The sequence below is a fragment of the Mobula birostris genome, chromosome 22, assembly GCF_030028105.1.
Source record: "Mobula birostris isolate sMobBir1 chromosome 22, sMobBir1.hap1, whole genome shotgun sequence".
Taxonomy (NCBI): domain Eukaryota; kingdom Metazoa; phylum Chordata; class Chondrichthyes; order Myliobatiformes; family Myliobatidae; genus Mobula; species Mobula birostris.
In genome coordinates, this window is record NC_092391.1 from 58,544,534 (window position 1) to 58,666,429 (window position 121,896).

At 44.9% G+C, this 121,896-nt stretch overlaps 1 protein-coding gene across 3 annotated transcripts; it reads right to left on the reverse strand.

Annotated features, from left to right (window-relative positions):
- Nucleotides 1-29,469: 29,469 nt before the first annotated feature.
- LOC140186224 (uncharacterized) lies at nucleotides 29,470-121,191 on the reverse strand. 3 transcript variants are annotated; one of them, XM_072240218.1, is made up of 8 exons: nucleotides 121,056-121,191; nucleotides 83,401-83,477; nucleotides 69,542-70,479; nucleotides 60,309-60,360; nucleotides 58,588-58,699; nucleotides 57,081-57,214; nucleotides 43,571-43,807; nucleotides 29,470-31,769 (listed from the first exon to the last, which is right to left on the reverse strand). In XM_072240218.1, exons 1-8 carry the CDS (start codon nucleotides 121,126-121,128, stop codon nucleotides 31,209-31,211), a joined length of 2,184 nt encoding a protein of 727 aa, XP_072096319.1. In that variant the 5' UTR covers nucleotides 121,129-121,191; the 3' UTR covers nucleotides 29,470-31,208. The 3 variants fall into 3 exon arrangements, with proteins under 3 accessions (XP_072096319.1, XP_072096320.1, XP_072096321.1); XM_072240219.1 differs by lacking the exon at nucleotides 83,401-83,477 and having other exon boundaries at nucleotides 121,060-121,191; XM_072240220.1 differs by lacking the exon at nucleotides 43,571-43,807.
- Nucleotides 121,192-121,896: the final 705 nt, after the last annotated feature.

The window sequence follows — 121,896 nt, forward strand, 5'->3', positions numbered from 1 at the left end:
CTCTATACACTTTCAACCTTACTTGCATCTTTCCTACAGGTAGGTGACCAAAACTGCACACAATACCCCAAATTAGGCCTCACCGGCATCTTGTACAACTTCAACATAACATCCCAGCTCCTGTACTCAATGCTTCGATTTATGAAGTTTAATGTGCGATAAGCTTTCTTTATGACCCTATCTACCTGTGACACCACATTCAAAGAATTATGGACCTGTATTCCCAGATCCCTTTGTTCTACCGTTCACTGTGTAAAGGCTGATTTATACTTGTGTGTACAGGCTACACCATAGGCCTGATTTATACTTTTGCGTAACCCTACGGCATAGCAAGCAAGTGTAGTGTTCTCTGCGTCGCTCTTCACTCCACTGCCAAAACACTAGTTGGCAGTGGGGTTTCTATGCCACTGTGTTGAGTTTCTTCGTGAGAGACATGGACGAGGAAATGCATTTCAAATATTTTCGGATGTCGGCAGGTAGATTTGACGATTTCGTTCGTCGTCTCCAACCATTTATTTCGCATCAGTGTACAGACATGGCGAGTAAAACAACCGGAAATGCGTTTGAGGAAATGCAATGCTACCAAGTGGACCAATCACAGTTGTTACAGTCTGCGTCACCACGACGCATGAGTTACATTTTTGGGGAGGTGCACGTTACCCTATGGCGTAGGGTACATGATACCTACGGCGTACATTTGATGCACAAGTATAAATCAGCCTCAAGACCTACCTAGTTAGTCTTACTGAAGTGCAACGCCTCACACTTGTCTACATTAAATTCCATCTGATATTTTTCCAGCTGGGTGAGATCCCACAGCAAGTTCTGATGGCCTTCCTCGCTGTCTACTACACCCCCAATCTTTGCGTCATCCGCAAATTTGCTGATCCAGTTAATCATATTGTCATGCAGATCAATGCTCTGTAAGGCACTGGAGAGGCCTCACTTGGAGTATAGTGAGCAGTTTCGGGTCCCTTATCTAAGAAAGGATGTGCTGACACTTGGAGAGTGTCCAGAGGAGGTTCATGAGACTGATCTTGGGAATGAAAGGGTTATTTTGTGAAGAATGTATGATGGCTCAGGGCCTATACTCGCTGGAATTCAGAAGAATGAGGGGTGATTGCATTGAATCCTATCAAATGTTGAAAGGCCTAATTGATGTGGATGTGGAGAAGTTGTTTCCTATCGTGGGGGAGTCTAGGACCAGAGGGCACAGCCTCAGAATAGAGCGATGTCCATTTAGAACAGAGATGAGGAATTTCTTTAGCCACAGGGTAGTGAATCTGGAATTTATTACCATAGGCAACTGTGGAGGCAATTCAATGGTTGTATTTAAGGTGGAGGTTGATAGTTTCTTGATTAGTCAGAGCGTGTAAGGTTATGTGGAGAAGGCTGGAGAAAGGGGTTGAGTGGGGAAATGGATCAGCCATGATGAAGTGGCAGAGCAGACTCGATGGGCCAAATGGCCTAATTCTGCTCCTTTGTCTTGTGGTTTTAATCATTTATCTAAACACTCTTTATTGGTTACAGTTGGCTCTTTATTGAAAGCAGATAATGGTGAATTTAGTGACTCAGTGGCGTGCTGACTTTTTGGAATGGTCTTAGAAAATGGATCACAATAGTACAATGCAGTACAGGCCTTTCAGCCCACAATGTTGTGCTGATCTTTTAACCTACTCCAAGATCAATCTAACCCTACCCTCCTTCATAGCCCTCCATTTTTCTATTATTGATGTGCCTGTAGCCTCCTGGTCAGCCTCAGGCCCGCTCAGCTCGCTTTCGTCTAGGGGGAGCAGCCTTCGGCCCCGCCAAACGGGGTAAGCAAGCTTGTGTGGATGCTGTGTGATGTACCCCACCACGCCAAATAACAGACAGCACACAATGTACGATTTACAGATTACTCTTTATAGATCTTACTGGAACTAGGTAATTAAAAAAAGATACAATATAAAAGGAAAATAAAAGGCACCAAACTTATCAGAGTTCAACCACTTTGTGCAAAACTGTTGGAAGCTCAATTAACGGAGTCTTTTTTCACCATTCGATCTCCTCCGACCTCCTCGACTCGCCGCCTGGGACCAAGCACAGTGGTCAACCAGAGCGCATCCAGCACGTCCTTCCTCTTCCATTTTCTTCCCGAAAAGCCCTGGGCCTCAGACTCTCTCTTGGGTCCGATCCTCGCCCAGCTTACAGCATCTCTCTCATTGCCTCTCCTCTGTCTGTCCCCATCGTGCCTTCTGCTCAAAGCCCGCAAAAACAATAGCTTACAGACACACAAGAAAGAATAACATCTATCCCAATTGGTAAGCAAATGAATACAATTCCCGTTATCAGTAATTATAACCCAAACAAGCTGCTACCATTAACTCAGCAGTTAACATAACAAAGAAGCCATTTTATTAGCAAATAACATGAAAGAAGAAACCCCTTACATGCCTATCTAAGAATTTCTTAAATGTCCCTTCTGGTTTAAGACGGCACTACCTATCAACAGCAAGATGCAAAACAAAGAAAACTACTAAACACTGTATTAATAACGATCACCACAAACAAAGGAGCAAGAAGGTGAAGACGAGGTGAGCGGAGGTGGGAGCGAGGCTGATCGATTTAAGTGCCGGGCTGAATTGGGAAGGTCGGGTATGGGCCGAGTCATGGGCGACAGGGTCCAAGCCCCAGAGTGGTCCTAGAGCAAGGAACAACCTGATGTTTGAATTAATTAAACGCCGGGCCAGATTGACAAGGTCAGGGTGTCAGGACCAGAGGTGAGGGACGGGCCATTTCTGCTCATTGTTCTGTGACGTTTACTCAGCTCGGTGCTGAACTGAGGCTGGGGCCTCCCCTGACTGCAGTGATGCCTGACCTGGCGTCTGTGGTCCCATGACATTTGCTCGGCTCTGTGCTGAACTCAAGCTGTGATCTATTCCGGCTGTGGTGACACCTGGCTTCGTGTCTTTCATAAAACTTCAGTTCTGGGTCCTGACGAAGTGTCTCATCCCGAAACGTCGACTGTACCTCTTCCTATAGATGCTGCCTGGCCTGCTGCGTTCACCAGCAATTTTTATGTGGGTTGCTTGAAATTCCAGCATCTGTAGATTTCCTCGTGTTTGAGTTCTGGGTGCTGTTTGCTTACTTTCGTTTGCACAATTTGTGTGCTCTTTTTCCCCGTCTGTGCATTGGGTGTTTGACTTTTTTTTAATATAATGGGTTCTTTTGGAGTTTCTTTTTGTGGCTACCTGTGAGGGAATAAATCTCAAGGCTATACAATGTATACACACTTTGATAATGTACTTTTAACTAATATTCCCAATGTTGATCACGTTGGTGTATTTGTTTATGGAACTGGGACTGCAGAGTACGCAGCAGTTCCTCACCAAAACTTTCGCTCCATCTTGTGGTTTTTGGGAAGGTATAGCAGATGAAATTAATATTACTACCTTGCTTTTTAGAAGACAGATACCAGAGGGCATGCATTGAAGGTGAGAGGGGGAAGGTTCAAGAGGAATGAGAAATGTGCTGCCTGGTGTGGAGGTAGAGGCAAATACATTAGAGGCTTTTAAGAGATTTTGGACAGGCACATGAATGTGAGGAAGATGGAGGGATATGGACATGGTGTAGATTGGCAGGATTAGGGTTTGGAAGATTTTGATTTGCTTTTTAGCTGGTTCATCACAACGTTGTGTGCCAAATGGCCTATTCCTGTGCTGTACTTTTTTATGTTCCATGTCCTCCTCAGTTTACTAGATTTTGGCAGCATTAATTTATTGGCCTGAAACAACTGCTAATGAGGCTAAATTCTGTTAAGGTTATTATCTCCATTAAATCTGCCAAGAACAGTAAGTGGAAGGAATGTAGAGTGTGTTGAAGAATGTAGATAACAATTTTCTGCAGCTTTGCCGGGAAATACTCATTCATCTTGAGATTCATGGCTAATTTACGTTTTTTAAAAAAGGGAAATATTACAGTCATCGAGCACAGAAACAGGCCCTTTGGCCCATCCAGTCAGTGCTGAACTTATTCTGCCTCGTCCCATCAACCTACACCTGGACCATACTCCAACACAGCTCTCCCATCGTGTGGTTATACAAATTTCTCTAAGTGTTGAAATCAGTCCCACATCCACCACTTCTAGCAGCGCATTCCACACTCTCACAACCCTCAGTGAAGAAGTTCCCCTCTGGTTCTCCTCAAATATTTCTCCTTTCACCCTTAACCTATGACCTCTATTTCTAGTCTCACATGACGTCAGTAGAAAAAGCTTGCCTGTATTATTTACCTTGTCTGTACCCCTCAATCTTGCGCAACTCTATCAAATCACCCCTCATTCCTCCATGCTCCAAGCAACAAACACCTCACCTATTCAACCTTTCCTTATAACCCAAGTCCTCAAATCCCGGCAACAATCTCGTAAATGTTCTCTGAACTCTTTCAATCTTATTGACATCTTTCCTGTAAGTGTGTGAGCAGAACTGCACACAATACTCCATATGAGGATAAAACAAGGGCTTCCAAACTTTTTCAATGCCAAGGACCCCCTACCATTAACTGAGGACCCCAGGTCGGGAACCCCTGGGATAATTAGACATTTTCTAACTAGCTCAAAAAGCCAGGAGAAGAAAAACTCTGATCTCAAACCTCCGCTGCCTTGTATTCCCCATCCATGGGGAAGACTTTGGGCGTAAACCCCGAGGAAAGAGCTGGAGTCTCTAAGGCTAGATTCAATGCTGACTAGCAACTCCTGCCAAACTATCAACCTCTGCCATTCCTTTGGATTCATCAGCAGTGTGGTGGGGGGAACCAGCTGATTTAGCAACAATATCGTACTGCCCTGGCTTGTGTATCGATTTTGACAGCTAGGACGCCACATCCATGGTTGACCCCACCCAACAGAGGGCATTTGTCTCCCAACAGAGTGCTATCTTGAATTGCAATTGGATTACAAGAATTGTTATTGTTGCAGGAAATATTAATTGCTTTGGCCATCACCATTACTCCCAAATTAAATACACACTTAGCGCATTAATGCTTCAGCTGAACTGCAGGCGTGGAAGAAAGCTGCCAGAAGTAGATGTGGATTTTCACAAAGCGACAGGTTTGTTTTGAATGGTGTCACAGCAACAACCTTACACTCGGTGTCAGTAAGACCACAGAGCTGATTGTGAACTTCAGAAAGAGTTGGACGGGGAAACACAAAGCAGTCTTCATCGAGGATCAGAAATGGAGAGGATGAGCGATTCCAAGTTCCTGGGTGTTAATATCTCTAAGGATATAACCTGGTCCCAACATATCAATGCAGCTATACAGAGGGCAGGACAGTGGCTATATTTCATTAGGAGTTTGATAAGATTTTATTTGTCACCTAATATACTTAAACTTCAACAGATGTACCATGGAGAGCATTCTGACAGGCTGCATCACTGTCTGGTATGGGGAGGTTACTGCACAGATTTGAAAGAAGCTACAGGAAGTTGTAAAACTAGTCAGCGCCATCTATCCAAGTATCCAGAACATCTTCAAGGAGTGATGCCTCAGAAAGGCAGCATCCATCATTGACCCCCATCACCCAGGACATGCCCTCTTCTCACTTTTACCATCAGGAAGGAGGTACAGAGGCCTGAAGACACACAGTCAATGATTCAGAAACAGCCTCCTCCCCTCTTCCATCTGATTCCTAAGTGGGCATTGAACTCACGAACACTACCTCACTTCTAAAAAAAATTATTTCCGTTTTTGCACAATTTTTAACTTAACTATTTAATATACATATATATACTTACTGCAGTTGATTTACTTATTTATATTTTTTCTATATTATAATGTATTGCATTGTACCACTGCCACTAAGTTAACAGATTTTATGATATATGCTGATGATATTAAACCTGATTCTCATTCTGAATACAGATTTGAGGAATTTCCTGAGATCTGCAGTTTTGTGGATTGAGAGACAAATAGGACCCAGTTTATTGTGGTCACAGGAGATTCTGCAGATGCTGGAAATCCAAGCCCCACGCACAAAATACTGGGGGAACTCATCTATGGAAGAGAGTACAGTACAGTCGACATTTCAGGCTGAGACCCTCACTAGGACTTGGCCATTTAGCCCATTGATTCTGCGCCGCCATTTCACTCTCTGCCCCAATCTCTTGCTTTCCTGGAACCCTCATGACCTAACTAATCAAGAATCTCTGAACCTCTGCCTTAAATATACCCGATGACTTGGCCTCCACAGCCGCCTGTGGCGACTGGTAAACAATAAACTGGACTGGTCAAGGAACACTGAGGCTGTCTACAAGAAGGGTCAGAGCCGTCTCTATTTCCTGAGGAGACTGAGGTCCTTTAACATCTGCCGGACAATGCTGAGGATGTTCTACGAGTCTGTGGTGGCCAGTGCTATCATGTTTGCTGTTGTGTGCTGGAGGAGCAGGCTGAGGGTAGCAGACACCAACAGAATCAACAAACTCATTCGTAAGGTCAGTGATGTTGTGGGGATGGAACTTGACTCTCTCACGGTGGTGTCTGAAAAGAGGATGCTGTCCAAGTTGCATGCCATCTTGGACAATGTCTCCCATCCACTACATAATGTACTGGGTGGGCACAGGAGTACATTCAGCCAGAGACTCATTCCACCAAGATGCAGTACAGAGCATCATAGGAAGTCATTGCTGCCTGTGGCCATCAAACTTTACAACTCCTCCCTTGGAGGGTCAGACACCCTGAGCCAATAGGCTGGTGCTGGACTTATTTCATAATTTACTGGCATAATTTACATATTACTATTTAACTATTTATGGTTCTATTACTATTTATTATTTATGGTGCAACTGTAATGAAAACCAATTTCCCCCGGGACCAGTAAAATATGACTACTACTACTACTACTACTAATTCCACAGGTTCACCACTGTCTAGCTTAAGAAATTCTTCCAGACTTAGATTTCCCCCAGCGTAGGGAGTATCTATCCTCTCTGCAACTATTCAATCAAGGCCTTTCAACATTTGATAGGGTTCAGTGAGATTCTCTTCTCCTCCCCCTCCCCCCTCCCCCCCTCCCCCTCCCCCTGCCACCCCATTCATCTGAATTTCAGTGAGTATAGGCTCCAGAAATCCAGAGCAACACACACAAAATGCTGGAGGAACTCAGCAGGTCAGGCAGAATCTATGGAGAGGAATAAACAGTCGACGTTTAGGGCCGAGAGCCTTCATCAGGACTGGAAAGGAAGGGGTTAGGAGCCAGAATAGGGAGGTGGGAAGTGTTAATGTCTGTAGATCAATTTCAAGTAGTTTTCTGTAGAAACCCATTAACTAGCACCCAGCAGCACTAATTTGAAATCTCATTATGAACTTGGGAGAAACAGTTTAAGCTGTGTGTTAATTAAGTTGTCTAATAGTATTTATTTAAGACTGATAATTACTCACAAGCAATTTAGATGAGTGTCCTTTTATTCTTAGCAAGTCTTTTGTTTAGATTGTAAATTATGATTCATTTAAGGATTGAAGAACAAATTGGTGATCATGTGGCCTCGATAACAAAATCTCCTTGTTAGTTGTAGGTCATGAATTACTTAATGAGGTCACAAAGATAATAGAATTCTCACTGGGACTTCAGCGTCAACAAATGGGCCTATTTCTATTAAACGGTGCCGCCAAATGATCGCTTGTTATGGAGGGTTGTTTACATTACTTCCTTTTAATGGGGTTGCAGAAGTTGGGAATACTGTTGTGTTTTTACTGCCCTTTTGAACCACCATCCCTATTTTGTCAGTAAATTATCTCCTGCTGCCATGCTAATTAAACCAGGCCAGTGTGTGCATAAACACAGACGCTGGCAGCTGCTGACCATTTTTGTCAGGTGAGGCACAGTTACATGTGCCTAATCCTCTCTGTGGAAACTTTGGAAGAGAACCAGCAATTGGATTTGGTCTGAAACTTGATCTACAAATTTACTTATTGATTCATTTATTCTTCCGGCCCTTTGAACCACATCACCCAGAAAACCCCCAATTTAATTGTAACCTAATCATGGGACAATTTACAATGACCAATTAACCTACCAACCGGTACGTCTTTGGACTGTGGGAGGAAGCCCACGTGCTCATGAGGGAGAATGTACAAACTCCTTACAGGTAATAGCGTGAATTGAACCTGTTTCACCAGTATGGTAAGCAATAGGCTAACCACTACACTACCGTGTGATGGGAATTGAACCCGGGTCACTGGTACTGTAAAGCGTTGTGATAACCACTACACTACTGTGTGATGGGAATTGAACCCGGGTCACTGGTACTGTAAAGCATTGTGCTGACCACTACACTACTGTGTGATGGGAATTGAACCCGGGTCACTGGTACTGTAAAGCGTTGTGCTAACCACTACACTACCGTGTGATGGGAATTGAACCCGGGTCACTGGTACTGTAAAGTGTTGTGCTGACCACTACACTACCGTGTGGTGGGAATTGAACCCGGGTCACTGGTACTGTAAAGCATTGTGCTGACCACTACACTACTGTGTGATGGGAATTGAACCCGGGTCACTGGTACTGTAAAGCGTTGTGCTGACCACTACACTACCGTGTGATGGGAATTGAACCCGGGTCACTGGTACTGTAAAGCGTTGTGCTGACCACTGCAGTACCGTGCCACACTGAGATTCCATTAAGCAAAGCATGCCAAACCATGAACATGATTTTGGGTGTAAACTGACAACTCTGACCACCAAAGCTAGTGATCGAGGCAGATACATTAGGGACATTTAAGGACCATAAGATATAGAAGCAGAATTAGGCCATTTGGCCCATCAAGTCTGCTGTACCATTTCATCATGGCTGATCCATTTCCCTCTTAACCCCCTTCTCCCCGTATGCCTTCATGCCCGGACCAATCAGGAATCTATCAACCTCTGCCTTAAATACACCCAATGACTCTTAAGTAGCCACATGGATGAAAGAATCAGTTTTAATATCACTAGCCTATGTTGTGCAATTTGCTTTTGTGGCAGCAGTACATTGCAATACATAATTTTTTTAAAATTATAAATTACAATAAGAAATAAAACACGTAAGTAAGTAGTACAAAAAGAGGGCAGAAAAAATGGGTTGTGTTCAATGTCCATTCAGAAATCGGATGGCAGAGGGGAAGATGCTGTTCCTGAATCATTGAGTGAGTGTCTTCAGGCACCTGTACACCCCAGTGGTAGCAAGGAGAAGAGACGTGTGCTGGTTGATAATGACGGATGTTGCTGCCTTGTATTATATGTCTGTGTATGTATGTATACAGGTGGGACCTGTACTGATTGGATGGGTTGCACCTGAGCTCGAGGGGGAGCAATAACCTTGCAGGTAGGTTTGCTAGCATGGTTCGGGAGGGTTTAAACTAATTTGCGAGGGGGATGGGACCCAGAGCGATAGAGCAGTGAAAGAAGTGCATGGAGTAAAGCCAGATCTAACGTACAGAGAGGCTTTGAGGAAAGAGAAGCAGAATAAACAGTGTAAAGACAGTAAGGTAGAAGGGCTGAAATGTGTGTACCTCAATGCAGGAAGCATCAGGAACAAAGGTGATGAACTGAGAGCTTGGATACATATATGGAATTATGATGTAGTGGCCATTACAGAGACTTGGCTGGCACCAGGGCAGGAATGGATTCTCAATATTCCTGGATTTCAGTGCTTTAAAAGGGATAGAGAGGGTGGAAAAAGGGGAGGAGGGGTGGCATTACTGGTCAGGGATACTATTACAGCTACAGAAAGGGTGGGTAATGTAGCAGGATCCACTTTTGAGTCAGTATGGGTGGAAGTCAGGAACAGGAAGGGAGCAGTTACTCTATTGGGGGTATTCTATAGGCCCCCTGGTAGCAGCAGAGATGCAGAGGAGCAGATTGGGAGGCAGATTTTGGAAAGGTGCAAAAATAACAGGGTTGTTATCATGGGTGACTTTAACTTCCCTAATATTGATTGGCACCTGATTAGTTCCAATGGTATAGATAGGACAGAGTTTGTTAAGTGTGTCCAGGATGGATTCCTGTCACAGTATGTGGACAGGCCGAACAGGGGGAATGCCATACTAGATCTAGTACTAGGTAATGAACCGGGTCAGGTCACAGATCTCTCAGTGGGTGAGCATCTGGGGGACAGTGACCACCGCTCCCTGGCCTTTAGCATTATCATGGAAAAGGATAGAATCAGAGAGGACAGGAAAATTTTTAATTGGGGAAGGGCAAATCATGAGGCTATAAGGCTAGAACTTGCAGGTGTGAATTGGGATGATGTTTTTGCAGAGAAATGTACTATGGACATGTGGTCGATGTTCAGAGATCTCTTGCAGGATGTTAGGGATAAATTTGTCCCGGTGAGGAAGGTAAAGAATGGTAGGGTAAAGGAACCATGGGTGACAAGTGAGGTAGAAAATCTAGTCAGGAGGAAGAAGGCAGCATACATGAGGTTTAGGAAGCAAGGATCAGATGGGTCTATTGAGGAATATAGGGAAGCAAGAAAGGAGCTTAAGAAGGGGCTGAGAAGAGCAAGAAGGGGGCATGAGAAGGCCTCGGCGAGTTGGGTAAAGGAAAACCCCAAGGCATTCTTCAATTATGTGAAGAACAAAAGGATGACAGGAGTGAAGGTAGGACCGATTAGAGATAAAGGTGGGAAGATGTGCCTGGAGGCAGTGAAAGTGAGCGAGGTCCTCAATGAATACTTCTCTTCGGTATTCACCAATGAGAGGGAACTTGATGATGGTGCAGACAATATGAGTGAGGTTGATGTTCTGGAGCATGTTGATATTAAGGGAGAGGAGGTGTTGGAGTTGTTAAAATACATTTGGACGGATAAGTCCCCGGAGCCTGACGGAATATTCCCCAGGCTACTCCATGAGGCGAGAGAAGAGATTGCTGAGCCTCTGGCTAGGATCTTTATGTCCTCATTGTCTACGGGAATGGTACCAGAGGATTGAAGGGAGGCAAATGTTGTCCCCTTGTTCAAAAAAGGTAGTAAGGATAGTCCGAGTAATTATAGACCAGTGAGCCTTACATCTGTGGTGGGAAAGCTGTTGGAAAAGATTCTTAGAGATAGGATTTATGGGCATTTAGAGAATCATGGTCTGATCAGGGACAGTCAGCATGGCTTTGTGAAGGGCAGATCGTGTCTAACAAGCCTGATAGAGTTCTTTGAGGAGGTGACCAGGCATATAGATGAGGGTAGTGTAGTGGATGTGATCTACATGGATTTTAGTAAGGCATTTGACAAGGTTCCACATGGTAGGCTTATTCAGAAAGTCAGAAGGCATGGGATCCAGGAAAGTTTGGCCAGGTGGATTCAGAATTGGCTTGCCTGCAGAAGGCAGAGGGTGGTGGTGGAGGGAGTACATTCAGATTGGAGGATTGTGACTAGTGGTGTCCCACAAGGATCGGTTCTGGGACCTCTACTTTTCGTGATTTTTATTAACAACCTGGATGTTGGGGTAGAAGGGCGGGTTGGCAAGTTTGCAGACGACACAAAGGTTGGTGGTGTTGTAGATAGTGTAGAGGATTGTCAAAGATTGCAGAGAGACATTGATAGGATGCAGAAGTGGGCTGAGGAGTGGCAGATGGAGTTCAACCCGGAGAAGTGTGAGGTGGTACACTTTGGAAAGACAAACTCCAAGGCAGAGTACAAAGTAAATGGCAGGATACTTGGTAGTGTGGAGGAGCAGAGGGATCTAGGGGTACACGTCCACAGGTTCCTGAAAGTTGCCTCACAGGTGGATAGGGTAGTTAAGAAAGCTTATGGGGTGTTAGCTTTCATAAGTCGAGGGATAGAATTTAAGAGTGGCGATGTAATGATGCAGCTCTATAAAACTCTGGTTAGGCCACACTTGGAGTACTGTGTCCAGTTCTGGTCATCTCACTATAAGAAGGATGTGGAAGCATTGGAAAGGGTACAGAGGAGATTTACCAGGATGCTGCCTGGTTTGGAGAGTATGCATTATGTTCAGAGATTAAGGGAGCTAGGGCTTTACTCTTTGGAGAGAAGGAGGATGAAAGGAGACATGATAGAGGTGTACAAGATAATAAGAGGAATAGATAGAGTGGATAGCCAGCGCCTCTTCCCCAGGACACCACTGCTCAATACAAGAGGACGTGGCTTTAAGGTAAGGGGTGGGAAGTTCAAGGGGGATATTAGAGGAAGGTTTTTTACTCAGAGAGTGGTTGGTGTGTGGAATGCACTGCCTGAGTCAGTGGTGGAGGCAGATACACTAGTGAAGTTTAAGAGACTACTGGACAGGTATATGGAGGAATTTAAGGTGGGGGCTTATATGGGAGGCAGGGTTTGAGGGTCGGCACAACATTGTGGGCCAAAGGGCTCGTACTGTGCTGTACTATTCTATGTATATATGTTATAGGAATAGGCAGCTGTCTGACCTCCTGGCAAGATGGCAACATCTTGCAGACAGTTTACAAAATGACTGGATACCCTTGTGAAGTGGGATTGATTGCAGCCTGTAATTTGCATTTTAAGAATGTATTTTTGGGTTGACTGAACGGTCTGGCACCTGTGTAGTCTGCTGGGGGATTCGGCGTGGAATGCAACCACAGCCGTCACTGAGGGTATACCCTGCACCGATTCTTAATGGTGGAACACAAACCTGTGATTGGCCCCATTATTCTGCGGCAATTAAAGCCTTGAGCAAGATTAAAGTCGACGAGGCGAGAGCGGAAGATGTACAGATGTTCAGAGCCGCCTGCCTGCATTTGACCAGTCTCCTTCTTGCTGCCGTCGCCCTAAGGTGCAGGAGTCTTGGGTCCCTCGGTGGCTCGTGGCTGTGGACTCGGATTCAGCTGCGGTTTGATGTTTAAGGTCCTCAGTGCTGAAGACGCTTTACTATTTGTGGAATTTGAGGTCTGCAGCCATCGACACAGCACTGAACTGTGGCCGCGCCCATCACCTCAGCGGATCGTGGCTGTCGTCTCATTTTGGGGGATTCTGTTGTTTTGATGTTTAATGTTATTTGTTTGCTTTTTATTGTTTGCATAATATGTTCTATTTTTCCCATGTCTGACGGTCCAGTGTGGGTGTTTTATTTTAAAGGACACTATAGTGTTTCTTTATTTCATGGCTGTCTGCAAGAAAACTAATCTCAAGATTGTATACAGTATACATTGATAATAAATGTATTTTGAACTCTCAGCCTATTCTCCCAGTCAATAAGATTCTGTCTGATCGAATTTTTGGCCCCACATCCCATTTTATTCCTTCCTGACTTCCCCCCCCCCCAACTCAACCTTACAAATTTGAGTTTTTTTGAGAAAGTGTTGAAGATGAATTAATGATAGTCCAGTGGGCAGATTCAGGAAAAGCATTTGACAGAGTCCTTTGTGGTGGCCTGATCCTGAAAATTCAGCTACATGGCATCCATGGTGAGTTGTAAACTTGTCCCAAAACCAGCTGGGCCATGAGTAATGGCTGAGGGCATTTTTTCCTGAAAGGATATCTGCGACCAGTGATGTTTGCCAGCGTTCAGTACTGGGTCATCTTTGTGATATATCCTAATGATGTGGACTGGAATGTAAGTGGGCAGTTACTACCTCACAACCATCAGGCTCTTGAACTGGAGGGGATAACTTCACTCACCCCAGCAATGAACTAATTCCACAACTTTTAAGGGCTCTAAACTTATGTTCTTGATATTTAGAAACATAGAAAACCTACAGCACAATACAGGCCTTTCGGCCCACAAGGCTGTGTCCTTACCTTAGAAATTACCTAGGGTTACCCATAGCCCTCTATTTTTTTGAGCTCCATGTACCTATCCAGGAGTCTCTTAAGAGACCCTATCATATCCACTTCAACCACCGTTGCCGGCAGCCCATTCCATGCACTCACCACTCTCTGCGTTAAAAAAAAACTTACTCCTGACATCTCCTCTGTACCTACTTCCAAGCACCTTAACACTCGTGTTAGCCAATTCAGCCCTGGAAAAAAGCCTCTGACTATCCACAGGATCAATGCCTCTCATCATCTTAAACATCTCTATCAGGTCACCTCTCATCCTCCATCGCTCCAAGGAAAAAAGGCCGAGTTCACTCAACCTATTCTCATAAGGCATGCTCCCCAATCCAGACAGCATCCTTGTAAATCTCCTCTGCACCTTTTCTATGGTTTCCACATCCTTCCTGTAGCAAGGTGACCAGAACTGAGCACAGTACTCCAAGTGAGGACTGACCAGGGTCCTATATAAATGCAACATTACCTCTTGGCTCCTAAACTCAATCCCATGATTGATGAAGGCCAGTGCTCCCTATGCCTTCTTAACCACAGAGTCAACCTGTGCAGCAGCTTTGAGTGTCCTATGGACTCAGACCCCATGATCCTTCTGATCCTCTGCACTGCCAAGAGTCTTGCCATTAATACTATATTCTGCCATCATATTTGATTTGCCAAAATTAACCACCTCACACTCATCTGGGTTGAACTCCATCTGCCACTACTTAGCTCAGTTTTGCATCCTATCAATGTCCCGCTGTAACCTCTGACAGCCCTCCACACTATCCACAACACCTCCAACCTTTGTGTCATCAGCAAACTTACTAACCCATCCCTCCACTTCCTCATCCAGGTCATTTGTAAAAATCATGAAGAGCAGGGGTCCCAGAACAAATCCCTGAGGCACACCACTGGTGACCGACCTCCATGCAGAATATGACCCGTCTACAACCACTCTTTGCCTTCTGTGGGCAAGCCAGTTCTGGATCCACAAAGCAATGTCTCCTTGGATCCCATTCTTCCTTACTTTCTCAATAAGCCTTGCATATGGGGTACCTTATCAAATGCCTTGCTGAAATCCATATACACTACATCTACTCCTCTACCTTCATCAATGTGTTTAGTCACATCTTCAAAAAATTCATTCAGGCTTGTAAGGCACGACCTGCCTTTCACAAAGCCATGCTGACTATTCTTAATCATATTATGCCTCTCCAACTCTTCCTAAGTCCTGCCTCTCAGGATCTTCTCCATCAACTTACCAACCACTGAAGTAAGACTCACTGGTCTATAATTTCCTGGGCTATCTCTACTCCCTTTCTTGAATAACGGAACAACATCCACAACTCTCCAATCCTCCGGAACCTCTCCCGACCCCATTGATGATGCTCAAACTTTTCTGTCCGCTGTGAGTCATCCCTACAGTCCCCAAGATCCTTTTCCGTAGTGAGTACTGAAGCAAAGTACTCATTAATTACCTCTGCTATCTCCTCCAGTTCCATACACACTTTTCCACTGTCACACTTGATTGGTCCTATTCTCTCATGTTTTAACCTCTTGTTCTTCACATACTTGTAGAATGCCTTGAGGTTTTCCTTCATTCTGTCCGCCAAGGCTTTCTCATGGCCCCTTCTGGCTCTCCTAATTTCATTCTTAAGCTCCTTCCTGCTAGCCTTATAATCTTCTAGATTTCTATCATTACCTAGTTTTTTGAACCTTTCATAAGCTCTTCTTTTCTTCTTAACTAGATTTACAACAGCTTTTGTATACCACAGTTCCTGTACCCAACCATCCTTTCCCTGTCTCATTGCAATGTACCTATGCAGAATTCCAGGTAAATATCCTCTGAACATTTGCCACATTTCTTCCGTACATTTCCCTGAGAACATGTTTCCAATTTATGCTTCCAATTTCCTGCCAGATGGCCTCATATTTCCCCTTACTCCAATTAAACGCTTTCCTCTCCAATGCTATGGTAAAGGAGGTAGAATTGTGATCACTCTCTCCAAAATGCTCTCTCACTGAGAGATCTGACACCTGACCAGGTTCATTTTCCAATACCAGATCAAGTACAGCCGCTCCTCTTGTAGGCTTATCTACATACTGTGTCAAGGAGCCTTCTTGAACACACGTAACAAACTCCACCCCATCTAAACCCCTCGCTCTAGGGACATGTCAATCAATATTTGGGAAATTAAGATCTCCCACCTGGACAACCCTGTTATTATTACACCTTTCCAGAATCTGTCTCCCTATCTGCTCCTCGATGTCCCTGTTACTATTGGGTAGTCTATTAAAAAAAAACCCAGTAGAGTTTTTGACCCCTTTCTGTTTCTAACTTTCACCCACAGAAACTCTGTAGACAACCCCTCCATGTCTTCCTCCTTTTCTGCAGCCGTGACACTACCTCTGATCAACAGTGCCACGCCCGCACCTCTTTTGCCTCCCTCCCTGTCCTTTCTGAAACGTCAAAAGCCTGGCACTTGAAGTCGCCATTCCTGCCCCTGAACCATCCAAGTCTCTGTAATGTCCACAACATCATAGCTCCAATTGCTGATCCACGCTCTAAGCTCATCCACTTTGTTCATAATACTCTTTCATTAAAATAAACACATCTCAAACCATCGGTCTGAGCGCATCCCTTCTCTATCACCTGCCTATCCTCCCTCTCACACTGCCTTATTTATTTATTGCCTATTTATTTTTTATTATTATTTTCTTTTCTTTCTGTATTTGCATATTGGTGACTTGACCGTCTCTGCTGTGTGCGGCTCTTCATTGATTCTACTGAGTTTCTTCCAATTTGCTATGAATGCCCACAAGAAAATGAATCCCAGGGTAGCATGTATTTTGATAATAAATTTACTTTGAACTTTGTTCCTGGGTGTCAATGTCTCTGGGGATCCATCCTAGTCCCAATATATCGACGCAGTTACAAAGAAGACACGACAGCAGCTATATCTTATTAGGAGTTTGAGGAGACTTGGAATGTCACCAAAGACACTTGCAAATTTCTACAGATGTACATTGGAGAGCTTTCTGTCTGGCTGCATCAACAACTGTTGGGGGTGGGGTGGGAAGGCACTGTACAAGATCGAAATAAGCTGCAGAGAGTTGTAAACTCAGTCAGCCCCATCATGAGTACAAGCCCCTGTAGCATCCAGAACATCTCCAAGGAGTGCTGCCTCAAAATGTGGTGTCCATCGTTAAGGAACAGCTTCCTCCCCTCTGCCACTAGATTTCTGAATGCACATTATACCCACTACTTTCTTCTGTTCTTTTTTCTCTACTTATTTAATTTAATGTTTTTTTCAGATGGGTAGATATTAAACCGTAATTTACAGTTTTTATGTACTGCACTGTGCTGCCACAAAACAACTAATTTTACAACATGTGGCAGTGATATTAAACATGATTCAGATTCTGGACTTTTTTTGAGTGCAGATAACATGAAAATTGGTAGTTTTGGACAGTGAAGAAGAGTGTCAAAGTTTCCAATGGGTATATAAAACATCATAAACATGAGGGATTCTATAGACGCTGGAAGTCCAAAGCAATGCACACAGAATACTGGAGGAACTCAGCAGGTCAGGCAGCAGCCGTGGTAATGAATAAACAGTCAATGTTCCAGGCCGAGATCCTTTGAAATGTCGACTATCTATCCATTTCCACAGATGCTGAGATCCCCCATCATTTTGAGGATAGAGAACAGTTGGAAGTTTGAGTGAAGAGATGGTAGATGGTGTTTAATGTGAATAAGTGTGAGTTGTTGCATTTTGAGAGGTCAAATGCAGGAGGAAAATGGACAGTAAAAGTGATTTATTTATTGAGATACAGCGCGGAATAGGACCTTGTGTTTCATCTTCTTGCAGGTAGCCACAAAACAAAGAAACCCAATAGAACCCATTTAAGAATACTTCTGGAGTATTGTGTGCAGTTTTGCCTGTCCAGACATACTGTGGAGGCTTGAAGGACGGTGCAGTGGAGGTTCACTGAGATGCTGTTTGGGTTGAAGAAGGAGAGGTTGTACAAATTTGGATTGTTTCCTCTGGGGGCACTGAAGGCTTAGGGGTGACCTGATAAAGTTGGTATGTAAACAAAAAGAGGCATACAGTACCGCTCAGAAATCTTAAACATTCATATAGCGAGGGTGCCTAAGACTTTTGCACAGTACTGAATAGAATAGAACTCTTTTGTCATTGCTGAAGTCAATGAGATTGCGGTACAATCCAGTCTGTGCAAAACAGATATTTACAATGCATGCGGTATGGCGTAACTTTAAAAAAAAATCCATATTTGCATGCAACAAGTGACTTTGATAGTCCATAACACTCAAAGGCCATTGGCAAGCCGGGGTGTAGCATTATTCAGCTGCACAACAGCCGTTTTTCAGTCTTACTGTCTTGGCTAAGATGTTTCTGTATCTCCTACCAGATGACAGGAGATTGACCAGACAATGTCTGGAATGATATTTAAAGATATTGTCTTTAACGATATTGCAAGCATGCTGTAGGCATCGAGAGTTGTAGATTGTCTCCAGGTCCAGTAGTTGAGTCCCAATGATGTGCTGAGCTGTCCTAATCACCGATTGGAGTGCTTTGTTGATCTGTGTCTAATAAATCTTCACCAACATTAACACAGATATTGCTGTTTCAAGGGGAAATAGAGGATGGGAATAGACACCTTTCCACTATATACTTCAAATCAAATGAAAATGAACCCACAGAGGAAATGGTGTGTGTGTGTGTATATATATAAAATAAAATATATAGAAATGAATAAAACAGGTGACTTCGGGCCCAGACCCTTCTTCAGGACTGGGTCTCAGAGGGGTCTCAGCCTGAAACATCAACTGTTTATTTATTTCCATAGATGCTGCCTGACCTGCTGGGTTCCTCTGGCATTTTGTGTGTGTTGCTCTGGATTTCCAGCATCTGCAGACTTTCTTTGCCACCTGTCCCACATGCCTCCCTTGGCACCCCACACTCGTCATTCCCAATATCCTTTGATCCTGCCAGATTCACAAACTCACTCTCCACAAACTCCACGTTGACAAATACAAGTGCTGTACAAAAGTCTTAGGCACCCTAGTGATATATATGTGCATAAGACCTTTGCACAGTGCTGTGGAGAGGGTAGATAGTTTGTCTTTTTCCCAGGTGGAAATGTATACTCGAGGGCACAAAATGAAGATGGGGGGGGTGGTTGAAGCTGCGAGAGATTTACAAGGCAAGTATTCCACCCTCCCATCCTCCCCTCTCACCAACGTAAAGACAGATTATCTGTTCTCATCTTAGAAACCAGCAGTGTCTGTCTTGCTGGGCTGCAAAGCCACAAACACCTAACTTACTGTGTGGCTGGAAACACAACTCTATGCATTTATGATGCTTCATAATTTCAGAGATGTGATGTAGTACTCCATTAATGCAAGTTTAATTTTCTTGTTTCATCTGCACATTGATATCCCAACATCAAGTTGTGAACAATGCGATATGTTGAGTGCCTCTTTTCTAAACTTTGTCAATTTAATAATTCAGAACTAAATGATTCTATTCAGTGCATAATTTACTAATCCCCACGTACTTGCAGAAATAGGCATTCCATTATTTGCACAGCCTTGAAATAATTGGTGGACTAAACTGTTTTGGAAGGAGGGAACAGTTACTGCAGCCTTCATCTGTATAGCTATGACTCAGTCAGTGGAATCTGGTCTCTGAATCACAGACTGTAGGTTCAAGACCCACTCTAGAAGTAATTTGTGAATTAAACTGTTTTCAGAAGGAGGGAACAGTTACTGCAGCCTTCATCCGTACAGCTATGACTCATTCAATGGCATCATGTTTCTGAATCACAGACTGTGGGTTTGAGACCCACTCCAGCAGCATGAGCTAATTCAGACGCCTTTTGTTTCCCATTTAACAGTCAAAAAGTTCAAAGAAAATTTTATTATCCAAGTACATATATGTCACCACATACAGCCTGAAATTTATTTTCTTCTGGGCACACTCAATAAATCTATAGAATAATATCCATATAACAGAGTCAATAAAAGACTGCCCCATCTTGGGTTTTATTTAGAGTGCAGAAGACTGTAAAAAATACAAACAGACAGAAATAATAAAGATTAAATATTGAGAACATGAGATGAGGAGTCCCTGAAAGTGATTACACCCGACAGGATGGACAAACAACCGAAATGCAAAAGACAGCAAACTGTGCCAATTCAGAAGGAAAAAAAAGAAATAGTAACAATAAATAACTAAGCAATAAATATTGAGGACATGAGATGAAGAGTCCTTGAAAATGAGTCCACAGGTTGTGGGAATATTTCACCAAGAAAGTGAAGTTGAGTGAAATGATCCCCTTTGGTTCATTACTAATTGATTAGTTCTTTGACAGGTTGCTGTATTGATTGCACTTCTGTGGGAGCTTGCTGTGCACAAATTAACCCTTGCAATTCCTGCATTAGATGTAGCTGCAGTTCTGAAGTACTTGGGTGTTAAAATACATTGGAAACATCCTGTGGTTGAAGAACTGGTTAACTCTCATTGATTAAGTAACATTTTTTAAAATGAGTGATTGGAAATACAAGACCATTGGAGGTCAAAAATGCTACAAGAGATGCAGGTATGATCTCGGGTGAAGTGTAGATTCCGGGCTAGACTGGAATCAACGAGGGATGCTCGACAGCTGAGGCAAGGTTTGAATGCCATAACCTCTTACAAAGCTACATCTTGTGGCAGAGCAGAGCTTCGCTTCCAGATGAGCTCAATGCCTTCTATGCTGACTTTGACCTCCAGAATAGGGAGGAACCATCGCACACCCCCATGTCTCCAGAAGGTCCTTTGGTCTCAGTACCTGAAGAAGACATGTGGGCTGCCTTCAAGAGAGTGAACTCAAGGAAAGCATCCGTTCCAGAAGACCTGTGCCAACCAACTGGCTGGTGTGTTCACGGATATCTTCAACCTCTCGCTCTGGCAGCATGTGGTACCCACCTGCTTCAAGCAGGCTGAAATTGTACCGCTGCCTAGGAGAGCGTGGTAACATGTCTAAATGACTATCTCCCAGTGGCACTTTAAACACTTCATCGCTGTGGATGTGAGAGGCTGGTGTTGAAATACATCCACTCCTGTGTGAATAGTGACCTGGATCGACTTCGATTTGCCTACTGAAGCAACAGGTCTACAGCAGGTCTCTTTGGCTCTTCACACAACCCTGAAACATCTCGACAGCAAACATAAAGAATGCTCTTTATCGATTACAGCTCGGCATTTAACACCATCATCCCCTCAAACTAATTAGTAAACTCCAGGATCTGAGCCTCAATACCCCCTTGTGTAATTTGATCCTTGATTTCCTCATTTGTAACCCCAGTAAATTTGGATTGGTAAAAACATCTCCTCCATAATCTCCATCAGCACAGGAGCACCTCAGGGATGTGTAGTTAGCTCCCTGATCTACTTACATTACACCTATGACTGTATGGTTCCAACACCATATACAAGTTTGCTGATGACACCACTGTTGTGGGCTGTATCAAAGGTGGTGAAGAATCAGCATACAGGAGGGAGATTGAAAATATGGCTGAGTGGTGTAGTAACAACCTCTCACTCACGTCAATAAGACCAAGGAACAGATAGTAGGCTTCAGGAGAGGCTAACCACGGGTCCATGAGCCAGTAATCATCAGAGGTGGAGAGGGTCAGTATCTTTAAATTCTTAGGTGTCACTATCTCAGAGGACCTTTCCTGGACCCATCATATAAATATTATTGCGAAGAAGGTTCGACAGCACCTCTACTTCCTCAGGAGTCTGCGGAGGTTCGACAGGTCATCAAAAACTTCAGCAAACTTCAATAGATATGAGGTGGAAAGTGTGCTGACTGGTTGCATTACAGCCTGGTATAGGGACACCAATGCCTCTGAGCAGAAAGTCCCTCTAAAGGTAGTGGATTTGGCCCAGAACATCATGGGTAAAACCCTCCCAACCATTGAGCACATCTACATGAGATGTTGCTTTAGAAAAGCAGCATCCATCATCAGAGATCCTCACCACCCAGACCATGCTCTTTTCTTGCTGCTGCCATCAGGTAGAAGGTACAGGAGCCTCAGACTCACACCACCACATTCAGGAACACTTACTACCCCTCAACCATCAAGTTCCTGAACAAAAGGGGACAGCTACACTCATTTAAGGACTCTGTTATATTATTTCATGTTTGCTATTTATTACTATTTACTTAGATCTGTATTGGCACAGTTTGTTGTTCATTGATTCTGCTTACAGTTACTGTTCTGTAGACTTGCTAAGTATGCCCTCAGAAAACAAATCTTAGGGTTGTATGTGGTGACATGCATGTACGCTGTTAATAAATTTTACTTTGAACTCTGAACCACTGAAGCAGGTCCCTGGTTTATCAGGAATGGTGTGCAAGGTTGATCGACACAGTGGTAAATCTGTGGAATTTGTGGAGGCAAAGTTAGTGGGTATTTTTAAGGCAGAGGTTGATAGATTTTTGATTTGTCAGGGCATGAAGGGATATGAGGAGAGGGCAGGAGATTGGGGCTGAGAGGGAAAATGAATCAGCCATGATGAAATGGCAGAGCAGACTTGATGGGCTAAATGGCCTAATTCTGCTCCTGTATCTTCTGGTCTTTTGGTCTACACTTGGCTTTTCTTTGATCTATCCTGATGTAGGTCATCTAGCCAAGGTTCCCAACCCCATGGACCCCCTTGCTTAATGGTATTGGTCCGTGGCATTAAAAACAGGTCGGGAACCTTCTGGGAAAGTCTCGAGCGTTCTTCATTGCTGTGTACACCACCTAATTTGGATTTGAAAGCAGATTTGATATCTTTCAATGGGAACTGTTTAAATACCTGAGGAATAAATTGTAGTTCTGAGGGGAATGTGATAGTTGGGGTTCCAGTAGTTCAGATTCAGGTTTAATATCACGAGCATCGTCATAAAATTTGTTGTCTCTGCAGCAGCAGTACGATGCGATACATAACAGTAAAAAATGTGAAAAAATGTGTGTGTGTATATATAAAATAGTTAGATAAGTAGTGCAAAAATAGAAATAAAAAAGTAGTGAGGTAGTGTTCATGGATTCAATGTCCATTCAGAAGTTGGGTGGCAGAGGGAAAGAAGCTGTTCCTGAATCGTTGAGTGTGTGTCTTCAGGCTCCTGTACCTCCTCCTTCATGGTAGCAATGATGAACAAGGTATGACCTGGCTGTCGGGGGTCCTTAGTGATGGACGCCGCCTTTTTGAGGCACTGCTCCTTGAAGATGTCCCGGTATTATGGAGGCTAGTGTTCATGATGGAGCTGACTAATTTTACAACTCTCTGCAGCTTCCTTCGATCTTATGCAGTAGCCCCCCCCCCCATACCAGACAGTGACACAGCCAGATAGAATGCTCTTCACGGTACAGCTGTAGAAGTTTTCAAGTGTCTTTGATAACGTACCAAATCTCCTCAAACTCCTAATGAAATATAGCCTTCTTTATAGCTCCTAATGAAATATATTCACTGTCACCAAACGTGTGGTGACAGTTGTGTGCTTCCCTCCAGCACATCGTTAGGCCGTGTTGATTGTTGATGCAAATGGTGCATTTCACTGTGTGCTTTGATGTACGTGTGATAAATAAATGAATCTGAATCCTGATTCCTTTCTGCCAGATCACCGGATGATTTTACATTTCTTTATTTAGCAACAAACAATCTTATCAAACGTTGTTATCAAGCATAGGCCATGCCTCACGGTAGTCAGTGGTTAGCATTCTGGAGTTCCGAGTTCAATTCCAGTGTCGTTCTGTAAGGAGTCTCTGTATGTGTTCCCGTGGAACTACCATTTATTCCTCCGATATTTAAACAGTTCCCTTTTAAAGATATCAAATCTGCTTTCATCTTTAAAGTAGGTGGGGTACAGGGCGAGCAAGATTGCTCTGGTTGATGTATTATCAGGGTGGATCCAGAAAAAGCCAAGTGCAGATCAACCTTCTACATCTTTTCTCAGTTTTCCCCAGGTGCTCTAGTTTCCTCCCACAGTCCAAAGACATACCAGCTAGGTTAATCGGTCACTGTAAATTGTCCTGTGATTAGGTTAGGGTTGATTGGATTTGTTGAGGGTTGCTGGGGCAGCATGGCTCAAAGAGACAGAAGGACATACTCTGCATCACTAAAATAAAAATAAAGAATCTGTGGGAGGGAATGTATTGTCAAATCCCTGCATCAGTCCTGAGGAAAAAGATGGAAAAGTTGTGGCACCATTCACCTGTACATCCATGACACAGTCCTGATGCAGGGTTTTCACCTGAAATGTCCAACAATAGCTTCCCCCCTTCTCGACCTGCTGAGTTCCAGCTGTGAAACTTGTGACTCCAGATTCCAGCAACTGCAGTTTCTTGTATGCTCACATATTTTTTTCAAAATTCTGTTACACAGTGACCAAGTCCAGCTCACATTTACTTCATAACCACCTCAGAATGCAGAGAATGGGAGTGGAAGCAGGGGAACCCTTAGGAAGCTAGAGGGAAGCTCAGAAAAGATTCACAGAAAGGATTGCTGGAATGAGAGGGTTGCCCCGTGATGACCCAGGACATGCCCTCTTCTCATTGCTACCATCAGGGAGGAGGTACAGGAGTCTGAAGGCCCACACTCAATGATTCACGTACAGCTTCTTCCCCTCTGCCATCCAATTGCTGAATGGACATTGAACCCACAAACACTATCTCACTACTTTCCCCCTTTTTTCACTCTATTTGTGCAATATTTATTTATTTTTAAAATATATTTCTTACTGTAATTTATAGGTTTCTGTTATTATGTATTGCAATGTACTGTTGCCACAAAACAAAATTCACAACCTGTGCCAGTGATATGAAACTTGATATTAAACTGAATTTCATGGATTCTCTCGAGTACAGAGTGAGAAGTAATTTTATTGTAAGATTTTGGGATGGGTGTTGATAGGATAGATAATGAAGATAGAATAGAAACATAGAAAACCTACAGCACAATACAAGCAATGTCCCCTTGGATCCCATGCCTCCTTACTTTCTCAATAAGCCTTGCATGTGGGGTACCTTATCAAATGCCTTGCTGAAATCCATATACACTACATCTACAGCTCTATCTTCTTCAATGTGTTTAGTCACATCCTCAAAAAATTCAATCAGGCTCATAAGGCACGACCTGCCTTTGACAAAGCTATGCTGACTATTCCTAATCATATTATGCCTCTCCAAATGTTCATAAATCCTGCCTCTCAGGGTCTTCTCTATCAACTTACCAACCACTGATGTAAGACTCACTGGTCTGTAATTTCCTGAGCTATCTCTACTCCCTTTCTTAAATAATGGAACAACATCTGCAACCCTCCAATCCTCCGGAACCTCTCCTGTCCCCATTGATGATACAAAGATCATCGCCAGAGGCTCAGCAATCTCCTCCCTCACCTCCCACAGTAGCCTGGGGTACATCTCGTCCAGTCCTGGTGACTTATCCAACTTGATGCTATCCAAAAGCTGCAGCACATCCTCTTCCTTAATATCTACATGCTCAAGCTTTTCAGTCCACTGCAAGTCACCCTTACAATCGCCAAGATCCTTTTCTGAAGTGAATACTGAAGCAAAGTATTCATTAAGTACCTCTGCTATCTCTTCCGGTTCCATGCACACTTTTCCACTGTCACACTTGATTGGTCCTGTTCTCTCACATCTTATCCACATACTTGTAGAATACCTTGAGGTTTTCCTTAATCCTGTCCGCCAAGGCCTTCTCATGGCCCCTTCTGGTTCTCCTAATTTCATTCTTAAGCTCCTTCCTGCCAGCTTTATAATCTTCTAGATCTCTATCATTACCTAGTTTTTTGAACCTTTCGTAAGCTCTTCTTTTCTTCTTGACTTGATTTACAACAGCCTTTGTACACCACGGTTCCTGTACCCGACCATCCTTTCCCTGGTGCTTTGGAACGTACCTATGCAGAACTCCACGCATATATCCCCTGAACATTTGCCAAATTTCTTCCATACATTCCCAATTTATGCTTCCAAGTTCCTGCCTGATAGCCTCATATTTCCCCTTACTCCAATTAAACACTTTCCTAACTTGTTTGTTTCTATCCCTGTCCAAATCTATGGTAAAGGAGATAGAATTGTGATCACTATCTCCAAAATGCTCTCCCACTGAGAGACCTGACACCTGACCAGGTTCATTTCCCAATACCAGATCAAGTACAGCCTCTCCTCTTGTAGGCTTATCTACATATTGCGTCAAGAAACCTTCCTGAACACACCTAATAAACTCCACCCCATCTAAACCCCCCGCTCTAGGGACATGCCAATCAATATTTTAATTTTAATTGATAGTTTAATGTGGATAAATGTGAGGTTATCCACTTTGGTGGCAAGAACAGGAAGGCAGATTCATCAAGTTAGGAAAAGGGGAAGTACAACTAGATCTAGGTGTCCTTGTTCATCAGTCACTGAAAGTAAGTATGCAGGTACAGCAGGCAGTGAAGAATGCTAATGGCATGCTGGCCTTCATAACAAGGGGAGTTGAGTATAGGAGCAAAGAGGTCCTTCTGCAGTTGTACAGGGCCCTGGTGAGACCATACCTGGAGCATTCTGTGCAGTGTTGGTCTCCAAATTTGAGGAAGGACATTCTTGCTATTGAGGGAGTGCAGCGTTTGTTCACGAGGTTAATTCCTAGGATGGCGGGACTGTCATATATTGAAAGATTGGAGCGACTGGGCTTGTATACACTGGAATTTAGAAGGATGAGAAGGGATCTGATTGAAACATATAAGATTATTAAGGGATTGGACATGCTAGAGGCAGGAAACATGTTCCTGATGTTGGGGGAGTCCAGAACCAGAGGCCACAGTTTAAGAATAAGGGGTAGGCCATTTAGGATGGAGTTGAGGAAAAACCTTTTCACACGGAGGGTTGTGGTTCTGAGGCTCTGTCTCAGAAGGCAGTGGAGGCTAATTCTCTGGATGCTATCAAGAAAGAGTTAGATAGAGCTCTTGGAATCAAGGGATATGGGGAGAAGGCAGGAATGGGGTACTGATTGTGGATAATCAGCCATGATCACAGTGAATGGCAGTGCTGGCTCGAAGGGCCGAATGGCCTACTCCTGCACCTATTGTCTATTGATATTTGGGAAATTAAAATCTCCCACCACAACAACGCAGTTACTATTACACCTTTTCAGAATCTGTCTCCCTATCTGCTGCTCGATGTTCCTGTTACTATTGGGTGGTCTATAAAAAACACCCAGTAGAGTTATTGACCCCTTCCTGTTCCTAACTTCCACCCACAGAGACTCCGTAGACAATCCCTCCATGACTTCCTCCTTTTCTGCAGCCGTGACACTATCTTTGATACCTCCCTTGATTGAATCTAGAACAGGGCTTCCCATCCTTTGTTATGCCATGGACCCCTACCATTAACAAGGGTTTCAAGGACCCCAGCTTGGGAACACCTGATTTTTAAAAATTTATTCATTGAGATAAAGCATAGAATAGGCCCTTCCGGCCTTTCGAGCCACGCCACCTAGCAATCTGATTTAACCCTAGTCTAATCATGGGACAATTTACAATAACCAATTAACCCATCATGTGAGGAGGAAACTGGAGCACCCAGAGGAAACCCACATGGTCACGTGGAGAACGCACAGACTCCTTACAGCAGAGGTGAGAATGAACCCTGGGTCAGCTGTACTGCAGAGAGTTGTACTAACCACTACACTGCCGTGCCACCGGCAACAGCCATGTTCCAGGCTCTCAGATTTGGCGGCCAAGTTATAGTGGCTTCATCACCTCAGATCCATCACAACCAGACACGTCTTCTCTGTGGATTATTAATCTTCCATCATCTATCCAGGACAGCTGTGAAGGTGGAATTACTGAACATATCAGATTGGGGTTGGGGAGAGGTTAGGGTATCATAATAGAAGGTCTGAATGAGGGGCTGGTGGGGAGGCAGTGAGTGGCAGAATGACTAATGTGTAGTAAAAAGTTCTGGTGCAAAGTCTGAAGGAACCAGTAGGTGAAGGTGGGAGAAACTGATGACCATAAATGAGAATTGTGAAAAAGGGGATGGAGATAATGCCTGATTTTTATAGGGCTCGTTTTCTGAGGGGCAAATTCTGTAGATGTGAATGCTCGTGTCTCCAAGGAGACCACAAACTTATCGGGTTTGGAGGCTTGCATGCCTCAATGATCCAGAGAGCCATGTTGGCTGGAGTCAGGGCTTTATGCTTTCACCCTTGGTAAGGTCACCCATGCCAAACAGGCTAAGAGTGGTCCATCGGTTCTCCAGGTTCAGGGGTTCAGCTCAGGGCTAACAACCCTGATTGACCAAAAACAGCAATGAAGAGTCCTTCTCTATCTGAGCGCAACATCCTGAGTCTCCTCACAGGACTTGTGTGACTGAGTGGAAGCTGCTGACACAATGAAGGAAGTGCTGAACACTGCCAGAGGTGGAGGACCTTCATTGCTGCCCTAAACGCCAGCGGCCTAACAGGGAGTAAGTAAATTAGCAAGAATGCTCATGGAGTCTGGGTGTTTATCTATGTAGAGACACAGTATGGAACAGGCCCTTCTGGCCCAATGAGCCACACCACCCAGCAACACACCCTTAGCCTAATCACATGACAATTTCCAATGATCAATTAACTGGTATGTCAATTGGTACTCTTGATTGGTCAGGCATGAAGGGATACGGAGAGAAGGCAGGAGACTGGGGCTGAGAGGGAAAATGAATCAGCTATGGTGAAATGTCAGAGCAGAGTCGATGGGCCAAATGGCCAAATTCTGCTCCTATACTTTATGGTCTTACGTCTTCGGACTGTGAGAGGAAACCCGTGCGCTCACAGAAAGGGCGTGCAAGCTCCTTACAGAGGATGCCGGAATTGAACTCTAAAACTCAACGCTCTAAGCCGTAACAGCACTGCGTTAACTGCGACGCTAACATGGCACACAACCAACATGTTGGTACAGGTCATGCTGCAGCAGCTTTTGGACAGGAGACCCAGGTAGCAGAGCTAATTCGGATACTGATTGACAGGATCGTAAAGTGAGATTTTGGCACATTAGCCTTCATAAATCAGAGTATTCAGTGCAGGAGATGGGATGCATTGGTGGAACCAAATTTGGAGTACTGTGTGCATTGCTGGTCACCTACCTATAGAAAGATGTAAATAAGATTAAAAGAGTAGAGACAATTTACAAGGATGTTGATGGGACTTGAGGACCTGAGTTATAGGGAAAGTTGAATAGGTTAGGACGTTATTCCTTGGAACATAGGAGATTTGACAGTGGTATGTGAAATTATGAGGTGTATAGATCGGGTAAATGGGGGTGGGGGGGGGAATGCTGAGTGGTACGGCAGGGCTCAACGGGCCAGAAGGGCCTGTTTCATGCTGTATCTCAATAAATATGGTAAATAAAGATCCACGCTGATTTGACTGTGTTTCGATGTACATGTGACTAAAAGCTCATCTTCAACTGTGTGTAGAACCAGATTATCATATGAGGAGCATTTAATAGCTCACTGGAATTCAGAAGGATGAAGGGCGACCTCATTGAAACCTATTGAATGTTGAAAAGCCTCAATAGAGTGGATGTGGCAAGGTATTTCCTATGGTGGCGGAGTCTTGGACCAGAGGGCACAGCCTCAGAATAGTGGGACATTCATTTAGAACACAGATGAGGTGGAATTTCTTTAGCCAGAGAGTGGTGAATTTGTGGAATTTGTTGCCACAGGCTGCTGTGGAGGCCAAGACATATTGGGTGTAGTTAAGGCAGAGGTTGATAGATTCTTGATTGGTCAGGGCATGAAAGGCTGCGGGGAGGGAAGGCAGGAGATTGGGGTTGAGAGGGAAAATGGATCAGCCGTGATGAACTGGCAGAGCAGACTAGATGGTCCAAATGGCCTAATTCTGCTCCAATGTCCTGTGGTCTTATTTGTGTCGTCAATCTGATTATTTCACACTTCAGCCATCAACAAAAGTTTTCACACCATTTTAATTCATTCATGGGAAAAGGAAGAAAGCATTAAAATGGTTAAAGATCTGTAATGAAATTTCAGTGGAACACATCATTGCAGCGTTTTTCACCTTGCTTACTGTAACACTGTTTGGACGTCCAACTGGTCCAGTACACACTGGATTACCCAGCAGTGTATGCCAACACAGCAGATCAATGTTTCACAATGGAGCACTTTTCAAAGCCTTCCTCAGTCAGTAACCTTTGTCAAGAAACACACATGAAACATTATTTCACCTCTTGGCCACCATCTTATTGGTCCCCAACTGTTCCAAAACTGTAATAGATTATAGTGGATTTTTCTAACCCATTTGAGTTGTACCTTTCTCCTCACTTTCAAGAGGACTAGAATATAAAAGCAAGGATGTAATGTTGAGACTTTATAAAGCACTGGTGAGGCCTCACTTGGCATATTGTGAGCAGTTTTGGGCCCCCTATCTAAGAAAGGAAGTACTGAATTTGGAGAGGTTTCAAATGACGTTCACAAATAATGATTCTGGGATTGAAAGGCTTGTCATATGAGGAGCGTTTGATGACTCTGGGCCTCTACTCACTGGAATTCAGTAGATGAGGGGTGACCTGACTGAAACCAATCACATGTTGAAAGGCCTCAATAGAGTAGATGTGGAGAGGATGGTGGGGGAGTCTCAAATCAAAGGACAGCCTCAGAATAGAGGGGCCAAGTTTTAGAAAGGAGATGAGGAGGAATTTCTTTAGCCAGAGAATAGTGAATCCGTGGAGGCCAAGACATTGGGTATAGTTAAGGCAGAGGTTGAGAGATTCTTGGATTGGTCAGGGCATGAAGGGATATGGGGTGAAGGGATCAGCCACGATGAAATGGTGGAGCAGACTTGATGGGACAAATGGCCTAATTCTGCACCTATATCCTGTAGTCTCATGGCATTTACTGAAAGAACTACTTGGTGTGTTTTCTGTTTAAGTGAACCAATATTAGTGAATTTAACACTATCAATTACTAATTTATACAATTTAGCTTAAGCCACAGTATTAACAGTAGTATTGCTTTTCAATAAGACACTGAAGTCATTAAGTGGAGGTTTTGTCTCTGGCTGTGAGGCACTTGATCCTTGGGATGTGTTGCCTTTTGTTCTGACGAGCTTCAAAGCAGCCTTGTAGCACAACCAGCTAATTGGCTACCAATAAAAACTGGAGCCTTCTCCCCACAGCACCACTGCCCCAGGGAAACGAATCCTTGTCATCAGCAGCAAGGTAATGCTTTGGACTCCCACTTGCCCACGAGGCTCGCTGTAGGTCAGTGTAGCAACGGCTGGTGACGTGTGAAGTGGGGTTTGCAGCGACTGTGCAGAGTAGTGGTTGTGCACTACGTGCAGAGGTGACACTTCGTCTCCCGGAAGCACTGGTTATGCCTCATTGGAACGATGCATGACGTTGGGACTGCATCGATTTAAGATGCCCCAGGGACAGCGTGGGTCAGCCCCTGTCCCTCCGAAGCTGCATTGCTTGTGTTCGGTTTCAGTTCCTCGAAAGGGCCGAAGTTGCCAGATTGGCCGACTGTGTCTGGAGCCTGGACCAGAGGCTCGCGGTCTTCACGTGCCTCCGAAATGACAAAGGCCGGTTTGATCAGGTTTATTCGCTCAGATTCAGGCGCCCGGTGCCTGCTTTTGGCCCCATCAATCTGGAAGCCCCGAATGATGTCATTCGACACGGCGCTCTCCAGCAGGGGCCTGGGGCCCACGCCGCGCGGAGCCATCTGCCTTGGCCCGCTGGAGTCGTGTCGAGAGGCACCCAGCCGGGTGGCAAAGCAGGGACTTCCAAACCAGGTCCGCCGTAGATTGGTGGGCGAGGCGAGCTGGCGTTGACTCTGGGCGGATCGGGTGAGGGGGTACGATGCTGCACCCGCTGACGAGTCCGTGCACAGTTGTTCCCAGTCTGCCTCTAACTGCATGTCGGACATAACCTTTCGCTGCTTCTCAGTGCGGTGGTCACTCGGTAGGTTGCCCGGGGTCTGTATATGTAAAAAAATAAGATGAAGTGAAGTGGCTGGAAGAGAGCTTTAGTTACAACATTTACCCTCTTTATTAGTTCACAGCTGAATCATCCTAACAACGTTGAATCCGGTGCGGTTTGATTCTGAGGCAACACACTCAGAACCTCACCTGTCTCTGAGGACATAACCCAGAGCCAACATATCGATGCAGCAATAACGGTGGTACGACAGTGGCTATATTTCATTAGGAGTTTGAGGAGATTTGGTATGTCACTAAGACACTCGCAAATCTCTACAGATGCACCACGGAGAGCATTCTAACTGGCTGCATCACTGTCCGGTGTGTGGGGCGATGGGGGTGCAGGAGTCACGTGCACAGGATTGAAGTAAGCTGCAGAGTCATATACAGTAATGATCTGGATGATGGGGTGGTAAATTGGATTAGTAAGTATGCAGATGATACTAAGATAGGTGGCGTTGTGGATAATGAAGTAGGTTTTCAAAGCTTGCAGAGAGATTTAGGCCAGTTAGAAAGGTGGGCTGAAAGATGGCAGATGGAGTTTAATGCTGATAAATGTGAGGTGCTACATTTTGGTAGGACTAATCAAAATAGGACATACATGGTAAATGGTAGGGCATTGAAGAATGCAGTGGAACAGAGGGATCTAGGAATAATGGTGCATAGTTCCCTGAAGGTGGAATCTCATGTGGATAGGGTGGTGAAGAAAGTTTTTGGTATGCTGGCCTTTATAAATCAGAGCATTGAGTATAGGAGTTGGGATGTAATGTTGAAATTGTACAAGGCATTGGTGAGGCCAAATTTGGCGTATTGTATACAGTTCTGGTCACCGAATTATAGGAAAGACATCAATAAAATTGAGAGTATAGAGGAGGTTTACTAAAATGTTGCCTGGGTTTCATCACCTAAGTTACAGAGAAAGGTTGAACAAGTTGGGTCTTTATTCTTTGGAGCATAGAAGGTTGAGGGGGGAACTTGATAGAGGTATTTAAAATTATGAGGGGGATAGATAGAGTTGACGTGGATAGGCTTATTCCATTGAGAGAAGGAGAGATTCAAACAAGAGGACATGAGTTGAGAGTTAAAGGGCAAAAGTTTAGGGTAACATGAGGGGGAACTTTACTCAGAGAGTGGTAGCTGTGTGCAACGAGCTTCCAGCAGAAGTGGTTGAGGCAGGTTCAATATTGTCGTTTAAAGTTAAATTGGACAGCTATATGGACAGGAAAGGAATGGAGGGTTATGGGCTGAGTGCAGGTCGGCGAGACTAGGTGAGAGTAAGCGTTCGGCATGGACTAGAAGGGCCGAGATGGCCTGTTTCTGTGCTGTAATTGTTATACGGTTATATGATTGTAAACTTAGTCAGCTCCATCATGGTCACTAGCCTCCACTGTATCCAGGACACCTTCAAGGAGCCCCCTCAGAAAGGGGGCATCCATCATTAAGGACCCTCACCACCCAGGACATGCCCTCTTCCCACTGTTACCATCGGGGGGAGGTACAGGAGCCTGAAGGCACACACTCAGCAATTCAGGAACAGCTTCCTCCCCTCTGCCATCCGATTTCTGAATGGACATTGAATCATGAACACCACCTCACTACTTTTTAATTTCATAATTTTTGCACTACTTATTTAACATACACATACATACTTACTGTAATTCATAGTTTTCTTTTTTTCTCTGTTATTATGTATTGCATTGTACTGCTGCCACAAAGTTAACGAATTTCACAATGTATGCCGGTGATATTAAACCTGATCCTGACACACACAAAATGCTGGAGGAACTCAGCAGTTGTGGATCTGAACAGATAGACCATGGCGTCCTCCACTGCAGCAATGAGGCCACACTGAGGTTGGAGCCACACCTTGTACAGTATTCCATCTGGGTAGCCTCCAACCTGACATCAATTTTTTTTAACCCCCCTCCCCCTTTCACCATTCCTATTTCTGTTTCCTTCTCACACCTTCTCTTCCCACCTGCTAATCACCTCTCTGTGGTGATCCTCTCCCTTTCCTTTCTTCCATGGTCTTTCATCCTCTCCCATGCTTCCCCTTCTCTTCAACTCTTTTACCTTTTTCATCCGTCACTTCCCAAGCTCTTTGCTTCAACCCCTCCTCCCCTCCCGGTTTCACCTCTCACCTGCCACCTTGTACTTCTTCCTCCCCTCCTCCCACCTTCTTACTCTGACTTCTCCTCTTTCCTTCCAGTCCTGATGAAGGGTCTCGGCCCAACATGTCGACTGTTGAGAGATTAGGTTCATCATTATTGTAGGAAAGGTCCATTCAGGAGTCTTGAAAAGGCATCAAAGAAGCCCTGAAGCATCATCTCAGCCCAAAACGTTGACTATTTATTCATTTCTATGGCTGCTACCTGACCTGCTGAGTTTCTCCAGCATTGTGTGTGTGTGTTGCTAAAGATTATGGGGAGAAGGCAGGAGTATAGTGTTGAAAGGTGGAAAATAAATCAGCCGTAATTAAATGGCGGAGCAGACCCAATGGGGCCCAATGGCATAATTTTCCTCCTACATCTTTATAAATTTGGCTTTGAAGCTACGTGGAAGTTACAAGTTTTTCACAACCTGTCTGCTGCTGTAGTCTTCCCAGGAGTCTGTGTCCCATTCTTGACAAGTGATTGTACTTCAAGAGAAACTTTGTGATGGTAACACAGGTCCATCCTTTTTCTCTTTATTCTCCTTCACTGCAGGAGCCACCCATTCCCATCTTTAAAAGTTGATGTGATTTTGCTACACGCAATACTATTCAGCCATCAGAGTCTTCAACCTGCTGGGTCCCTCTGGCATTTTGAGTGTGTTCTGTGCTCAGTATTATTACTTTGTTCTGTCTGGTACACTCCAACCTGATGGCATGAATATCATTTCTCCTTCCAGTAAACAAAAATTCCACCTCCTCCTCTATTCCCCACTCTGACCTTTTACCTCCTCTCACCTGCCTATTTCTTTCCCCTAGGTCCCCTCCTCCTTCCCTTTCTCCCATGGTCCACTCTTCTCTTCTATCAGATTCTTTCTTCCCCAGCCCTTGACCTTTCCCACCTATCACCTTCAACTAGCCTCTTTCCCTTCCCTCCACCATTTTATTCAGGCATCTTTCCTCTCTGTCCCGATGAAGGATCTCAGCCCGAAACAGCGACTGTTTACTCATTTCTATAGATGCTACCTGACCTGCTGAGTTCCTCCAGTGTGTTGCAAATTTCTTGGTGTTCACCTGGCAGAGAATCTCACCTGGTCCCTCAACACCAGCTCCATAGCCAAGCACTCCCAGCAGTGTCTCTACTTTCTGCGAAGGCTGAGAAAAGTCCATCACCCACCCCCCATCCTCACCACATTCTACAGAAGATGAATCGAGAGCATCTTGAGCAGCTACATCACTGCCTGGTTTGGGAATTGCACCGTCTCGGATCGCAAGACCCTGCAGCGGATAGTGAGGTCAGCTGAGAAGATCATCAGGGTCTCTCTTCCTGCCGTTACAGACATTTACACTACACACTGCACCCGTAAAGCTAACAGTATTGTGAAGGATCCCATGCACCCCTCATACAAACTCTTCTCCATCCTGCCATCTGGCAATAGGTACTGAAGCATTCGGGCTCTCACGACCAGACTGTGCAACAGTTTCTTCCCCCAAGCCCTCAGACTCCTTAATACCCAGAGTCTAGACTGACATCTACATCATTTATTGTTGTATTGTAATTTGTCCTCTACTGTGCCTGTTGTCTTGTTTATTATTTATTGTACTGCCCTGCACTGTTTTGTGCACTTCATGTAGACCAGTGTAGGTCTGTAGTCTAGTGTAGTTTTTGTGTTGTCTTATCTAGTCTAGTGTAGCCTTGTGTTGTCTCACTTAGTCTAGTGTAGTTTTATGTTGTTGCATGTAGCACCATGGTCCTGGAGGAATATTGTTTTGCTTTTACTATGTACTGTACCAGCAGTTTATGGTCGAAATGACAATAAAAAGTGACTTGACTTGACTTGACTTTGGATTTCCAGCATCTGCAGATTTTCTTGTGTTTTATGTATTTTTCATTTGGATAATTTGTCTTTTGCACATTGGTTGTTTATCAGACATAGGAGGAGAATTAGGCCATTTGGCCCATCGAGTCTGCTCTGCCATTCCATCAGGGTTGATTTATTACCCTCTCAACCCCATTCTCCTGTCTGCTCCCTGTAACCTTTCAGGCCCTGACTAATCAAGAACCTGTCAATCACTGCCTTAAATACACCAAATGACTTGACCTTCACAATTGCTTGTGGCAACAAATTCCACGGATTCACTACACTCTGGATAAAGAAATTCCTCATCTCTGTTCTAAACGAACGTCCCTTTATTCTGAGGCTGTGTCCTCTGGTCCAAGACTCCCCCACCATAGGAAACATCCTCTTCAAATCCACTCTACTGGGGCCTTTTAACACTTGATAGGTTTCAATGAGATTACAATACAGGGGAAAAATGAGGTACGAAGGTAAGTTAGCCAAGAATATAAAGGAGGATAGTACAAGCTTCTTTAGGTATGTGAAGAGTAAAAAATTAGTTAAGACCAAAGCTGGGCCCTTGAAGACAGAAAGGTTTGAAATTATTATGGGGAACAAGGAAATGGCAGACGAGCTGAACAGGTACTTTGGATCCGTCTTCACTAATGAAGACACAATCTCCCAGATGTAATAGTGGCCAGAGAACCTAGGGTAACAGAGGAACTGAGGAAATTTGCATTAGGCAGAAGATGGTGTTGGGTAAACTGATGGGACTGAAGGCTGATAAATCCCTAGGGCCTGATGGTCTGCATCCCAGGGTACTTAAGGAGGTGGCTCTAGAAATCGTGGACACAATGTTCTATAGATTCAGGATCAGTTCCTGTGGATTGGAGGGTAGCTAATGTTATCCCACTTTTTAAGAAAGGAGGGAGAGAGAAAACAGGCAATTATAGATCAGTTAGTCTGACATCAGTGGTGGGGAAGATGCTGGAGTCAATTATAAAAGATGAAATAGCGGCACATTTGGATAGCAGAAACAGGATCGGTCCGAGTCAGCATGGATTTACAAAGGGGAAATCATGCTTGACTAATCTTCTGGAATTTTTTGAGGATGTAACTATGAAAATGGACATGGAAAAGCCAGTGGATGTAGTGTACCTGGACCTTCAGAAAGCCTTTGGTAAGGTCCCACATAGGAGGTTAGTGTGCAAAATTAGAGCACATGGTATTGGGGGTAGGGTACTGACATGGATAGAAAATTGGTTGGCAGACAGGAAACAAAGAGTAGGGATTAACGGGTCCTTTTCAGAATGGCAGGCAGTGACTGGTGGGGTACCACAAGACTCGGTGCTGGGACCGCAGCTATTTACAATATACATTAATGATTTAGATGAAGAGATTAAAAGTAACATTCACAAATTTGCAGGTGACACAAAGCTGGGTGACAGTGTGAAATGTGAGGAGGATGTTATGAGAATGCAGGGTGACTTGGACAGGTTGGGTGAGTGGGCAGATGCAGTTTAATGTGGATAAATGTGAGATTATCCACTTTGGTGGCAAGAACAGGAAGGCAGATTACTATCTGAATGGTGTCAAGTTAGGAAAAGGGGAAGTACAACGAGATCTGGGTGTCCTTGTTCATCAGTCACTGAAAGTAAGCATGCAGGTACAGCAGGCAGTGAAGAAAGCTAATGGCATGTTGGCCGTCATAACAAGGGGAATTGAGTATAGGAGCAAAGAGGTCCTTCTGCAGTTGTACAGGGTCCTGGTGAGACCACACCTGGAGTATTGTGTGCAGTTCTGGTCTCCAAATTTGAGGAAGGACATTCTTGCTATGGAGGGAGTGCAGCGTAAGTTCACTGGGTTAATTCCAGGGATGGCAGGAATGTCATATGTTGAAAGATTGGAGTGACTGGGCTTGTACACACTGGAATTTGGAAGGATGAGAGGGGATCTGATTGAAACATATAAGATTATTAAGGGATTGGACACGCTAGAGGCAGGAAACATGTTCCTGATGTTGGGGGAGTCCAGAACCAGAGGCCACAGTTTAAGAATAAGGGGTAGACCATTTAGAACAGAGTTGAAGAAAATTTTTTTCACACAGAGGGTTGTAGATCTGTGGAATGCTCTGCCTCAGAAGGCAGTGGAGGTGAATTCTCTGGATTCTTTCAAGAAAGAGTTAGATAGAGCTCTTAAAGATAGTGGAGTCAAGGGATATGGGGAGAAGGCAGGAACAGGGTACTGATTGTGGATGATCAGCCATGATCACAGTGAATGGCAGTGCTGGTTCGAAGGGCCAAATGGCCTTCTCCGCACCTATTGTCTATCGTCTGCTCCTTATGTTTCTGAATTCCAGTGTGTACAGGCCTGGAACCATCAAATGCTCCTCAACTCTTTCATTCCATGAATCATTTTCGTGATCCCCCTCTCAACCCTCTGCAATGTCAGCACATCATATCATGTGCTGTGTTGTATGACGTAGATGAGCATGGTCCCACGACCACTATTGTTCTTGGCAAATTTTTCTACACAGGAGGTTTGCCATTGTCTTCTCCTTGGCAGTGTCTTTGCAAGACAGTTGACCCTAACTTTTATCAACAGAGATTGTCTGCCTGGCATCACTGGTCTCATAACCAGGACTTGTGATATAGGAACAGAATTAGGCCATTTGTCCATCAAGTCTGCTCTGCCATTTCATCATGGCTGATCCATTTCCCACCAGCCCAATTTTCTGCCTTCTCCTCATAACGCTTCTTGCCCTAACTAATCAAGAATTTATCAACCTCTGCCTTATATATATTCACAGCCACCTGTGGCAACTAATTCCACAGATTCACCACTCTCTGGCTAAAGAAACTTCTCATCTTCGTTCTAAATGAACATTCTTCTATTCTGAGGCTGTGCCCTCAGGTCCTATATGCACCAGCTGTTCGTAAATACAAGTTTCTCAGATAAGGGGCCCAAAACTGTTCACAATATTCCAAGTGAGGCTTCAACTTTATGTAGTTTTCATAAATGTAATCTTTATTTTCCTGTAAATGTCTGCAAGAAAATGAAACTCAAGGTAGTATAATGAGACATAAAATTGACTAAGATACAGGAGCAGAATCAGGCCATTTGGCCCATCGAGTCTGCTCTGACATTTCATCATGGCTGATCCATTTTTCCTTTCAGCCCCAATCTCTCACCTGCTACCCAAATCCCCTCATGCCCTGACTAATCAAGTTTGTCATTTAACTGTACACGTATATATAACATATATACAGTGCCCATAAAAATTATTCCCCCCCCCACCTTGGTAGTTTTCATGTTTTATTGTTTTACAACATTGAATCATAGTGGATTTAATCTGTTTTTGTTTTTGACACTGATTAACAGAAAAGTTTCTTTCATGTCAAAGTGAAAACAAATTTCCACAAATTGATCTCAATTTATTACAATTACTAAACACAAAATAATTGATTGCATAATTACTCGCCCCCTTCAAGTTAGTATTTAGTAGATGCACCTTTGACAGCAATTACAGCCTTCAGTCAGTGTGGATAGGTCTCCATCAGCTCTGCGCATCTGGACACTGCAACTTTTCCTCATTCTTTACAAAACTGCTCAAGCTCTGTCAGGTTGCCCGGGGACTGTGAGTGAACAGTCCTTTTCAAGTCCAGCCTCAAATTCTCAATTGCATTGAGGTCTGAACTCTGACTTAGCCACTCCAGGACATTAACTTTGTTGTTTTTAATCCATTCCTGTGTAGCTTTGGCTTTATACTTGGGGTCATTTGTCTTGCTGGAAAATGAATCGTCTCCCAAGTTGCAGTTCTCTTGCAGACTGCATCAGGTTTTCCTCCTGAATTTCCCTGTATTTGCTGCATTCATTTTACCCTCTACCTTCACGAGCCTTCCAGGGCCTGTTGCAGTGAAGCATTCCCACAGCATGATGCAGCTGCCACTATGCTGTAGGGTAGGGATGGCATGTTTTTGATGATGTGCAGTGCTTGGCTTACACCAAACATAGCATTTAGTCTGAAGGCCAAAAAGATAAATTTTGGTTTCATCACACCTTGGAACCTTCTTCCAGCTAACTTCAGAGTCTCCCACATGCCTTCTGGCAAGCTCTAGCCAAGATTTCATGTGAGCTTTTCCCCCAACAGTGGCTTTCTCTTTGCTACTCTCCCATAAAGCTGTGACTAGTGAAGCACCTGGGCAATCTTGTCTTAAATATACAGTGGCATGCAAAAGTTTGGGCATCCCTGGTCAAAATTTCTGTTACTGTGAATAGCTAAGCCAGTGAAAGATGAACTGATTTCCAAAAGGCATAAAGTTAAAGATGACACATTTCTTTAATATTTTAAGAAAATTTTTTTATTTCCATCTTTTACAGTTTCAAAATAACAAAAAAGGAAAATGGCCCCTAGCAAAAGTTTGGGCACCCTGCATGGTCAGTACTTAGTAACACCCCCTTTGGCAAGTATCACAGCTTGTAAATGCTTTCTGTAGCCAGCTAAGAGTCTTTCAATTCTTGTTTGGGGGATTTTCACCCATTCTTCCTTGCAAAAGGCTTCCAGTTCTGTGAGATTCTTGGGCCCTCTTGCATGCACTGCTCTTTTGTGGTCTATCCACAGATTCTCGATGATGTTTAGGTCAGGGGACTGTGAGGGCAATGGCAAAACCTTCAGCTTGCGTCTCTTGAGGTAGTCCATTGTGGATTTTGAGGTGTGTTTAGGATCATTATCCTGTTGCAGAAGCCATCCTCTTTTCATCTTCGGCTTTTTTACAGACGGTGTGATGTTTGCTTCCAGAATTTGCTGGAATTTAATTGATTTCATTCTTCCCTCTACCAGTAGATGTTCCTCGTGCCACTGGCTGCAACACAAACCCAAAGCATGATCGATCCACCCCCGTGCTTAACAGTTGGAGAGGGGTTATTTTCATGAAATCCTGCACCCTTTTCTCTCCAAACATACCTTTGCTCATTACCGTCAAAAGGTTCTATTCATAAGGTTCAAAGGAACATCTAAACAAGCCTGATGCATTTTGAAAACAAGTCCTGTGGACTGATGAAGTTAAAATAGAACTTTGTCAGAGTCCTGACAAAGGGTCTCGGCCTGAAATGTCGACTGTACCGCTTCCTATAGATGCTGCCTGGCCTGCTGCGTTCACCCGCATTTTTTGCGTGTGTTGTTTGAATTTCCAGCATCTGCAGATTTCCTCGTGCTTACAGTACTCCAAGTGTGGCCTAACCAGAGTTTTATAGAGCTGCATCATTACCTCACGACTTTTAAACTCTATCCCTCGACTTATGAAGGCTAACACCCCATAAGCTTTCATAACTACCCTATCTACCTGTGAGGCAACTTTCAGGGATCTCTGGACATATGCCCCCAGATTCCTCTGCTTCTCCACACTACCAAGTATCCTGCCATTTACTTTGTACTCTGCCTTGGAGTTTGTCCTTCCAAAGTGTACCACTTCACACTTCTCCGGGTTGAACTCCATCTGCCACTTGTCAGCCCACTTCTGCATCCTATCAATGTCTCTCTGCAATCTTTGACAATCCTCTACACTATCTACAACACCACCAACCTTTGTGTCGTCTGCAAACTTGCCAACCCACCCTTCTACCCCCACATCCAGGTCATTAATAAAAATCATGAAAAGTACAGGTCCCAGAACCGATCCTGGTGAGACCCCACTAGTCACAATCCTCCAATCTGAATGTACTCTCTCCACCACCACCCTCTGCCTTCTGCAGGCAAGCCAATTCTGAATCCACCTGGCCAAAAATATGTAAAAATGTTAATATAGACATATTTAGCATTTAATATAAAAGCAAGATAAACATTACTTACCTTATGAGACTTCTAACAAATATATTTTGTCTTTTAATTTCTTCCTTTTTCTTAATCACATATTCTTTCCGTAACTCAGACTCAAGCACTAGCTTCTGTTTTCCTTCTATTTCAGTCTGATATTGTGTTTTCTAGTGTCTATTAAGATCATGTCTTCTATTATGTGAGAAAGTGTTTTCACAAACAATGCACAACGGTTTTCCTGACGGACCCACTATAAATAAAAAACTCATTTTCCCACTGTTCATTGAAATTACTATCACTTCTTGCTTTTCTTTTGCTCATTTTCTTTTGCACTGTGATGGGTAACTGAATGTAAAAACAAGGCTTAATTTTCGAAAAAGTACAAAACTGTAAATGTCCACAAAGGACGAACAAAGCTCACGAGTGTCAATTGTAAACTGACTGGCAGAAACCTGCGACGCACCGCTGGTGCAGACGCCTGGCGCGTCAGGATCAAACAAGTATCAAACGTGTATTGTACAGTTATGGAACGACTGCAGAACAAAAGTCCTTCTTTCCCAGTTTGACTCATTGAACATTTTCTTTAATTGAAAACAGATTAATGTGAAAGATAACATTCATCAAAAGATGTGCACGAAATAATAAAATCGCTAAAAGTAAGTTTTAGATTTATTCTCAGTAAAACCCATCTCTAGCTCTAAGTTACTTGAGCTCCTGTTACAGATTTTTTTTCTACAAATCGGTTTTTGGTTAATACTTTCTGGATGAGTAGGCTTATCACTAGGGTGCAATGAGCCACTTTTGCCGCATGCACCATAGGCTGGCCATCCCTGTGGTAGAGTCTTTTTCTGTTGATCAGTGTCAAAAATAGCCAAATTAAATCCTCTGTGATTCAATATCGTCAAATAATAAAACATGAAAACTTCTGAGGGCGGGGGCTGAATACTTTTTAATGGGCATTGTAACCATATAATGCATATAGATATGAGACAAGGTTTCTTCAAACCAGGGTGTAAAGTTGTACACATAACATACATAGCACATGATAATCAAGAATCCACCAACCTCTTCCCTATGACACAGTCACCTGTGGCAATGAATTCCACAGATTCAGCACTCTCTGGCTAAAGAAATTCCACTTCACCTCCATTCCAAAAGTATGCCCGTCTATTCTGAGGCTGTGTCATCCTCTCCACATCCACTCTATCGAGGCCTTTCAACATTTGATAGAAGAATGAGAGGTGACCTCATTGAAACCCAGATTCCACTGAGTACAGGCCTAGAGCCACCAAACACTCTTCATATGACAAGCCTTTTAATCCCAGAATAATTTTCGTGAACCTCCTTTGAACCCTCTCCAATGTCAGCACATTCTTTCTTAGATAAGGGGCTCAAAACTGCTCACAATACTCTGAGTGAGGCCTCACCAGTGCTTTATAAAGCTTCAGCATTACATCCTTGCATTTATATTCCAGCCCTCTCAAAATGAATGCTAACATCGCATCTTCCTTCCTCACCACAGACTCAACCTGTAAACTAACCTTTAGGGAATCCTGCACGATGACTCTCATGTTCCTTTGCCCCACAGATTTTATTTATCTCTATTTAGAAAATGATCTGCCTTTTTATTTCCTCTACCAAAGACCAGACACTTTCTGCCACTGCTTTGCCATTCTCCTAATCTAAGTCCTTATGTAGCCTCTCTGCTTCCTCAAAACTACCTGCTCCTCCACCTATCTTCATATTGTCCACAAACTTGACCACAAAGCCATCAACAAAGTAGTGGTCCCAACACAGATCCCAAAGGTACATTCACTTTGACTTTGACTTCCTCCCTCTACAAGTGCTTTCCAAAAGGATGGAACACACCTGTGCATTTTCTCAAAGTGAGATCATTTACACTGTTTTCCCTCCACTGAATGTACCTGCAAATACCTTCAACAGTGTGAAAACAACCAATTTCTCCAGTGCTCTGTATCCCTCTTGGCTTGATATACTCACACACTTCTCCACCAGCTTAGTAAGTGGTCCTGTTGAAGCCCAGCCATACCAATCTCTCGGCAGTGGCCCCTGAGCATCCCTGGGCTTGTGCGTGTAGCACGTTCGCTGCCTGGAAGGAGAATCCTCTCCGTCATCTCCTGCTCGATCCACCGCTGGGTTCTCCTCTTCAGAAGGTGGGAGATCTGGCACCAGCCAGTCACAGACAGTAGGTGAGCTCGACGGGCTCCTCTTGGAAACCTAGGAATGACAGAGTTGGTCAAAGGCCAGGTAAAGTCCCCAAGTGTGTAGAGAGAGGTAGTGGGGCCCACTGGATCAACAGTTAATTGGCTGGAGCAACTTGGCAGAATAGTAGGACAAAAGGAATTGTCAACATTTCAGGTCAATGCTCTAATCATCAGAACACCCACAGACGCTGTTGGACCTGCTCAGTTCTTCCAACAGGTTGCTTATGGCTCCAGATTCCAGCATCTCCAGAATTAGGCCATTCAGCCCATCAAGTCTGCTCTGCCATTTCATCATGACTGAGTTATTATCCTTCTCAACCCCTTTCACACCCCAGTTAATCAAGAACATATCAACCTCCGCTTTAAACATACCCATTGAAATGGCCTCCACAGTCATCCATGGCAATATATTCCACAGATTCAATTTCCTCTGGTTCCTGAAATTCCTCCCCATCTCCATTCTAAAAGGATGCCCCTCTATTCTGAGGCTCTGCCTTCTGGTCTAGACTACCCCGCCACAGGAAATATCCTCTCCACATCCACTCTATCCAGGCTTTTCAATATTCGATAGGTTTCAATGAGACCCCTTCCTCCATTTCTTCTGCACTCCAGTCTCTTGTGCCTCTTTGATATTTTAGGGGGAAGGTTGAAAAATACAGGTTGAGTGTCCCTTATCGAAAATGCTTGGGGCTGGAAGAGTTTCAGATTTTGGAATATCTAATGAGATAGCTTTGGTCACCATCATTTTCCAACTCTGGATTTATGTGCTACCAATAAGCAGTCTTGGTCTTAAATTTGTTCATCACACATAAAGTCCTGTGCAAAAGTCTTAAGCACATGTATGTATATAGCTGGGGTACCTCAGACGTCTGCACAATACTGCACTTAACGTGCAGCACAGAGCGAGTTTGTATATCTGGCAGGAGCAAACGATGCAGGAACAGGTAAAGAGCTGGAGAAGAAAGAATCTGATAGGAGAGAAGAGTGAACTATCAAAGAAAGGAAAGGAGAAGTTTCTTACTTCATCCCCACCCACCTGGCTTCACCTATCACCTTCTAGCTTGTGTACCTTCCCCTCCCTCCACCTTATTTGGGCATCTTCTACCTTCCTTTCCAGTCCTGAGCCCAAAACATCGACTGTTCATTCATTTCCATGGATGCTGCCTGATCTGCTGAGTTCCTCCAGTGTTTTGTGTGTGTTGCTCTGGATTTCCAGCACCTGTAGAATGTGTCTCTGTTATCTGGACACAGCTGACAGTGGGAATCTTACTGTGCATGAATTGGTGACTATTTTCTTCATTGTTCCAGTAGTAACCAAAGCTCTTCACTGCCTGTATCATTGTACAATGGCCCTGGGGTGGGAATGGTGCCACACAAATGCCAGTCTGCCTTTCCAGTAGATCCTGGTACTGTGAAGCATTTTGCCAACCACTACGCTGTAGTGCCGCCCTAAGGAGAGGAGGCTTTCCTTCCATAAAAAGCTCAAACAAACAGATGGTATCTTTCAGTCATTTTGAACTCCATTCAAATTCTCAGATTTCTCCTGACTATAGCACACAGAGGCTATACACATAAGAGCAGAATTAGCCCATTGAGCCTGCTCTGCCATTCTATCATGGCTGATTTATTTTCTCTCTCAACCCCATTCTCCTGTCTTCTCCCCATAACCTTTGACATCCCTAAATAATCAAGAACCCTATCAAAATATACCCAATGAATTGACCTCCACAGCTGTCACTGCCAATGGATTCCACAGATTCACCAGCCTCTGGCCAAAGAAATTAGACCATAAGACAAAGGAGGAGAAGTCGGCCATTCGGCCCATCGAGTCTGCTCCACCATTTTATCATGAGCTGATCCATTCTCCCATTTAGTCCCACTGCCCCGCCTTCTCACCATAACCTTTGATGCCCTGGCTACTCAGATACCTATCAATCTCTGCCTTAAATACACCCAAATTCCTCCTCATCTCCGTTGTAAAGGGATGTCCTGGTATTCTAGGCTGCGCCCTCTAGATGAGGCCTAAGCACTAGCTGTGGCTTAATAGGACACTCGTATGCAAAAATCCTTTAGAACTAATTCCCAGGAGAAATGTTTTAAAGCTCAGATCTCAAGAGTTCTGAGGTGGCTTGGAATCTCATTTTGGTGTGATGTGGCATTCCAATGGTTTGCTTCCATGCTGAAGTCACTGGAAGAATTTTCCCATAGGAAAGATTCAAGCGCCTCACAAGAGATGACAGTCCTGAGCTGGGCCAAGAAGATGCTCACAAATACTTGGCAGCTTAAGGAATGGGATTGGGAAAACAAGAATATCCTTGAGAGTAATTTTATAAAACACAGTGCATTGCAATAAGTAACATAATAGGGCTAGTAAAATTGTTCAAAAGCAACTGACAATCCACCACAGCACCAGCAAGCATTATGGTCATCTAATCATGAGGTAATGTCAAGAGAAATTTGAGAATTTGAGTGGAGTTCAAAATGACTGAAAAATACCATCTGTTCACTTGAGCTTTTTAAGGGAGGGAAACCTCCTCTCCTTAGGGCAGCATGGAAGCGTAGTGGCTAGCACAACACTTTACAGTACCAGTGACCCGGGTTCAATTCCCACTATGGGATGTGTGTAGGAGGAAAATACCCATTTTTTTTAAAAATGAGAAGAAATACCAGTGGTGTAGATCCACTGCATTTTGTACGCTGTGTACAGGGAGTTTGTTGGTTCAGCACCATCTTGCCACTTCTGTGAACAGTATTTTTATAAAACTTCACCACTACCAGCTGCATATGAAGTACATTTCTTTGCATGCCATTGAATGTATGAACACAGATCTCTTCCCAAATAAGTTTTTGATAAATCAGAATCAGGTTTAATTATGAAATTTGTAACTTTGTGGCAGCAGTACAATGCAATACATAATAGAGAGAAGAAAACTGAATTACAGTAAATATATACATACACACATACATGCACATTAAATAATTAAATTAAATAAGTAGAGCGAAAAACAGAATTAAAGAAGCAGTGTTCAATGTCCATTCAGAAATCAGATCGCAGAGGGAAGGAAGCTGTTCCTGAATTGGGCCGGAAGGGCCTGCTCCACATTGCATCTCTGTCAAAAACAAGAAGATCTTTGTTGCAGCCTCCTCGAGATCAGTCAGCTCCAACATAAATCAGGCTTTGGAGTAAAGGAGGTTAGTGATTTGACAGAGGTACAGACAGAGTGGACAGCCAGCACCTTGCTCCCCAGGCAGAAATGGCCGATAGGAGGGGACATAATTTTAAGGTGGATAGAGCAAAGGATAGGTGAATGTCTGTGTTTCTTTTATAAACACAAAGTGGTGGATGTGTAGAAAATCAGAATCAGATTTATTACGCGTCGGGAAATTTGTTAACTTAACAGCAGCAGTTCAATGCAATACATAATATAGAACAGGGGTCCCCAACCTTTTTTGCACCATGGACCGGTTTAATATTGACAATATTCTTGCGGACCGGCTGATGGGGGGGGGGGTGTTAATCACGACTGGAATATAGGTTGTAAGTCACTTATCAGTGGCTAATACAGTCAATTTTGTTTCTAAAAGGGTTTATCTAATGAATTTAATATTAAACCTACTACTACTACGACTTCATTATACACCAGTCATTGAAAGTGGGCATGCAGGTACAGCAGGCGGTGAAAAAGGCAAATGGTATGCTGGCATTTATAGTGAGAGGATTTGAGTACAGGAGCAGGGAGGTGCTACTGCAGTTGTACAAGGCCTTGGTGAGACCACACCTGGAGTATTGTGTGCAGTTTTGGTCCCCTAATCTGAGGAAAGACATCCTTGCCATAGAGGGAGTACAAAGAAGGTTCACCAGATTGATTCCTGGGATGGCAGGACTTTCATATGAAGAAAGACTGGATGAACTGGGCTTGTACTCGTTGGAATTTAGAAGATTGAGGGGGGATCTGATTGAAACGTATAAAATCCTAAAGGGATTGGACAGACTAGATGCAGGAAGATTGTTCCCGATGTTGGGGAAGTCCAGAACGAGGGGTCACAGTTTGAGGATAAAGGGGAAGCCTTTTAGGACCGAGATTAGGAAAAACTTCTTCACACAGAGAGTGGTGAATCTGTGGAATTCTCTGCCACAGGAAACAGTTGAGGCCAGTTCATTGGCTATATTTAAGAGGGAGTTAGATATGGCCCTTGTGGCTACGGGGATCAGGGGGTATGGAGGGAAGGCTGGGGCAGGGTTCTGAGTTGGATGATCAGCCATGATCATAATAAATGGCGGTGCAGGCTCGAAGGGCCGAATGGCCTACTCCTGCACCTATTTTCTATGTTTCTATGTTTCAACTCAGGCCTAGGGGGCTGGCGTCAGGCACGATGATGGACTCTCCACTTCTCCCTCTCCCTCATCAGTGTGTTCAGTTCATCTACATCAGCCGCGCCGCTGTCTTCTAGGAGCGTGTTGACTGTAGTCTTGGGAGGGCGCCCAGGGTTCATCCTCCTGTGCTTGGGCTCCCATGTGATGACTAGGCTGGCAGGTAGCTCGGGGTGGCGTAGACAGTGCCCCGCTAGTTGCAGTCTTCTCACCTCGATTTTAGTGGTGAGCATCGGTAGGTTGTTATAGAGCTCGACGTTCGTCATGTGCTGTTGCCAACTCACGTCAAGAGCCATGCGGAGCATTCGTGTATAGCAACCATCTAGAGACTTCCACAACGTCTTGATAAGTGTCCACGTCTCGCATCCGTACGTGAGAATGGACTCTATGACTGCTATGAAAATCCTCTTTTTAAGCCCTCTGGTCAGGTTCAACTTCCAGATTTCCTTCATGTCGTTCACAGCCCTCCACGCCAGCGCCTTCCATATCTTTATGTCCTTCTCAAACTCATCATTCTTGACCCGAGGTTCTTGTAGTCAAAGACTTCCTTAATGGTATCATTCTCTACGGTCTTGAGAGTACTTTCGTCGCAGTTAAACGCCATGTACCCTGTCTTTTTAGCGTTTAGGTGAAGTCCAACTTTATTGCACTCAATTTCCACTTTTGTCAGTAGCTGCTGTGCTTCCTCCATCTGGTCAGAGGGCAGGACTATGTCATCTGCAAAATCGAGATCTGTGAGCGTAACTGGTCTGACCCTTTTGGTTCGCCCTGGTTTTATGGTAAAACCAAGCTTGTCATGATCTTTGGTAGCTTGACGCAGAGCGTGATCAAGGACGATTATAAAGGTGTAGGGTGCCAGAGTGTTTCCTTGCAGCACACCAGCTAGGAGCTTGAACACTGCTGTTTCTCCGTCTGGTGATACAAATTTCGCCATGGTTTTCGTACAGCTGGACTCTTTTGTTCTCAGTAGATGGTCTGGCACTCTGTAAGCTTTCAGGATCTTCAGCATTTTACCTCGGTGAATGGAGTCAAAAGCTTTGTGAAAATTGTTGTAAGCAAGCACGGCTGGTAGGTTGTTCTTCTTGACTTCCTCGATGATCCTACAGAGGGCAAGTATTTGCATTACTGTTGTACGCTTCTGTCGAAAACCATTCTGATTGAATCTTAGCTTAGCGTCAATGGCGGTGCGAATCCTGTTCAAGATCATCCGGTTGTATAGCTTTGCTAAGATACAGGTCAAGCTGATACCGTGGTAGTTATCTCTCTTCGTGAGGGATCCAGACGTGAGGACTGGGATAATGTTTGAGAGTGACCACTGTCCTGGTTTGTCGCCTTTCATCAGTGCCGTATTGCATATGTCCAGCAAGATGTCGTCCAGGTCACAGTTCTTCAGGACATCTGGTGGTATCCCATCTGGTCCAGCGCTCCTGTCCTGTTTGAGTGCATATTTGGCCTTCTTCAGTTCCTCAATGGTGAATGGGCCATCACCAATGTCGACTTGCATTAGTATCGTGGGTATGTCCTCTTCTTCCTCCGGGATCATTGGGGGGCTTCCCAGCAGGTTCTTAAAGTGGGTAAACCATGTCAGGACATGGTCCTCTGCTGTTTTACCGCTTATTTGACCTAATGGGGACTTCTTCCATCTGCTGATCTCATTGACTAGGTGAATGTCAGTTGTCATTCTCCCCTGAAATGACAAATTGAGTTCATTGAGCAGGTTGAAGATGTCACACAGATAAGCGAGTTTTGCTATCCACTCCTCGTCACTGAAGTGTGCTGCCAGTGGTGACTTTTTTCCTGAAAGAAATCTCTGTAGCTGCTCTCTTAACTCAAAAACCCTGGTCAGGGCTCTCCCCCTTGATAGCCACCTGACTTCAGTGTGTAAGAGAAGGTGTTTGTGCTCTGCATCCATTTCCTTGCAAAGCTGCTCAAACAGTCGTGAGTTAAGAGCTTTTGCTTTGATGTGATTGATGTCTTCAACAATGTCACTCAATACGCTGTTAAGATCAGGTGACATTTTTCGGCTAGCCAGCATTTCCCTGTGTGTGACACAGTGTGTAGACTGACGTTCAGGAGCAACCTCTTTGACTCAGGAAGTGAAACCAGACTCGTTAAGCCGTTCCAACAGCTGTGCTTCAATGTCCTCCGCTATGTCATCGATTCCCCTTGAAACTGTGGTAGCTGAAAGTGAAACCTGTGCCATCTTGTTAGCTGCAGCTTCTCCCAACAGTTCACAGCACATGTCCTTAGCAGCAGGCAGAATCAATTCTTCAACAGTGAAAGGCTTCTTAGCCTTAACAATACAGCCAGCCACTAAGTACGATGCTCTCAGAGCAGCAGCGTTTATGGAGGTGGTGGCTCTCAGCACTTGCTTCTGTCCCGCTTGCTCACGTTTTTTCCGCTCAAAAAACTCAACAGGTTTGTCCTTAAGTGCAGGGTACTTGGACTCAAGGTGCCGAAGCAGTTTTGAGGGCTTCATTGCCTCATTAGACAGCTTGTCTCCACATATCACACACAGGGGGCTTGGAGCGTGTGAGTCACCGGTCACAATAAAGCCATATTTCATGTACGACTCGTCGTATTTTCTGTTGAAGGAAGCTTTCTCTTTTTTTGCAGTCTTGGCCTCAGCTGTCTCTGCGTTATCATCATCGTTAGGCCTTTTATGTCCCCTACCACCTCTTCCAAAGAAACTCTCAAGCGACGTTTCTTTTTTACTCATCAAGTAGTTGCAGGTTAATGACCGACTGATAACCACGCGTGAGTAATGACCTCACATGCGTTCAAGTTCAACAGCGGGCGTGACAGAGAATGAGGAAAGGTGCCGTTGACTCATATGGTTTCCTCGTGGCCCAGTGGTTGGGGACCACTGATACAGAAGGAAAAAACAAAACAAAATAATTAATAAATAAATTACAGTATACACATATTGAATAGATTAAAAAAGCATGCAAAAAAACAGAAAGACTATATATTAAAAAGTGAGACAGTGTCCAAGGATTCAATGTCCATTTAGGAATCAGATGGCAGAGGGGAAGAAGCTGTTCCTGAATCGCTGAGTGTGTGTCTTCAGGCTTCTGTACCTCCTACCTGATGGTAACAATGAGAAAAGGGCATGCCCTGGGTGCTGGAGGTCCTTAATAATGGACGCTGCCTTTCTGAGACACCGCTCCCTGAAGATGTCCTGGGTACTTTGTAGGCTAGTACCCAAGATGGAGCCGACTAAATTTACAACCTTCTGCAGCTTCTTTCAGTCCTGTATAGTAGCCCCCCCATACCATACAGTGATGCAGCCTGTCAGAATGTTTTCCATGGTACACATATAGGAGTTTTTGAGTGTATTTGTTGACATGCTAAATCTCTTCAAACTCCTAACAAAGTACAGTCGTTGTCTTGCCTTCTTTATAACTGCATCAATATGTTGGGACCAGTTTAGGTCCTCAAGGATCTTGACACCCAGGAACTTGAAGCTGCTCACTCTCTCCACTTCTGATCCCTCTATGAGGATTGGTATGTGGTCCTTCGTCTTACCCTTCCAGAAGTCCACAATCAGCTCTTTCATCTTACTGACGTTGAGTGCCAAGTTGTTTCTGCAACACCATTCCACTAGTGCTTCCAGGGGTGGTGACAGAGGTCCTATTAGGAAATTTGAGAGACTCTTAGGCACATGGATAATAGAAAAATGAAGAGCTAAGTGAGAGGAAAGGTTTGATCTGAATGTAGTTTAAAGGGTCAGCACAACGTTGTGGGCCAAAGGACTTGTACTGTATCGTTCTATGTTTCCATATTATAGCCTCTCTTTCCTTTATATTGCACTTTTAAAATCTATTTTTATAAATCAGCCTTAAACCATCTTTTCAAACTGAGACCATAAAACATCTGACTACATTGTATGGTGACACTTGTTAATCAGTTTGGGGTACATTTCTACCTCTGAGGCACATAGATATAGCTCGACTTTTGCACAGGATTGTATATTTGGTCCTTTATGTTGTTGTTCTTGCTGTTTTGCACCATTTGTTACAGAGCTCTTGATTAAATCAGAAAACTGATAGTTAAGCTTTGTTTTTCCACTGAAGAATAAGATAATCCCTGTAAAGACGGCAGTTTATTCGTCTAGACAAACATTACAAACCAAAACAGGAATTTTATACTGTGCCAAGTTCACAATCTCCCCACACTTTAATGTACAGCTTGAACTGATATCAAGGCAACGAGACACCAAGCCAGACTTTGACCACAATGAATAGTTCCCAGAATTTCTAGTTCATGTCTAGTTTAAATACAGTCTTGTCTTTAGAAAGGCACTTCAATAACACTGGACAACAAAGATCTTACTTCCTGAATACTTTGAGTGCACCTCATGGACCTTGGGTGTCAAATGGTTGTTGTGATGCGCCTAGTGTGGTAGTGCAGTGGGTAGTGCTTGTCGCTCTCACTTTCAGCTTCCACCGCTAGCTAGCAGTCTTACGAAAAGGAAAACTGAGTGTGTAAGTCTCTCCCTGCCAGTACATAGCCTCCCCAACAGCAAGCCTCATGTAGTGCCTCCTCGCTGACGACACACAGAAACTGAACTCCTTCCGGACTCGGGCTGAACTACAGAGGACAAGGGGGTCTAGCCCCTGCAAACGTAGCTCGCAGGCCCATCGATGTGTGGACATGCCCTGGTGCTCGTGAACCAGATCCCCAGCTATGGGTAAATAGCCCCACTGCCTGTGGGCAGCCTCGGAGAGGTGAAGGCTCCAGGAGTAAACTCAGACAGAAAATCCGGAGTGGAGACCCTAGGGCAGCTGGACGTCATTGAACATCCTTCCGACGGTTCCTGCAGCCAAGCTGGTGCCAAACGTATCGCTTCATAAACTTTCCTTTGGACTACACTGGTGAGGCTGAGAGGGGGGTCTTAACGACTGGGCATCTCAGGGTCTCCATACCTTCCACCCAGGCTCGTGATGATGATTATTCATTGTCCTTCGAGACAGATGGATGCCAATGAAAGGATTTTGGGGGGCTGATCATGAAAATTGCCATGAAATTTCCCTATCGCCCATCAGTTTTTTTTTCAAATTCACCTATATTTGTTATTTAAATTCATAATTCAAGCCAGAATAACTGTTGCCAAGATTAAGGAAGGCATTTTTGTTGGTCCACAAATCAAACAGGTTACAAATGACAGGCAATTTGAAGAACTTCTCGTGGGATGGAGAAAATTGCGTGTAAAGCATTCAAGGATATTGTTGAAAATTTTCTTGGCGACTACAGAGCACCAAACTACATGCAGCTGGTTGACAATATACTTTAAGCATACAAAACCATGAAGTGTAACATGTCACTAAAGATTCATTTTCTGCATTCCTATTTAGACTTCTTCGCCAATCTTGGCGCTGTCAGTGACGAGCACGGTGAAAGGTTTCACCAGGGCAACTGGAATCCATTAATACGGGCTGATTATTGTTGGACCCTTAAGCGAGAAGAAGCAGACACTGAGTATAAACAAAAATCATCAACAAAACATTTTTAGCTTAGCTGAACTACTGCAAAGCATCAGCAGTTATGCAATTAAATGCATTCAATTCAATAAAAGTTAATTTCGTTTCTCCAAATTCATATGTGATACCAGTAGTCTGAAATTACATTTGTGTTCAGCTTCAAGTTTACAAGTCTCTGCAGCTTATTTCAATCTTGTGCAGTAGCCCCCACACCCCCAACCCAGACAGTCATACTTCCAGTCAAAATGCTCACCAAGGTACGTCTATAGAAACTTGCCACTGTCTTTGGTGACGTACCAAATCTCCTCAAACTCCTGATGAAATATAGCCATTGTCATGCCTTCTTTGTAGCTGCAGCCAAGTTCACTTCCGCCCCTGACTGTAAGGAGTTTGTCCCTTCTCCCTGTGACCGCGTGGGTTTCCTGTGAGTGCTCTGGATTCTCACACGTTAGTCCGTTCGTGGGCAGCAGAGATGCGCAGGCTTTTCTGGACCCATTACTGTGCTCTATATCTAAATTTTTTAAAACCTGGTTTCATAGTTGAGAGTGTTTAAGCTGGGGGTGGGGGGGTGGGCAGCACCCGTGGTGAAAGAGGGGAAAGGACAGCTCATGTGTCAGGCCAAGACTTTTCATCTGGACCTAATGAATGGTCTTAAATTGTATTTGAGAATACAAATTGGTTTTGAAGTTGCAAGTACAAAGCTGAGAATAATCATAAACCTATTGAATTCTCACAAAGTTCAAAGTAAATTTATTATCAAAGTATATACACGTCTGCATATACAACCCTGAGATTCATTTTCTTGCAGGCATTCCTGCGCTTTCATTCTAAATGCTGTTTGCTTACTTCTGTTGTTTGCACAAATTGTTATTTTTCTCTCTCTGCACATTAGACATTTCTGGGGGTTCTTTTGGGTTTCTTTGTTTAGCGGCTGCCTGTAAGGAGACAAATCTCAAGGTTGTATAATATATTCATACTTTGATCATAAATGTCCTTTTAATTTTGAATCAATCAATAAATACAAAGAAACACAACAGAATCAATGAAAAACCACAAAGGTATACAATCAGTGTGCAAAAGACAACAAACTGTGGAAATACAGAAAGATAAGAATAAATAAGCAAAACCATCAAGAACATGGGATGAAGAGTCGTTGAAAGTGAGTTTACTGATTGTGGGAACAGTTCCGTGATGGAGTTATCCCCTCTGCTTCCAGAGCCGAATGACTCAAGGGTAATGACTGTTCATAAGGTTATCTCTTTTCTGATAGCAACAGCAAGAAGAGTGCATGTCCTGGATAGTGGGAAGGGAATCTGCCATCCTTACCCATTCACAGATAATGATGGCAACAGGAAGAAAGGTGCATGTGTTGCTCATTCACGAACACAGTTACATTTTAACAGGAGCTCAGTCAGTTCTCACGCCAATTTCAGAAGGCAGCTCTTTGGGGCATCACAGTAGCATAGCAGTTAGTGCAGTCGCTTTTCAGCACCAGCAGTTACCAATCGTGGTTTGATTCCTGCCACCCCAGTAAGTATGTTCTCCCCATGAAGGTGTGGAGTTGCTCTGTGTGCTCCAGTTTCCCCTCGTACTCTAGGGTTGGAGTCATAGCACAGAAACAGGCCCCTCAGTACATCTAGTCCATACCAAATCATTTAAGCTGCCTAGTCCTATTGACCTGCACCCAGACCATAGCCCCCCGAACCCCTCCCATCCAAACTTCTCTTAAACATTAAAATCGAGCTTGCATCCACCATTTGTGCTGGCAGCTCATTCCACACTCTCACCACGCACTCTGTGAAGTTACCCCTCATGTTCCCCTTAAATATTTCACTTTTCTCCCTTAACCCATTGCCTCTAGAGGAAGGAACCCAGGGGGAAGTGATAGGCAGGTAAGAAGAAGTAAAAGTGGAAAAAGTCTGCTTGCGTTTATCCTATCTCTACCCCTCATAATTTTGCACACCTCCATCGAATCTCCCCTCAATCTTCTGCATTCTAGGGAATAAAGTTGTAACCTATTCAATCTCTCCTTATAGCTCAGGTCCCGGTAACATCCTTGTAAATTTTCTCTGCACTCGTTCAATCTTATTACATCTTTCCTGTAGGCAGGTGACCACAACACTCCAAAGCAGGCCTCACCAATGTCTTATGCAACTTCAACGTAACAGCCATCTCCTGTACTCAATGCTTTCTTTAATGAAGGACAATGTGCCAAAAGCTTTCTTAATGACCCCATCTATCTGTGACGCCACTTCCAATTATGGACCTGTATTCCCAGATCCCTTTGCTCTACTGCACCCCGAGGTGCCTTACTGCCCACTATAAGACCTACCCTAGTCGGTCCTCTCAAAGTGCAACACCTCACTCTTGTGCTGCCATTTTTCAGCCGGTCCAGATCTTGCTGCAAGTTCTGATAGTCTTCCTCACTGTCCACTACACCCCCAATCTTAGTGTCATCTGCAAATTTGCTGATCCTGTTAACCACATTATCATCCAGATTGTTGATAGAGATGACAAACAACAACAGACCCAGCAGCTGATTAGTGCCATATTGTGGGTATGTTGCGTGGGCCTCGGAAACTAGTGGGCTGCCCCCAGCACTTTTGCTCAGACTGTGTCGATTGTTGACTAAAAACAACACATTTCACTGCATGCTTCCATGTTTCAACGTACATGTGACGATTACAGCTAATCTTTCTCTCAATTCCCAAATCCCGGGGATGAACTTAGGCAAGAGGCAGGAGGACATTCAGATGAATGCTGATGAATTACATCCGCCTGCAGGCTTTTGGAAGATATGCCTGGGCTGAGCTACATGTAGGTTACTGTCCTGGTGACCGAAGAACATTCCCACTGCAGTAGTAAATATCCATTTTGGAAACAGCAAGATAGGGTATCTCGAATGCTCTGGAGAGTCGGAGAATGAGAGGAGATCTGATGGAGGTACACAACATTAAGGGGTATAGATAGGGTAAATGCAAGCAGGCTTTTTCCACTGAGGTTGGTGGATGAGACTAGAATTTGAGATCATAGGTGAAAGGTCAATATTGTAGGGGAGCCTTCACTCAGAGGGTCGTACGAGTGGGAAGCGAGCTGCTAAAAGTGGTGGAAGTGGGTCAGCTGCAACAGTGGAGAAGTTTGGTTAAGTGGCTGGGAGGGGATTGGAGGGCCGTGGCCCAGGCGCTCCCAATCTTTTTATGCCATGGACCAGTATCAGGAAGCAAGGATTAGGCAGACCAGTTTGGGATAGACTAGATGGGTGAAGGATGTGGCTCTGTGATGTAGTGCTCTATGACTCTATAAATAAACAATCAGGTTTAAAAGAACACATATGAAAGAAATATTTGGATTGCAAGATCAAACAATTCTCTACCAATCACTGCACTTCCCCCCTCCTCCCTCCCGCGTTATGGCCAAGGTTCCCAATGTACCTTTGTCTTAAAACTGGAGAAATGCAAAGTGCCCACGCTGGGACCAGCAGAAATCACAAAGATCTCATCACTCCCGGACTCCGTCACTACCGACTCGGTGGAGGCGACTTCCATCTCGGCTTGGAGGGAATTACCTGCAACAGATCAGGACAGCAGAGTGGAATCTCTTACGGAGTCACCCATAGTAGATCAGGACAGCACTGAGAGTGGAATCTCGTATGGACTTACCCATAACAGGTCAGGTGAGTACTGAGAGTGGAATCTCGTATGGACTTACCCATTACAGGTCAGGTGAGTACTGAGAGTGGAATCTCGTATGGACTTACCCATTACAGGTCAGGTGAGTACTGAGAGTGGCCCTCGGAGGGAATGACCTCTATCAGGTCAGGTGAGCACTGAGAGTGGAATCTTGGACAGAGAACGTGGTTGAGAGGGTAATATATCAACCATGATTAAATGGCAGAGCAAACTCAATGGTTCTATGTCTTATGGTCCAATCCAATATCTCCTACACAGGTTTTTGCATCTTCGGCCCAAAGGAAGAGGGGAGAAGAGAGAATGTTCAGGGTCTTTGATTATGCTGGCTGCTTTATTGAGGCAGCAACAAGTGTAGACAGAGTCCATGGAGGAGAGGCTGGTTCCTGTGATGTGCTGAGCTGCCCTTAGATGTTCTTACTGTGGTTTAGAAGACTGAGGGAGGAATCGATTGAAAACTACTGAACTTGAAAGGCCTAGAAAGAGTGGATGTGGAGAGGATTTTTCCAATATTGGAAAAATCTAGGAACAGCAGGCACAGCCTCAGAATTAAAGGAATTTCTTTAGCTAGAGGGTGGTGAATCTGTGGAATTTTTTGCTACAGGTGGCTGTGGAGGCCAAGTCACTGGGAATATTTAAAGTGGAGGTTGATAGGTTCTTGATTAGTCAGAGTGTCAAAGGTTATGGAGAAAAAGGATGAAAATGGGGGTGCGGGGGATAATAAATCAGCCATGATGGAATGGCAGAGCAGACTCGATAGACTAATTCTGTTCCTATTTCTTACAGTTTTATGATCTTATCTTTCGAGAGCTTCAAACCAAATACAAAGAAATGAGATGAATCAAGGTCAAATCTAAAAGGCGGCAGACTCACACATTTGTTCTTTATTTTCCTTTAAGACCAGAATATTAGCAAAGGACTTCTTAAAAATATCTTCCACAATTCTAAAACTTTCCCAGTAGGGCAAATGGAGAAAGAAAGGGTTGGGTGGGGTGGGGGGGTTTGACTTCTTCCAGCAGTGGTTGGGACCTGAAGTCGAGCAGAGGTTTATTTAACTTGGGGGGGGGGGGTTACGGACAGGGTACAGGTGGAGGTGGTTTTGCAAGGTTTGGGTGTAGGGGTCCACGTTCACTGGGAAAAGGTGGGCACACTGTACAATAACTTTGGGAGTGTTTACACTGTATTCGTGGATGGTGGGCAGACCCTTTCTTTAACCCGCAGGAACCTGGAGCCACGGCCACCCAGCACTGACCCTGTCGTCCCAGGCTGACGCTGTGATTGTTGTTCTCGTTTTCATCCTGATGCGTCCCATTGGGTACCAGCTGCATCTCCCCAATATCAGCTGCAGAATTCTGGATCCCGACCTATGAAAGTGAAGGTGGACATTGAAACAATGACATTAAGGTCGGAATCCAAATCAGGTTTATTATATATTGACATACGCTGTGCCAGGACCACCAGACTAAAAAAGTTACTTTCCCCAAGCAGCAAGGTTGATCAACACCTCCACCCACTAACCCACCCTTCCACACCCCCAACCACCACTACTTAATCACTTCTTGATCTTATTATGTTCTTTTTGCTGCATCGAGCCTGGAGCAACAATTATTTCATTCTCTTTTACACTTGTGTACTGGAAATTACATTAAACGATCTTGAAAAAGAGTAAAATATGAGGTAGTGTTCATGGGTTCATTGTCTGTTCAGAAATTTGATGGCTGAGTGAAAGAAAATGTTCCTAAAACATTGATAGTGGGTCTTTAGGCTTCTGCACCCCCTCCCTGATGGTAGCAATGAGAAGAAGGCATGACCCGAGTGGTGAGAGTCTTTGATGATAGATGTCACCCTCGTGAGGCAAGATGTCTTTGATGACAGGGAGAGTTGTCCTCATGATGGAGCTAGCTGCGGCCCGATTAGCAAGGATCAGGGTCCATACCCAGAGCTCGGTGAGCTTGAAGGACAAAGACTGTTGTTGAGTCTGAAGTCAGAAGCCCAATGTCTGCGAGTCTGGGCCAAGGACAGGTGGGTGGAGACCCAGTGTCTGTGATTCTGAGAGTCCGGGGCCGAGGACTGGAGGCGGACTCTCCTGTGTTTGGAGGCCTGTCTGTCCGTGAGAGAGTGGGAAAGGGGTTTGCTTTGCTCTTGCTGTCGTATTTTGTTCTGTTGTTTGTATTGTTCTGATGAACAATGTCCACAAACTATGTTGGCACTGGTTTGTGTGGTGACACTGATGGCCTGCCTTGTGTGTATTGATTGTCAATGCAAACGATGCAGTTCACTGTATGTTTCAATGTACCTGATTAAATAAATCTGAATCTGAGTATTGTGAAAGGAGAAAAGATCTGGCAGCTAAAGGTTTTTAGAAAACAATGTTCATTATATCATAGGTTATGTAAAGTTGGAAAATAATTTAGTTCCATCTGAAACCAGAGTTTTAGATCTCATTAAATTAATCTGCACATTTTTAAAAAATTGAGATACAGTGCAGAACAGACAGTTCTGGTACTTCAAGCTGTGCCGTCCGGCAATTCCCCTGATTTAACCCTAGCCTAAACACTGGACAATTTACAATGACCAATTCACCTACCAACTGGTACGTCTTTGGACTGTGGGAGGAAACCAGAGCACCTGGGGAAAACTCACACAGTCACGAGGAGAACGTATAAACTCCTTACAGGCAGTGGTGGGAATTGAACCCAGGTCAGCCGGTAAAGCGTTGTGCTAACCACGACTCTACCGTGCCGCTCTAAATACAGCGGTGTGAGGTGCTATGGTAGCCTCAGAGAATTCATTTTATGCCTCAATGTACATGTGATAAATCTGAATCTGTGGCCCACTCTCAGAATTATCCAGTCAATCCCACTCCAAGTTCTCCCAGAAGTCCAGCAATCTTCCGCTGTCAAGGATTTAATCAGATTCCCTTTGAAAGGTAGCTACTTCCAAATCCTACTCAATTAAAGCACCATCTTTTACCTCGCGATTCCTTGAGCAGTGGGAACACCTTCCTTTATAATGAGACCTTCTCCTAAGGCAAGAGAAAACATTTTCAGTAAACAACCCGGCACATTCTCAAAGCTGACACTGAAATGTGTGCAAACAGGATTTTTACAACACAGGCAAGTTTCTATGACACCTCCTACAACTGTGGAACACATCCCAGAACATTTCCAGTTTGTCATCTGACTGTACATCTACAGTGGTGCTAGAAAGTTTGTGAACCCTTTAGAACTTTGTCTATTTCTGCATAAATCTGACCTAAAATGTGATCAGATCTCCACGCAAGTCCAAAAACTAGATTAAGGGATCCCAATTAAATAAATAACACAAAAAAACATTATACTTGTTCATGTTTTTATTGAGAAAAATGATCCACTATTACGTGTATTTGTTGGAAAAAGTATGTGAATCTTTGCTTTCAGTAATTGGTGTGGCCCCCTTGTACATCAATAATTTCAACAAAACATTTCTGGTAACTGTTGATCGGTCCTGCACATCAGCTTGGAAGAACTTTAGACCATTCTTCCTTATAAAACATCAGTATTTCTGGGATACCTTGCATGAACAGCCTTCTCCAGGTCACGCCACAGCATCTCAATTGGGTTAAGGTCTGGACTCTGACTTGGCCGTTCCGAAAAGTGAATTTTCTTCTTTTTAAACCATTCTGTTGTTGATTTACTCTTGTGTTTTGGACCATTGTCTTGTTGCATCATCCAATTTCTATTAAGCTTCAGGTGACGGGCTGCTACCCTGGCATTCTCCTGTAAAATGTCTGAATGCAATTTTGAATTCATTGTTCCCTCAATGATTGCAAGCTGTCCAGGCCCTGATGCTCCTTCCACCTTGCTTCACAGCTGGGATGAGGTTTCGGTGTTGGTGTACAGAGCCCTTTTTCCTCCAAACATTGCTGTGTGCATTCTGCCAAAAAGTTCAACTTCTGTCTCATCTGTCCACAGAACATTGTCTCAGAAGCACTGTAGAACATCCCGGTGGACTTTTACAAACTTGAGACATGCAATTTTTTTTTTTCTGGAGAGCAGTGGTTTCCTCCATGGTGTCCTTCCAGGAACACCATTCTTGTTCAGTGTTTTTCTCATAGTGGACACATGAACAGAGACTTTAGCAAGTCCTAGAGATTTTGCAGGTCTTTTGCTGTTACCTTTGGGTTCTTTTTCACCTCTTTTAGTATTGCACATTGTGCTCTTGGTGAGATCTTTGTAGGACACCCACTCCTGGGAAGAGTAGCAAGACGACTGAATTTACTCCATTTGTAGACAATTCCCCTTCCTGTGGTCTAATCGACACTCAGGTCTTTAGAAATGCTTTGTAGCCTGTTCCAGCTTCATGTATCTCTAGAATTCTTCTTCCAAGGTCCTCTGAAAGATATTTTAATGGAGACATGGTGCACATAAACAGATCTTTCTTGAGAAGAGCAGACTCTGTCAACAAACTGACTTTGTGTGTCTTTCTCTACAATGCTCACCTCAAATCTCATCTCACTGATTGTAACACCTGACTCCAAATAGCTTTTGTAGAAGATATTATCCCAAAGGTTCACATACTTTGTTGAGCCTCGACTGTGATTGTTTAAATGGTGTACTCAGTAATGACAAGAAGTAGTAAAATTGTTTGTGTCTTATTACATAGTAGTTTAGGCAGAATGTGTTTGTCTATTATTGTGACCTAGATGAAGATCAGACCACATTTTATGAGTAATTAATCCAGAAAACCAGGTAATTACAAAGGGTTCACAAACTTCTTGCAACTGTATACAACCAAATGAAACAATGTTCCTCCAGACTACAGTGCACCAACAAAATAGTGAGGGTACCCAAGAATTTTGCACAGTACTGTAGTAATTTTATGTACTATACTGCTGCAGCAAGGAAAAAATCATGACATATGTGAGTGAAGATAAACCTGATTCTGATCTGGGTCTCTATTGTGCACTGAGAGTGGGAAGGGGGCAGGGAGAGGGGAATCACAGTTGGGAAAAGGGGAGGGAGAGGGGAGGGAGTGAGAAGCACCAGAGAGACATTCTGTAGTGATCAATAAACCAATTGTTTGGAATCAAATGACCTTACCTGGTGTCTCAGGGCTGGGTGTGTCTGTACCCACAACAACCACCCCCACCCCTCACACTCCTTCTCTGCCACCTGTCCCACACCCCTCCCACAGCACTCCACCCTCACCATTCCCAACATCTTTTATTCCCACCAGATTTACAAACTCGCTCTCTGCTCCACGTTGACAAATACAGAACTGTGCAGAAGTCTTAGGCACTGTAGTTATATATGTGCGTGTAAAGCTTTTGCCCAGTACTGTATCACACAAAGAACATAAAAATATTACCATAAGTTAATAAAATCAATTCAAAAAGTGCATGTTATACACAGCTCAGATAAACGGTAAACAGCTCGCTGTCCGAGTGACGAGAACTCCGTGGTAGTGGGTATTCATTAGTCTTACAGCCCAAGGGAAGAAGTAATCTTTCATCTGCAATCCAATTGAAAAGTAGGAAACACAGCAAGTAATTTCCACGGAACATAATCCAGCAATCTCCCTTCCTCAACCGGTGGTGGAAGGCGGCAGAGGCGGTTTTATACTTGGTAAGCAAGGTGAAAGGTGAAAGGGAGCAGATGGACACGCAGAGCGATGGTTACAGTCAAGCCAGCCGTGATTCTCTGAGCGATAGACAAGGCTGAGGGGCCAGGTGCTGATGGGTTTGCTAGTTTCTGATCACATTAATGTGGGCGGCACTGCAGTGGTTAGCACAACGCTATGACAGCGCCAGTGACCCGGGTTCAATTCCTGCCTCCGTCTGTAAGGAGCTTGTACTTTCTTTTCCTTGGAACACAGGAGAATGAGGGGTGAGCTTACAGAAATGTCTAACTTCATAGAGTATTCATAAGGGGGATGGTAACAGTACTTTCCCCAGGGTAAGGGAGTCCACAATCAGGGGACATAGATACTGTATAGGGGGAGAGGAGAAAGATTTGAAAGAGACCAGAGAGAGGGGAAACCTTTTCCACCCAAGGGGAAAGATTTAGAGGGGTTCAGAGAGAGGGGCAACCTTTTCCGCACGGAGGTGGTGAGCTGCCAGAGTACAACAGGATCATGCAAGCAGCATTGGGATAGGTAGACATTGGGAGGGGCTTTGAGGTCTAGGGTCCAAGCACTGTAAATTGGGACGAGTTGGGTGGACACCGTGGTCAGCATGGACTGCTTGGGCCAAAGGGCCTGAATCTGTGCTGTATTGCTCTGTGACTCTGCAACTCATCCAAGCCAACATGTTACCCACCTAAACTAAAATCCCATTTGTCTGTGCTTTGCCCACTTCTCCCTGAACCTTTTCTATCCATGCACGTCTTCAAACACCTTTTAAATGTTGTTATTGTTCCTGCCTCAACCACTTCCTCTGGCAGCTCATTCCACTGCAGTGGCACAGTAACTAGGACAATGCTTAGCAGTACCAGCGACCCTGGTTCAATTCCCACCACTGCCTATAAGGAGTTTGTACCTTCTCCCCGGGACCATGTGGGTTTTCTCCAACAGATCAAAGACGTACTGGTTGGTAGGTTAATTGGGCATTGTAAATTGACCCATGGCTAGGCTGGGATGTGTGTGTAACTCAAAGCCTTTCACTAACCAAATCTATTTGGATTTATGCATCACATGTACATTGAAAGATATAGTGAAATGTGTCACAACAAACACGAAAGGCTAAAGGAAGGAACTCAGCACCTACGGAAACTAATAAACCGTCGACGTTTCTGGTCGAGACCCTTCATCAGGACTGGAAAGGAAGGGGGAAGAAGCCAAAATAAGGTGGTGGGGAGGGAGGGAGGGGTAGGAGGACTAGTTGGCAAGTGATAGGCGAGACCAAGTGAGGGGGAAGGTGGGTGGATGGAGGTGGTGGGGGGAATGAAATGAGAATTTTGGAGGTGATATGTGGAAAAGGTAAAGGGCTGAAGAAGGAATCTGATAGAACAGGAGAGAGGACCATGGAAGGAGGAGGGGTACCAGAGGGAGGTGAGGGAGGTGAGGGACAGGTGAGGAGAAGAGACGAGGTGAGAGGGGAATGAGAATGGGGAATGGAAAGAAGACCCACCATCCCCCGCACCTGGTCTTACCCATCTCCTGGCAGCTTCTCCTCCTCCCCTCTCTGGCTTTTGTCCCCTTCCTTTCTAGTCCTGATGAAGGGTCTCGGCCTGAAACGTCAATTGTTTATTCATTTCCATAGATGCTGCCTGACCTGCTGAGTTCCTCCAGCATTTTGTGTGTCTTGCTCTGGAATGCCAGCAGCTGCAGAGTGTCTTGGTGGTACAATATGTCATTGGCGTTAACAACTGATTCACCCAAGGGTATCCTGGAGGCACCCGTAAGTGTCACCATGCTTCCAGCACCAACCGAGCTTGCCCACAATGTAGAACAATATTTGATATGGAGGTACCACAACCAAGCAGGCATCCCTTCTTCTTACCCCTTTCTGACTGGAAAGACAAAGGAGCACACACCGTCCTCAAAGGGCGATCAGAAGTGGAGAGAGTGAGCAATTTCAAGATCCTGGGTGTCAATATCTCTGAGGATCTATCCTGGGCCCAACATATATACTGTAATTCAGTATTTTTTCTATTATTCTGTGTTGCATTGTACTGCTGCGGCAAAGACAACAAATTTCATGACATATGCCGGTCATATTAAACCTGATCCTAGATTCTAGAGGGTAGAGATGGGACACAGGTTAGCTATGATCTCACTGAAGGTTTAAGAGGCCGAATAGCCTCGCCCAGTTCTAATTTTCTTAATTGGTTGAGAAGACAGACATACACAGTTTGCTGAACAGAGGGGGGTTTTGTTTCAGTTCTGTATTGAGACACCATTTTAATTATATCTTGAAACCAAGCTGCTGATCAAAGGACGTTACTGAAGCCACCCTGTCGAGCGGTGACATTCAGTGTCTGCTCACATGGGACTGTGACCTCTGTGATGTTTTCTTTGGGGCTGGAGAGAGGAGGAGGATTTTTACAAAATAAACACCAACCCAAATCCCGATGGTAGCCAGGACGCGATTCCATCTGGATTCAGTTAACCCCTGTCCAAGGGCTAATTTTTCAGATTGCTGACCGCGATTAGTCCCTGGAAGAGTTACACAACTGGTCTAGATGTCCCATTTCCAGCAGGAGGTTCTTCTCTCCATCTCTGATGTGAAACTGCTTGTTCAGGGTGGGCTGGGGGACCAAAGGCCAAAAGAAGCAAAGGCCAGCGAGACACCACTGGCGACAAAGCATCCCTGTGTCAGATTTCTCACGCCCTCCCAGCCTTCTCTTCATATTTATAAGCAGGGTGGGGGTGTTGTTCGATGAGGCCAAGCCATTGGGTGCATTTAAAACAGAAATTGATAGGTTCCTGATTTGTAAATGGGGGGGGGGGGGCAAATGTCATGGGAAGAAGACAGGAGAATGTGATTGAGATGGAAAATAAATCAGCAATGATGGAACAGAGCAGACTCAATGGGCTGAATGGCCTAATTCTGTTCCTAAGCCTTTATTGTCCGTGAACCGAGTGGCTTCATGGGCTGTTCCAGAGGCCAGTTACAAAACAACCAGTTAATAGGGACTCGGTTAGACCTAATAAGGTCACAGAGTCTTTCGCTAATGATAACGGACTCATAACGGACACAAAGCTGGGAGGCAGTGTGAAATGTGAGGAGGATGTTATGAGAATGCAGGGTGACTTGGACAGGCTGGATGAGTGGGCAGATGCATGGCAGATGCAGTTTAATGCGGATAAATGTGAGGTTATCCACTTTGGTGGTAAGAACGGGAAGGCAGATTATTACCTAAATGGAGTCAAGTTAGGAAAAGAGGAAGCACAACGAGATTTAGGTGTTCTTGTGCATCAGTCACTGAAAGCAAGCATGCAAGTACAGCAGGCAGTGAAAAAAGCTAATGGCATGCTGGCCTTCATAACAAGGAGAATTGAGTATAAGAGCAAAGAGGTCCTTCTGCAGCTGTACAGGGCCCTGGTGAGACCATACCTGGAGTACTGTGTGCAGTTCTGGTCTCCAAATTTGAGGAAGGACATTCTTGCTATTGAGGGAGTGCAGCACAGATTCACAAGGTTAATTCCCGGGATGGCGGGACTGTCATATGTCGAAAGATTGGAGCGACTGGGCTTGTATACTCTGGAATTTAGAAGGCTGAGAGGGGATCTTATTGAAACATATAAGATTATTAAGGGATTGGACACGCTGCAGGCAGGAAGCATGTTCCCGCTGATGGGTGAGTCCAAAACTAGAGGCCACGGTTTAAGAATTAGGAGTAGGCCATTTAGAACGGAGTTGAGGAAAAACTTTTTCACCCAGAGAGTGGTGGATATATGGAATGCTGTGGAGGCTAAGTCTCTGGATGCTTTCAAGAAAGAGATGGATAGAGCTCTTAAAGATAGCGGAATCAAAGGTTATGGAGATAAGGCAGGAACTGGATACTGATTGTGGATGGTCAGCCACGATCACAGTGAATGGCGGTGCTGGCTCGAAGGGCTGAATGGCCTACTCCTGCACCTATTGTCTATTGTCAACTGACTTTAGGTATTCCAATCAAAATTAAAGAATAATTTTATTTATATAGCACTACAGCAGAGAAACAGGCCCTTTGGCCCATCAGTCTGTGCTGGACCATCAATTTCCCGAGGGCCATCAACCTGCACCCATACCATAACCATTCACACCCCTCCCCCATCCATGTACCTTTCCAAATTTCTCTTAAATGTTGAAATTGAACGCACATCCACCACTGGCACTGGCAGATCATTCCACACTCTCACCACCCTCTGAGTGAAGAAGCTCCCCCTCATGTTCCCCATAAACATTTCACCTTTCACACATAACCCATGGCCTGTGGTTGTAATCCCACCCAAACTCAGTGAAAAAGCCTGCTTGCATTTACCCTATCTATACCGCTCAATCTTCTATACCTCGATCAAATCAGGGACTAAAGCCCCAACCTATTCAATCTCTCCCTATAACTCAGGCCCTCACATCCTGGCAACATCCTTGTAAATTCTCTCTGCACTCTTTCAATCTTATCTACACGACAGTGAAATGTGCCATTTGTGTCACAATCTAACAGTCTGAGGTGGTGCTGGGGGCAGCCCGCAAGGACTGCCAGGCTTCTGGTGCCAACATAACATGCCCGCAACTCACTACCACTACCCTGTACACCTTCGGAATACGGAAAAACCTCAACTCCACCACTACCCTGTACCCCTCTGGAATACGGAAAAACCTCAACTCCACCACTACCCTGTACCCCTCTGGAATACGGAAAAACCTCAACTCTACCACTACCCCGTACCCTTCTGGAATACGGAAAAAGCCGGAGAACCCAGAGGAAACCCATGTGGTGACAGGGAGAATGTACAAACTCCTCAGAGGCAGTGGCGGGAATTTCCCCAAATGACTGTCACAGCAAAGTTTGATGGTAACCACTACCAGGCCGCCTGTAGTTCTGGTCACCATGACATTAGAGCCAGTAACCGAGACTCCTCTGCTGAAGGTATCATAGCAAACATTCCATTCTTTGAGCTTCTGATCATCAGATTTCTATCTGGGATAGTCGGGGGTTTAATCAGGTTAGACAGGTGGACCTATACTCTCCACTAGAATGACAGGTGTCCCCACTGAAACACAAATTCATTACCGGAGTTTGTTTATTTTATTGAGATGCAGCACGGAATAGGGCCTTCTGGCACCACTCAGCAATCGCCCGATTTAACCCTAGCCTAATCACGGGACAACTTACAATGACCAGTGAACCTACTAACTGGTACGCCTTTGGACTGTGGGAAGAAACCAGAGTACCCAGAGGAAACCCACATAATCATGGGGAGAATGTACAAACTCCTCACAGGCAGCAGTGGGAATCGAACCCGGGTCACTGGTACTGTAAAGCGTTGTGTTAACCACTACACTACCATGTGATGGGAATTGAACCCGGGTCACTGGTACCGTAAAGCGTTGTGCTAACCACTACACTACCGTGTGATGGGAATTGAACCCAGGCCACTGGTACTGTAAAGCGTTGTGCTAACCTCTACACTACCGTGTGATGGGAATTGAACCCGGGTCACTGGTACTGTAAAGCGTTGTGCTAACCACTACACTACCGTGTTGAGTTGACAGGGTAAACACCTCTCCTGGCTGAGGGGCCAGGAAGCACGGGTTACAATCATGAGATAAGAGAATTGACAAGCAGGGCAGAGGTCAGGCAATTTGTTCCGCTAGAGAACAAACATTTTGAATTCCTGAGAGGGCCTCGGAGGCTCAGTCACTGAGGACAGTCGACAGGACATGAAGTGAATCGAGGGTTGTGGGGTAGTGCGGCAGATTAGAGGCACGGTGAAAGATCTGATGAAAACGTGGCCCTATTCAGTGAGCGTGAAGGGAGAAGAGATCGAATCACATAATCCTGCTTCAATGTCGAAGAATACAGCGTATTTGATTTAATTTCTAGATAGTGATCTTTTTCTTTTCCAAATTTTGATTACGAATATAGATCATATGATTGAAAGCCCTAATCCAAACTGTAGGAGACCCTGCTAAACACCAACAATTTATTCATTTGGAGATACAGTACAGTAACATGCCCTTCTGGCCCATGCCACCCAAATAGACCCCTGTAACCTACTAACCCATGTAATTTGGAAAGTGGGAGGAAACCAGAGCACGCAGAGGAAACCTACACATTCCTGTGGAGAATGCTCGGACTCCTTAAAGACGCCAGTGGGAATTGAACATGGGTCGCTAGCACGGTAATAGTACCATGCCAACTATTGCACGACAATATTTATCTTTATTCAAAGTCTACTGGCTGCAGAGCTACGGTAATGACACGATTAGCGCAACACTATTACAGCTCGGGGCGTTGGAGTTCAAAGTTCAATTCTGGCATCTTCTGTAAGGAGCTTGTACGCCCTACCCATGAGCATGTGGGTTTTCTCCAGGTGCTCCGGTTTCCTCCCACAGTCCAAAGATGTACCAGTTAGTAGGTTAACCAGTCATTGTAAATTGTCCTGTGGTTAGCCTGGGGTTAAATAGGTGGGTTGCTGGGCGATGGAGCTCGTTGTGCTGAAGCCAACCGTCCCATGCTGTATCTCCAAACTTTAAAAGAAGTTAATAGACAGGTCCAAGAGGAATTTAAACTCACCTCCAGATGCGGCAGACGGCAGTCAGGAGAATGGCCAATAACAAAGCAATGCCACCAATGACCAGGAAATGGATCAGGTTGTCGTGGCCTCTGACCTTCAGCGGGTTCTGGAGGTCATTGCCGAGGTCATTTTCAAAGTGGTAGAGCAGCAGAAAGCCTCGGCCCTGGTCCGTGGTGGTGATCAGCTCCACAACCACCTCCACCATCTCCAGGGGAGAGCCGAAGGTCAGCGTCTTGTTCACCGGTGAGTTGTCACCGCAGAAACGGACGGAGAAAGTTATCAGATCGGAAATATACAGAACGTCGTCCGGACACACCTCGGGAGGTTCGGAGGCTGGGACGTTTGTCCCGGGGGATTCCTCCCCTTCAGGCAGCTCGAGACGGTCCACTTCCAGTTGCTCCCCACCTTGCTGCTCAGTACTGGACATTGAGACGTCAGCAGGGGCCACACTCAGGGCGGACGTCGCCAACTCAGCGTCAAGTGGGGAGTCACTCACTGAGAAATTGTTCATTTGGGGCAACACCTTGATCAACTCTTTCTGTGTCTGTTTGTCTGCAGAGCCTAGGACGTCGACCTTCGAACCTTTTGATTCTGACGCATTTATCTCATTCAACAAGACCTTGACTCTCCCACCAGGACCGGTGTCCTTCATGGGTGAATGCAGCTTCTGGGACTCTTGGGTCCGCACTGAACCCCTACCCTCAGCTGAACTGGAGTCTCCCTTCTCCTGACTCTCTGTCGCAGGGGCTTGGCGGCCCTCATCGCCTGGGCCCTCAAACACGTCAAAGTCAAAAACTTCCAAGTCGAGACGAACTCCAGGCGGGACGAAGAACTGCCAGACGCAGTGCGTGCCTGCGGCGTACCTCATGGGAAAGCCAGGAGACAGGATGATCCCTTCAGGCTCAGAACTGACCACAGCACCGCAAGAATAATAGACCTAGAGGCAAAATATTGGAAGAGTTAGACATGGACATGCAGACAGAGTGGGGCAGCACAGCGCAGGCTCTTCGGCTCATGTTGTGTCAACCTCTTAACCGACTCCAAAACCAATCCAACACTTCCCTTCCATACAGCCCTCCATTTTCTACCATCCATGGGCCCATCTGAGAGCCTCTTAAATGTACCTAATGTATCTACCTCTGCCACAGCCCTGACAGTATGTTACACTCACCCACCGCTCTCCATGTAAAAAACATTCCCCAATCACCTTAAAATTGTGCCCTCTCTTTCTGGCCCGGAAACAAAGTGCTGGCTATCCACTTTGTCAATGTTTCTTACTGTCACTTACACTTCTTATGAAGTCACCTCTCAGCCTCCTTCGCTCCAAAGAGAAAAAGCTCTAGCTCACACAACCTTTCATCACAGGACATGCTCTCTGATCCAAGCAGTATCCTGGTAAATCTTCTCTACACTTTTCCTATATCCTTTCCAAAATGAGGCGACCAGAAATGCAGAAATGAGCACAATACTTGGTGGTCTTCTAACCAGAACTTTATAGAGCTGTAAAATTACCTCATAGCTCTTGAACTCAATCCCCTAACGAAGGCCAACACGCCGAACTACCCTATCACCTCTCACAGAAACTTTGAGGGATTTACGGATGTGGACCCCAAGCCCCTTGTTACTCCAGACTGCTAAGAATCCTGCCATTAATCCTGATTTCCATTTTCAAACTTGGCCTTCCAAAGCGAATCGCTTCACACTACTGCGGACTGAATTCCATCTGCCATTTCTCAGCCCAACTCTGCATCATGTCAGAATCGCTTTACTGGTGATATGTGAATTTCTCTAGCTAGAGTGGTGAATCTGTGGAATTTATTGCCACAGGCTACTTTGGAGGCCCGGTCTTTAAGCATACGTAAGACAGAAGTTAATAGATTCTTGATTGGTCAGGGCATGAAGGGATACAGGGAGAAAGCAGGAGATTGGGGCTGAGAGGGAAATGGATCAGCCATGATGAAATGGTGGAGCAGACTCGATGGGCCAAATGGCCCAATTCTGCTCCTATATTTTATGGTCTTGTACCAGAATCGACTGCAGTTCGGCACCAAGCATAAAACACAGGACAATACAGTAACTGACAACACAATAGAAACTTATTTACAAGACAATCATGCAAACAGCCAAGAGCAATCAACAATTAGCAGAATGGTCACATGTGCAAATGTCAATAATCAAACTTAAATTAGTCATTCAATTTAATAAAATTAGTCCGCTCCATCTTGGGTAGCAGCTTCTGTCGTGTCCAAGACGTTTTCTAGGATCGGTGCCTTAGGAAGGCGGCATCCATCATTAAAGATCCCCGCCACCCAGGACATGCCTTGTTCTCATTGCTACCATCAGGAAGGAGGTACAGAAGCCTGAAGATACACACTCAGCATTTCAGGAACAGCTTCTTCCTCTCTGCCATCCGACTTCTGAATGGGACACTGAACCAGGAACACTGCCTCACTACTTTTTCATTTTTTGTTTTTTGCATTACTAATTTTAACTTAACTATTTACTGGACATATAATGTAAGCTTTTTTTCTCCATATTTATCACGTACTTTATAGTACTGCTGCCGCAAAGTTAGGAATTTGACAACATATTCCAGTGATATTAAACCTGATTCTGATTAAATAAATGTAAACATAGGAACAGACTCAATAACTAGCAGCAGAACAAGGAGAGCAGTCCCATTGTAACCCACGTCAACTTTCTACACTACCCATGACTCCAACCGTTGTGTCATCGTGATGCAATTACACCCCCGCAGCGCCAATTCACTCCAACTTATACAGACAGGTAACCTGATCGCTTCCATGAACTGCTCTTAACACACAACAATTTGATGACTAACCCGACTGATGGGGGTGGACAGATCGAAATAACAAATGTCATTACCGTTCCCGAGTTTGTTATTTTCCCCTGTGGTGTGGCAGCTTCCAACCCAGACCTGGTTACAAATCATCGTTATGTGTCGTGTTGTATGACAAGGGCGATCCTGGTCTTTCCTGGCAAATTTTTCTACAGAAATGGTTTGCTACTGCCTTCTTCCGCTTGGCGTCTTTACATGACGGGTGACCCCGGCCATTATCAACACTCTTCAGAGATTGTCTGCCTGGTGTCAGTGGTCACATGACCAGGACTTGTGATCTGCACCAGCTGCTCAAACGACCATCACCCCCTGCCCCCATGGTCACCTGACCCTGATCCGGGGGGGGGGGGGGGGGGGAGGCTAAGCAGGTGCTACACCTTGCCCAAAGGTGACCTGCAGGCTAGCAGAGGGAAGGAACACCTTAAACCTGCTTTGGTAGAGACATATCCCTACCATGCCACCCATTGGTATAGAGGGATATGGAATTAATGCAGGCAAGTGGGATGAGTAGAGATAAGTGGCAAAGAATAAAGAACAAAAGCCAACTCCACTCTGGTTAGTAAGCAGGAAAGCAGCAGCCATCAGAGACCCCCACCATCCAGGCCAAGCTCTCTTCTCACTGCTGCCATCAGGAAGAAGGTACAGGAGCCTCAGGACTCACACCACCAGGTTCAGGAACAGTTACTACCCCTCAACCATCAGGCTCTTGAACCAAAGGTGATAACTTCACTCACCTCAACACTGAACTGTTCCCACAACCTACGGACTCACTTTCAAGCACTCATCATCTCATGTTCCCAATATTTATTACTTATTTATTTTTATTATTTTTTTTAAACTATTTCTTTGTATTTACTGTGAATGCCAGCAAGAAAATGAATCTCAGAGAAGTATTTGGTGACATAGGCGCACTCAGATAATAAACTTACTTTGAACTTCGACAGCGGAGTGCCTGAAGTTCCTTGTCTGCCTTTCGAACTGGCCCCCTCACTGAATGATTCTACCCGCACCAAAGCTCGTGCCACCACTAACACACACGTAATGAGACCGAGAGAACTGATAAAGCAATCTGCTCACTCCCTCCATCACCAGTGCTCTCTCAACTGGGTGAAGTGGAACCAGCTGGAGGCCAGAGTTCGGACAAGACCAGCATCCAGTGGCTTGAGGGACACACATAACGTGCTGGTCAGGCAGCATCTATGGAGAGGAATAAACAGTCGACGTTTCAGGCCAAGACCCTTCATCAGGACTGGAAAGGTAGGGTGAAGAAGCCGGGAGAGGGAGGGGGAGGGGGACAAGCTGGCAGGTGATAGGTTCAAGGTTCAAAGTTTATTTATTGATTGGCATACAGTGGGGTAAAGGCCCTTCATGCCACATCGCCCAGCAACCCCCCCCCCCCGATTTAATCCTAGCCTAATTATGGGACAATGTACAATGACCAATTAACCTACTAACCAGTACGCCTTTGGAATGTGGGAGCAAACTGGAGCACCTGGAGGAAACCCATGTGGTCACAGAGAAAATGTACAAACTTCTTACAGGCAGCAGCAGGAATTGAACTCGGGTCACTGGTACTGTAAAGCGTTGTGCTAACCATGACACCACCATGTGATGGGAATTGAACCCGGGTCACTGGTACTGTAAAGCGTTGTGCTAACCACTACACTATCATGCCATTATCAAAGTATGCATCCAGTTTACAACCCTGAGATTCATCTTCTTCACAGACAGTCACAAAACAAAGAAACGCCAAGGAACCCTGTTCAATGAAAACTTCAAACACCCAATATGCAAACAAAAAGAACAAATTGCACAAATGGTTAAAAAAATGAGTGAAAAACACAGAATATAAAACATCAAACCAGAGTCGTTGAAACAGTCTAGGAATGGTCAGTTCAGTTTAGCGCCGTGTCGTTCGTTGACTGCCGGCCGCAGGGTCAGTCTGTCCTGATCAAAATCACACAAAGGGTGAGACCAAGTGAGGGGAAAGTCTCCCTCTGGTGTCCCTCCTCCTCCTCTTTCTGCCATGGTTCAGATTCCTTCTACTTCAGTCCTTTATCTCTTCCACCTATCACCTCCCAGCTTCCTACTTCATCACATCCTCCCCCCTCACCTACCAGCTTGCTGTCCTCCCCCTCCCAGTCCACCTTCTTATTCTGGCTGCTTCCCCTTCCTTTCCAGAACTGAAGGAGGGTCTCGGCTTGACACGTCGATCGCTTGTTCCTCTTCATAGATGCTACCTGACTTGCTGAGTTCCTCCACCATTTTGGGTGCATTGCCCTGGATTTCCAGCATCTGCAGAACCTCTCTTGTTTGAGTCCAGTGGCTTGTGTGTAACAGACAAGTCGGGGAGGACCCTCCTCACAGCTAGAGAAGAAAACCCCTCGTTTCCCCTTTTTTGGGTGTAAATGTGCTCACAGCCACAGGAGCATTCATGTCGTGACTGTGATGCCACACCTTGATTTATTTTTATTTTTGAGATGCAGTGCAGAGTAGCCCCTCTGGGGCTTGAGAACACACAAACTCCTTACTGACAGTGATGGGAATTGAACCCGGATGGTTGGTACTGCAAAGCGTTGTGCTAACCACTACATGACCACAGTCATACTTTATTGATCCTGGGGGAAATTGGTTTTCATTACAGTTACATTATAAATAGTTAAATAGTAATATGTAAATTATGTCAGGAAATAAATCCAGGACCAGCCCATTGGCTCAGGGAGTTATAAAGTTTGATGGCCACAGGCAGGAATGAGTTCTGTGTTGCATCTCGGTGAAATGAGTCTGTGGCTGAATGTACTCCTGTGCCCACCCAGTACATTATGTAGCAGATGGGAGACATTGTCCAAGATGGCATCCAACTTGGACAGCATCCTCTTTTCAGACACCACCGTGAGAGAGTCCAGTTCCATCCCCACAACATCACTGGCCTTACGAATGAGTTTGTTGATCCCGTTGGTGTCTGCTACCCTCAGCCTGCTGCCCCAGCACACAACAGCAAACACGATCGCACTGGCCACCACAGACTTGTACAACATCCTCAGCATCGTCCGACAGATGTTAAAGGACCTCAGTCTCCTCAGGAAATAGAGAAGGCTCTGACTTTTCTTGTAGACAGCCTCAGTGTTCTTTGACCAGTCCAGTTTATTGTCAATTCATATCCCCAGGTATTTGTAATCCTCCAGCATGTCCACACTGACCCCCTGGATGGAAACAGGGGTCACCGGTGCCTCAGCTCTCCTCAGGTCTACCACCAGCTCCTTAGTCTTTTTCACATTAAGCTGCAGATAATTCTGCTCACACCATGTGACAAAGTTTCCTACCGTAGCCCTGTACTCAGCCTCATCTCCCTTGCTGATGCATCCAACTATGGCAGAGTCATCCGAAAACTTCTGAAGATGACAAGACTCTGTGCAGTAGTTGAAGTCCCAGGTGTAAATGGTGAAGAGAAAGGGAGACAAGACAGTCCCCTGTGGAGCCGCAGTGCCGCTGATCACTCTGTCGGACACACAGTGTTGCAAGCACACGTACTGTGGTCCGCCAGTCAGGTAATCAAGAATCCATGACACCAGGAAAGCATCCACCTGCATCGCTGTCAGCTTCTCCCCCAGCAGAGCAGGCCGGATGGTGTTGAACGCACTGGAGAAGTCAAAAAACATGACCCTCACAGTGCTCGCTGGCTTGTCCAGGTGGGCGTAGACACGGTTCAGCAGGTAGACGATGGCATCCTCAACTCCTAGTCGGAGCTGGTAGGCGAACTGGAGGGGATCTAAGTGTGGCCTAACCATAGGCCGGAGCAGCTCCAGAACAAGTCTCTCCAGGGTCTTCATGATGTGGGAGGTCAATGCCACCGGTCTGTTGTCATTGAGGCCGCTGGGGCGTGGCGTCTTCGGCACAGGGACAAGGCAGGACGTCTTCCACAGCACAGAACCCTCCGGAGCCTCAGGCTCAGGTTGAAGACATGGCAAAGTACTTCACATAGCTGAGGGGCACAGGCTTTGAGCACCCTTGTACTGACACCATCTGGTCCTGCAGCCTTGCTTGGGTTGAGATGTTTCAGCTATCTTCTCACCTGTTCAGCCATGAAGCCCACCGTGGTGGTTTCGTGTGGGGAAGGAGTATAGTCATGAAAGCAGGGTGGGGGGACTGTGAGGAGGGGTAGGAGGGGAGAGTGGAATATGTGTTGGTTGGAGGCCGACATGACTCATATGGGGGATGGGCAGGGGCCACAATGTCAAATCTGTTAAAGAACAGGTTAAGTTCGTTGGCCCTGTCCACACTGCCTTCAGCTCCTCTGTTGCTAGTTTGCTGGAACCCAGTGATGGTCCTCATCCCCCTCCAGACCTCTCTCATGTTGTTCTGCTGGAGTTTCCACTCAAGCTTCCTCCTATACCTGTCTTTAGCCTCCCTGATCCTGGCTTTCAGGTCTCTCTGTATTGCCCTCAGCTCCTCCCTATTTCCATCTCTAAACGCCTTCTTTTTAGCATTCAGGATGTCCTTAATGTCTTTTGTTACCCATGGCTTGTTATTTGAATAACAAAGGACAGTTCTTGTCAGAACATTGCAGTCCACACAGAAGTTGATGTAATATCCTCTCCATGTGGCTCACAGAGTGCCTGCCAGTCTGTCACCTCAAAACAACCCTGGAGCGCCTCATAAGCCTCCTCCGACCATTTCCTCACTGTCCTCAAGGTTGCAGGTTTACTCTTCACCAGAGGCACGTAGCAGGATTTTAGATGCACCAGGTTGTGATCTGACCTTCCCAATGGGGGGAGGAGAGAGGAGCTGTATGCATCCTTAATGTTAGCATACATTAAATCCAGAGTCCTCTCCCCTCTGGTTGTACAGCTCACATACTGCGTGAAGTTGGGCAGTGTTCTAGCCATGGTAACATGGTTGAAGTCACCCGAGATGGTAATGAGGGCACTCGGGTGCTGGGATTGTAATCTGACTATGATGGTGTAAATGATGTTACACGCCAACGTCCGGTTGGCAGAGGGAGGGATGTACACAACAACCACAATTGCATGTGAGATTTCCCTTGGCGAGTAATATGGCCGGAGTCCAACAGCAAAAAGTTCAGTATCCGGGCTACAAACACGTTCCTTGATCGTACTATGACCAGGACTGCACCATCTGTTGTTTACCAGAACAGCAAGCCCCCCTCCTTTACGTTTACCGCTCTCAGTGCCATTCTGGTCAGCCCGAACGGTCTGGAAGCCCTCTATGGAAACGTTTTGATCGGGTATGTCCTCGTGCAGCCACGTTTCAGTAAAACACATAACATTGCACTCCCAAAATGTTCTCTGACTCCTGACATGCGCTGTCAACTTGTCCATTTTATTACCCAGCGATCTCACATTGCCCATAATGAGAGAGGGGAGACACGGCTTATAACTTCTCTTCTCCATAAGCCTCTGTCGTCTCCACCCGGTCCTCTTCCCTCGCCTTTTTGATCCCCCTCTACATCCTCTGTGTGTTTTCCTCCAGATTTCAGCAGGGGTGTCCGCCACTCTGTTCGCTAAACCGGCCGGCATAAGCGCAATCAGCTGGTCCATGGAATAATCAATGTGACTATACTGCTGCCCCGCTAATGAGATGTGTCCGAATGTAACCATTTCCAGCGCTGAAAACCCAAATAAAACTCTCTCCACCAGCACGTTAGAGAGGGTGCAGCTTCAACGTGTTACCATGAAAAAAAATACAATAAATAACCTAAGTTAAAAAAGTTTAAAAAGTAAGAAAAGTAAGAAAACTAGATGGAGCAACTGTAACAGGCTGCACGCACGACCGGCGCATGTGCACTAATGCCACCCTTCATGCGTAGCCAGTAACCTGGGCAATGCTCTGTTACCACACAGGCAAAGGTATAAACTCACACAAACCTGCAAGACAAACCATTTTGAAACTACTGACATTTCCCCACACAAAAAAAAAGTTATTTTAAAAATGTCACCGTACTTAAGGAGTTTACGACTACCAGATGTGACAGATGTGGTGGGAAACCTACAAGACCAAAACTCAGCATGTCAACTTTCATCTGCACTCTTAAAGCACACCAGAGTTCCTTCAAAGTCTCCTTCTAAATTAAACCATTTGTCGCCACATTAAAACGGCTGACTTCAACGAGAAATTCGTGTGCTCTCTGATCTTGCCGAGATAATAACCAGCCCTGGCGATCCTACATTTCGAAAACAAGCTGAGCAAATAGAAATCAGTTCGGTCTGTTTCTCATCTGCGAGCAGCAGAGGCCTTGAAAAACATTCCACTGTTTCTGAAACAGTGTGTCCTCTGTCGGCACTCAGCCAAACCAGAGCGAGCACAAGTCCTGGGTGGTCTACCTGCGCCAGACCTGTCCAACACGTCAAGTGTGGAGGGACACCACCTCCAATCAGTGACAGTAACCAGTTAACTGCTTCACCAAGCCAACAAACAGGCAGAGTCACACCAGGGTTAATGAGATCGGGTTTTTTTTCCCTTGAACATTAGGAGGAAAAAGGCGGCAGCCCATTATCCTTAGAGAAAGGGGAAGTGGGATTCACCCAAATTAAAGTTAGTATGATAACATAGCAGCTGACACTTTACAGTATCAGTGACCCGGGTTCGATTCCTGCCACTGTCTGTTAAGAATTTGTACGTGTTCAGCGTGACCCCATGGGTTTCCTCCTGGTGTTCCAGTTCCAAAGACACACGGGCTAGGGTTAATAAGTTGTGGGCACACTATGTTGGTGACAGAAGTTTGCCCCCAGCACTGCGCTGGTCATTGATGTATATGATGCATTTTCATATACATGCACCAAATAAAGCTAATTTCTTTAAACGGCACTTTTTTTTAAAAACTGAGATGCACACAGTAATCCAGATGATGTATCTGGAGAGACAGAGGGGTTTAGGGAGAATTCCAGAGCTCAGGAAGTGAAGAATGGCCGTCAAAAGCAGGGCACGATAAACCATGGATACAAAAGGGACCAGAATTGGTGATGCAGAGATGGGGTGTGTGGGGAGGGGCAGCGTTCCTGTGCAGGGGTCATGGAGGGGTTTGAAAATAAAGGTTGCAAATTTTAAAAACCAAGCTGCTACCTGGTGTAAAGGAAAACTACTCTGTGCCTCACCATTAGGGGCATCTCTCAGAAGACCACCCATCCAAAGAGATTGAAGTCTGATGGCCATTCCCTCTTCCCATTACTATCATAGGCAGGAGGTAGAGAATCCTTTGGTCCCACACAACCAGTTATTACCCTTCAAAGATCAGGCTCCTGAATCACTCACCTCAACACTGAACTGACTATCACCTGTGGACTCGCTTTCAAGGACTCCACAATTCATGCTCTCAGAATTAATTTTATTTTCACAGTTTGTCCTCTTTTGCAGACTGGTTGTTTGTCAGTCCTTGTTAACGTCTAGTTCTTCATGAATTCTATTGTATTTCTTTTTTCCCTGTAAATGCCTGCAAGCAAATGAATTTCATGGTTGTACATGGTAATACATATGTACACTGATAACAAATTTATTTTTTTAATTTAGATACAGCATAGTAATAGGCCATTCCAGTTCAATTAGCTTATTAACCAGTACGTCTTTGGACTGTGGGAGGAAATCAGAGCACCCGGAGGAATTCTACACGGTCACAGGGAGAATGTTCAAACTCCTTACAGGCAGTGGCGGGAATTGAACCCTAGTTACTGTTGCTGTAATAGTGGTGTGCTAACCACTATGCTACTGGGTCACCTATTTACTTTGAACTTGAACCTTGAAACAATCCTCCTCAAAATCCAGGACCTCGAGGTGTAGCTGTGGCCACTCTCCTCCGGACGCCGATGGGCTCCACTGAAAAGTTCTGGCCACCCTGGGATGGGGTCTGAGCAACTATAGCTTCCCTTAACTTGATATCCATGAGCCAGGAGTCATGTTATCCCACACAAACACCCACAGGGAACAAATTCACATCTTTGACCTTTCCTTTCCCTCCTCCACACTGGACTGCAGGAACATAGCAGTATATACATTCAAAGTTCAGCGTTCAAAGTAAACCATTATCAATGTACATACATGTCACCATATACAACCGCGAGAGTCACTTTCTTATGGGCATACTCAATAAGACCATAAGATACAGGAGCAGAATTAGGCCATTTGGCCCATCGAGTCTGCTCTATATTTCATCATGGCTGATCCATTTTCCTCTCAGCCCCAATCTCCTGCCTTCTCCCGTATCCCTTCATGCCTTGGCTAATCGAGAATATATCAACCTGCGTTAAATACACCAAATGACTTGGCCTCCACAACCATCTGTGGCAACGAATTCCACAGACTCACCACCCATTGGCTAAAGAAATTCCTCACCTCTGTTCTAAATGGATGTCCCGCTTTTCCGAGGGGGCATCCTCTGGTCTTTAACTCCAGCAATTATGAAATAACTGTTACTCCGGATCCAATGCAACACATACACATACATGCGCACACGCACGCACACACACACACACACACCCCCACCCACCAAGATGGTTGGTATCCATCTGTCTCGAAGGACAATGGGTGATGATGATCATCACAAGTCTGGGTGGAAGGTATTAGAACATAGAAAAGTACAACACAGTACAGGCCCTTCAGCCCACAATGTTATGCCGACCCTCAAACCCTGCCTCCCATATAAGACCCCACCTTAAATTCCTCCATATACCTATCTAGTAGTCTCTTAAACTTCACTAGTGTATCTGCCTCCACCACTGACTCAGGCAGTGTATTCCACGCACCAACCACTCTCTGAGTAAAAAACCTTCCCCTTGAACTTCCCACCCCTTACCTTAAAGCCATGTCCTCTTGTATTGAGCAGTGGTGCCCTGGGGAAGAGACGCTGGCTATCCACTCTACCTATTCCTCTTATTGTACACCTCTATCATGTCTCCCCTCATCCTCCTTCTCTCCAAAGAGTAAAGCCCTAGCTTCCTTAATCTCTGATCATAATGTATACTCTCTAAACCAGGCAGCATCCTGGTAAATCTCCTCTGTACCCTTTCCAATGCTCCCACATCCTTCCTACAGTGAGGCGACCAGAACTGGACACAGTACTCCAAGTGTGGCCTAACCAGAGTTTTATAGAGCTGCATCATTACATCGCGACTCTTAAACTCTATCCCTGGACTTATGAAAGCTAACACCCATAAGCTTTCTTTAACTTCCCTATCCACCTGAGATACCCAGTCATTAAGATCCCCCTCTCGTCTTCACCAGTGTAGTCCAAAGGAAAGTTTATGAAGCAATATGTTTGGTACCAGCTTGGCTGCAGGAACTGCCGGAAGGATGTTCAATAATGTCCAACCGCCTTAAGGGGCTCCATTTCAGATTTGATGACTGGCTTTACACCCGTGGCCTTCGTCTTTCCTGAGGCTGCCCACAGGGCAGTGAAGCAAATTACCCATAGCTGGGGATCTGATTCACAAGCACCAGGGCATGTCCACACACTGGTGGGCCTGCGTGCGAAGTGTGCCGGGGCCCGACCTCCTGCCATCCTCTATAGTTCAGCCTGAGCCCAAGAGGAATTCACTTTCCATGTGTCACCAGCAAGGAGGCACTTCACGAGACTTACTGTTGGAGAGGCTATGTATTGGCAGGGAGAGATTTACACATTCAGCTCTCCCTTTCACAACACTGCAAGCCAGCGGTGGAAGCTGAAAGTGAGAGCGACAAGCAATACCCACTACACTAGACACATCACAACAACAATTTTAAGATAAAGAGCACATATATAATATAAACACACAATAAATACAGGAGTCTACAAAGATCTTAGGCAACACACACAAAATGTTGGTGGAACAGCAGGCCAGGCAGCATCTATGGAAAAAAAGTACATTTGACATTTCAGGCTGAAACCCTTCTGCAGGACTGGAGATGAGTTTCAGCCTGAAACATCGACTGTACTTTCCCATAGATGCTGCCTGGCCTGCTGAGTTCCTCTAGCATTGTGTGTGTGTTGCTCGGACTTCCAGCATCTGCAGATTTTCTCGTTTAAGGTCTTAGGCACTATACTTTGAGGTTCAAGTTGCATGTGTTCCAGGGTGCCGGTTACTCTTTTCTTACCCCCTGGTTTTGAGCAGTTTGAGCAAGACGATCGTTTCTGTGAGGAATGGCTCTTCAGCCTGCAGTGGCCCAGCAACACCACACTGAACTGAACACTACTGGTCTCTTGTTCTGGTGTTTGATATTAGAGTCATAGTGTCACAGAGAAGTACAGCACAGAACCAGCACCTTCGGCCCATCTACTCTGTGCTGAGCCATTTAAACTGCCCAACCCCATCGACCTGCTCTCCATACCCCTCCCATCCATGTACCCTTCCTTAAACACTGACATCCAGCTTGCACGTACTACCTTCCACCAGCCAGTCCACACTCTCCCGGCCCTGACCAAAAACAAATTCCCCTCATGTTCTCATTGCGCTTTTAACCTTTCACCCTTAACCCATGACCACAAGTTGTGGTCTCACAAAACCTCAATGGAAAAATCCTGCTTGTATTTACCCTACCTATACCCCTCAATTTTATATACCTCTATCAAATCCCCTCTCTATCTCCTATATTCCAAGGAATAAAGCCCTAACCTATTTAATCTTTCCATATAACTCGAGTCCTCCAGACCCAGCAACAAACTTGTAAACTTTCTCCGTACCCTTTCAACCTTATTTACATCTTTCCTGCAGGTAAATCTGCACACAATACTCCAAATTAGGCCTCACCAACGACTTATAAACTTCAACATAACATCCGATCTCCTGTACTCAACACTTTGACATATGAAGGCCAATGTGCCAAAAGCTTTCTTTCCAACCCTGTCTACCTGTGATGCCACTTTCAATGAAATATGGACCTGTATTCCAGATCCCTTTATTCTACCACACTCCTCAGTACCCTTCTGTTCACCGTGTAAGGCCAACCCTGGTTGGTCCTACCAAAGTGCAACACCTCACACTTGTCTGCATGTTCTATGTGCAGTCCACTCACTTTTTGCTCGTTTTTTCGCACGTTGGGGTGTTTAATGTTTTCTTCAACACGCTCCATGGTGTTTCTTTGTTTCGTGGCTACCTGTGGAAGGATGAGTCTCAAGAGTTGTATTCTGTATACATACTTTGATAATAAATGTACTTTGAATCTTTGACTATATATAGCTAGGTTGCCTAAGACTTTTGCACAGAACTGTAGTAATTTTATGTATTGCACTGTACTGCTGCCACAAAAAAAACAATACATTTCACGACATATGTGAGTGATGATAAACCTGATTCTGATATGGGTCTCTATTGTGGACTGAGAGTGGGAAGGGGACAGGGAGAGGGGAATCATGGTTGGGAAAAGGGGAAGGGAGAGGGGAGGGAGTGGGAAGCACCAGAGAGACATTCTGTAACGATCAATAAACGACGAAGGGTATGGGACAGGTGGCAGAGGAGTGCCAGGGTGCAGACACACCCAGCCCTGAGACACTAGGCAAGGTCATTTGACTGTAAACAACTGGATGTCTGATGTCACTGGGTGGCTTTTGGTCCAGTTTGGAAATCCGGCTTTCAATCAACAGGTAATGATATGAAGTCACGCACAGACCAGACTGGGCCAGGAGAGCAAGTCATCTTCCGTAAAGGACATCAGGAGCCAGGTGGATGTGTCTGTAAAAAACTCAACCAATTGAAAAAGTTTCTGCAACTGCTCTTTTGGGATTTAGCTCATTATGGAGCTTTTTGACCAGATCTCTGCATTACTAGTCTAATAGTTTATTACTACGTAACTATGCCCTCAATTGATAAATTAAATTGGTACATTGATTGTATTATTATTACACATAGGTACTGTGATAATAATATGGGTGGTGAGGTGGACGCACATCTCTACCAAAGGAGGTGTGAGCCACTCTTTCCCTCTGCTAGCCTGCCGGTCACCCTTGGGCAAGGTGTCGCACCTGCTTAGCCCCCCCCCCCCCGATCAGGGTCAGGTGACCATGGGAGCAGGTGGTGACGGTCGTTTGAGCAGCTGGTGCAGATCACAAGTCCTGGTCATGTGACCACTGACACCAGGCAGACAATCTCTGAAGAGTATTGACAATGGCTGGGGTCACCCGTCTTGTAAAGACACTGCCCAGAAGAAGACAATGGTAAACCACTTGTGTAGAAAAAATTGCCAAGAACAATCACAGTCAAGGAAAGACCAGATTGCCCCGTCACATGACACGTAACGAAAGAGTGAACGTAGGTACTGTGAAAGAGTTTGCTTTGCATGCCATCCATACCGATGAACTCCACAACTGTGCATTGAGGCAATACCACAGAAGGCTACAAATATATGCAGAATAACGTACAGAGGAAGTGCAGTGCAGGCAAACAATAAGGTGCAAGGACCATAACCAAGTAGATTGTGAGGTCAACAGCTTCACCTCCAAGCTGCACTCAGAACTCGGTGGCTATAAGGTGCTCTTTGATGCTTGAAGGCCTCAAGTACGAGAAAGTCGAAAACTCCAGTTCTTGAAGTTACAGTTGGCATTAAGTTCAGTCCAGTACAAGCTGAACTGACTGGGTAACAGGAGTTTTCTTTCCTCCATTGAATCTAAACATATTAAACAAAATTCCACTGTGGCATTCGACATGTGTTGGGTGTACTAACGAGATATATGGCACACTTTATTTGTATTTTATTTTATTGGAGTGGGAGGAGCTAAAGATGGTACCAGAAGTCTTTGTGGACCTGGGAGACTTCTTCCAGTTGGTCCGCGAAATGGTTTAATTTATTCTCTTCTCAAGTCTGTTTTTGTTTCTTTTTAAGATGGTTGGGGTCCTGTTGGAGTCCAAGATCTACAGCTGTAGCTCCAACTACAGTTCTTCGCGGACAGTGGGTTCCCGCTCTCAGGGTGGCCTGGCGTCTCATAATCTCCAGGTGCAGCCTGGAAATCCTGCGCCTTTGGAGTGCGGCCCTGTGATTGAACCGATTCCTTGCCAATGTCACTGACTGAAGCATCTCAGGAGACTGAAACATTGCAACAGCAGGGAGTGTGTGTAACTGTTGGAGCTCCCTGCTCTCTCTCACTTTCGATGGTGAACGACAGTCCATTGGTCCTCCAGTCAGGCGGCTCAGACAAGCGACGCAGCAGATTGTAATACCAGAAAAGCGAGCTGTTGGTCTCCCTCTCATTATTGTAGGAGCGACATCTCTCTCTGCCTCACAAGTGAGAGACAGCCTGTCTGAGCTGCTGAAGTGTTGGGATGGACAGCAGTTTTTGATGGACTCGAGATCATGGCCTCTGGGGGCTCTGCTGTTACATGCGTGGTGGATGTTGGGGGTTGATGCTTTTGTAGTTATGTATATGTGGGGGGGGACATTGGGGTTCTAACGTTATTCTGTCATTCATTCTTTGGGGCTTTTTTTTACTGTTTCGTGGATGTCTGTGAAGAGTAAGAATTTCAGATTGTATACTGTATACATTCTGCGATATTAAATTGAACCATCGCGATACAGCACAGAATGGGCACTTTGGGCTCTTCGACTTGCAATCCCCCAATTTAACCCGAGCCTAATCATGGGAAAATTTATCATGACCATTTAAACTACTAATCGGTACGTCTTTGGATTGCTGGAGCTACTCAGGAAATGTATCACTTCCTTTATTCATGGCAGCTCTGATACTCCCTCCCCAGGAACAGAGTGGGAAGACTGCAGTAGTTCCAGGTGGCTGCTCACACCTCACCTTCGAGGCTTTTATTTATTGTATTTAGAGATACAACCTTTAGTGATACTCTCCCTACAGCCAAAACTGTGTGGCAAGGCACAGCTCAAATGCCAACAACTATAAATTTGCTGATGATACAGTCATCGTCGGCAGAATCTCAAGATGGTGATGAGAGGGTGTACAGGAGCGAGGTATACCACCTAGTTGGGTGGTACCACAGCAACAACCTGGCACTCAACGTCAGCAAGACCAAAGAGCTGATTGTGGACTTCAGAACGGGCAAGGCGAGGGAACTCACACCAGTCCTCAAAGGGATCAAAGGTAGAAAGAGTGAGCAGTTTTCAAGTTTCTGGGTGTTAACTTCTACAGATGTACCATGGAGAGCATTCTGATAGCTGTATCACCGTCTGGTATTGGGGAGTGGGCAATGCACAGCATGGAAGTTGCAGGAAGTTGTAAAATTACTCAGCTCCATCATGGGTACCAGCCCCCAAAGTATCCAAAACATCTTCACGGAGCAGTGCCTCAAAAAGGCAGCATCCATCATTGAGGACCCCATCACCCAGGTCATGCCCTCTTCTCATTGCTACCATCAGGGAGGAGGTACAGGAGCCTGAAGACACACACTCAACGATTCAGGAACAGCTTCTTCCCCTCTGTCATCCGATTTCTGAATGGACATCGAACCCATGAACACTACCTCACTACTTTTTTAAATTTCTGTTTTTGTACTAGTTATTTTTATTTAATATACATATATACTTATTCAGTTTCTTTATATTTCTGATGAATTGCATTGTACTGCTGCCACAAATATAACAAATTTGACAACATATGCCGGTGATATTAAACCTATTCTGATACACATGATAATAGGTCTTAAGTCCACAAGCCTGCACCAGCCAATTATACCCATGTAATCAATCAACCTACTAACCTGTACATCCTTTGGATGCAAGAGGAAAAGTTCAAAGTAAACTTTATTATCAAAGCACATCTATGTCCCCATATACAACCCTGAGACTCACTTCCCTGCGGCACACTCAACAAATCTACAGAATAGTAACTGTAACAGGATCAATGACAGATCACCCAGAGTGCAGAAGACAACAAACTGTGCAAATGCAAATATAAAGAAATAGCAATAAATAATGAGAACATGAGATAAAGTGAGGTCATTAGTTGTAGGAATATTTCAATGATGGGACAAGAGAAGTTCTCCCCTTTGGTTCAAGAGCCTGATGGTTGAGGGGTAGTAACTGTTCCTGAACCTGGTAGTGTGAGTCCTGAGGCTCCTGTACCTTCTACCTGATGGAAGCAGTGAGAAAAGAGCATGGCCTGGGTGGTGAGGATCTTTGATGATGAATGCTGCTTTCCTATGATAGCATTTCATGTCGATGTGCTCAATGGTTGAAAGGGCTTTACTCGTGATGCACTGGGTCAAATCCACTACATTTCGTAGGATTTTTCAGAGCACTCAGGGGCAGTCCAGGCAGTCACAGGGAGGGTGTGCAAACTCCTTAAAAACAACAGAAATTGAACCCAAGTCCCTGGTGTTGTAATAGCTTTAAGCTAACCACTATACTACGGTGCCAGCTTGGTCAATATTTACTGGCTGTGCCTTGGAGTTTTTAAGCTGTAGGTTGTAACTGAACTCAGAAATAAATCTCCCACAAGGCATTCCTAAATTCTAATTAATTTAATCCGGGCCAACCTAACATGCATGGTCCTGCCCTTCGGGCAACTGGTTTGTTTTTACTATGTGATTAAGCACATTCAGGTTTTATTTAGAAATGAGCAGTTTCAGATCTGTATTAGGTCACTTACTGCGCAGTCAGAAAGTAATAAGTTGGAAAGCACATTGGTTGGCAGACGGCCAGAGGTTTATGTTAGGAGCTAAGTAAGTCATCTCCTGTTGCTTCCCCAGCAGAAGCATTGCTTGTAAGTTGATGTTATATTGTTTAGAAGTTAATCTAAAAGTATCAATAAGATTTTAGTCATAGAGCCATAGAAAAGTACAGCACAGACAGACCTTTTGCCCATCTAGTCCTTGCTGAAACCATTTAAACTGCCTACTCCCACTGACCTGCACCAGGACCATAGCCCTCCATAGCCTACCATCCACGTACCTATCCAAACTTCTCTTAAAGCTGTAATCGAGCTCACATGCACCACTTGTGCTAACAATTCATTCCACACTCTCACAACCATCTGAGTGAAGAAGTTTCCCCTCCTGTTCCCCTTAAACTTCTCATCTTTCTCCCTTACCCATGATGTCTGGTTCTAGTCCCACGGGACCTCAGTAGAAAAAGGCTGCTTTCGTTTACCCTATCTATATCCCTCATAACTTTGTATAGCTCTATCAGATCTCCTCTCAATCATCTACATTCTAAAGAACCTATTCAATCTTGTCTTATAACTCGGGTGCTCCAGACTCAACAACACCCTTGTAAATTTTCTCTGTACTCTTTCAACCTTGTTTACATCTTCCCTGTAGGTAGGTGACCAAAACTTCACACAATATTCCAAACTAGGCCTCACCAATGTCTTATACAACTTCAACATAACATCCATCTCCTGTACTCAATACTTGGATTTACAATGGCCAAGTGCCAAAAACTTTCTTTATGACCCTCTCTACCTGTGACACCACTTTCAATGAATCATGGACCTGTATTCTCAGATCCCTTCATTCTACCACAGTCCTCAATGCCCTACCCTTCACTGTGAAAGACCTACCCTAGTTGGGTCCTATCAAAGTGCAAAACCTCACTCTTGTCTGCATTAAATTCCATCTACCATTTTTCCAGCTGATGCAGATCCTCTGCAAGCCATGATTGCTTTCCTCGTTGTCCACTACACCAATCATGGGGTGTAATTCAGTTTACCACATTATCAACTGATCTAGTTGACCACATTATCATCCAGATCATTGATACAGATGACAAACAAAGAACTCAGCACTGATCCCTGTGGCACAACACTAGTCACAGGTCTCCAGTCAGAGGTAATCATCTCCCACAAAGCCAATGTCTAATCCAATTTACTACCTATTCCTGAATGCGGAGCAACTGAACCTTTCTGACCAACCTCCCATGAGAGATCTTCTCAAATACCTTGTTAAAGTCCATATAGACAACATCCATTGCCTTCCCTTCAGCCTCTTTCCTGGTAACTTCCTCGGAAAACTTTATAAGATTGTTTAGAATGATCTACCACTCATGAAGCCATGCTGACTATCCTTAAATCGTTCTATTTGCTGAAATAGAATATTATTTTTGAGTTTATTAGTTACTAACATAGATACTTAAGATTTAAGGCTGATTTATACTTCTGTGTCAATTTGACGCCGTTATTACAGTGTAGCCGCGAACCCTACGCAGAGCCTACGCGGATCCCTACGCCGTAGCTTGATGCGCACCTCTCCCAAAATGTAACTACGTGTCGCGGCAACGCAGACCGCAACAACTGTGATTGGTCCGCTTGGTAGCATTGCATTTCCTCCTACGCTGCAATAGCTTCCCATTGGGTGACTGAAACGCAGGGAAGGAACTCTGGCTGCAATGCTTTCCATAAAGCTTTACAGACCTCCAAAATTATGCAGGACACATTTCGCTTTTACGAAAAAGGACGCTCGCTTTAAACTTGTTTACCCCGAGAAAGATTACCATGACCATGAAGCCTTGCACGGGCTGGTGTGTGAGTATGCGTGACGTGCCCGAATTGCAGAGCGACGCAGACACACCAATGCACAAGTATAAATGTTCACAACACGCGTAGGCCACTTGCGTAGGTTACGGCGTCCATTTGACGCAAAAGTATAAATCAGCCTCAATACATACAATTTACCTGTAGCATTTACTAGTCAGAATCTTATATTTACCTGCAGGAAACTTAACTAAGTTCTTACTTATCTGCGTTTATTCACTTGTGTGAATGGAACAACGCTGTGACAGCATGGTATTTTGTTGTCTTTCACTCCTTACTCACAATGCCAAAGCCATTGAGTCCGCAGTAAACCCAAGGAGGCAGGACCCTATACCCTGACCCTGACTCTCGTGTCACCTTCGAATGAGGCTTGGCTGGCTGGACAGTTGATGTTACAACACCTCACTGAGGGTAGTACAAACACAAATAAAAGAACCTCATCCTAGACTTCAGTCAAAGGTGCTCACTTTGATGTGTTCTGTTTCTGATATTAAATTCAGCGGCTGCAATTCTGCACGTTAATAACTGAAAGTAAATCTGTCTCTCTGAAGTGAAGTGCGCTTGCCAGCAGAGGGGTAGTTCAGATTACTTGGTTTTAAAGGCCATGAAGTAACGTTTAATGATGGTTCACAGACCAAGGGCTCAAGTTGCTGTCTAAACACAACACCACAAAGACTCCTTCTGTTGCACGCACATGTTGGCAAAACTCAAGAGGGCAAGTGCCATGTTCAGTAAACCACAGTTCCACAAGGCTGGCTTCCACTGTATTGACACATCGCCAGCGTCAGGACCAGCACCAACAGCGGCGTGACACAGATTTCTGTGAGCATACACTCTAAGGTTGAGGCACAGGAGGAAACCAGCAACAACCATAAAGCGACACACACACACAATGCTGAAGGAACTCAGCAGGTCAGGCAGCATCTATGGAAATGAGTGAGTAGTTGACATTTCAGGCCAAGATCCTTCTTCAGGACTGGGGGTGGGGGGGGGGGGGAAATAGACACCTGAATAAAAAGGTGGGTGAGGGGAGGGAGGCTAGCTGGAAGGTGATAGGTGAAGGCAGGTGGGTGGGAAAGGTCAAGGGCTGGAGGAGAATGAATCTGATGAAACTAGGTAATGACAATGATCTAGAAGATTATAAGGCTAGCAGGAAGGAGTTTAAGAAAGAAATTAGGAGAGCCAGAAAGGGCCATGAAAAGGCCTTGGCGGACAGGATTAAGGAAAAGCCCAAGGCATTCTACAAGTATGTGAAGAGCAAGAGGATAAGACATGGGAGAACAGGACCAATCAAGTGTGACAGGGGAAAACTGTGTATGGAACCGGAGGAGATAACAGAAGTAGTTAATGAATGCTTTGCTTCAGTATTCACTACGGAAAAGGATCTTGAAGATTGTAGGGATGACTTGCAGTGGACTGAAAAGCTTGAGCATGTAGATATTAAGGAAGAGAATGTGCTGGAGCTTTTGGAAAACATCAAGTTGGATAAGTCACCGGGACTGGATGGGATGTACCCCAGGCTACTGTGGGAAGTGAGGGAGGAGATTGCTGAGCCTCTGGCGATGATCTTTGCATCATCAATGAGGACGGGAGAGGTTCCGGAGGATTGGAGGGTTGTGGATGTTGTTCCATTATTCAAAAAAGGGAGAAGAGATAACCCAGGAAATTATAGACCAGTGAGACTTACTTCAGTGGTTGGTAAGTTGATGGAGAAGATCCTGAGAGGCAGGACTTATAAACATTTGGAGAGGCATAATATGATTAGGAATAGTCAGCATGGCTTTGTCAAAGACAGATCGTGCCTTACGAGCCTGATTGAATTTTTTGAGGATGTGACTAAACAAATTGAAGGTAGAGCAGTAGATGTAGTGTATATGGATTTCAACAAGGCTTTTGATAAGGTACCCCTTACCAGGCTTATTGAGAAAGTAAGCAGGCATGGGATCCCAGAGGATATTGCTTTGTGGATCCAGAACTGGCTTGCCCACAGAAAGCAAGTTAGAAACCATAGAAACCTTAGAAAAACTACAGCACAGAAACAGGCCTTTTGGCCCTTCTTGGCTGTGCCGAACCATTTTCAGCCTAGTCCCACTGACCTGCACACGGACCATATCCCTCCATACACCTCCCATCCATGTATCTATCCAATTTATTCTTAAATGTTAAAAAAGAACCCACATTTACCACCTCGTCTGGCAGCTAATTCCACACTCCCACCACTCTCCGTGTGAAGAAGCCCCCCCTAATGTTCCCTTTTAACTTTTCCCCCCCTCACCCTTAACCCATGTCCTCTGGTTTTTTTCCTCCCTTTGCCTCAGTGGAAAAAATCTGCTTGCATTCACTCTATCTATACCCATCATAATTTTATATACCTCTATCAAATCTCCCCTCATTCTTCTACGCTCCAGGGAATAAAGTCCTAACCTATTCAACCTTTCTCTGTAATTCAGTTTCTCAAATCCCGGCAACATCCTTGTAAACCTTCTCTGCACTCTTTCAACCTTATTTATATCCTTCCTGTAATTTGGTGACCAAAACTGAACATAATACTCCAGATTCGGCCTCACCAATGCCTTATACAACCTCATCATAACATTCCAGCTCTTATACTCAATACTTTGATTAACAAAGGCCAATGTACCAAAAGCTCTCTTTACAACCCTATCTACCTGTGATGCTATTTTTAGGGAATTTTGTATCTGTATTCCCAGATCCCTCTGTTCCACTGCACTCCTCAGTGCCTTACCATTAACCCTGTATGTTCTACCTTGGTTTGTCCTTCCAACGTGCAATACCTCACACTTGTCCGTATTAAGCTCCATCTGCCATTTTTCAGCCCATTTTTCCAGCTGGTCCAAGTCCCTCTGCAGGCTCTGAAAACCTTCCTCACTGTCTACTACACCTCCAATCTCTGTATCATCAGCAAATTTGTTGATCCAATTTACCACATTATCATCCAGATCATTGATATAGATGACAAATAACAATGGACCCAGCACTGATCCCTGTGGCACACCACTAGTCACAGGCCTCCACTCGGAGAAGCAATTCTCTACTACCACTCTTTGGCTTCTTCCATTGAGCCAGTGTCTAATCCAATTTACACCTCTCCATGTATACCTAGCGACTAATTTTCCTAACTAACCTCCCATGCGAGACCTTGTCAAAGGCCTTACTGAAGTCCATGTAGACAATATCCACTGCCTTCCCTTCATCCACTTTCCTGGTAACCTCCTCAAAAAACTCCAATAGATTGGTCAAACATGACCTACCATGCACAAAGCCATGTTGACTCTCCCTAATAAGTCCCTGTCTATCCAAATGCTTGTAGATTCTGTCTCTTGGGAACTCCCTCCAATAACTTACCTACTACCGATGTTAAACTTACCGGCCTATAATTTCCCGGATTACTTTTCGATCCTCTTTTGAACAACGGAACAACATGAGCCACCCTCCAATCCTCTGGCACCTCACCCGTAGACAGCGACATTTTAAATATTTCTGCCAGGGCCCCTGCAATTTCAACACTAGTCTCCTTCAAGGTCCGAGGGAACACTCTGTCAGGTCCCGGGGATTTATCCACTTTAATTTCCCTCAAGACAGCAAGGACCTCCTCCTTTTCAACCTGTACAGTTTTCATGATCTCACTACTTGTTTCCCTTAATTCCATAGACTTCATGCCAGTTTCCTTAGTAAATACAGACGCAAAAAACCTATTTAAGATCTCCCCCATTTCCTTTGGTTCCGCACATAGCCAACCACTCTGATCTTCAAGAGGACCAATTTTATCCCTTGCAATCCCTTTGCTCTTAATATACCTGTAAAAGCTCTTTGGATTATCCTTCACTTTGACTGCCAAGTCAACCTCATGTCTTCTTTTAGCCCTCCTGATTTCTTTCTTAAGTATTTTCTTGCACTTCTTATACTCCTCAAGCACCTTATTTACTCCGTTTCCTATACGTGTCATACAACTCCCTCTTCTTTATCAGAGTTGCAATATCCCTTAAGAACCAAGGTTCCTTATTCCTATTCACTTTGCCTTTAATCCTGACAGGAACATACAAACTCTGCACTCTCAAAATTTCTCCTTTGAAGGCTTCCCACCTACCGATCACATCTTTGCCAGAGGACAACCTGTCCCAATCCATGCTTTTTAGATCCTTTCTCATTTCTTCAAATTTGGCCTTCTTCCAGTTCAGAACCTCAACCCCAGGACCAGATCTATCCTTGTCCATGATCAAATTGAAACTAATGGTGTTATGATCACTGGAACCAAAGTGCTCCCCTACACAAACTTCTGTCACTTGTCCTAACTCGTTTCCTAACAGGAGATCCAATATTGCATCCCCTCTAGTTGGTCCCTCTATATATTGATTTAGAAAACTTTCCTGAACACATTTTACAAACTCTAAACCATCTAGACCCCTAACAGTATGGGAGTCCCAATCAATATATGGAAAATTAAAATCCCCTACCACCACAACTTTATGTTTCCTGCAGTTGCCTGCTATCTCTCTGCAGATTTGCTCTTCCAATTCTCGTTGACTATTGGGTGGTCTGTAATACAATCCCACTAATGTGGCCATACCTTTCCTGTTTCTCAGCTCCACCCATAAGGACTCAGTAGACAAGCCCTCTAATCTGTCCTGCCTGAGCACTGCTGTAACATTTTCCCTAACAAGCAATGCTACTCCCCCACCTTTCATAGAAACATAGAAAATAGGTGCAGGAGTAGGCCATTCGGCCCTTCGAGCCTGCACCGTCATTTATTATGATCATGGCTGATCATCCAACTCAGAACCCTGCACCAGCCTTCCCTCCATACCCCCTGATCCCCGTAGCCACAAGGGCCATATCTAACTCCCTCTTAAATATAGCCAATGAACTGGCCTCAACTGTTTCCTGTGGCAGAGAATTCCACAGATTCACCACTCTCTGTGTGAAGAAGTTTTTCCTAATCTCAGTCCTAAAAGGCTTCCCCCTTTTCCTCAAACTGTGACCCCTCGTTCTGGACTTCCCCAATATCGGGAACAATCTTCCTGCATCTAGCCTGTCCAATCCCTTTAGGATTTTATACGTTTCAATCAGATCCCCCCTCAATCTTCTAAATTCCAACGGGTACAAGCCTAGTTCATCCAGTCTTTCTTCATATGAAAGTCCTGCCATACCAGGAATCAATCTGGTGAACCTTCTTTGTACTCCCTCTATGGCAAGGATGTCTTTCCTCAGATTAGGGGACCAAAACTGCACACAATACTCCAGGTGTGGTCTCACCAAGGCCTTGTACAACTGCAGTAGTACCTCCCTGCTCCTGTACTCGAATCCTCTCGCTATAAATGCCAGCATACCATTTCCCTTTTTCACCGCCTGCTGTACCTGCATGCCCACTTTCAATGACTGGTGTATAATGACACCTAGGTCTCGCTGCACCTCCCCTTTTCCTAATCGGCCACCATTCAGATAATAATCTGTTTTCCTATTTTTGCCACCAAAGTGGATAACTTCACATTTATCCACATTAAATTGCATCTGCCATGAATTTGCCCACTCACCCAACCTATCCAAGTCACCCTGCATCCTCTTAGCATCCTCCTCACAGCTAACACTGCCGCCCAGCTTCGTGTCATCCGCAAACTTGGAGATGCTGCATTTAATTCCCTCATCCAAGTCATTAATATATATTGTAAACAACTGGGGTCCCAGCACTGAGCCTTACGGTACCCCACTAGTCACTGCCTGCCATTCTGAAAAGGTCCCGTTTATTCCCACTCTTTGCTTCCTGTCTGTTAACCAATTCTCCATCCACATCAATACCTTACCCCCAATACCGTGTGCTTTAAGTTTGCACACTAATCTCCTGTGTGGGACCTTGTCAAAAGCCTTTTGAAAATCCAAATATACCACATCCACTGGTTCTCCCTTATCCACTCTACTAGTTATGTCCTCAAAAAATTCTATGAGATTCGTCAGACATGATTTTCCTTTCACAAATCCATGCTGACTTCGTCCGATGATTTCACCGCTTTCCAAATGTGCTGTTATCACATCTTTGATAACTAACTCCAGCAGTTTCCCCACCACCGACGTTAGGCTAACCGGTCTATAATTCCCCGGATTCTCTCTCCCTCCTTTTTTAAAAAGTGGGGTTACATTAGCCACCCTCCAATCCTCAGGAACTAGTCCAGAATGTAACGAGTTTTGAAAAATTATCACTAATGCATCCACTATTTCTTGGCTACTTCCTTAAGCGCTCTGGGATGCAGATCATCTGGCCCTGGGGATTTATCTGCCTTTAATCCCTTCAATTTACCTAACACCACTTCCCTACTAACATGTATTTCACTCAGTTCCTCCATCTCACTGGACCCTCTGTCCCCTACTATTTCTGGAAGATTATTTATGTCCTCCTTAGTGAAGACAGAACCAAAGTAATTATTCAATTGGTCTGCCATGTCCTTGCTCCCCATAATCAATTCACTTGTTTCTGTCTGTAGGGGACCTACATTTGTCTTTACCAGTTTTTTCCTTTTTACATATCTATAAAAGCTTTTACAGTCAGTTTTTATGTTTCCTGCCAGTTTTCTCTCATAATCTTTTTTCCCCTTCCTAATTAAGCCCTTTGTCCTCCTCTGCTGAACTCTGAATTTCTCCCAGTCCTCAGGTAAGCCACTTTTTCTGGCTAATTTGTATGCTTCTTCTTTGGAATTGATACTATCCCTAATTTCTCTTATCCGCCATGGGTGCACTACCTTCCTTGATTTATTCTTTTGTCAAACTGGGATGAACAATTGTTGTAGTTCATCCATGCAATCTTTAAATGCTTGCCATTGCATATCCACCGTCAATCCTTTAAGTGTCATTTGCCAGTCTATCTTAGCTAATTCACGTCTCATACCTTCAAAGTTACCCCTCTTTAAGTTCAGAACCTTTGTTTCTGAATTAACTATGTCACCCTCCATCTTAATGAAGAATTCCACCATATTATGGTCACTCTTACCCAAAGGGCCTCTCACGACAAGATTGCTCATTAACCCTTCCTCATTGCTCAATACCCAGTCTAGAATAGCCTGCTCTCTGGTTGGTTCCTCGACATGTTGGTTCAAAAAACCATCCTGCATACATTCCAAGAAATCCTCTTCCTCAGCACCTTTACCAATTTGGTTCCCCCAATCTACATGTAGATTGAAGTCACCCATTATAACTGCTGTTCCTTTATTGCACACATTTCTAATTTCCTGTTTAATATCATCTCCGGCCTCACTACTACTGTTAGGTGGCCTGTACACAACTCCCACCAGCGTCTTCTGCCCCTTAGTGTTATGCAGCTCTACCCATATCGATTCCACATCTTCCCGGTTTATGTCCTTCCTTTCTATTGCGCTAATCTCATCTTTAACCAGCAACGCCACCCCACCTCCTTTTCTTTCATGTCTATCCCTCCTGAATATTGAATATCTCTGAATGTTGAGCTCCCATCCTTGGTCACCCTGGAGCCATGTCTCTGTGATCCCAACTATATCATAATCATTAATAACAATCTGCACTTTCAATTCAACCACCTTGTTACGAATGCTCCTTGCATTGACACACAAAGCCTTCAGGCGCTCTTTTACAACTCTCTTAGCCCTTATACAATTATGTTGAAAAGTGGCCCTTTTTAATGCTTCCCTGGATTTGTCGGCCTGCCACTTTTACTTTTCTCCTTACTACTTTTTGCTTCTACCCTCACTTTACACTCCTCTGTCTCTCTGCACTGGTTCCCATCCCCCTGTTGTGAACTAACCTCCTCACGCCTAGCCTCTTTAATTTGATTCCCACCCCCCAACCATTCTAGTTCAAAGTCACCTCAGTAGCCCTCACTAATCTCCCTGCCAGGATATTGGTCCCCCTAGGATTCAAGTGTAACCCGTCCTTTTTGTACAGGTCACGCCTGCGCCAAAAGAGGTCCCAATGATCCAAAAACTTGAATCCCTGCCCCCTGCTCCAATCCCTCAGTCACACATTTATCCTCCACCTCATCGCATTCCTACTCTCACTGTCGCGTGGCACAGGCAGTAATCCCGAGATTACTACCTTTACGGTCCTTTTTCTCAACTCCCTTCCTAGCTCCCTATATTCTCCTTTCAGGACCTCTTCCCTTTTCCTACCTATGTCATTGGTACCTATATGTACCACGACCTCTGGCTCCTCACCCTCCCACTTCAGGATATCTTGAACATGATCAGAAATATCCCGGACCCTGGCACCAGGGAGGCAGACTACCATCCGGGTCTCTGGACTGCGTCCACAGAATCGCCTATCTGACCCCTTACTATCGAGTCCCCTATCACAACTGCCCTCCTCTTCCTTTCCCTACCCTTCTGAGCTACAGGGCCGGACTCTGTGCCAGAGGCACGGCCACTGTCGCTTCCCCCAGGTAAGCTGTCCCCCCCAACAGTACTCAAACAGGAGTACCTATTGTTAAGGGGCACAGCCACCGGGGTACTCTCTATTACCTGACTCTTCCCCTTCCCCCTGCTAACCGTGACCCACTTGTCAGCCTCCCGTGGCCCCGGTGTGATCACCTGCCTGTAACTCCTCTCTATCAACTCCTCACTTTCCCTGACCAGACAAAGGTCATCGAGCTGCAGCTCCAGTTCCGTAACGCGGTCCCTTAGGAGCTGCATCTCGATGCACTTGGCGCAGATGTAGACATCTGGGAGGCTTGGAGACTCCAGGGCCTCCCACATCCGACACCGAGAACAGCAAACTGCCCTCACACATACTGCCCCTCTCCTCAAATAACAACAGAAAATGAATACCAAACCTTCCTCGCCTCGCCCGTTTCCGCCTAAGCCCGTTGAGCCGAAGCCCTTAAGCCTTCACTCTGCTCCCGGCTCACTCCGTTGCCCGCTGTATGAGGCTCTGTTCCTTTTAAATCTGCCGCACTGCACTGCCCGACGTCACACGCCTGCGCAGTCCCGCCTCTCTGAATGCCGTTGGAGGAAAAAAAACCGAAAATTTCAAAAATGTCTTCCTCTGCACCCCCGCTCCGACTCCCTTCTTCGAATCAAACCCGAAGCACTATTTCTGCCCTTTTAAATCTGCCGCTTTGCACTGCCCGACGTCACACGCCTGCGCAGTCCCGCCTCTCTGAACACCGTTGGAGAAAAAAAAAACGAAAATTTCAAAAATGTCTTCCTCCGCACTCCCGCTCCGACTCTCAGACTTCCTTCTTCAAATCAAACTTTCATTCCTCTGCCTCGATCACGTCTGAAAGTTGTGGATGTAGACGGGTCATATTCTGCATAGAGGTTGGTGACCAGTGGTGTACCTCAGGGATCTGTTCTGGGACCCCTACTCTTCGTGATTTTTACAAATGACCTGGATGAGAAAGTGCAGGGATGGGTTAGTAAGTTTGCTGATGACACAAAATTTGGGGGGTGTTGTGGATAGTGTGGAGGGCTGTCAGAGGTTACAGCAGGACATTAATAGGATGCAAAACTGGGCAGATGTAGTTCAACTCAGATAAGTGTGAGGTGATTCATTTTGGTCGGTCAAATATGATGGCAGAATATAGCATTAATGGTAAGACCCTTGGCAGTGTGGAGGATCAGAGGGATCTTGGGGTCTGAGTCCATTGGACACTCAAAGCTGCTGCGCAGGTTGACTCTGTAGTTAAGGCGGCATACGGTGTATTGGCCTTCATCAACCGTGAGATTGAGTTTAAGAGCCAAGAGGTAATGTTGCAGCTATATAGGACCCTGGTCAGACCCCACTTGGAGTACTGTGCTCAGTTCTGGTTGCCTCACTACAGGAAGGACGTCGAAACCATAGAAAGGGTGCAGAGGAGATTTACAGGGATGTTGCCTGGATTGGGGAGCATGCCTTATGAGAATAGTTTGAGTGAACTTGCCCTTTTCTCCTTGGAGCGACGGAGGATGAGAGGTGACCTGATAGAGGTGTACAAGATGATGAGAGGCATTGATCGTGTGGATAGTCAAAGGCTTTTACCCAGGGCTGAAATGGCTAACACAAGAGGGCATAGTTTTAAGGTGCTTGGAAGTAGGTACAGAGATGTCAGGGGTAAGTTAGTTAGTTGTTTTTTTTAAACACAGAGTGGTGAGTGCGTGGAATGGGCTGCCGGTGACGATGGTGGACGCAGAAACGATAGGGTCTTTTAAGAGACTCCTGGACAGGTACATGGAGCTTAGAAAAGTAGAGGGCATGGGTAAGCCTAGGTAATTTCTAAGGTAAGGACATGTTCAGCACAGCTTTTTGGGCGGAAGGGCCTGTATTGTGTTGCAGGTTTTCTGTGTTTCTAATATTTGGGAAATTAAAATCTCCCACCACAACAACCTCGTTATTATCACATTGTTCCAGAATGTCTCCCTATCTGCTCCTTGATGTCCCTGTTACTATTGGGTAGTCTATAAAAAACACCAGTTGAGTTATTGACCCCTTCCTGTTCCTAACTTCCACCCACTGAGACTCAGTAGACAATCCCTCCTGTTATGTACCCCGTAACTGGGTTGCCAAACCAGCAGAAATGGACCATTTAGTTGGAGTCTGGATTACTGGAACTAAGAAAGTTTTATTAAAGAAATAAGTAACACAGTACTCTAATCGTAAGAATATAAACGCAACAGATTAGCAATGATAAAACACACGTGTACACAGAACTAGGGTAATAGGAATCAACCAAGCTCTATCGCAGTCTAGGGGTAAAATGATCAGTCTCAAGTGACGCAGAGTTCAGTTCAGCTGAGTACAGTTCACAGTAATCGCTGTTGTGCCGTTGGAGAGAGAGAGAGAGATAACATGCAAATTCTGATTCACACAGACCTTTGTTCTTCGCAGTTAGCTTCCCGGCGAACCCTTTTATGTCTTCTGTGGTCACCGACTGTGACCCCTCCGTTCTGGATACGACCGTTCTTCCACGGAGAACCCGGCACCCAGACAAGGGCGGACACACACACCAGGTTCCCGCCAATCGTACCCTTTCACCCTGTGCGTCTATGGTCGGTTCCCGCGAGCAGACCTCCAAACTCGCACCAACTTGTGGGGGCACACTGCTGTTCCAGGGTCTCGTTATCTCGTGGTGTGTGTCGTGCCTTAGCGAACCTGTTCTTTTTATCCCCCTGCTGGGGTATCGCCTGTCCATCAAACTTCAAACAGTTCAGGTTCAAAGCAATCGGTCTGTCAAAACTCGGACTGGTGTCTCTTTCCGTTTTCTCTCCCTCCTCTCTCATTAACATTTTGAATGTTTCTCCATTGTCTCACTTATCTCTCTCATTAGCATTAACCTTCTGATAACTTGGTTTTTCGTCACACTCCATGACTTCCTCCTTTTCTACAGCCGTGACACTATCTCTGATCAACAGTCCCACACCCCCATCTCTTTTGCCTCCCTCCCTGTCCTTTCTGAAACATCAAAAGCCTGGCACTCAAAGTAACCATTCCTGCCCCTGAGCCATCCAAGTCTCTGTAATGGCCACAACATTATAGCTCCAAGTACTGAGCTTAGAGCATGGATCATCAGCTTTGTTCATAATACTCCTTGCATTAAAATAGACACATCTCAAACCATCAGTCTGAGCGCGTCCCTTCTCTATCACCTGCTTATCCTCCCTCTCACAGTCCACAAGCTTTCTCTATTTGTGAGCCAACCCAACCTTCCTCCATCTCTTCAGTTTGGTTCCCACCGCCCAGCAATTCTCGTTTAAACTTGGCAAATGAATACAGTCATAAAGTCATCACCTCTATGCAGCAAGTAGCCAGCGCAATCCGCCACAAGTGGGAGGAATTCCCAATAGCCGAACATTTTAATTCCCATTCCTGTTCCGACGTATCAATCCAGGGCCCGCTCTTGCGCCTCAGCGTGGAGGAGCAACACCTGAAATTCCGTCTGGGCACATTCCAACCCAATGGCATGAACATCGATTTCAGAATCAGAATCAGGTTTATTATCACCGGCATGTGACGGGAATTTTGTTAACTTAGCAGCAGCAGTTCAATGCAATACATAATCTAGCAGAGAAAAAATAATAATAATAAAATCTAAAAAATAATAAATAAATAGATCAATTATGTATATTGAATAGATTTAAAAAACGAGCAAAAACAGAAAAAAAGTAAGGTAGTGGCCAAAGATTCTATGTCCATTTAGGAATCAGATGTCAGAGGGGAAGAAGCTGTTCCTGAATCGCTGAGTGTGTGTCTTCAGGCTTCTGTATCTCCTACCTGATGCTAACAGTGAGAAAAGGGCATGCCCTGGGTGCTGGGGGTCCTTAACAATAGACGCTGCCTTTCTGAGACACTACTCCCTAAAGATGTCCTGGGTATTTTGTAGGCTAGTACCCAAGATAGAGCTGACTAGATTTACAACCTTCTGCAGCTTCTTTCAGTCCAGTGCAGTAGCCCCTCCATACCAGACAGTGATGCAGCCTGTCAGAATGCTCTCCACGATACAACTATAGAAGTTTTTGGATCAAGAGTGGAGAGAGTGAGCAAGTTCCTGGGTGTCAGGATCTCTGAGGATCTAACCTGGTCCCAACATATCGATGTAGTCATAAAGAAGGTAAGACAGCGGCTATACTTTATTAGGAGTTTGAAGAGATTTGGCATGTCAACAAATAACCTCTATGAGGATTGCTAGGTGTTCCTTTGTCTTACTTTTCCTGAAGTCCACAATCGGTTCTTTCGTCTTACTAACACTGAGTGCCAGGTTGTTGCTGCGACACCACTCCACTAGTTGGCATATCTCACTCCTGTACACCCTCTCATCACCACCTAAGATTCTATCAAGAATGACTGTATCATCAGCAAATTTATAGATGGTATTTGAGTTATGCCTAGCCACACAGTCATGTGTATACAGAGAGGAGAGCAGTGGGCTAAGCACACACCCCTGAGATGCACCAGTGTTGATCGTCAGCGAGGAGGATATGTTATCACCAATCTGCACAGACTGTGGTCTTCCGGTTAGGAAGTCGAGGATCTAATTGTAGAGGGAGGTATAGAGACCCAGATCCTGCAACTTCTCATTCAGGATTGTGGGAATGATGGTATTAAATGCTGAGCTGTAGTCGATGAACAGTATCATGACGCAACACTCACAACACGCTGGAGGAACTCAGCAGGTCGGGCAGCATCTGTGGAAACGATCAGTCAATGTTTCGGGCTGGAACCCTTCGTCAGGACTGAAGAGGGAAGGGGCAGAGGCCCTATAAAGAAGGTGGGGGGAGGGTGGGAAGGAGAAGGCTGGTAGGGTCCAGGTGAAAAACCAGTAAGGGGAAAGATAAAGGGGTGGGGGAAGGGAGGCAGGGACGTGATAGGCAGGAAAGGTGAAGAAGGAATAGGGGAAAACACAATGGGTAGTAGAAGGAGGCGGAACCATGAGGGAGGTGATAGGGAGCTGGGGGAGGGGGCAGAGTGAAATAGGGATAGAGGAAGGGAGGGGGAGGGAATTACCAGAAGTTGGAGAATTCTATGTTCATACCAAGGGGCTGGAGACTACCTAGACAGTATATGAAGTGTTGCTCCACCAACCTGAGTTTAGCCTCATCATGGCAGTAGAGGAGGCCATGTATGGACATATCCGAATGGGAATGGGAAGCAGAATTGGGTGGCTGCTGGGAGGTACTGTCTGTTTGGGCGGATGGAGCGGAGGTGCTCAACGAAGCGGTCCCCATATCTGCGTCGGGTTTCACCGATGTAGAGGAGGCCTCACTGGGAGCACCGGATGCAATAGATGATCCCAACAGACTCACAAGTGAAGTGTTGCCTCACCTGGAAGGACTGTTCGGGGCCCTGAATGGTGGCAAGAGATGAGGTGTAGGGACAGGTGTAGCACTTAAGCTTACAGGGATAAGTGCCTGGTGGGAGATCCGTGGGAGGGACGTGTGGATCAGGGAGTCGCGGAGGGACCGATCCCTGCGGAAAGTGGAGAGGGGTGGAGAGGGAAAGATGTGCTTAGTGGTGGGGTCCTGAAGAAATGTCTTGGGCCGAACTGCTGACTGCTCATTAATTTCCACAAATGCTGCCTGAGCTGCTGAGTTCCTCCAGCATTTTGTGTCTGTTGCTTTGGATTTCCAGCATCTGCAGTCTTTCTGGTGTTTAACATTCAACAATTATAAAGAATGAAGGATTATATAAAAATAAAGTTAATGGACAGATATGGAATAAATGTGCATAAAAACAAATACCAGCACGTATTTACAATGTAAATAGCATTTTAAACAGTGGTTCAAAGAATCTACAGTGCATTGCAGTGACTGAGGTAACAGAGAGGGGTAGGGTGGCTAACTAGAATGGTTGATCAGATTAACTGCATGCAAGACGAGCTTTTCACTGCATCATGTCACACGTGACAATAACAAACCAGTAACAATTCAGTTTGAGAAACAACGAGATCCAGGAATACCAACACCCTCTTCTCTGTGGGACTCCTCACTTGGTTACACACTGACCCAGCCCAACTGATCGTCTGCCTGCCCCACACCATTGCATCTGCTTCACCACATCCCGTTCCGACATCATCCACCCAGCCTACCACAGAGCTCGCAGTTATTCTACCCCCAACCTCATCTCTACATGGTATCAGTACTCTCCACACACCCCTCTGTTTAATCCCTCTATTGTACAACATCCTACACTAAATGAAACACGATCTCTGGGGAAAGCAACGGCACTGTGATTATTCTCACTACAAGCGCTTTGCCAGTCCTGATTAATGGTCTCTGCTGCTTATTTCCTCTGCATAGACGCTGCCTTCATTTTGTGTGTGAAGCCCTTTTCCTTTGTCCAGGTTGCACAAGCCCTTAAATCCAGGAGACACCCACTCAACATTTCAGTGACAACTTCTTCCCCTCTGTCAGATTTCTGAATGGACACTGAATCCATGAACACTACCTCAAAGTCGAAAGTACACTTATTATCAAAGTATGTACAGACAGCCACAAAGACGCCAAAAAGAACACATTTAAAAACTGTCAAACACCCAATGTGCAGAGAGAAAAAGCAAAAATTGTGCAAGTAATAGAAGCAAACAAATAGCATTCAGAACTGAAGTTTATTGAAGATAGTCTGTGTACGGCCTCAGTTCAGTGCAGAAGCGAGTAAACGTCGTGGAGCAGCAAACCAGACCGGGCCTCACACCGACCCCAACATCCTGACCTCTTCAATCTGGTTTGGCACTTCCAACATCAAGTGGTTCCTCCTCCTCGGACCCGAGCTCTGTCACTTCGACATGCTCTGGGGCCTTGATCCCACTGCCTCGATTTGGCCCGTACCCGACCTTCCCAATTCAGCCTGGTGCTTAAATCGAAACTTGGGTCTTTCTCGCCAACGGGGACAGGACAGGCCCGGCCCAGGCTCCACCTCGCCTCTGCTCACCTCAAGTCCACCTCGCCTCAGTTCTGTCACATTGAAGTGCTTCCAAGTCCAAAGAGAAGTTATAGGCTATTGTTTGTGGTGATCATTTATCAGAAAAAGTGTTAAAATAAAGTATTTAGTTGCTTCCTTTGTCTTGTTTGGTGCCAATAAGTAGTTGCTGAGCTACAACAATGCCAGCTTAAACCTCACTATTTGTGCTCTTTGTGCATTACTTATTTTTTAAATATATTCCTTATTGTGTATTGCACTGTACTGCTGTCACAATTCATGACTCACGCCAGTCCTGACTCTAATACACATACAGTACTGTGCAAAAGTCTCGGGCACATCTATCGCTCGGGTGCCCAAGACTTTTGCACAGAACTGTATTTGTCAATGCAGAATGGAAAGGAAGTCCATAAATCTGGTGGGAGCAAAGGATATCGGGAATGGCGAGGGTGGAGCGACACAGGAGGGATGTATAACAGGCAGCAGAGAAATATTCCCACTACCTATGGACTCACTTTCAAGGACTCTGCATCTCATGTTCTCAATACTCATTACTTTTTTTTTATATTTGCAGTTTGTTGTCTTCTGCACTCTGGTTGAACACCCTAGTTGGCTGGTCTTTCATTGATTCTGTTATAATTATTATTCTATAGATTTATAGAGTATGCCCACAGGAAAATGAATCTCAGGGTTGTATGTGGTGACTTTGATAATAAAGTACTTTTGATAATAAATTTTACTTAGAACTTGGAAAGCAAGTTTGCAAATCTGTTGAGAGCAAAGGGTGTGGAAATGGTGAAGGTGTAGTGCCGTGGTAGGGGTGTGGGACAGGCGGCAGAGAAAGAGTGCCAGGGGGCAGGCAATGGCAGTGTGGGTGCAGACACACCCCGAGACACCAGGCAAAGTCATTTGATTGTAGACAATTGGTTTATTGGTCATTACAGAATGTCTCTCTGGTGCTTCCTGCTCCTTCCCCTCTCCCCTCCCCTTTTCCCAACCATGATTCCCCTCTCCCTGCCCCCTTCCCACTCCCAGTCCACAACAGAGACCCAGATCAGAATCAGGTTTATCATCACTCACGTCTTAAATGTTTTTTTTTGGAAGCAGCACTACATTACTGTGCAAAAATCTTAGGCTCTCTGGCTACACACACACACATATATATATAGTGTACACATATATAAAGCACTTTTGCACAGGACTGTATGCACAGGTGTAATGAAAAACTTGCCTGCAGCAGCATCATAGGAATCAATTTCTAAATGGACATTGAACCCATGAACACTGCCTCACTACTTTTTTTCACTTCTATTTTTGCACAAAAATATTTCTATTTTAACTAGTTAATATATACTTATTGTAATTCACAGTTTTCTCTATACTGTATCATGTAACACATTGTACCACTGCCACAAAAACAACAAACCACGACATATGCCAGTGATATTAAACCAGATACTGATTATTGGATAAGCAGCGTTCACAAGTTCTACAAGAAAGAACCATACTGAGAGCAAAAAGAAAGGCACTGCTTGTGTTTCTGTCTCACGGCAGATCCCAACCTCACATGTTGTCTCTGAGGAATTTGTATGTTGTGTGAATGAGATTGTGGGTTTCCGCACAGCTCTTTGGTTCTTCAGAGGAACAGAACCATGTGCTGGTAGGTTAACTGGTTGCTGTAAATGATATAAAGAATCAAAAGGCAGTTGATGGGAGAGAATAATTTGAAGAGTACAGGTCAGTAGGTAGACATGAATTAGAGCTATGGGATTGTTCCCATAGTTACCAGTGGGAAAGCTGGTTTATTATTACTTCTACACCCATGTCTTTTGGTCTTATTATTGTCACATGTACCTAGGTACTGTGAAAGACGTGGTTTTGCATGCCGTCTTCACAGATCATCTCATCACATCAGCAGTAGACAGGAAAACAATAACAGAATGCAGAATAAGTGTTACAGTTATAGCGGAAGTGCAGTGCAGGCAGACAAATAATGCACATGGCCCATAATGAGGTAGATCGTGAGGTCAAGAGCCCATCTTATCATACTAGGGGACTGTTCAATCATCTCATAATGGCCCAAAGTTCAAAGTAAATTTACTATCAAAGGACGTCAATGCCACCATATACAATCTTGAGATTCATTTACTTGTCGGCATGCTCAATAAATTTATAGAGGAATAACCATAACAGAATCAATGAAAAGCCCAGCCAACTTGTGCATTCAACTAGAGAGCAGAAGACAACAAACTGTGCAAGTACAGAAAGAAAGAAAGAAAGAAATGATTAATAGATAGATAGATATTGAGAACAAGAGAGAAAGAGCCCTAGAAAGAGAGTCAACTGGTTGTGGAAACACTTCAATGATGGGGTAAGTGAAGTTAAACCCTTTGGCTCAAGAGCCTGATGACTGAGGGGTAATAACTGTTCCTGAACCTGGAGGTGAGTCCTAAGGCTCTTGTATCATCTTCCTGATGGCAGAAATGAGAAGAGAGCCTGTCGTGATGATGGATGCTGCTTTCCTGCAACAGTGCTCTGTGTAGATGTGCTCAATGGTGAGGAGGGCTTTATCTGTGACGGACTGCGCCATATCCACTACTTTTTGCAGGATTTTTCGTTCAAGGGCATTGGTGTTTCCATACCAGGCCGTGATGCAACCAGTCAACATACTCTCCACCACACATCTGCAGAACTTTATCAAAGTTTTAGATGTCATGTCGAATTCTCCGCAAACTCCTAAGGAAGTAGAGGCACTGCCACGGTTTCTTCATTTCCGCACTTACATACTGGGCCCAGGACAGGTCCTCTGAATTGCAAACACCAAGGAATTTAAAGTTGCTGACCCTCTCCACCTCTGATGAGGACTGGCTCATGGACCTCTGGTGCCAAACTAACGTGGAAATTTTAAAAAAACTACAGATAATAGAATACTGAAACAAAACACAGAAAACGTGGGAAATATTCAGCAGGTCAGGTATATGCATTGAGAAACAGAGCTAATGTTCCAGGTTTGGCATCATTTGCCAAGACTGGGAAAGGGAAAAAACTAATTTGTTTTCAGTAATGTAGAAGATGGGGCAGGAACGGGCAAAACAAATGGATGAGAGCTCTTTACAACTTGCTCTCAGTTACCTTTTATTTGCACAATGTGTCTTTTTTTTTGCACAGTGGTTGTTTATCAGCCTTTATGTAGAGATTTTGTAAAATCCATTACATTTCTTTATTTTCCTGTAGATACCTGCAAGGAAATTAATCTCGAGGTAGTAAATGGCAATATACGTACAATAATAATAAATTCAGTTTGAACTTTTGAGTCTGTGAGAGCAACATTCGATTAAATCAAGATGTATTTAATTGTGTCTTTAAGACTCGGTATGTTTTTCCTGATGGACTATTACAGCTGGCTAACATCTTTACTTTATTACCCCAGTGTGTCGTCGTCCCCTCGTAACAAGCTAAGAGCGAACGATGCAAGGCAGGAAACCGGAAAACCATTCATTACCAACTGAAGGACTTTCAAACCAGATCAGATATATTTAACACATGTACTTCGAAAAATGCAGTGAAACACACTCCTCTGTATTAACAACCAATATATTGAAGGGTAGAGGAACAACACCTTGTATTCTGTCTGGGTAGCATCCAACCTGATGGCATGAATATCGATTTCTCCTTCCAGTAAAATTAATTTTCTTCTCCCTCCCCTCTTCTTCTTTTCCCCACTCCGGCCTCTTACCTTTTCCCACCTGCCTATCACCTGCCCCTCCTCCTTCACTTTCTCCTCTCCTATCAGATTCCCTCTCCAGCTCTACCTTTTCCATCCACCTGGCTTTACCTGTCACTTTCCAGCCATCCCCCTTCTCTGCCATTGGATTTCTGAATGGACATTGAACCCAAGAACACTACCTCACTACTTTTCCCCCTTTTGCGCTCCTTATTTAACTTTTTAAGTATATATTTACCGTAATTTAGTTTTTACCATTATCTATTATATTGTTGCCACATAACAACAAATTCACGACATATGCCATTAATACTAAACCCAATTCTGATTCTCTAACTCCCCCCCTTCCCTCTTGTTCCATTCCCCACTCTGGATCGCCTTTCACCTCATCTCAGCTGCCCATCATTTCCCCTGGTGTCCCTCCTCCTTCCCTTTCTCCTGTGGTCCACTCCTCTCTCCCATCAGATTCCTTCCTCCAGTCTTACCTTTTCCACCTATCACCTCCCTGCTTCTTATTTCTTAGCCCCTTCCTGCCCACCTGGCTTCACCTATCACCTGCCAGCTTGTCTTCCCTCCCCCTCCCCTCACCTCCTTATTCTGGCTTCTTTCCCCATCCTTTCCGGTCCTGAAGAAGGGTCTCGGCCCGAAACATCGGCTGTTTATTCACTGCCATCGACGCTGCCTGCCCTGCTGAGTTCCTCCAGCGTTTTGTGTGTGTATTGCTTTGGATTTCCAGCACCTGCAGAAGCTTTTGTGTTTATAATATACCGAAGTGTTGCCACACATTTCCGATGTCAATATAACATGTCCACGATGCTCGGCAGAACAAAACGGATCACAAGAAGGAACAGAAGACAACAAGCAATGAAACGAAGGCAGCCAGACTAGCTCTGTTCCTTTCTCCCACCCATCCACACACGCAGACAGTCCTCCAGCTCGAGGACAGGCCTCCACCTCTCCAGTTACCAACCAGTGAGTATAGCCACCCAATGCATCTCAAGACAATGTTTCCGCAATCGTTCAAGGCTGGAAATTGTAATTCCCAAGCAACTTCTTTTCCAAGGATATTTCCCCCACCCCCAAATTCTTCAATTCTATAACACCCTCTCGAATAGGTTAGCCTGATTAACAGCAGGATTCTTAGCAGTGTGGAGGAACAGAGGGATTTTGAGGTCCATCTGATAGGTGGTTAAGAAAGCTTATCCTGTGTTGGCCTTCATCAATCAGGGTGGGGGGGGAGGGAAGAGGTGGAATTGAGTTCAAGGGCAGTGAGGTAACGTTGCAGCTCTATAAAACCCTGGTCAGACCACACTTGGAGTATTACCGCCATCATTAAGGGCCCCCACCATCCAGGACATGTCCTCCTCTCACTGCTACCACGAGGGAGATGGTGCAGGAGTCTGAAGGCACACTCAGCAATTCAGAAACAGCTTCTTCCCCTCTGCCATCAGATATCTAAATGGACATTGAACCCATGAACACTACCTCACTACTGTTTCCCCTTTTTGCAGTTTATTTAACTGTTTTAAAATATAAATATATCATAACGTATAGTTTTGTTATGTATTGCATTGTACTGCTGCCGCATAACAACAAATTCCCTGGTATATGCCAGTGATACTGAACCGGATTCTGATTGTAGTCACCTCACTAGAGGAAGGATAGAACATAACAGCACAGGAAGAGGCCATTTGGCCCACAGTGTTGTGCTGAACCACCTAAAAAGCAAATCAAAAACACCCAGACACTAATCCCTCCTACCGACACCATGTCCACATCCCTCCATCTTCCTTACATCGGTGTGCCTATCCAAGCGTCCCTTAAAAGCCTCCAATGTATTTTCCTCTACCACCATATCAGGCAGCGCATTTCAGACATTCACCACGCTGAGTAAAAAATACTTAACCCCCCACATCCCCCTTTAAACCAACTGCCTCTCACCTTCAATGCATGCCCTCTGGTATTAGATATTTCACCCCTGGGAAACAAATATTTCCTGTCCACTCTATCTACGCTTCTCATGATCTTGTAAATCTCCATCAGATCTCCCCACATCCTCCAGCTCTCCAGAGAAAACAACCCAAGTTTATCCAGCCTCTCGTGATAGCACATGCCCTCTAAACCAGGTAGCCTCCTGGTAAACCTCTTCAAAGCCTCAACATCGTTCCTATGGTGGGGTAACCAGAACTGTACACAATACTCCAGATGTGATCTAACCAGCCAGCATTTTATAAATTTACAAAAAAACCTCCAGACTTTTGAACTCAAAGCCTTAACTAATAAAAACAAGCATTCCATAAGCCTTCTTAACCATTTTATCAACTGGTGTAGTCACTTTCAAGGAGATATGAACTTGGATCCCAAGATCTCTCTGCTCAGCAACACTTGTCTTTAACAGTGTACCTTGCATTTACCCTTCCAAGGTGCAACACCTCACATTTATCTGGGTTGAACTCCATCTGCCATTTCTTGGCCCATATCTTCAACTGATCAATATCATGCTATATTCTTTGCCAGTCCTCAATACTACCCATAACTCCACCAATCTTGGTACCATCTGCAAATTTACTAACCCGCCCATCTATATTTTCATTCAGGTAATTTACAGTGCCTATAAAAAGTAATCACTCCCCTTGAAAGTTTTCATGTTTTATTGTTTTACAACATTGAATCTCAGTGGATTCATTTGGCTTTTTTTTTTGACACTGATCAACAGAAAAGATTTTCGTGTCAAAGTGAAAACAGATTTCTACAAAGTGAACTAAATTAATTACAAATATAAAACAAAATAATTGATTGCTAAGTATTAACTGCGGCGTGGGAGAAGATTGGTTTCCCAAGCATAAAGGCAAAGCTTTTAATGGCTTAAAAACAAAGTTAATGCCCTGGAGTGGTCAAGTCAGAGTCCAGACTTCAATTCAATTGAGAATTTGTGGCTGGACTTGAAAAGGACTGTTCATTCATGATCCCCATGCAATCTGACAGAGCTTGAGCAGTTTTGTAAAGGAGAATGGGAAAAACTGCAGTGTCCAGATGTGCAAAGCTGATAGAGATCTATCCACACAGACTCAAGGCAGTATTTGCTGCCAAAGGTGCATCTACTAATAGATGCAAGGGGTGAATACTTACTTATTAAGTCCACTGTGATTCAATATTGTAAAACAACACAGGGGGGTGAACACTTTGATAGGCACTATATATACATCACAAATAGCAGAGCTCCCAGCAGAGATTCCTGCAAAATTCCACTAATTGCAGACCTCCAGCTTGAACAAATCCCTTCAAAGACCACCCTCTGTCTTCTGCGCACAAGCCTGTTCTGAGTCCAAGCAGCCAATTTGCTGCAGACCCCTTGCATTTCATTCTGGATTAGCCTCTCATGAGAGAATTTGTCACTACCTTAACCTCAATCTCTCTCATCGCCTTGTCAAAAAACTCAATCGAGTTGGTAAGGGACGACTTGCCCCACACAAAGCCATGCTCATCCCACCGAGATGCAACACAAGTCATTCCTGCCTGTGGCCATCAAACTTTACAACTCCTCCCTTGGAGGGTCAGACACCCTGAGCCAATAGGCTGGTCCTGGACTTACTTCCTGGCATTTACATATTACTATTTAATTATTTATGGCTTTATATTGCTTTATTTATACTCTATTCTTGGTTGGTGCAACTGTAATGAAAACCAATTTCTCTCGGGATCAATAAGTATGACTATGACTATAACTAAACCATGGATTTCCAAATGCTCAGATATCCTATCCCTAAGAATTTTCTCCAGCAATTTCCCTACAACCAATATGAAACTCAATGGTGAAAAGTTCCCAATATTTTCCCTTGTTCCCTTTTTAAATAGAGGTACAACATTAGCCACTCGCCAGTCCTCCAGACCTCGCCTGTGGTTGTAGAGGACACGAAGATACTGGTCAGGGACCCAGCAATCTCATCTCTTGCCTCCTTCAAAAACCTGGGATAAATCCCATCAGGCCTGGGGGATTTAGCCACTTTAATACTCATTAGGAGGCCTAACACTTCCTCCTCGATGACCTCCAAACACCCTAACTTATTTATACACTCCTGGTCCTCCATGTTCTTTTCCTTGGTAAATACTGAAGCAAAGTACTCATTAAGTACCTTGCTCACATTCTCTGCATCTAAGCAAATATCCCCTCTTTATTCTTGAGTGGTCCCACCCTCTCCCTAGTTATCCTCGTGCTCTTGATGTATGTGTAGAATGCATTGGGATTCACCTTAATCCTACTGCCAAAGACTTTTCATGGCCCCTCCAGGCTTTCCTAATTCCCTTTACTTCTTTTCTGGCTTCTTTATAATCCCCATGTGCTCTGTTTGATCCTAATTTCCAAAGCTTCACATACTTTTTCCTTTTTCTTTTTGACTAAATTCATCGTCTCTCGGGACATCCGAGGTTCCCTTACCTTTCCATCCCCATCCTTCCTTGTAACAGGAACCTGCCTTTCCTGTACTCTGTGTAATTGCCCTTTAAACACCTTCCACATGTCTGATGTGGACTTGCCAGAGAAAAAGTGTTCCCAATTAACACTGCTTAGTTCCTGCCAAATGGCCTCATGATTTGCCCTACTCCAATTTAAAACTCTTTCACAAGTGCCATACCAAGTCTTATCTATAGCTATCCTAAAAGTTAAGGAGCTGCGGTCACTGTTCCCTAACTGTTCACCCACTGAAAGGTCAGTCACCTGGCCAGGCTCATTACCCAACACCAGGTCCAGTATGGCCCCTCCGCTCATTGGACCGTCCACACACTGATTTAAGAAACCTTCATGGAAACACTTAACAAATTCTGCCTCATCTAAACCCCGTGCACTAAGAAGGTCCCAGTGTATATCAGGAAAGTTGAAATCCTCCATGACAACAACATTATTTCTACACATTTCCTTAATCTGATGCGGAAGCTTTAGAGAGGACGCAGATGAGACTCGCAAGGACGTTGCCCGGATTAGAGAACGTGTCTTATAAGGAAAGACTGAGTGAGCTAGGGCTTTCTCTTTGGAGCAAAGAAGGATGAGAGATGACTTGAAAGAGGCATATAAGACGATGAGGGGCATAATTCAAGTGGAAAGTCAGAGACTTTTACCCAGGGCAAAATAGCTAATACAAGGAGACAATCTTATGATTGGAGGTAAGTATAGAGGGGAATATTAGAGGTAGTAGTTGTTTTTTTTTTTAAACAGGGGTACATGGAACGCCCTGCCAGAGGTGGTGGTAGAGGCAGCTACATTAGGGACATTTAAGAGACTTGTAGATAGGTACATGGATGAAAGAGAGGAGGAAGGAAAGATATGGGGAAGGAAAGCACTGTATTGATCTTGGAGTAGGTTAAAACCTTGGCACAACATAATGGGCTGAAGGGCCTGTTCTATGACTACAGTTAGAGAATTGCATGGTGCAGTACATCACTGAACACCTCACACCCAAGCCAGTTCTAAGAACCATTAACCTGGGGAACTTAGCAGGTCGAGCAGCATCCTTGGGCCAAGAGGGACAAGCAATACTTTGGGTCAAATGGCTGCACCGCTCCTGAAATGTCAACCATTCCTTTCCTTTCTGCTCTCCCCACTCCCGCCCCACCACACGGTCCCTGCTCAACCTGCCGATGTCCTGCGGCAGACTTCTTGTTGCTCCAGATTCCAGCACTAGAGTGTCTGAACAAGATGCGTCACTGCATGGTACAGAGACCGTACTACAGCAGACAGGAGGGCTCCACAACGGGTAGCCAAAACTGCCCAAAGCATCACAGGCACCAGCCTATCCGCCATCAAGAACATGCACACAAAGGCGCCAGAAAAGAGCCTGCAACATCAATAACGGATCCCACTCTTTCCATGACCGTGATTGTTCTTGGCCAATAGAAGTGGTTTACCATCGCCTTCTTCTGGGCAGTGTCTTTACAAGACTGGTGATCGCAGCCACTATCAATACCCTGCAGAGATTGTCTGCCTGGCATCATTGGTCGCATAACCAGGATTTGTGGTATGGACCAGTTGTTCATACGACCATCCACCACCTGCTCCCAGGGCTTCACACTCTGATCTGGAGGGAGGGGAGGGACTATGTTGTTGCAGTTTATGTACTAATACTTAAGGCATTTTTATTTTTTTTTTGTGCTGCATAGGATCCAGAGTAACAATTATTTCATTCTCCTTTACATAGGCAGATCGTGTCTAACAAGCCTGATAGAGTTCTTTGAGGAGGTGACCAGGCATATAGATGAGGGTAGTGCAGTGGATGTGATCTACATGGATTTTAGTAAGGCATTTGACAAGGTTCCACATGGCAGGCTTATTCAGAAAGTCAGAAGGCATGGGATCCAGGGAAGTTTGGCCAGGTGGATTCAGAATTGGCTTGCCTGCAGAAGGCAGAGGGTGGTGGTGGAGGGAGTACATTCAGACTGGAGGGTTGTGACTAGTGGTGTCCCACAAGGATCGGTTCTGGGACCTCTACTTTTCGTGATTTTTATTAATGGCCTGGACGTGGGGGTAGAAGGGTGGGTTGGCAAGTTTGCAGACGACACAAAGGTTGGTGGTGTTGTGGATAGTGTAGAGGATTGTCAAAGATTGCAGAGAGACATTGATAGGATGCTGAAGTGGGCTGAGAAGTGGCAGATGGAGTTCAACCCGGAGAAGTGTGAGGTGATACACTTTGGAAGGACAAACTCCAAGGCAGAGTACAAAGTAAATGGCAGGATACTTGGTAGTGTGGAGGAGCAGAGGGATCTGGGGGTACATGTTCACAGATCCCTGAAAGTTGACTCACAGGTAGATAGGGTAGTTAAGAAAGCTTATGGGCTATTAGCTTTCACAAGTCGAGGGATAGAGTTTAAGAGTCACGGTGTAATGATGCAGCTCTATAAAACTCTGGTTAGGCCACACTTGGAGTACTGGGTCCAGTTCTGGTCGCCTCACTATAGGAAGGATGTGAAAGCATTGGAAAGGCTACAGAGGAGATTTTCCAGGATGCTGCCTGGTTTAGAAAGTATGCATTATGATCAGAGATTAAGGGAGCTAGGGCTTTACTCCCTGGAGAGAAGGAGGATGAGAGGAGACGTGAAAGAGGTATGCAAGATATTAAGAGTGGACAGCCAGTGCCTCTTCCCCAGGGCACCACTGCTCAGTACAAGAGGATATGGCTTTAAGGTAAGGGGTGGGATGTTCAAGGGGGATATTAGAGGAAGGTTTTTTACTCAGAGAGTGGTTGGTGCGTGGAACGCACTGCCTGAGTCAGTGGTGGAGGCAGATACACTAGTGGAATTTAAGAGACGACCAGACAGGTATATGGAGGAATTTAAGGTGGGGGGGTTATATGGGAGGCAGGGTTTAAGGCTTGGCAGAACATTGTGGGCCAAAAGGCCTGTACTATTCTACGTTCTATGTTCTATTTGTGTACTGGAAATAAAGAGCTAAATGAAGGGGGAGGAGCTAAAGATGGTGCCAGAGACTGACCTCAGTTCATCTGCGAAACTATTTAAATTCTCTTTAATGTCTCTTCTCTCCTTTTCAAGGTAGCAGGGGTCCTGTCAGAGCCCGTAATCTGCACCTGCACTCAAACTGCAGCTCTTCACGGCAGTAGGTTCCTGCTCTCACAGCTCACCGAGCAGCCTAGTGTTTTTGATACCTCCAGGAAGACGTGCTGCTCTGCGTCCATGGAACAACCTGATACCTTGCCGATTTCGCCAAATGAAGTGTTGTGGGGGATCAGAGCATCGAGGCAGCGGGTGTGGCCATTGGGTGCCTCTGCACTCAAATGATCTCTCTCTCTAGATGGTGAGACAGAGCTTGTTGCTGATTCTCAAGTTGGGGGAACTCTAAAGCGATCCTGCAGTGATCAAAACAGCGAGCTGTATGTCTCCTGTCTTGATGTGGAAGGAGCGATACCTTCCTTTCTCTTTCTCTCTCTCTCTCGAGAGACAGACAGAGAGAGACAGAGAGACAGACACCCCCCCCCCCCCGGGATATTGAACTCTTGGGATGAACAGGGGTTGTTGACTAACTCTAGATTATGGTCTCTTTGGGGGCTTTTGCTATTGCTTGCATGCATGGTGTATGGTGGGGGAGACTGATGCTTTCTGCTGGAATAACTGGAGAGGGACTTTGGGGTTCTATATTTCTCTGTTATTCATTCTACAGGGTTTCACATGGGTGTCTGGGAAGAGTAAGAATTTCAGGTTGCATACTGTACACATTCCCTGAAATTAAACGTAACCATTGAACAAGCTTGAGTTTGCCTTCTCATGTCTTCAGTTCTACAAAGTACTGGTTCCTTGTCTCACCCCCACCCCCAGCCCAGGGGTGTGTGCTGAACAGCAGTGGAATGGTCCTCTCCCCAACCACAGTGCACTCTGGGACCAACCACATATAGGCACAATAGAAATCTGTTGAAACACCTACGGGAAAAATGGTCAAATTGATAACGTTCCCCTCCCTGCCACAATGCTGGGCTGTCTTCTTCCTGACTATATGTTCAGCTAACTTAGAATCCACGCAAGCACCGATTCCCAGATCAAAACAAGTTTTTCCACTTCCAATTATCTTGAATTAGCCCTTCCTTTGTAAATTTGCAGGGCAAGATGAGGAAGCACACACCAGTCCTCGTAGAGGGATCAGCAGTGGAGCGAGTGAGCAATTTCAAATTCCTGGGTGTTATTACCTCTGAGGACCCAACCTGGTCCCAACATATCGATGCAGATATAAAGAAGGCAAGACAGTGGTTATATTTCATTTGGAGTTTGAGGAGAGTTGGTTTGTTGCCTAAAACACTAAAAATTTCTACAGATGTACCATGAACAACATTCTAACTGGCTATGTCACCGTCTGGTATGGGTTGGGTTTTGGGGTAGGGGCTACTGCTAAGGATCAAAGCAAGAGTTGTAAACTTATTCAGCTGCATCCTGGGCACTAGCCTCTGTAGTATCCAGGACATCTTCAAGGAGCGATGCCTCAAAAAGGCAGCGTCCATCATTAAGGACCCCCATCACCCAGGACATGCCTCTTCTCATTGTTACCATTAGGGAGGACGTACAGAAGCCTGAAGACACACACTCAGGAGCAGCTTCTTCCCCTCTGCCATCCAATCTTTGAATGGACATTGAAGCTATGAACAAACACTACCCGATTACTTTTTTTAATTTCTGTTTCTGCACTATGTATTTTAACTATTATATATATACTTACTGTAATTCAGATTTCTTCTCTCTATCATGTATTGTATTATACTGCTGCCACAAAGTTAACATATCTCACAATGTATGCCGGTGATATTAAATCTGATTCTGATACGTCAACATCATTTTGATATTTCACAAATTCTACCTAGGCCTGGATGTGAGAGGAGGGGAGCTTGTCAGCAACCCCATCCCCGGGAGAGGAAAGATCTTCACCTGGAAGGCAAATGAAGTCATGTGATGAAAGACACGATTCTGTGGACACCACAGGGCCAATCATCCTTCTGTCACCCAGGATCACCACCAGAGTGGCCCAGGACACCGGACCCTGGCAGCTGTTGTCAGCAGCTTATGCCCCTGTAGGAGGGAGGGGCTGAACTAACAAACTACTTGTTTTAACTTTGGGTAACTTTCCAAGACTGGAATGTGTCATTTAGAAACTGCAGAAACATTTAAAACAACATCCACCACAGTAAAACCATAGTTTCAAACAAAAATTTGAAAAGATTATTTCATAAAAATGCATATTTTTAAAAATACAATCCTGGAGATGTTACTCCTGAAGCCAGCAGATTTTAGAAAAACAACCCTCTGGTTAATTAATGCTCTTCAAGGGAAGCAATCAGTGTTTAAGAACAATTTCTTCACCACCACCATAGATTTCTGAATGGACAATGAACCCAAGTACACTACCTTCTTTTTGCATTTATTTATTTATATAGTACTGTGCAAACATCTTAGGCACACACATATATACAGCTAGGGAGCCCAAGACTTGTGCACAGTACTGTAGTAATTTGATGTATTGCACTGTACTGCTGTCACACAAAAAAACCAAATTTGATGACATGAGTGATGATAAACCTGATTCTGATCTGGGTCTCTATTGTGGACCGAGAGTGGGAAGGGGGCAGGGAGAGGGGAATCATGGTTGGGAAAAGGGGAAGGGAGAGGGGAGGGAGCGGGAAGCACCAGAGAGACATTCTGTAATGATCAATAAACCAATTGTTTGGAATCAAATGACCTTGTCTCAGGGCTGAGTGTGTCCACAGCCGTGTCACCCCCTCCCCTGGCACTCCTTCTCTGCCACCTGTCCCACACCCCTCCCACAGTGCTCCACACTCACCATTCCCACATCCTTTGCTGCCACAAGATAACAAACTCACTCTCCACTCCAAAAGTCTTAAGCACCTTTGCTATCCATGCCTTAGATTCTTACACTGTTCTGTAAATACAAAAACAAATCATGGAACCTTTTCTTGTTTAACCAATGAGATGTTTAATTTCTATCTTGCAAAGCTTGGGGTGCTTAAGACTTTTGCATAGTACTGTATGTAAATTTCTTGTTGTAATTTATAGTTTTTATTAATATACTGCTGCCAAACAAATTTCACGACATATGACAGTGATTCTGATCTGGTCAATACTGTACAACATATATTGCAGAGTACTGTATGTACATTTCTTATGCAATTTATATTTTTCATTCTGTATTGCAATGTTCTGATGCCACAAAACAATGCATTTCACGACATATGCCAGTGATATTAGACCTGCCTCTGATCTGCTCTCCTCATTCAGACTGATCAGAAAGGGACTTCAACTCTACCAGGTGACTTATTGTTAACCGGGTTCTCAGCTAAGGGACAGACAACAAACACTGCCATTGTGAACAAAGAAAAAGGCGTATATGGACCATTTTACACCCGTACACGTCTACACAATGCTGTGAACAGTCTTAGACACAGCCTGAACAGATTTAATGCTCTCACTTTTTAATGAGATCAGTTCAGAAAAACAACAGGGCGGGAAGAGGCAGAGATATTACCTAAAGTAGGCGGCGTGGGGGAGCCGGGGGGGGGGAGGAATAACTGGGTCTCCATAACAGCGGCTTCATATTAATGCCGATATATTGTCACCCGGTGCTCTATCGACATTTCCACGTGTCCCGCACGATAGGGGATACAACACGGGAGGGGCGGATGAACGGGTGATCAAAAACAGCCCTCGGGTCTCGCTGTTACTGAAACAAAGGCAACATTTATCGCAGCCCCTTCGGCCAATATAATTGGGGGGGGGGAGGAGGAGGAGGTGGTTTAAAACGGTAAGAGCAAAGAAGGCCATTAAAATGGGGGTCATTTGATATGCTGACTCCCCCGCACCCCCCGTTTTAAAACGCGTTACAAAACCTCCATTTATGAAGGAGTAAAACAGGCAGATATGTACACCTCCAGAGCCGGAAAGTTTATTTCCCCTCCCGGCCAGGGAAGGACGGGTTTACAAAGGGAATGGATTACCGGGCACTCCAGAGGCCAGAGCGTGTATTTTCTCGTAGCCCCGTGAAAACAATCATCGTCAACACAGTCACGGACTATAGAGGCAGCCTGGACAGTTTACAGATGTTAGACGGTCTACGAGCCAATCTGTGGGAATATTTGAAACCGTCCCCGCTCTCTGATGGTATTTGTAATGACTGAAAAAAAGGCGCCTCAGGAACCAAAACAGTCGCTTAAAGACAAAAAGCAGCCCCGATTTTAAATGGAAATTATGCACCAGACCCTCAGGAGATTTATTTTAAATATAAGGCAGAAGATTACATCAATAATAAATTCGTAGTGTTTTTTATTTCAAATGTTTCGAACATCATCTTTCCACAATTCAATACATAGGTGCTCAACGCGCAGCCTTGTAAACATACAACTCTAAAGTCGCGAGCATGATTTCGTTTACTCATTGACGAAAACATTTTCCCAAAATGCCGATCAAAGTTGCAACAAACGAAAAGCCCCCTCCGCTAAATGTAAAGTTGCAAGTTTTAACAGCGCCTTTCAAAACAAATAAACTCAATTTCAACTGCTACGCAACCGTGCATAAGTGTGTGGGATGAGTACTTAAAAAAACATAATTATTCCGAGTTACGGTTTTGTCTAAAGCTCCCGTGTATTTTTCTTTTGCCCCCACCTACCATGCGGGTTGCAGCCGCTACACTCCAGGTTATCACCAGCGCCGCGATTCGAACCAGCCTCCCTGCCATCGTCCCGGAGCAGAGAATCCTCTCACTGGCGGGTCCTCCGCCCGTTCATCCACCTGTGTATGAGTGAGGAGGACGAAAGCGCGTTCCCGGGAGCCCGCGCGCACGAGCGCTCGCACACTGCGAGGTGGAAGGAGGGCGGGGTGTTTGGTGTCTGGGGCCGCGCTTCTAGCGAGGCTTTTCTTAAAAGGGCAATTGCAAAAATAAACTGTGTTAAAAAGAGCCGGGGAGGTTGGTCAGGGACACTCACACTGGCGAGCAGTTTGCGTCCCCACATATTTCAAGAGATTTTTCATTCTCTCTCCCGCAGTTGGGAGAAATGCACTATTCTTTCTCTCCGTGTTCATTGTTACAAACTGTTCACAATCTGTCACATTGTGTCCAGCAGCCTTAACCTTGTTCTGAGATTTCTACAGATATGCCGTGGAGAGCAGTCTAACTGGGGGAAGGGGAGGGGGCTACAGCACAGGATCGAAGTAAGCTGCAGAGAATTGTAAACTTAGCTCCATTGTGGGTACTAACCTCCATGTATGTAGGACATCTTCAAGGAGCCATGCCTCAACAAGGCGTGCCTGTCATTAAGAACCCCCACTACCCAGGACATGCCCTCTTCTCAATGATACCATCAGGAAGAAGGTGCAGTAGCCTGAAGACACACACTCAATGGCTCAGGAACAATTTCTTCCCCCTGCCATCCGATTTCTGAATGGACATTGAACCCAAGAACAGTACTTAACTACTTTTTAAATTTCTATTTTCCTCTGTTTATTT

Excerpts from the sequence above, each read along its gene's own strand:
- LOC140186224 (XM_072240218.1), bottom strand. The coding sequence starts at position 121,128 with ATGGCAGGGAGGCTGGTTCGAATCGCGGCGCTGGTGATAACCTGGAGT. Across the intron at positions 83,478-121,055 it reads GGCTGCAACCCGCATGGTAG|CCACGAAACAAAGAAACACC; the intron begins GTGGGGGCAAAA and ends TTCCACAGGTAG. Across the intron at positions 58,700-60,308 it reads ACTGCTCAAGGAATCGCGAG|GTCGGGATCCAGAATTCTGC; the intron begins GTAAAAGATGGT and ends TCACTTTCATAG.